The 137,158-nt window shown below is 51.4% G+C and overlaps 1 protein-coding gene across 3 annotated transcripts; it reads right to left on the reverse strand.

Moving 5' to 3' along the window:
* Positions 1-49,034: 49,034 nt before the first annotated feature.
* On the reverse strand, positions 49,035-103,904 carry TFCP2L1 (transcription factor CP2 like 1). Of its 3 annotated transcripts, XM_039234906.1 has the most exons (16): positions 103,776-103,904; positions 103,124-103,153; positions 100,191-100,342; positions 72,965-73,041; positions 72,366-72,471; positions 71,571-71,677; positions 70,162-70,314; positions 66,961-67,071; positions 64,652-64,743; positions 62,598-62,646; positions 62,419-62,512; positions 60,194-60,284; positions 59,081-59,184; positions 56,622-56,764; positions 51,961-52,012; positions 49,035-51,133 (listed from the first exon to the last, which is right to left on the reverse strand). In XM_039234906.1, exons 1-16 carry the CDS (start codon positions 103,835-103,837, stop codon positions 51,087-51,089), a joined length of 1,470 nt encoding a protein of 489 aa, XP_039090837.1. In that variant the 5' UTR covers positions 103,838-103,904; the 3' UTR covers positions 49,035-51,086. The 3 variants fall into 3 exon arrangements, with proteins under 3 accessions (XP_039090837.1, XP_039090839.1, XP_039090840.1); XM_039234908.1 differs by lacking the exon at positions 103,124-103,153; XM_039234909.1 differs by lacking the exons at positions 59,081-59,184; positions 60,194-60,284.
* Between the last annotated feature and the right edge of the window lie 33,254 nt (positions 103,905-137,158).

Raw genomic sequence — 137,158 nt, forward strand, 5'->3', positions numbered from 1 at the left:
GAGCCTGGTGTTTTGTTTGTGGTAAAAGATTCCACAAATGTAGCAGGTGGAACTCAGGGACCAGACAGAAGTTTCTGGTGCAATCTGCTTTTGAAAAATCAGAGAGGCCCGGCCTGAGCTGAAAAATCAGAGCAGCCCACCCAAGTCCCCACCCTGAGCGGCTCCCCAGGTTTTCCCTGAAAGCTGCTGTTTCTCCTCCCCTGCCCCTTCTAGTCCCCAAGCGTCGTCTGGAGCTCCCCCCTCGCTTCTCTGAAGGACCTCTTGCCTCTTGGCCCCCAGATGGACTCTCTCTCTCTCTCTCTCCCTCCCTCATTCAGCCATGGACATTTACTGAACGCCCTCCAGGGCATGCTCCTAGGGAAGACCAAGCCCAGGCTCAAGGTGCTCACTTATGCAAGGAGGCGTCCCCAGAAGCTGATACTAGAGAAAGCCCATGACAGACGTGCACTGCCCAGCTGCAAAGGAAGTGACGAAGGAACACCCGCACCAGTGGAGAGGAGGAGGTTTACCTGAAGGAGGTGGTGCTGAGCCACACCTTAGGACAAGAGGCGCTCTCAGGGGTGAACTAAGTGGGAAGAGCATTCAGGTGGCAGGGACAGCCCCAGCAAGCACAGAGGGGGGACAGAGCACGGTGCTGGGAGGTGGATGGGAGAGTCCTGGAAAGTAAAGGCAGGCAGGCAGGCAGGCAGGCAGGCAGGTGGGGAGCGCCAGGTGGGAGAGAAGAGCTTAGCCTCCAGCACGAGGTCTGGGGGCCATGTGAAAACATGGGGATTCTCTCCAGAATGCAGGAGGAGAGACTTACTTTACAAGTAATGACAGGGGGTGACACTCCCTTAAGCTTTTATTTTAGGAAGAACACGTTGGCCAGCAAGCATGAAGGAAAATTTGAGGACAGCTTCATCCAACAAATACCTAGGTACTGCTCATTGGAAACACAAAAATGAATACTTCCCTGGACATCTTCTAGTCTTTAAATGCAGCATAAACAATTCCATCTACCCTTGACCCCCAATGTCCAAGACAGTCTCTCTTCTCAGCTTGATGCACCTGCCCAGTGCTCACAGCCTCCTGGGGAAGGCAAATAAGCCCATGGCTTACAGTACACTGGAATGGATGGCATACACCAGGGGAGCATCACCAACTCTACCAGAACGGGGTCCTTTGAAAGGAAACAGGTGATGAAACAACATTTTGTGAGTCTCTATCATCCTGTGAGTCCAAAGTGGAATTCCTGCCTTGAAAGAGTTTCTGGTCTAGTTGTAAATCTATGTGTCATTGTTTATTTATAATTATATACAATATATAATGGTTTACTTATAATTGTGTAATATAAAAATTTCATTTACATTAAATATATACAATTTTGAAGCGGTATGATTCCATTTTTATAAAATTCTAGAAATGCAAACTAAAATGTAGAAACAGAAAACAGAGTATTGGCCACCTGGGGACAGGGATGGGCAGGGAGAGGGCAAGCGAGAGATTATAAAGGACACGGGGACACTACGGGGGGGCAGAGGATGGGTATGCTTACAGTCCTGATTGTGTGTGGGGGGATGGGTATGTGTACTGTCCTGATTGTGTCGGGGGGGATGGGTATGCTTACTGTTCTGATTGTGGTGACCCTTTCGTGGATGTCTACATATGTCAAAATTTATCAAATCACAGACTAAATATTTTCGGTTTATTGTATGTCAATTATTTCCTCAATACAGCTGTTAATCAGGGAGACCATTGCCACAGGAAAGGGATACACGGGGAACTTCCAGGATACAGAGAATTTCTATTCCTTGACACAAGTGGGGTTACAAAGAAATTCTTTTCATTATGACTCATTAAGCTGAATATGATGCTTTGTATGTTTTATCCACCTTTCCCATGATGGCTGTAGTTCACATGTTTAGTAGCTTTATTAGCTATAGTCCACATGCTATGCAATTCATCCATTTAGAGTGTACACTTCAGCGGCTTTTAGGACACCTGCAGTAAGTGCACCTATCACCACAGTCCATTTTAGAGGATTTGGTTGTTCTTTATCTCTTCTATTTTTTTGTTGAGATTTTTTCTTTGCTGATACCTTATTTTTGTATTTATGTTGTATTGTGTTTATTTGTGTTCATTATGTATTGTATTTATTTTGTATTTTATTTGTGTTGATCATTGCTTGTTGAAACATCTTTATGATGGCCATCTTTAAACCCTCTTCAGATCATTCCAACATCTCTGTCCTCTCAATGTTGGTATCTGTTGATCTTCTATTCATTCAAGGTGAGATTTCCCAGAGTTTTGGAATAATAAGTGATGTTTTATTGTACTCTCAACATTTGGGTCATTATGCTGTGTATTATTTAAATTTTCTGTTTTAGCTGGCTAAAAGGGTCAGGGGAGATGTACCAGCCTATTACTGCCAATGGAGACAAAAACTCTGTCTAGAAACCTAGAAAACCTAGAAAAAAGGGGAGCCATGTTACTTTTCCATAGGGGCAAAAGGTCTGGCTCCCCATGAAACCTCTTCTGACACCACCCTGCCTGGGAAGAGAGGGGCGAACATTACTGCTCCCAACATGGTCAGCATGGCCTTGGCTGAAGGAGATGGTGTGTGACTGGAGTTGGATGGCCGTTGTTTAAAAGTTTTCTGTTGCTGGGGCCCCTGGGTGGCTCAGTTGCTTAAGCATATTACTCTCAATTTCAGCTCAGGTCATGATCTCACGATTTATGGGATTGAGCTCCCCGTTAGGCTCTGCATTGAGCATGGAGGCTAATTGAGATTCTCTCTCTGTCTCTCTCTCTCTCTCTCTTTCTCTAACTCTCTTTCCCTCCCTCTGCCCCTCTGCCCAGCTCGCACACTCTCTCTCTCAAATAAATAAGTAAACATTTAAAAAACAAAAATAAATAAAATAAAAGTTTCCTGCTGCCAGACTGCCCCTTTCCTGGTCCTCAAGCTACTTAGAACAGGCGTTTCTTGGGGCTTTTTTTGTCTGTGCCTCTTAGCATTTTGGGATACTGGCAGGGCCAGAGGATATTAGGCAAACAAACAACACATCTGGGGCTCATGGCTCTCATTCCTTGGGTCTCAAGGTTCCTGGCTAGTGTACCTTGTACCTCCTTTTCTCCACCTTTCAGAATCTTCTTAGGTTTGTTTGATGCATAATGCCCAAGGTTTTAGCTGTACTGGGTGGGAGGGATATGAAGAAGGGCTTGACGGGAAATATACTCCATGTGCAAGACAATATCTCTCTTGCCTTGTGCTAGACCTTCTGCATAAGTGTTTTCCATTTCCTTTCTCACCTTGAACTTTGATACATTCCTTGTTTCACCAGCCTTCCGACATGTTGATGGTAGGAGGCAAAGACAGGGAGGATTTTATTTTGCAGTTTGTTTTTTTAAAAAAAAAAAAAAGGTAGGGGCGCCTGGGCGGCTCAGTCAGTTGAGGTCCGATTTCGGCTCAGGTCATGATCTCACAGTTCATAGATTTGAGCCCCTCATCGGGCTCTGTGCTATCATCCCAGAGCCTGGAGCCTGCTGTGGAATCTGTGTCTCTTTCTCTGCCCCTCCCCTGCTCATGTTCTGTTTCTGTCTCTCAAAGATAAATAAACATTAAAAAAATTTTAATTTTAACCTGCACCTAAATCCCAACCTCTCAGTACCACCGAGCTGCCTGGGGGAAAAACAAACCCCAAATCCACATGAGTGGTGGGTCCCTGACTCTCACTTGTTTTCACCTGAAAATCCACTCTCCCTTTTTGTCCAAGACACTGTGCAGATCCCAAACCCATCATGCTGCTTGGAGTGGGGAGGGTACGCAGAAATAACTGATGGTGTAATTCAGTCTTGAAGAAAATAGGCCAATGGAAAATCTACTCTAGCATCCAAGCCTTTGGCCAGGTCAGCCATCAGCAGGTAGAGACCTTCTGACCGTGTGACATGGAGAAGCAGGGATGCCTTCCAAAAGAGCATCATTCTGGCTTAGCTTCTGAACTCCAGCTGGCGTGGCTGGTCAGTCTGCAGGGTAGGGCCTCGGTGTCTGCTCAGACGCCCCCTCACTACCCTGCTCTCTGTTTCAGCCCACCCCAGCGTGAAGGAGAGAGAGCTTGCTCTGGCCTCATGCCGGCTGGGGTGCGAAACCCCACGAGGATGCCTACTAGCTGATGTGACTTTTTTTTTTTTTTTCTGAGAGAGAGAGAGAGAAAGAGAGAGAGAGACAGCATGAGCAGGGGAGGGTCAGAGAGAGAGGGAGACACAGAATCCAAAACAGCCTCCAGGCTCTGAGCTGGCTGTTAGCACAGAGCCCGACGCGGGGCTTGAACCCACGAACAGTGAGATCATGACCTGAGCCGAAGTAGGACGCTTAACCAACTGAGCCACCCAGGCGCCCCTAGCTGATGTGACTTTGACCACATTCTCTAAAATTGACCTCTGTTACTCCCTCTATAAAGTGGAATAATAGAAGCTAACGTACGGAATGGTTGTAAGGAGAAGTGGTATGTGCAGTTCTGGCATGTAATTTCTATTTGACCTCTGTCCGTTATTATTATCATAGGGAATTCTGGCATAAGAGTCATCCAGTGCAAATATTTTAGACACCATGGGAAGTGCATGTGTATGTGGATAGATGGCTGGCTGGCTAAGTTTTCCAGTTGGGAGGGTACCTGAAATACACACCTTGCACACAGCTACGAACTTCGTGTGGGCCCTATTCCTGGGCCACTACCCCCCTCCACCACCCTCCATAGATCCTTGAGCCAGCCAATTTAAAGACAAGGTTACATTGCCCTTGTTTTGTCCACATTCCATATTTAAGATGCTTAAAATGTCTTATGCCAAAGGAACCTTCTAATCTCATGGCTCAAAGCCAAGCACAGAGACACGAGGGGCATGTCAAAAGGACTTCTTCAAGCTAAGGGTCAGCACTAAGGGAGTATAGTTCTGAGCCCATCGTGGATGAAAAGGTGAGTGGGAGAATTAACTCATAAATAAGACTTCTTTGTCTTTATGACCACCCTAGTATCACTGTTTCCATTTACTTTTCTAAGGTGAGTGGTAAGGTTCCTAGCACTCTGACTAAACAGTTCATCTGAGTTTCACTGTGGATAATCCTTGGAATCTATGTCATTTGGCCTTAAGAAGATTGAACAAGTCATGGGGCGCCTCAGGGGATCAGTCGGTTAAGTGCCCGGCTTTAGCTCAGGTCATGACCCTGTGGTTCGTGGGTTCAAGCCCCACGTCGGGCTCCGTGCTGACAACTCAGAGCCGGGAGCCCCCTTCTGTGTCTCCCTCTCTCTCTTGCCCCTGCCTTTCTCTCTCTCTCAAAAATTAATAAAGACAAAAAATTTTTAAAAAAACGAGGATTGAACAACTCAGGCGTATCCAAAAGGCTAGAGATCCCACACACCAGTTCCCATTGATTTGGAATGGCTGCACGGAGACAGATCCTAATCCAGACTTAGCTGGGGAAAAGAGGGGTAATTGATCAGCCATGTCTGCAATGGGCTGAAAACAGAGGAGTACTGAGTGTGCTAGGTGCTTGCAATCCCTGAATACACTAGAGCGGCGGTTGGCAAACCTAAAATAGTAAACATTATAGGTTTGTAGGCTAAATACAATCTCCGTCACACAGTCTTCTACCTCCTCCTCCTGTTTTGCTTCCTCTTCTTTTTTTAAATACAGTATTCATCTCAAAGCATAAAAGCCATTCTAGCTTGTGGGACATACAAAAACAGACCGTGTCTTAGAGCAAGCCCCCAGGCTACAGTCGGCCAGTCCCTGCCCGAGAGGCTCGAACATTGCACTACGATTCATACTCCTACCTATGCAAATATAACGACGTTTCCAGCACATGCTTGGTCAGAATTGCTTTCCCTGTGAACATATAACCCACTGAAAACAGTATAAATATCTGGTACCTAGCTTATTTTTTATTCAAAGCGATTCTTTTAAAAAGTGGTATCAATATTAAGAAATTGATATCAACAAAAAAGAAAGTATAGAGCAAGTCTTAAAGAAATGTAGCATTGATCCATCAATATCATTCAGTTGATCTAAACTTTTATCAATGTCTCTATTTATGAATTTTATATGTGTCTTTCTTGGATGCCAGAAAAAAACTGTGTACTTCACTCCTTCTCGCTTTCAGTTCGCCCACTGTTTTGGGGGGGGATTTTATGTTTATTCATTTTTGAGAGAAAGAGACAAACAGAGTGCAAATAGGGGAGGGGCAGAGAGAGGGAGACAGAATCTGAAGCAGGCTCCAGGCTCTGAGCTGTCAGCACAGAACACAGTGCAGGGCTCGAACTCACGAACCCCAAGATCATGACCTGAGCTAAAGTCGACTGCTCAACCGACTGAGCCCTCCAGGCGCCCCGAGTTCATCCACTGTTGACCATACATAGTTGGCTTCTATCTGTTTTGGCTGTAACTTTACAGATCTTTGGGGGTCTCACTGACAGCAATTTGTTGACATGAAATGTCACTTGAAAAACCCCATTTAGCTCAAAGATTTTTTTTATCTCTTCTAAATTCTACCAAAAGGAAGCTTTCTGCATTGTTATTCCCCTCCCCCCACACACACACTCATAGTTAGAATAGAAAAAAGAAATTCTGTGGTATAGGGAATAGTCCACAATTTACAGTTGTCCATGGCTCATTTTCCAATCAATGGAAATAGTATAAGTACACAACTTATATTTATATAAACAATTACTCAGCTGCACAAATTACTGGATATAGAGTGTTCTCATTCTTTCAGACTCCTTTGTGATCTGCTTCCTGTTCACCCTTAAACTTGATGTGTGCTCAAACTCTGAGCTACATAGAAAGAGATCTCTAAGAAAGAAAGAAGAAAGAAAGAGGGAGAGATAAAGGAAGGAAGGAAAGAAGGAGGGAGGGAGGGAGGGAAGGAAGGAAGGAAGGAAGGAAGGAAGGAAGGAAGGAAGGAAGGAAGGAAGGAAGGATCTCTCATGAGTTATCTCCAAACAGTGTTATTTACCCAAAAAAAAATTTCTGCCCCAAACTGTAGCTCACCCTTTTTTGCTTTTCAGTCCTGAAGTATAAATAGCCCTTTCCAATTTTCTTGAACAAGTGAGTTCTGGAAAGTCGAGCCAAATCATGGAGGCCCTCAGATGTACAGTGAGGAGAGTGCATTTTATCTAAGGGCAGGGGATTATTTGTTGTTTTGTTTGTTTGTTTTTAGGGTTGGGTTGTATAAGTTCTTTATATATCTTGGATATTAATCCCTTACCAGATATACCATTTGCAAATATCTTCTCCTATTCAGTCAGTTGGTTGCCTTTTCATTATTTTTTTTGATAGTTTCCTTCACTGCGCAAAAGCTTTTTATTTTGAAATAGTCCCTATAGTTTATTTTTGCTTTTGTTTCCCTTGTTGAGGAGACATACCTAGAAAAATGTGGCTATGGCTGATGTGAGACAGGTTACTACCGATGTTTTCTTTGAGGATTTGTATGGTTTCAAGTCTAACGTTTGGGTCTTTGATCCATTTTTGAGTTTATTTTTGTGTACGATACTAGAAAGCGTTCCAGTTTCCTCAGCACCAGTGTAGACAACAGACTGCCTTTTCCCTATCGAATATTCTTTCCTCCTTTGTCTTGATTAATTGTATGGTCAGTCTTTTTAAAATTTTGCCATTCTGGGCGCACCTGGGTGGCTCAGTCGGTTGGGTATCCGACTTCAGCTCAGGTCATGATCTCACGGTTTCTGAGTTCGAGCCCCACATTGGGCTCTGTACTGACAACTCAGACCCTGGGGCTTGCTTCAGATTCTATGTCTCCCTCTCTCTCTGCCCCTCCTGTGTTCATGCTCTGTCTCTCAATAATAAATAAATGTTAAAAAAAGTTAAAATTTAGCTATTCCAGGGTACCTGGGTGGTTCAGTTGATTAAGAGCCCAACTCTTGATTTCAGCTCAAGTCATGAGTTCAAGCACGGGGCTTGAACTCACGAGCCACAAGATCATGGTTCTTGGCCCTGCACTGGGCTCTGCACGGACAGTGTGGTGGCTTCTTGGGATTCTCTCTCTCCTCTCTCTGCCTTTCTCTCTCTCTGTCTCTCTCAAAATAAGAAATAAAAAATAAACTTAAAAAAATAAAACAAAATAAAATTGAGCCATTCTAATAGTTGAGCAGTAATAACTCATTGTGGTTTTCATTTGTATTCCCCTAAAGGCCAGTGATGTTGAGAATCTTTTCATATGATTGTTTGCCATTCATATATCTTTTTGGGTTAAGTGTCTATTTAAATCTTCTGCCTATCTTTTATAATTGGGTGTTTGTTTTTCTCATTATAGGGTTTCTCAGTATGGTCATTTATATACTTCTCAATATATAAATAGTTCTTTATATATTCTAGGTACAAGTTCTTTATTAAATATATGCTTTTGCAAAGATTTTTTCTATGGCTTGTCTTTTGTTCTCTGAAAGTGCCCTACAAAAGAAAAAGCTTTTTCATTCTTGTGAAGTCCAATATATTACGTTGGGTTTCTTTCCCCTCACGGAACATACTTCCGGCATCACATCAGAGAAATCTTTGTTGAATCCAACGTCACAAAGGCTTTCCTTTATGATTTCTTCTACAGGTTTAATAGTTTATAGCAATTTTACAAACAGTGTAGGTCTGTGATCCACCTTAAGTTCGTTGCAAATACGGTTTAGGACTATGACTCACCCTGAGGGAATTTTTATGTACAGTGTGAGGTGTGAAGCAAAGTCCATTTTCTCACATAGGGGTATCTCATTGCCGTAGTGTTACTGGAGGCAGGAACTACCCTTTCTGCACTAAACTGCCCCGGCATATTTGTCACAAATCAATTGTCCACATATACTTGTGGGTATGATCATGCCTCTCCCTTCTGTTGCGTGTGTCTGTCTGTCTCTCCTGGAAGCTGTACCGCACCGTCTGAATCAGGAGTCTGCAAATGGCGGCACCTGGGCCAGGATCACAAATTTTGATGTTTTAAAGTCATTCTGCCCCAACTGGTGTCTCTCCACCTGTGTTTCCAAGGAAGTGAGTTCCAAGGGGCCAACAGTCACTGGTCATAAGCCCGGGGACTGTGGTTTCTGCCTGCTGGGGCTCTGACTTGGGCCGTCCTCACCAAAGGAGACAAAGCCACCCCCCCAGAGAGGCCCCCATTCGTGAGCAAAACTCTCCTGCCCGCTGCCTCCCCAGCATGCCATTCCTGCACCATGTCTGAGACCATACTCCTCTTTCATGGCGAGCTCCACTGCATCTTCCACTGGGAAGCCCTCTTTGACCTGAAGCAGGATGAGACGCCCCTCCCCCGTGCTCCATTCGATCCTAGTGCTTATTGCCCTCTATGATAATAGGCTGTGGGTATATCTTAATCTCCAACTAGATAGAGAACCCTGTGACAACAGCAATGGGTCTCCATACACTTGTGGCCTCCACGCACCCAGCAGGGACCCAGCCCAGAACACTCAGCAGGAAAGTTTCCGGGGCAGCTTGGTAATGAAGTGAATGGAGAAATAAATGGCAAAAGTTGGCCTCTAGGTCTCCTGCTTCATCCTAAGCCTCCATCAGTTTCCTGTGGCTCTGGGCACCTTACCCATCTAACCCAACTATGTCCCTGGGACCCGATCCAGCCCTTTGCAAGGTCAAAGGGAAAACGAAACAGTCCCTGGTTTCAGGGAAGTGACTAGAGCCCATGGGTGACTTTCTCTCTGAACGCTAAGGCCGAAACACCTTGGCCATCAACTCTCCTCCAGGAAGTAGCCTTGGCTTTCATCCCTCCCCTTCCAAGGATGCAGGTTCATAATGATGGAGGGGGGGGGGGGGGGGGGGGGGGGGGGGGGGGGGGGGGGGGGGAGGTGAGTGTCTGTGATTTGCTCCCATCTGGGACAGTAAGAGAGGAGTAGCCGCTGAGGCCACAGGCCTGTGTCTTTCTAGACATCATCTCCTTTTAGCCTTGCACCCTCATACGTAGGTAAGAAGGGGGAAACTGAGGCACACAGGAGTCAAGTCACTTGCCTAAGGTCACACGGAAGCTCAGGGAAGGATGCCACCAGAACCCTCAAATCTGAGACTACTGGACTATGGACTGTGGACTTGGCAATGAGGCGGTGTAGACAGACATACCTGTAGCACTGGAGGGGGGAGAGGGCTCTCCTTGTGGGAGAGTAGCTCAGAGTAATTGCACTTGGCCTGGGAATCCATATTCACCTCCCCAGATTGTCTCCATTCTGCATAAATAACATCATACACATTTACTTGGTGTCAATGTTTCCAAAGTAGCTGATTGCTCTTTTGGTGAATAGGTATAAATTCATGTTTTTAAAGAACTATATAGGGGCGCCTGGGTGGCCCAGTTGGCTAAGCATCCGACTTCGGCTCAGGTCATGATCTCATGGTTTGTGGGGCTCTGTGCTAACAACTAGCTCAGAGCCTGGAGCCTGTTCAGATTCTGACCCTCCCTTGCTCACGTTGCCTCTCTCTCTCAGAAATAAGTAAAACATTTTAAAAAGAACTATATATTATGCTTTTTAAATTTCATTATATTTTCCATCAAACTGTGTATTCCAGAAGCCCAGCGGCCATCCTGAACTTGACATTTTGTTGATGTTCGTAATGGAGGTTTCCCCTACTTGGCAAAATTGTAATCTTCCAGGCCTGAGACCTGAGAGACACCTGCCCTGGGGTTTGTAGTCCAGTGTTCTTTCACCATGTCTGTGACAATGATGAGTGCCGAGTCTTGTACGTAAGTGATGGGTCACTAAATTCTACCCCCCGAAACTAACATTGCTCTCCATGGTAACTCACTGGAACTTAAATAAAAATTTGAAATGGAAAAGAAAACATCATGTCTGCCAAAAGCAGGCTCAAGGGAGACTGGGTTTAACTGTTCCTAGCTTTGCACTCCGTAGTGGAGACAGAAGTGAGTTCCGAGGGCACGGGGCACGGCACCCCCCAAGGGAGGGTCACACAGACTCTCCTCAGGCACCCCCTTGTTCCCTGGTCCCCCTGGGGTTGTTCAGCTGCTCCCCAGCCCCTGCCCACTCATGCATCAGGAAAACCACAGCCGCGCACCCTTTCCACTCTGGTGGTTTGAACACGGTGGTGAAGGGCCTGTCGTCCCCTTCTCGGTTCCACCAGGCTGTCACCAAACACCTGGGGAGCCGTGAGGATGCCTCACACTTGGTACTCCATTGCTGGCCCCTGCTCTGTGCGGTGAAGGGCCGAGGATGGATTGAGCCCAGGCCCTGAGAGAGATTTCTAGACTGTCCTGAGGACAGCACGGAGTCCCGCTGCCACACTCTCCCCAGATCTGAACCTCCTGGGGCCACCGAGTCACGCAGCAGGGCAGCAGCACACGGCAGCGGGGGGAAACGGGTTTGCGGGCTGACACAGATGAAGCCCTTAACCTCTCTGATTCCCGATTATCTTGTCTGAAAGCGGAGAACGAGCCTCAGTAAAGATTAAAGGAGAGCATTAGAAGTGCCAGGCCCCGAGTCTGCCATACGCTGCCTCTTAGCTGATACCTGTTCCCTCGGCTTCCTTTGCGGAACACTCGCCAGATGCGTGCTGCTCTACCGGGCCCACTCGGCCGCATTCCTGCTGGTGCGGAGAGGGCCTCCAGAGGCAACAGGGATGTAGACGGGACTGCAGAGCCGGAGATGAGGACGGCAGGCGTGGGTGTGTGCACGTGTGTGTGCTCGTGGCTGTAAAGAGAAGGCCAGCCGGCAGGATGCAGGTTAAAGGGCTCAAGAGAGTTTCTGCCCCAGATTCTGTCATTCTGTTGAGCCAGGCAATCTTTTTAAAATTGAGGGCTAACAAATTGAGTCCCTCATGCTCCAGTGGGAAAGTTTTTGCCATTTTTAGTGGCTTCATCATCCTACAAGCGATGAAGTAGAGGGAGACAGGGGAGGTATGAGGGCTGGAGCGGGGAGGGAAAGGTCCCGGTGAGAGAGGGTGGGGTGCTGGAAGAAGAGAACCAGGGCTCATCTCGCAGGTGGCACTTGGGGAGTAGGGGTGGGGATCTGGGTATTTTTCCCCCAAGGGTTGTGATCAGCGAGGCTTTCACAGAGCAGACCCTACAGACTCTGGAAATATGAGTGCCGGCAGGTGGCTTGAAGCTGTATGTAAACTGCGAGTTGCTCTCTGAATACCTGGCACTCCCCCAGCACGAGCAGCCTCAGGATGGCCACAGAGCACGTGCCAGCTCCCCAGGAGTCAGGCAGATGCCGGACAGACACTGGGTGACACCAGGGGACAGTCCCCCTAGAAGGGGATTGGCTGGGCTCCCTTCACAATGGCTCCCGTGGGCCTTTGGAGGCGGCACTCATTCCCACCTCTGGGCCCCCGCCAGGCACTTGCCTCCTCTGCCCACCCGATCCTTCCAGCTCATTCCTAGACTCTCGTAGGTCTCAGCTCTAAGGTCACCTCATCAAAGAGACCCTCCTGGTTCCTCTCCACCTAAAAGCCAACCCCTTCTCCCACCAAAGTGCCTTCTGCCTCTCCTTCACGCCTCTGCTGTAATCTGTAGGTAGGGATTTGTTTGCTTGTGGGGGGATCGTATTTCTGGGATAGTCACCAAGACCCAGTGAAGAGCAGGTCCAGGGAAGGTCTTGGAGAGTTGAGGAGGCACAGAGCCCGCGGACAAAGCCGTAGGAGAACAGCCGGGCCTGCCGGAGAAGTAGGCTGACCCAGGCCACTGCAACAGAAGTTGTCCACGGAGCCACATCAGCCTCCCAGAACCTAAACATAACCTAGGGGGGGCGGGGGGGACCCCACGCTAGCCATGATCACTAAACATTTGCTCTCCCACTGAAATCGAGTCTCAAAATAGAAATTAAAGTAAATTACAGAAAACTAAAGTTACGTTTTTTGCACACCTGGGACTGAGAGTTCAGAATTCATGCCTGTCTCCTTTCCTTCCTCGGCTGTGGTCTGTCTCCTGCATTTGACTCTAAATTCTATAAAAGCAGAGAGGCTGCTCCCTCTATAACTACTATATTTCCAGAAGTGCCTGGTGGCTCAGTTGGTTAAGTATCGGGTCATGATCTTATGGTTCGTGACCTCGAGCCCCACATGGGGCTCTGTGCTGACAGCGCGAAGCCTGCTTGAGATTCTCTCTCTCCCTCTCTCTCCTGCCCCTCCCCTGCTCTCTCACTCTCTCTCTGTCTCTCTCTCAAAATAAATAAATAAGCTTTAAATAAACGACTGTATTTCCTTTTTTTTTTTTTTTTTTTTATTTCTAGGAGAGAGAGAGACAGCGTGAGCAGGGGAGGGTCAGAGAGAGAGAGGGAGTCACAGACTCTGAAACAGGCTCCAGGCTCTGAGCTGGCAGTCAGCACAGAGCCCGACGCGGGGCTCGAACCCACGAACCGCGAGATCATGACCTAAGCGAAAGTCGGACGCTTAACCGACTAAGCCACCCAGGCGCCCCTAAACGACTGTATTTCCAGAGCAAGCATTGTGTCTGGCACCTAATATGCACTCAATAAATGCGGGGAGGGCGTGAGTGGGGAGGGCAGCTACACAGAAAGCAACAATGGCTTCCTCTTCTGCCAAACCCACTGCCCAAGGCAGGTCCCTTGTCCCTTGGGACAAGTATCCCTTCCCTCAGAACTTGGAGCAGGCATGTCTGAACCCCCCTCCGGCCCTGTTTCCTGAGAAGCTGCCACAGATGCTTGCCCCGCGTGGTGCCTGAGGCCTCTGAGAGGCAGGTGACAGCTTGGGCTAAGCTGATCTCTTTGTCCCTGGCACCAAGGTGGGCCGAGAAGACGCCGGGCAGCCAGCACTGCCAGGCTGGGCCTGCCGGAACAGGGGCCAACGCCGAGCCAGGGAATGTGTCAGGAGATTCCGGAGGCGGGGGGAGCACGGAGAGAGCACTCCCAGGTCTGCTGGGAGCAATGCCCCAGGCAGCTCTGCCTACTGAGGCAAGAGCCCTTGCCAAGGGCGGGGAGCGACAGAGGCAGGCTGGGTCTACCCCGGTGCCTCCTGGGAAATAAGCAAGGTGGCCATAAAAACAGCCAGTACATGTAGAAGTTTGGGCGCTAGAGTGGAGAGTTCCTGGTTTACCAGCCCTGAGACTTGAGGCATGTGTCTTCAGTTCTCGGAGCCACCGTCTGCCCGCGGCCAGAACACTCCCCTTCTGTCCTCAGCCTGTGCAGCTCGTCCCCGTGTGGCATGCTTGACCCCCTGTCCCCTGGTGAGTCAGGCTGGAAGGGTCAGACTCACCATGTAGCAGGCAGGAGTGAAGGCTTGTTTGGGGGGTTGTATAAACACACTATTAGCGTGGGCGGTCTGTACCTACCACACCACATCCCTCACGGCCACGAGTCAGTCTCAAATCTCCAGGCCACCAGTGCGCCGAGGTGGCTCAGTCAGGTAAAGGTCCGACTTCAGCTCAGGTCATGAACTCGCGGTTCCTGAGTTCGAGCCCCGTGTCCAGCTCTGTGCTGACAGCTCAGAGCCTGGAGCCTGCTTCGGATTCTGTGTCTCCCTCTCTCTCTCTCTCCCCCCTCCCCTCCTTGTGCTCTGTCTCTCTGCCTCTCAAAAATAAGATTAAAAAAAATTTTTTTTTAATCTACAGGCCACACTTAATGTCACCATTAGCCCTTATGTTGATTTGTCTCCAGTCATGCTGGTTGTCTGAAACTCATTCCTTGATAGGCTTCTCAGGCAGGGCTCGTGGGAATTACAGTCCTGGGGCTCTTACCAGTGTCTGACAGTTAGTTCATGGTCTTTATACTTGAAGGTCACTTGGGAAAGAAAGAAAATCCTTAGCTCACATATTATTCCCTTCAACATAAATGTGTTTATCTAATGGCTTAAGATCATGAAATGCTTCCGACGAAATATCTGGTGCCAACCTGACTTCTTTTCCTTAGAGAAATGCTGTCCGACAGAACTTTCTGTGATGATGTAAGCTTTCTAGAATCTGCACTGTCTCGTGTGGTAACCACCAACTACAGGTACTTGCTGAGCGCTGAAAGCGTGAGAAGAGTTGAATATTTTTGTTTTGTTTCCTTTCCTTTCCTTTCCTTTCCTTTCCTTTCCTTTCCTTTCCTTTCCTTTCCTTTCCTTTTCATTTAAGTAGCTACATGAGGGGTGCCTGGGTGGCTCCGTCGGTTAAGCATCCAACTTCGACTCAGGTCATGATCTCACAGTCCGTGGGTTTGAGCCCCACGTCAGGCTCTGTGCTGCCAGCTAGCTCAGAGCCTGGAGCCTGCTTCAGCTTCTGTGTCTCCCTCTCTCTCTGACCCTCCCTTACTCACTCTGTCTCTGTCTCTCAAAATAAAGACATAATAAAATAAATTTAAAAGTAAATAAATAGCTACGTGAGGCTAGCCAACTACCCACTGGACGTTGCCACCTTAGATTGACTGGGCCTTATTTCCTATATACCCAAATGACTTTTTCTTTAAAATCTACTAATCTTACTTCTCAAAAGGTAATTCAGAGGTCAGTCTGAACTAGATCCCACATGGGACAATTTGAACATGACATTGCCTTCCACGAATCGTCATTAGGTGGCAAATTTTTCCCGAATTTGGGGGAGGGGGTCCCTGTGCTGTGCGGCCCAGAAGAAAGACAAACATCACCAGAATTCCTAAGTGTGTTTCCTGTGAGCTGCTACTGGGCCATCAATCTCCAGTCCAGTTTGGGGTAGAGGCTGAGCCAGAAACAGTCCCAGCCACCAGTCCCCAAGTGAGCCAGGAGGATCTACAGGAGGAAGAATATGTCAAAGGCATATTTTTTACTTGGGCAATCACCTTTTTATTTTTATTTTTTTATGTTTATTTATTTTTGAGAGAGAGAGAGAGCAAGGGAAGGGCAGAGAGAGGGAGACAGAATCTGAAGCAGGCTCCAGGCTCTGAGCTGTCAGCACAGAGCCCAACATGGAGCTCAAACTCACACACTGCGAGATCATGACCTGAGCTAAAGTCAGACGCTTAACCAATGGAGCCACCCAGGAGCCCTGACAATCACTTTTTCAGAGGGAAGAAAGGTCTTCAGGAGTAGGGACTGCTTCTTATCTAACTTTGCACCCCAAATATTTTATACATAAAATGGCACATATAAGGTGTTATATAAATGCTTATTAAATTGAACTCAACTGAAAGGTCAGGACCATATATTTATCCCTACTAAATTTAATCTCATTAGATTTTGCTCTGAATTACTGTCCATTGAGGAGCTCATTGAATTTACAGTCTATCATCCATTTTATATTCCTAGGGCCACAACCAGCTTTGTGACACACAAAACTCACAAGTGTGTGCATACTAATCTCATCCCACTCATGAAATATAAAGAGCAAGAAGAGTGGGCGTGGCGCCTGGGCAACTTGATTTTGGCTCAGGTCGTGATCTCGAGGTTTGTGAGTTCGAGCCCTGCATGGGGCTCTGTGCTGACGGTGCAGAGCCTGCTAGGGATTCTGTCTCCTCCTCTCTCTTTCTCTCTGCCCCTCCTCCTCTCTCTCTCTCTCAAAATAAATAAAAATAAACTTTAAAAAAATTAGGTTAGACAGGTAACATGCCTACCACAGGCTCCAGCAGGTGGTACGTACCTAATACACAGCAGATATTGATTTCATCCTTACTCTGAGGAAAACGGAGGGCCATAGACGTTAAGTAACTTGCCAGGGACATGCAGCTAGAAAGTGGCATCTTCCCAACATTTCTCTCTCTGTCTTGTCCACAAGGAGACCACGAGTGATTTTTGCACAATGTGGTTCAGATATGCCTTGTCTTGTACATTTCCTTGCTCATCACTACATGAAGCCTGACCTGAGGAAGGCATGCTGACACAGAAAGTCAAGAAGGAGGGCCAGAGACCTTTCCTTCTTGGTTATTCATCTTTTTTCTTCACTTAGCTTATGAGACCCAGCCATCAGAACAGAAGAATGACCAGAACCAACATGGGGTCGTAAATACACAGCAAGTGAGTAGAGCAAGTAAATGGATGATGGAATAAATGGACAATTAGTCTGAACACTGCAAAGGTGTCCAGAGTCTGGGCCCTTGATGACGTGGGCTGTGGCCTGGCCTGGTGACAACCTGCCACGGACATTGTAGGGAATTGTGTCCTCTGCTCCTTAGGAAGGTTGACTGTTCCCGTGACACATGGGGACATTTCCAGTACTAGAATCTATAACCATAAAACATTTTTAAAGTCCAATCAACAGCCATCTCTGCTGTATATAAACATGCCAGGAAGGAAAGTGACCGCCCAGGGACTTTGGCTGTAAAAGTCACAGCCACACCTAGCTGCTGCCTCCTCCCCGGGGGGCCTGTTCCAGCTCTGTGAAGTCCCATGGCTCTGTCATGCATGAGACTTTATGGGAATGACTCAGATTCTCATCCCTTGCCTAGAACCATCATTGCTGAAAGATTTAAGTCCTCGTCCTTGAACCTGACTGTGCCAAACTGCAGTAGTTACTTAACCTACCTGCTGCTGGGGAAATCCAAGACCAGTGTGTTCCCTCATCTTTTTGCCCCCAGTCCAGGGGTGGAAATCCAAGGGGTGGAAATCCAGAAGACTCGTCTTCTGTAGTAAGTAACTCAGCTCCCGAGAGCTGCCCACAGCTCCAGCCCCGCCTCTCGCCACACTGCCCTGATCACGCTTTATACTGTACAAGACCCCCCAGCTGTGGGTGTCCCAAGGTGATCCCTACACGCTGCCTCAGTTCTTCAGGATTCAGTTCGTAGTTTCTTTACTTCTCTGGGTATCTGAAAAAATCCATTAAAAAGTTGGGCTGTCAAAAAATTTCAGTTCAAGAAGCCCCACCTCCTCCAGGAAGCTTTCCTTGTCTTCTCGGGCTGTTTTAGGTGTCATGACCCTCCTTTGGGTTTCCACAACATCCAAAGCAATGATTAAAGCTGTGAATGTGGGGATCAGATGCACTTGAGTTCAAATCCCGATTCCACTATTTATTTGCTACCTGACCATGGACAGGTCCCTAAGCCCCAAATTCTGGTTTTATAAAATCAGGTTGATAAAACACCTACCTCCCAACAGTTTTTGCCACAACCAGATGAGATAATGCATTTTTTATATTATTTTTTAATTGTTTTTGCATTATTTATTTTTGAGAGACAGAGAGAGACAAAGCTCGAGCAGAGGAGGGGCAGAGAGAGATGGACACACAGAATCCGAAGCAGGCTCCAGGCTCTGAGCTGTCAGCACACAGCCTGATGCAAGGGCTCAAACCCATGAACTGTGAGATCATGACCTGAGCCTAAGTCACACACTCCATTTACTGAGCCACCCAGATGCCCCAAGATAACGCATTTTTTAAAACATTTATTTGTTTATTTTGAGAGAGAGAGAGAGGAGCAGAGAAGGAGCAGGAGAGAGGGAGAGAGAGAGAGAATCCCCAGCAGGCTCCACCCTGTCAGCACAGATCCCCATGTGGAGCTTGACTCCACGAACCATGAGATCATGATCTGAGGCTAAATCAAGAGTCGGACACTTAACCGAATAAGCCACCCAGGCGCTCTGGGTTAACGCATTTAGAACACTTACCTGGCATAAAGAATGTACTGAATAAGTAGTAATATGCATTTGAAAATTATTATTTTGGGGGCGCTTCAGTGGTTCAGTCAATTAAGCCTCTGACTCTTGATTTTGGCTCAGGTCATGATCTCCCGGTGCATGGGTTCAAGCCCCATGTTGGGCTCTGTGCTGACAGCTTACAGCCTGCTTGGGATTCTCTCTCTCCTCTCTCTGCCCCTCCCCCACTCACGTATACACACTCTCTCTCTATCTCTCTCTCAAAATAAGTAAAGACGAAATATTTAAAGAAAATAAAATTATTATTTTCACACAAATAACTCTGTAATGAGACTAAATACCCATCTCTCTCCCACTGGATTGTGGGCTCAATTTTATTTCCAACTGTTAGCAGAGGCTGAGAACACATAGGGAACTGGATTTTCCCAGAGTCTACATCTTCCAAAGCCCATACGATGTGCACAGGCCCTTTCTGAAAAGTCCAAGCAGCACGAAGCCCATGAAAGCTGCAGAATTCGAGTCTAATTAGCAAATACTTATTGAGTCACTACTACGTGCTGGGTGACATGAGGGATAAAAAAAAATTTTTTTAATTGAAGAACACAAAGTCTCATTCCTCAAGGAACTCATGTTTTGTTTCGGGAGAGGACTTATAGACCTGTGGAAACACCAACCAAGAAACAAGATTTTAAATAACATAGACGGTAGAGAAAAACAGATTTAGTTAGCAGGGGCCCTGCCTTGTTCACCATTGCTCCTCAGGGCTGGGCTCCAAACCCCCACCTAGGAGTCTCACCTCACCCCCTGTCCCCATTCCCATACCAGTCCCGGCACGAGGAGCTGGTCTATGAGCCACCTGAAGCCCCTTTCTCCCTCCATCTGGGTCAAGCCTACTCCCAGACCCGGGTAAGTACATACCTTTATGCCCATTTTACAGATGAGCAATGCAAGGCTTATGGGGATTAAGCAACTACTCAGAGCCCCACGTTTCATAAGGGGCAGGACCTGGATCCCATTCTGTCCCCGACACCTCAGGCCGCCCCCAGGAGGTAGGAGCTACAGCGGAGTGGAAAGCCACATTCCGGCCCCCCGGGATGTGCACTGCTTCTGCTTGCCTGGAACAGTCTGTTTCATGCAAAGGAAACGCATGTGCGTTGAGCACAAACAACAGAGACACAACTCTGCCCGCCAGGGAGCTCAGAATCAACAGGTGGCTGGGAGAACAAGGCCCAAGAAAGGGACAGGAGCTAAGGTAGCCCGGGAGCAAGAGGTATAGCCGAGTCACGCCCGGGTCCCCTGGGCGAGGGCAGCCCCCACCACGGCTGCCGCCGCCTCTGGGCACTACTGTGGGGGTCGGAATCTGGCTCTCCCTCTGTGTGATGTTACCACTTCAGACTGCGAGCCCTGGATGGGAGAGTCCTCTGCGTCAAGCCTGGGTCCATCTGCCCAGGAATGGAGCGAGGGGATGTCTGCCCCCTTTGGCCTCCCCAGTGAGTGGGTTATCTCCTGCCAGTGCTCATGTAACCGGGGCCTTACTCTCAGAGAGGGAGGGGGTACATACGCAGGACTGTCCCCTCCCGGCCCAGTAACAAACACCCGCTGCACCGCTTAAGAGGTTTAAGAGAGGAATAGATGTCACGAGGTCTAGGAGCCTCCAGGAGGGTCGACGATGAGGGCTGGAAGAACTCCCGAGGGCTTCATGGAAGACGTGTTTTGCCGTTGGCCTCTAAGCACAGAGCAGCTAAGGCCCCTGCTCTGTCCATGGTGCTCCGGCTGACGCGGGGACCCGCCTGGCGGTGGTCCGCGGAGAGCGGCCAGGCCTGTGTCTTGGCATCACTGCCGCCTTCCCTGGCCCCCAGCGCGGTGCCCAGAGCGAGGCGCGCACAACCTGGAGCTCTCCCAGCTGCCTGCCGCCTGGCTTCCCTAGCTCCACTCTGCAGATGGGGAAGCTGAAATGTAGAGACAGAACGTGCCTTGTGCCGAGGAGGCCGGGGGTGGGGGCCCAGGCCTGTCCCCCCCACCCCCGCACTCCTGGCCACAGGCAGGAAGCCTCCCAGCAGGGCTGGAGAAGTAGCAGGAACCCTTTGCATTTCAGGGCTGCTGGATGCCGTTCCCGGGAATTTTTGTTTCTTTCACGCCAACCCTGGGAGACAACGCGGGCCACCTATTATTACTCTCTTGAGTAGTCGAGGAAACCAAGGCCAAGGTCAGCCAGCTTTCAAGGACTGGAGGGTGGGTCAGGTCTGGGGCCGGCCCTCCGCCCTGATCCAGCCCTGGCAGCTTCCTTCATCTCCGTGATTGGGGGGGTGGGGGTGGGGTCAGGCGGGGGCGAGGCCATCAGGGAACAGATCGCATTAAGCTGTGTCCATCCGCAAGATGTAAGCCCACACCTAGCCGTTCCCCAGAACGCAGTGGTCGAAAGTGCAGAGAGAACATTCGTCTGGGAGAACAATGGGTATTGATTCCTTTGGCAACCGCACCTGGCACGCTCGGAGGCAGTTTGGTCTGGGGTTTGGGGTGGTTTCTCTTGGATGCCGAAGCCCGGTTACTCATCATTCTTGCTCCCTCTGGGCCCCCCGGCTGTCCGAGGACCCAGTGGAAACAGCCCCACTGCGCAGGACATGTGCTGTGGCACGTTCTTTATCTTCCTGGGAGCTACCGGGGTCACTGCACCGGCTGCTCTGAGGTTGACCTGATACCCCTCCTGGAGACTAGGAGAAGGGCCTGGACACTGTGAGCTGAGATGCCCCCGCTCTGGAGATGGGGGGCATCCTTCTTTATACTGGAGCACACAGCCCTGAGAACATTCTAGAGAGGGCTGTGTCCATGCTCCGTCTCCTGTGACATGTCACTCCAAATACTTTCCCTCCCCCCCCACCTCACACACACGGACCCTCCCCCCACACACACACACCCACAGGGCTAGGCTGCCCCTCCGCCGCCAGGATCACCTCAGAGGTCTGGGACTCAGGTGATCTTCAGCCAGCACTGCGTGACCTCTCGCGTCCACTCTCTAGGACTCCGTGTCCCCAGCCGCATGGTGAAGACACTGGATGCGTCGACCACACTGCACCCCATCAGACCCTCTGGACCTCACCTGCGTCCTGCCCCAGCCGCCTCTGTACCTCTCAGCTCCGTGTTCATTCTTGCCCATCTTCACACCTGGCCCGGGGGGCCCCACCGCCACACCCTGGAAGTGTGGGGTGCAAGCGTGCGTGGGTCAGTTCTGCTGTCTCCCCTGGGACGGGTTTGTGAGCTCCTCAGAGCCGGCCCAGGATCCCGCTGTCAACCCCGTGTTCTCAGCCCCTCCCGCTTCACGCCCTGTCCCTCACTCCCTAACACCCTGCTTGCGTGGACCCAGCTCAGCAACGGTGCCTCTGAGAACTTGGGAGGCCCCTGCTCTGTGATCCTGGGAAGGATGTTCTTTTAGGGAAAACTGCCAAGGCCTGGGTCTTACTCATCTCACAGCTGTTCGCCTCCCTGCCTGCTTCACTCACTGGGTAAACTGAAGCTCACTGAGCCTTCATTCCTTCCTCTGTAAAATGGGCTGAGCCCTTGCAGAATTTCTCCAAGGATGAGATGAAACAATGCATACAGTGCACGCTGTGCAACGCCTGGTGTCTGGTAGGTGCTCCGTGATTGAAACACAAACGACACTGAGCTTGAACAGGACACGGAGAGGCCGTGGCTGGGAGCAGGGCCCCCAGGAGTTTCCCAGCTGTCCTTCAGGAGGGGCCGCCTCAATGGCTGGCCACGAAGGTGCAGGGACCCGCGTCCACCCCAAGAGCACACACACTCCAGCCCTGCCTCCTTCCTTTGCACATCTCATGGTCCCGTGTCCGCAGGCCGGGTACTGCACGCCCTGGGTCGCGAGCCCAGAACCGGGGCCAAGATTCCGACGGGCGCTCCATCAAGATCAACAAACTTCAGGTTTCCTGGTTGAGGTCATGCACGTACAAAATGTTCCGTCTTTCCAGAAGCAGGGAGCAGCGCCAGAACCCAGCCTTCATGCTTCTCTGTCACCCTGACCCCGCTCCCACCCCTGGCCCTCGGTTTCCCCTTGGCTAGCTGGCGGATACCCCTAAAACAGCACTAGGAGCAGAGGCAGTTAGTGACGCAGGCCCCACCCCTGCGCGACAGGCTCCGGAGAGAACCGTCTGCTCCCCCAGGGCCTCCACTCCGTTTCAGAGCCAGCTTCTGCTCCCGGGGGTCACATGGCTCCAGGGACTTGGCTCTCAGGGGACCTCTGACAGCACCCTCCTCACGTCCAGCCGCTCCGGAGGTCAAGGCAGGGCTGGGAGAGGGAGAGGCAGGCAGGGGGAGTGCCAGCCTATCTCCAGGAGACAAGTGTGCATAGCCAGGTTACCCCGCACTGGCCCTGGAGGTCACCCAACCCTTGCGTCTAGAGCCACTGGCCCAGCGGGCTCCCCACGGCAGCTACAGATTCAGCCCTGCCTACGCACGTGCTCCCAGCAATCTTCCCACCCTCCCGCCTTGCCCTGTCCACCTGCCTAGCGCATGTGAGGGCCCAGGAGCCCGGGCCACGGTTCGTCACGTCCTCTGGGGCACCTTCCTCTTGCAGGCATTTCACAGGTATGCTGAGGCCCGAGCTCGCTCACCCTCCACCCGTCCCCAGGATGACACTCCAGAACATAACTCACATCAGGGTGATCCTTCACTCAAAATCCTCCCGTGGCTCCCCAGGCTTTTGGGATAAAGTCCTCCTGGACCCCTCGTCCTAGCCGCCTCTCCTACCTGGCCGTCTCTGCGCCCACTCTGTAGGGCTCTGCCAAGGCTGTACTATGCGCTGTCGCCTGCGCCTTTGCTCATTCTGTTTCTTCTCACTGGGATGCTCTTCTTTGACAGAGGATTCCCTACTCATCTTTAAAGACTGGGGCTTCCTCCTTAGGGACCCTTCCTAGATGCCCAGGCTGGGCAGGGTATCTTCCTCTGGGCTCCACAGAACTTGGGCTCTTTACTGTCCTCTGACACCCATACCTGCCCACAGTTCTGACTCCATCTCTTGTCCGACTTCCCTGAAGGCCGTCTCAACGTCTCTTTCATCCTTTGGAGGCTCAGCAAAGTGCCAGAATATAGTAGACCTCAAAAAAAATGTTTGAGGGGCACTCAGTTTAGCATCTGACTTCGGCTCAGGTCATGATCTCGCAGTCCGTGGGTTCAAGCCCCACGTTGAGCTCTGTGCTGACAGCTCAGAGCCTGGAGCCTGCTTCACATTATATGTCTCCCTTTCTCTCTGTGCCCCTCCCCTGTTCATGCTTTGTCTCCCTTTCTGTCTCAAAAAATTTAAAAAATGTTTGAAATGAATGGATGGATGGATGGATGGATGGATGCACACACAGATGGATGGATGGATGGATACATGATGGATGGATGGATGGATAGATGGATGGATGGATGGATAGATGGATGGATGCAGGGATGGATGGATGGTTGGATGGATGGATGGATGGATGGATGGATGGATGGATGGATGGATGAGGGAGTGAACATATGGATAATGGATGGATGAAGGATGAACACGTATAAACAGCAAAAGGTCCAAACTTTCCTTAAATTCTCCACAATCAATAAAAACATGAAAAAATAATTACATTAAATTGAATTGAAAAGTTACCACCTGAGGGAGAGTTTTGCCCCTGGGATGCTGACTTTATTTCCTATATGCATGAAGTCAGCATTTATTGCCAGCCTCCTGGGTACCCAAAGGAGGGGTAAAGCCCAGCACAGGGAAGGCCCACAGGAAGCCGGCACCATCACCAGACAGACTAGACACATCTGGGAGTAACTCGCAAGAGCCCCTCAGCCCCCACTGAACAGGGGCAGGAGATACGGCCAGGGGGATGTGGTTGGAGGGGGTCCGAGGAGGTAACCCCAGGCCTACTCTGCGGTGAGCACTCAAGTTCTGTAAAACTCTTCCACCAACTTCCACGTCTCCTGAAATGGACAGAAACATGACCCAAACTTTGCGGCCGACCCTCTCGCCCTGGCTCTCATGTTACCCTCAGGCTACACTGTACCCTTATCTGGGAGACTAATCTGGCCCTGATCCGAGCTTGGACCCACCCCTAACTGGGTCGGGTGGGAACCCAGACCTCGATCTTCACCCACACGGAGGGCTCAAGAAGCCCTTGTGCGAAACATAGCCACCCTGAACTCAGGCACTCTGAGACAAAGTCTCCACCAAAGGCAAAGCAGATTCTAAGAGCGGCTCCACTGGAGAAAGCCCGCCTGCAGCCCTGACCACGGCCCTGTCAAGGCCCTGTGACAGAGGTAACGGGGAGGGACACAGCCTTGTGCAGGGCCCCCCAGAGCCTGGGGGACAGTTAAGGAGTCTGGCAGCAGCGAAGAACAACTGGGCTCTGTCCTCTGGACCAAGCCCTGACCTGCACACCTGGGAAAGAAGCAGATTTCAGACCTTGTCCTCAGGGACACATCTCCCATCGGGAAGGCAGGGCTTAGTCCTCCCTTCACTCCACATCTGTTGCACATCTTCTGTAGTCTGCAAGCTCCCGGGGTACGTGTTCCATAGTCCATTTGCATCTCCGAGCAGGGACTCCCCTGTGTAAATGTTCAGGCTGATGGCCCTGCTACCTTTCTGAGTGGTGGTGATAGAAACCTTTCTTCTTTAGCTGTTGTAGCAGGTAGGGATACATCTGGCTGCACATACTTTGAAAGCCTTTCCCTTTATGCTTATTGACTCATGGTGACAAAATGGCTGCTGCCACTCAGGTCTTGCAGCAGCATTCCAGTCGAAAAGGATAAGGAAGGACGAAGAGGCCAAAAATGTCTTCCCGGCAAAACATTGCCCTTCCCTAGGGACTTGCATTCATCCGCTGGGCTCCAGAACTCAGGAGAGGGAAGATTGAACGATGGAGTGGTTTCGGTTTTGTGAAGGAAAGCAAGGAGAAGTGGCAGAGGCTGGAGGCTGGGCGGGGCAGAGCCGGCTGGTCTGGGAGCTGTATCTCCTCTTCAAAGGGCTGGATCTATGCTGCCAGCCTCACATTTAAGTGCTCACAGGCTGGTCTGCTCCCCACGTTTTATGGCTTCGTTGGGGGTAGCACATTAGGGTTTGCAGACACTTAAGACATCTCCTCCCTGCTCTGTTCTCTGGGGAAGCATGCTCGCTCAGGGCTCACCCAGGGCCTCCCAGAAATGCTGCTTCCAGTTCCAATGCCTGCATTTGGTGCCCTTGCGGCTGCTCTGCCTGGGCACAGCCGCCCACCCTTCTCCACTCACTCAGGTCTGCCTCCTCCATGAAGCCTTCTGGGATAGCTCCACTCCTTCCCCAGACTCCTCCTTGGGCCCCTCACAGCTCTGCCCTTCCTCAAGACACAGACAGCAGGTGTGCCCCTGTGCCCTGAGCGTCACATTCATGGGCCTCCCTGGGTAGAATGTGAGTTATGGGCAGGGCCCCTGAGACACAGTGGATCAGCACCGGCCATCCCCGAGGCTGGGTGCCCGCACTGATCTCCGCTGCCAACCCCAGGAGACCGAAAGAGGTGCCGAAGTCATGGCGTGGGCTTGCCCCCTCTCTCTCCCTCCTCCCACCCCCCTTCCAGTGATGAGAAACAGCATTTACGCGAGCGCGAGCCCGGGCACGAGGGTGCAGGGAGGCTGGGGAGCTGGATCTCAGAAAATTCAGAGGGTATCTGGCCAAGGTCAGGGGCATCTGGGAACACTGGCTCCAGGTCCCTCTCACATCAGTTTGCCACTCTGCCCTCAACATGCCCCCCAGAGCCTCCCACTGGGCACCCTCTCCCCAGCTGATGTCTTCGACCTAAGGGATAGTCCAGCTCCTTGCACAGTGGCCTCTCCCCTGCCTCTGTGCTGGTGCTGACTCCCCTCCCCTCTCCCCAAGCAGATGGCTGACTTCCCTGGAGGACGTTTTATGGCTTCGTTGGGGGTAGCACATTAGGGTGCTTCCCTCCTTCCCTGGAGGACGGCCTTTAATTCAGATTCTCATCTCAAAGCAGCACTTGCCCAAATGTTCTCCATGGCAGCCTGGTGTCTGTGAGCTGTCAGTAGGGGGAGAATAAATGTGGCCAGCGCTGGATAACACAAAGTGAAAAAGTTTCTTTACTGCAGACCTTCTCAGGGCCTTAATGTGCTGGGGTATGGGAGGGCTCTTGCAGAGGAAGATCGCACATGCAGTGTTTCCCAAACCCACTGAAACACAGAGGATGTCTGTGGACTGTCGTCTGCAGAACTCATTCACTCATCCAACAAGCGTGTTTGTCCCTTGCTGGGCACCGGGAGGAGGCAGCAAACAAGGAAGGTGTGGCCTTGCCCTCGCCGGGTTTCCATTCCGGGGGAACAGACCTAACTGCACTTCACTCATTTACTTACTCGACGCCCACGGAGTTCACCTCAGTCCTCAGTCCAGCGCTGGACCCCAGAGGCAGAGCCCGGACGGCTGTACTCCAGGATTCTGGAATTGGCTGAGCTAAGAGGCTCTCCCTGGTGGGAGGGGGGGGGGCGCGGGGGCCATAGGAGGCATGGCTTTTTGCAAAGGAGGCTCCAAGTCTTCTTCCCAGAATCCAAGCCACTTCCACAAACTACCCGCTTGTTCATTCCTGACTAAATCCACCCTTCACACAGCCCTTGAGTCCCTCAGGCATCCCTGCTAGTCTAGTCCCTCCAGTCCCGCCTGGAGCGCAGCCACAGTTGCGAAGGAGCATTTGCCCACAGCATCCTGGATAGCCTAGTAGTGTTTCCTGCTGTGTAGCCCCCAAGCCCGGCCCTTGGGGCTCTGGGGAGCCCCCTAACCACTCTAACCAGGATTTGAGCATTTGTGGCAGAGACTCGGCAGCAGGTTGGGCTCCTGGAGGCAGGCTCTGAGGCAGAGATCAGCACGCGGGACTTACCAGGGAGCACCCTGGGGATCCTATGAGGTCAGGGAGGGGAAGATGGCTCGGTGGGGGGGTGGGGGGGGTGAAGAGGGAGAAGCAAGGGATGTGGTCCTGTGGAGCCTGGAACGTGGTCTCCGTGGAGGCTGGGACGTAGAGGCTGCCGGAAGCACAGTCCCTGTTCCACTTCTGCAGCTTAGCCCCTGGCAAGCGGCCCCTCTAGAACCCTCAGGTTCTTCAAACCAGCATGTGACAGTGTTAAGTGGAAGGCTTCCTGGAGGAGGGGACACTGGAGCTGAGTGGTGAGGGAAGAAGTGGAGGGTAGGGGTGGCCCTCCTGTGGGAAAAGTTGCTCCGAGGGGAGAAGGCCCCGTGGCTCCCTGTGGCCACAGTGCAGGGGGGGAGAGGTTGTAGGCGAGGCTGGACAGTGGGCCGGGCCCGGGTCACAGACAGCAGGAGGGCCAGATGAGGGAAGGCTGGCCTCACCCCCCCACCCGGAGAAGGACTGCAGGGTGTTTCTACGCCTTCGTCATGCTGCCACCTTGGCCCAGCGTGCTCGGTCTGCCCCCAACAGCTCACCTGCATTAGCCCATCAAAACTTCCCAGCCTGCTCAGAGGCACGGACTAGCACCACCCCCATTGTACAGATGACAAAACTGAAACGCAGAGGAACCAAGTCAGTCGTCCAAGGTCAACACAGCCAGCAAGTGGTGCCAGGCTGTCTGGCTGGTCACAGAAGCGTCTCTGAGTGGCGGGGGCCATCGCTGTGTCCTCTGACCACCTTGATTCTGCTCTCTCCTCAGGCACGGCCTCCCCGCTGCCGCTGACCCAGCCTCCAAACCAGAGCCCTCACCACGGCGAACCCTCAGAGGCCACTTGTCTTCCAGGGACAGCGTAGCCGATGCCAAGCCCCGGGGGACGGGCCGCAGGCCAGGGACATGGTTTGGCTCCGGCACCTCACAGAGCAATTTGCAACACCTTCAACCCCCCCAGAGCAGCCAAGAGGGGCAGGTGATGTGTGTGTCTGCAGCAGGCTGGCCAGGCTCAGGTTACCCCGGGGGGCAGAGGAAAGGCCCCTGTGGAGGGAGGGCCACGGCCCACCCCCGCCCTGCCGTACACCGCTTTCTCCCGCATGCCAGCACCGCCATGGGCCCCACATCCAGGTGCTCAGGGCGCCGGCCCTCCCTCCCACCAGACCCTTCAGATCCCCCGCCTCCCCCCTCCTCAGCCTCCATCACTCCGTGTGCAGGGGCCTTCTGCGCCCGATGGGAGCACCTGCTCAGGGGGTGGGGCTTCCAAGGCCTGGCCGCCGGGGCTGCCCCTCTGCTTCAGCCTCCAGGCTCACTGGCTGGGCCTCCTGCCTCTCTGAGCAGGTGCTGCGGTCATGACCATGGGTGGGCTGAAGCCCTGGTGTAAAACAGCCCATACTTCCCAGGCACGCCAGGCACGGTCTCGTGGGCTCACCCCCTCCAGGCATCCACGAGCATCTACGCAGCCCCTACTCAGCGCCGTGTACCCTGGCAAGCATGCCCAGGGAAGTCAGACCCAGGCCTGCCCTCCAGGCTGTCCTGGCCAGCGGGAGCCCACCTTGCAGCCGGGGAAGAGAAGAGAAACGCTCTCCCCTCCCCCCACAGCCTACACGGGGTGGACCACCGTTCCCACCCTGGAGACTTCACACTAGGGCCCAGAGAGGGCAGGCCACTCGCCCAGGCTCACACAGCAGCCTTGGTAGGAAGGGGAACCTGGGTCTGAATAGCTCCAAGTGGTGGGCCCGGCCTGGGAGCTCGGCAGGCTGAGAGGGGACAGTGCCGGCGGCCAAACGGGTGGAGGGGAGGTGACACGGAAGGAAGGCCATGCAAGCAGGGTGGTGACTCACTGGGATACATTGTCGCGGTTACAAAACAGGCCCGGCTTGGGCCAGACACACAGTGTCACTCACTTCTTCCCTCTCCTTTCCTGCCCTTCCACTCCCCCAGCCCGAGCCCCTGAGTACATTCTGTTCTTACCGCACTTGGTACTCGTAGGCAATCTGATTCTTCTCCTGTGGACGGAGGGCCTCAGGTGACTGGGAACCTCAGCTCCAGGCCCCCCGCCTCCCGCAGGACCCGAGAGAGACAGGCTAGAGCGCACGTGGGGCCCAGGTCCGCAGGGGTCCCCAGTGCTTTTCCGGTCAAGTCCAACCCACCCTCAGCTGAGCCCGGGCCTGTACGAGGGATCTGTCAGGCTCCCCGTTCTAAAGCTTGGTCTCCACCAGCCTCCAAGGGACTCAGCACAGAAGTGTCACACAGACTTCTACACACGCTGCCCAGCTCCACGGCCACTTGCTAATGTTGATCTCTGTACTGTGGTTATGTACAAAGAATGCCCTTGCTTTTAGGAAACACTCGCTGGAGTATTAGAGGTAAAAGGGCATCATCATATCTGCAACTTACTCAGAAGCATTTGAGAAAAAATATATTGAGAGGGTGCCTGGGTGGCTCAGTTGGTTAGGCATCCAATTTCAGCTTAGGTCATGAACTCGCGGTTTGTGAGTTCAAACCCCGTGTCAGGCTCTGTGCTGACAACTTGGAGCCTGGAGCCTGTTTCAGATTCTGTGTCTCCCTCTCACTGTTCCTCCCCTACTTGCACTCTATCTCTCTCCTCTTCTCAAAAATAAATAAATATTTTTTTAAAAAATTCTTAAAGAAAAATTTATTGAGAGATAGATATAGGTAGATGATAGGTAGAGATAGATAGATAGATAGATCGATCGATAGATAGATAAATGACTAGGTGGATGGATGGATAGATACATAGATAGATAGATAATAGGTGACAGAGACGGGGAAGGGAGAGGGAAAGGAAGCAAATGTAAAATATTAATGTTTTAAGGAATACGAGTATAGGATATTAAATGTTGCACTAATTTTGCAGCTTTTCTGTAGGTTTAAAATTGTTTCTTGAAAAAGGCAGAAATAAGGGCCTCTGGGTCAGTCAGTTAAGCAAGTTAAGCAAGCAACTTCGGCTCAGGTCATGATCTCACAGTGCATGGGTTTGAGCCCCGTGCTGGGCCCTATGCTGACAGCTCAGAGTCTGGAGCCTGCTTCGGATTCTGTGTCTCCCTCTCCCTGTTCCTCCCCTGCTTGGGCTCTGTCTCTCTCGGTCTCTCAAAAATAAATAAACGTTAAAACTTTTTAAAAATAATAAGTAAATAAATAAAAATGCAGAAAATAAGTTAAAAACCCAGTAGCTTTAAACCTCGTCTCCCAAAAACAGCCCCGACCGTGGTGACGGGGCCCAAGCCCAGTCCTTCCCGTCTCCCCGTGTTCCCTGTAACCCTTCACAGTGATGGACGGTGATAGTCTGTTTCCCATATCAGGCAGTCGAGCGTGCCTGGGGCCCCTGGGGCCAGGGGCAGAGACTAACTCACATCTGTGATCCAAACGATGCACAAGTGTCGCAGGCGCCAGGCTCTCTGCTCCGAAAATTCCTGGAGCAGGTGGGCCGTAGCCGTCTTCAGGAGCTCACCACTGACCCACTGCCACGGACCCCAAGGCTTTAATGTCCCCCAGGACGTGACAGGGAGTAAGCAGAAGAGGGCAGGCGGGCAGCTGCGGGCCACGGGCTAAAGGCGGGAGAGGCCAGGCTGGGCCGTCAGGGTCTCTGTAAGATGGAGCCGTGGCGGGTGTGTGTGACACGGGAGGCTGACCAGTGGAGAGATGGAGTGCTTGTCACCCTGTCACTCAGTCCTTGCTCCTCATGGAGCGCCTGCCCCTCTGGGCTCTGCTCCGTGTGCAGACGATACAGCAGCGAGCGAAACAAGGGTTTTCTCTTCCGCCTCCCCACATGCCGCTGCAGGGCCCAACCAATCCTGTGCACCTGCGGGCGTCTGCAGTGTACCCGGCCGTCTTGGGTATGATACAGCCAGGGACAGAAGGAGTGAGGGATTGGAGGGGGGCGGCATGCTCCTGCATGAAGTGATGGGGGAAGCCCTCTCTGCTCGGTGGCCCGCAGGGGGCACCATTCCTGCCTGTGGGCCCTGGAGGGAATAGGGCAGAGCTGTGCACCTACTGGGAGGAAGATCTTCCCAGGTGGGAGCAGCACGTGCAAAGGCCCTGAGGTCAAACAGCATTCCAGAAGCAGCCCAAGAAGGCCGGTGAGGCTGGAGCAGGTGAAAGGGGAGGAAGGGGAAGCTGCTGCCATTAGAGATACCACAGGTCTCGGGAGTGAGGCCTGCAGTCCTAAGAGGGTTTCAGTAACACGATCAGACTCACAATCTTTTAGAAAGATCGCTCTGGCTGCTTCACGGAGGATGGACTGTAGTGGGGGGTGGGAGCAGGGACACCCAACAGGAGGTGATGGCAGCGGCCCAGGGCAAGACGATGCTGTTGGCCAGGCCACATCACAGCTCACAAGGGCCTCTTCCCCCATTAAGTACATTTTTAATTATACTTTATGACTACTTAGTATAAAGATGAATATATATTAGATATTTGATATTATTATATTCATGTTTTCTGCTGATTTCAGAAGAAATTAAAATTAGAGGCATCTGGGTGGCTTAGTCACTTAAGCATCCGACTCTTGATTTAGCCTCAGGTCATGATCTCATGGTTTTTGAGATCGAGCCCCATGTCGGGCTCCGTGCTGACAGCTTAAGTAGGAGCTTACTTAAGATTCTCTCTCTCCCTTTCCCTCTGCCCCTCTCCTGCTTGTGCTCTCTCTTTCTCTCTCCCTCTCTGTCTCAAAAAAAAAAAAAAAAAGTCTAAACAAATAAGTAAATTAAAATAAAAAGAAGAAATTCAAATTACAACATTTTTGTGGGTCCTCGGTGCCGTGCCACGGTGCCTGCGGAAACAGTAGCCTGGGGGCAAGGGATCACATTTGGGATGTAGAAGAAGTCCGGGCAGACCCCTTTCTGACCCTTTCCTTGCCCCCAGCTCCAAGTTCTCCTGGAATGTCACCATGAAGACAGGAGCAGGGCCAGGAGAGCGCCTGGCTCCGAGGTACCATCCCCCTCTGCAAGCCCACCAAAAGCCCACCTTTGCCCAAGCATCTGGAGCTGCTCTGAGCACTTCCTTGTTCCTCGCCTTCGAAGGACTTAGCAAATCCTAAGACAGGGTGTGAAGTTTAGAGATGGGGAGGCTAGACCAGAGTTGCAAAGGGCACTTCGTGGGGGCGCCTGGGTGGCTCAGATGGTTAAGCATCTGACTTCAGCTCAGGTCATGATCTCACGATTCATGGGTTCGAGCTCCATCTCAGGCTCTGTGCTGACAGCTCGGAGCCTGGAGCCTGCTTCGGATTCTGTGTCTCCCTCTCTCTCTGCCCCTTCGCTGCTTGCTCTCTGTCTCTGTCTCAAAAATAAATAAACATTAAAAAAAAAAAAAAGATGGGCGCCTGGGTAGCTCAGTCGGTTGAGCATCCGACTTCTGCTCAGATCATGGTCTCGAGGTCCATGAGTTCAAGCCCCATGTCAGGCTCTATGCTGACAGCTCAGAGCCTGTAGCCTGCTTCGGATTCTGTGTCTCCCTCTCTCTCTGCTCCTCCCCCACTTGCGCTCTGTCTCGCAATGATGAATAAACATTAAAAAAAAAAACAAAAAATAAATAAAAAATAAATAAAAAATAAATAAAAAAAAAAAGAGCACTTCATGAAAAAGTGGGTCTTGAAGGAGGAAGGCATGGACAGACAGTGCGTAAAAGGAGACTTGCCCAACAGCAGGCGCCACTGAGGAGGGACTCCGCATGTCCCAGTGGCAGAGAGAATGACAGCAGTGGGCTCCAGCCCCACAGCTGAGCAGGGACTCTGGCCTGGAACCTCTCCTCAAGTGGCTGCCAGGGGGGCCTCCCCACCTTCAAAGGCACCACATCCTTGTCTGGAGGGAAGGCACACGGGCCTCTGGCCCCCGGTGTGATATGACACTCCAGCCACCATGCAGGGGAAGCAGCCTGGGTTAGAAGCCAAAGGGGGCCTCAGTGACGCAGCCCCGAGACCACTCAGCGCCCTGCAGACCTGTCTTCCCCCCCCAAGTCACCCCACCATTGCCACCAGGAAACACAGGAGCTCTGGTCTACCCCCAGGCCACAGCCAAGGTCAGCTGCAAGCACGGCCTTTCCTCAGCGGGCCACCAGGCGCTAGCGTGAGTCCTTTCAGAGGATCGTCACTCAGGGATTAGGGCTCAAAGCAGGGACGAAGGACAGTGAGTCAGACACCCCTGTTCCAGTTCCGATGCTCCGCATTGGGTGGCCCCGAATGACCCTTAGAGCATGGTCGCCCCTCTGTAAAAGCAGGCGAGGACATCCACTCTGCAGGGTCTCCCAACGGGCCTGAGCACTGTTGGCCCCCACGCCTGGCCTGGTGCCTGGTGCACGGCGCCTGTCTACAGACAAGAGCCATTTCCATCTCTGGAGGGTTTGGTGCAGGGCCTTCCGGGTCGGCTATGTGTCACCATTACCTTCCGCTAGCCCAGGAGCCCCTGAGCCGGGGATGCTGCCTCACTTTTCCCGGCCCCCGGTGCCAAGCACGCTTCTGTCGCCATTTCAGTGCCCAGCGGCTGCTGCGCAGATGTCCTTAGGGGTGTGTCCACCATCCCCAGACTGCACCCTGGCACTTGCATGGAGCAGCTCCCTGGGGAGACTAATTCCGTCCATTCGCCCCTGGGTGGTATCAGCCTTGCCTTGGCGGGGCCCTGGCCCCCACCCCATGACCTCACCCCAGTCCCTCACTCACCAGGACCACACCTGAGCACTGGTGGGTGAGGCAGGGAGTCATGAGCCTGGCCCCATGAGGACGTGGCATCTGGACAAGCCACAGGCTTCTAGCCTGTCACCAAGCAAGGTGGGAGAATTCGGGGGAGGAAGGGGGGGGCAGGCAGCCGGGCAGGGGGAGGCTGGGGAGTGCAGTTCTGCCCCTCTCCTGACAACTGACCTTTTTTCTCTTCTGTTTTCTCATCGGCAAGATGGGTGTAATAATAACCACCTTGTAAAGTCTTTGTGAGAGTTTCCTGGGAGACTGGAGCACAGGGCCCAGCACATAGTAGGCCCTCAAGAAACAGCAGTTCCTGAATTCTTGTAAAAGCTGCATGTAACCGGGTGTGGTGGGTACTGGTGGGTGCCCAGATTCCCCTCAGGGATGAAGACTTTCTCCTTGGGCTGCTGGTGGGGGTGCTGTCCGCTGTCCCTGTGGGGACTGCCCCCTTCCAAGTCACAGCCCTCCTGCCCCTCCTTCAATGACAGGTTGGCAGGGAGTGTAAAGGCCTGGCTGCCTCACCCCATGTGGAGGCAACGCTGGAATGTAGGCCAATTCCTAGTTGCCCATGGAGGTCCCCCGGGAGACCACATGCAGTCCAGCCTGGCCCTCCCCCTCTCCAGGGCTGACCTCAAGAACATTCCTATTGAGACACCTGGGAGGCTCAGTCGGTTAAGCATCTGACTTTGGCCCAGGTCATGATCTCACGGTTCCTGAGTTCAAGCCCCTCGTAGGGCTCTGTGCTGACAGCTCAGAGCCTGGAGCCTGCTTCAGATTCTGTGTCTCCCACTCTCTCTCTCTCTGCCCCTCCCCCACTCGTATTCTGTCTCTGTCTCTCAAAAAAAATGTGGGGTGCCTGCGCAGCTCAGTTGGTTAAGTGTCTGACTTCAGCTCAGGTCATGATCTCATGGTTTGTGGGTTCGAGCCCCACGTTGGACTCTGTGCTGACTGCCAGCTCAGAGCCTGGAGCCTGTCTTTGTATTCTGTATCTCTCTGTCTCTGACCCTCTCCTGCTCACGCTGTCTCTCTCTCTCTCTCTCAAAACCAAATAAAACATTAAAAAAAATGAATACACGTTAAAAAATTTTTTTTAATAATAAATAAAACAAAATACAGAGAAGAGGAGCAAAAATGAATAAACAAAAAACAAATAAATAAGTTAATAAATTTAACATGCCCCCTCACACATGAATGGCCCATAATTGTATTGTTGAGCCTGTTTGCAACTTCACTCATGGACCAAGATGTCCCTCTGACTTAGAGAAGTAAATAAAATTTACACTCAGACCCCCAAACGTCCCTCCTGGTCCTGTGTCACTGCTGGATCCCAAAGAGGACGGGCTGGAGAGGGCAGGCCTGGGTCATTTTCCTTTACCTGGAGACATGAGACCCAGGCCCCTGACGGTGAAACTCACCCTGCCCAAGCACTCACTGCTCAAGGCACTCGACGGTCACGGCGCAGCTGATCAGGCCGCTGGCGTGGAGCACAGGCAGTGTCCCCGATGGAGAGATGGTCTGAGAAAGCGGAAGCCCCAGCGAGGCAGCCGGACACCCCATTCGGGGAGTCGACCTGCGCTTCCTGCCACGGCACGGGGACTCATGAGCCTGAGGTCTGTTCTCCGAGCACGAGGTGTTGCAAGCGTTAAGTGGCCGGTATCCGCCACGTGCTTGGTGAGGTCCCTGAACCCTGGTGCGTCGTGCATCCGGTAAGTAGTGGTGACAAATGTCTGTAACAGAGACTCCCACCCCAAATGCCTGGGGAAGGGCCTGAATTTAAGGACAGAGCCCTGGACGGGGGACCAGGGCACCTCGGCATGCTGCTTCCTTTCTGCGGGCCTCGGGTCCCCCGGCAGAGGCAGCAGCAGAGGCTACACAGGCTCTGAGAGTGTCACAAGTGGCGCCTTGCTGCCTGGGCCTCCTCAGAGCCCCCACCATAGCCTGTGCCCCCCCCCCACCGCACCCGCAGAGTAGCTCTTAGCCTGGGATGCGTTGTCACACACTGTCTGCTTTAATGAAGGCTTTGGGGGGCCGTTCAAAGACCTCGGGCATGACCAAGTCTAGGGTTGCCCCCAGAACTGCCTCCAGGGCGGTGCTCCCCGCTGCCTGGCTGGGATTGGGCCCCAGGCGCCGTAGCCACCAGGCTGCGCAGGGTCCTCCCCACCACGTCTTCTGTGCCACAGACAGTCGGGCCTGAAGCAAGTACCCGCCTCACAGTGGGCCCTGTGTGCCACCGCCCAACCCTGCCCGCCCCCCCCCACACCCGGCCACTGTTTTGTACACAAACACCCTTGATGGAACATTGGAAACCTGCAGGCTGATTTCATCTTTCCAACAACAATGGCCCTTTTTTCTTAAAGGCACCGAACACTCTTGGGTTGGAGGGGCGAGTAGAGGATGTAAGAGGGTCTGGGGGAGATGGGGTTCCTCTCAGCGACTGCATCTCCCCTTGCCTGCCCGTGGTAAGGGGGTTCCCCTGCTCCACTCCATCCAACAGGGTGCCTGGTACACAGTACCATGGGCTCAGATCGACTGCCGGCTAAGAAAATTAAATGAATGAATGAATGTCGCTGTATCCCACATCAACCTTTTTTTAATGTTTATTTACTTATTTTTATCTTTTTATTTAAAAATGTTCTTTAATGTTTATTTATTCTTCTTTTTTTAATGTTTTATTTCTGAGAGAGAGAGAGAGAGACAGCGTGAGCAGGGGAGGGTCAGAGAGAGAGACAAACACAGAATCTGAAGCAGGCTCCAAGGTCTGAGCTGTCAGCACAGAGCCCGAGGCAGGGCTTGAACCCATGAACGGTGAGATCATGACCTGTGCCAAAGTCAGACGCTTAACCGACTAAGCCACCCAGGTGCCCCAAATGTTTATTTATTCTTGAGACAGAGAGAGACCGAGAATGAGTGGGGGAGGGGTAGAAAGAGAGGGAGACACAAAATCTGAAGCAGGCTCCAGGCTCTGAACTGTCAGCACAGAGCCCAACGCGGGGCTCAAACCCATGGACCACAAGATCATGACCTGAGCCGAAGTCGGATGCCCAACCGACTGAGCCACCCAGGTGCCCCTACTTACTTATTTTTAGAGAGAGTGTGTGTTCATGAGCAGGGGATGGGGAGAGAGACAGAGAATGAATCTCAAGCAGGCTTCACACTGTCAGCACAAAGTCCAACTCAGGGCTTGACCCCACAAATCCTGAGATCATGACCTGACCTGAAATCAAGAGTCAGACACTTAACCCCAACTGAGCCCCCCAGGCACCCCCAAACTGTTTTTCTGAGCCTCTCTTTCTACTAAGGCAGAACTGAGTAGTAGTTGAACACTGAGGTGAGTCAAAACATCTGGGTTCAGGGGCTCCTGGGTGGCTCTGTCAGCTGAGAGTCCGACTCTTGCGTTTGACCCGGGTCGTGATCTCGCAGTTGGTGAGATTCAGCCCGTGTCGAATCCCAAGTTGTGCTCTGCATTGACAGCACGGATCCTCTTGAGATTCTCTCTCCCTTCCTCCCTCTCTGCCCGTCTCCTGCTTGCTCTAAATAAAGAAACAAACTTAAAAAAGAAATCTGGATTCAAATTCTTTCTTGGGCAAGTAAATGAACCTCTCCTGGCCTCAATATCCTCCTTCCTACAGTAGGGCCAATGAGGGCCCCAGAACAGGGCTACTGGGTGCATTGGTATCTACAGACTCCAAATGATGAGGGAGTGTGGGGTGGGCTGAGGACAAAGTGCAAGCTGGTGCGTATTCCCCACCACCACCCTCCCACCACCCCCCACCCCACTCCCCACCACCCCACCCCTGCCCAGGTGGGATGTGTGTGATATTCCCCAGGCTCTCTCAGCTGCCCAAGGACAAAGGACAGGGAAGAAAACAAATGGTCAACTGATAGAGATAGCAGTCACACAGGAAAGGAGTCTCTATCAGTTTGCAAATGTCTTAGTAAATGACAAGAAAAAGACAATCGTATCAATAGCCTGATCTCCAGAAACCTATAGACTCCGTTTCCTGGAGCCCCAAAATCATCCCTCCATGTGACCATGGGGAACAAAGTCAAGAAGGAAATGGCGGGGAAAATTAAATTTCCTCATAACCTGCAGCCCATTGACAGATACTTGAGGCAAATACAGAGCATAACATTTCTCCTGGGACCCCCTACCGTCCTGAAGTTAATATTTTCCTGGAGGGAAAACAACCTGAGCTTGACGATAGCAAGGCCTCAGGTAGCTTGGAGTCCTCTTTAGCATATTCAAGTCCCTCTGGAGGCCTCCCGCTTGACTACCTCCCCAAGTCCATAGTACAAAACCAGTCAGTCTTCGCAATCCCCATGCAGCTCTTCCTGCCCACCGTCCTGTGGGCTTTAATAAAATCACCTTTTTGCACCAAAGACGTCTTCGAGAATTCTTTCTTGGCCGCAGACTCTGGACCTCCCCCATCACCCCCAAACCTCATCACAAACGGAGCCCCACAAAGGAGCAACACCGTACATGCCAGCAATTTCTCTTTTCACTCATTTCGGCGGGTTAACTTACTCATTTATTAATGCCACAGGGGCAGAGGACGCTGGACTTACACCTGGACCATATTTCCTGACCAGCCGGTGACCACGCGGGCTGGGGCCACGGGACCAGGCTCGCCTGCGGTCGTGGGAGAGGAAGCAGCCAGGTGCCCCACGCAGGTCTGGTCCCCCAAACCTCTCCGTCCGTTCTCCAGGCTCCCATCCCTTTGCCTGGAGCAAAGGGTCACGTGCAGGCCTCACAGGGAGATCCCCGGAGGGAGGGCGGTGGGCCCCCAATGACCGTGTAGAATAGGCATCCCATCGAGGCAGATTCACCTGGCACCCGGGGCAGAAATAAACCTTTACAGTGTGAAGCCACTCACGTGTAGGGACTGTTTTGACAGCATCTACCCTTCCCTGGCATGGCCACACATGAGGCCCTTTCATGAATTCTTCTCAGGAAGTGTCCAATTGAGCTTTCTGTCTAACGATTACTACCATAGTGGTGCTGCTTTCTAACGTCGTCGTTTGGACGCTTCACAGACAGGTCAATTAGTCTACAGGACCAACCCATTTTTCCAACTCTTAAGTCACTAGCAACCAAAAAACAAAATGGCGCCCACAACATTGACACATGGTTCTGCCCGGAGCCCTGGTGACTCCTTTCCTAGAGTCGAATTAATTTCAGAACATAGAGGCTGCTCTTCTAATAAGGGGGCATCGGAACCTCAGGGGCATCAGAACCTCAGGGGCATGGGGAAAGCTTCCCAAATGGACAGTCTGGTCAAAGGCCAAAAGGTCAGGATGAAACCATCAGAACCCCTAGCAGGGCTCCAGGCCAGCAAGTGGGAGTCTGGGCCCTCCACCCCCTTGGTGACCACACGGCCCGGATGCTCTTACGGCCCAAAGGGAAGAGCAAAATTCTCCCTGAAGCTTCTCTCCACAGGCCAGCAGTAGAGGGGACGGAGGAGGGTGGCAGTTGTGGGGAAGATGCCCACGCAAGGACCATGAATGGGTCTGGGAACTGGTGGTCCATGGGTGGGGGCTGGGCTCCGAGCTGAAGACACCCCTTCCTCCCCGCCTTCGCCGTCCTGGGTGCTGGGGACTCCGAGGCAGCGCCCACAGGGAGGAGGTGGTCCTACCTCACCCCTTTGCATGGCCCCCAGGACACAACAGGGAACATGGCAGAGACAAGGAAGGGATGACCATGGTACTGGCCCGTTCTAAAGACACACTCCCCCCACTCAACTTCCCACAACCCACCTAGACCGTCCTGGACACTCCCACCCCCCAAGAGGCCTTTGCTCACCCCTCCCCGCCATGCTCCCACCCATCCCCAGAGCCGCTGGCACAGTCCTCTGAGTCCATGGCAGTCCCTGAAGGCCGCTTCATCCCATGAGCCGCTGTGTGCCCTCGAGCTGACTACGCAGCCTCCCCGAGCCTCAGTATCCCCGTGGGCAGTGGGGAGACTCTAGGCCTGTGGAAAGTGTGAGGACTGGGTGAGATCACAAAACATCAGGGAGAGAGACTCCTCCTCTCCCGCCACCCTCTTAAGGTCAGTGCTTGGGGCCGGGGAATTAGACAGACAGGAGGCAGCAAGCGAAAGGCAGGTTTTTATTTTCCTATGTACACAGACGCTTATGGGAAAGTGAGTCAAAGAGGCGACTGGGTGGCTCAGCCGGTTAAGCATCAGACTTCGGCTCAGGTCATGATCTCATGGTTCATGGGTTCAAGCCCCATATCGGGCTCTGTGCTGACAGCTAGCTCAGAGCCTGGAGCCTGTTTCAGATTTTGTGTCTCCCTCTCTCTCTCTGACCCTCCCCTGATCACGCTATCTCTCTGTCTCAGAAATAAATAAAACATTAAAAAAAAATAATTAAAAATTTTTAAAAAAGAAAGTAAGTCAAAGAGGCAGAGTGTGGGATGGGACTTGCGTCCTCATAGGGGAGGGGATAAAGGGACACAGATGGGAGCCACCGGGAGGGCAAATGGGTCTCAGGAGAGCCGGGCAGCACATGTGGGAGCTCACCTCTCATCCCAGGACCGCTCAGCTTCTCCCTGTGTATAGGACTCGGTCCATGTGCCCTGGGGACACGGCTCCCAGGGAGTGGATCGACCACAGGTGGATTCTTTGGAGCCTTGGCTATTAGGTAAGTAGTGTCACAGAGAAAACACACACACACACACACACACACACACACACACACACACCCCTCCACAGCATATATTCTGGATCCTGTGTATTCACAGCCTGTGAGCCCCCTGGCACACAGCAGGTACCCAACAGGAGGCCCCCCAGGCCCTGGCCATCCTCGCACACCCAGGGTCCCTTTGCCACACACTCGGTACTTTGCCCAGTGCCCCACTCCCCCTGCCCCCCGAATTCGCCTGTCCCCTGCCACCCCAGCCTTGTTCTCAGTGCGCTGAGCTAATGAACTCATCTGAAGTCTGGATAAGAAGGCAAGGCAAGGGGCGCCTGGGTGGCTTAATCGGTTAAGCGTCCGACTTTCACTTAGGTGGTGATCTCGCGGTTCGTGGGTTCGAGCCCCGCGTCGGGCTCTGTGCTGACTGCCAGCTCAGAGCCTGGAACCTGTTTCAGTCTGTGACTCTCTCTCTCTGACCCTCCCCTGCTCACGCTGTCTCTCTCTCTATCTCCTAGAAATAAATAAAACATTAAAAAAAAGAAGGCGGCTCAGCAGCGGGCCCCTGCCCGCGCAGGCGCTCTCACCAGGGCCTCCACTCCCACCCCCTCACTTGCCAATCAGCAGACTATCGTTTACTCACTCAACAAACACAGCTGGAGCGGCCTCTCCCAGCCAGGGCCCAGGCTGGACTTCTGAGTGGCATTGGTCAGGCAAACCAATCTTTGTCCTCTAGGAGTTCTGCCCAGTGAGAGGGACAGAGTGACAAACAGACAGTGCAGCTTCTTGGTTACTTGGTTATGGGAGCTCAGAGGAAGAGCCGGGCTGGCAATGGCAAGCTCATGACCTGTTGGAGCCAGGAGAGAGTTGTGTCCACGTGAGGTGTGAAGGGGGTGAGGAGGGAGAGCAGGAGGGAGCAAAGGAGAGGTAGGGGGAGGGAAGGAGGGATGGGAAGAGGGGAGGAAGGAGGGAAGGAAGGGAGGGAGGGAGGGAGGGAGGAAGGAAGGGAGGAAGGGAAGAAGGGAGGGAGGGAGGGAGGGAGGGAAGGGAGGGAGGGAGGGAGGGAGGGAAGGGAGGAAGGGAGGGAGGGAGGGACGGGAGGAGAGGAGGAAAGATGGAGGAAAGGAGGGAGGGAAGGAAGAAGGGAGGAAAAGAAGGAAGGAGGGAAGGAAGAACCAAAGGAGGGAAGGAAGGGCAGGAAGTTGGCTGGCTTCCCTCCATCCACCTTTTCCCATTCTGGCCGTGTTCGAAGAGCAGCCCTGTCCCGACTCCAGGCCAGCCTCTCCGATTATCAGCTACTCCACCAGCTGCCTCTGCCCTGTAAGCCCCTCCAGATAACCCCTTTACCTTGTAATTGAGTTTAAATATTGATCCACCCAATCAAGGCAGGTTAATATTCAACCCAGCAGAGCTCTGGAAGCCTCCTAGCCACCAGGCTCCCTTCCCTGAGGAAAGGGACAAGGGGCCGAGGGAGGGGCAGCCACGGGCGCACAGCCTTCCCTGGAAAGCAGGTGCGGCCGGGGGCTTGCACTGGGACCTACCGAGTCCTGGGCTTCCCGGATGGACTGGGTGTCCAAGGACCCCACCTGGCCTCTGGGCCAGTGCCTGCAGCATGGATGTCCCGGTACTTGCCCTTCCCTGGGGAGGACCAAGGACAGGGTGCTTTGGGGAGTGTCCACTGCTCTGACCACAGAAGGAAGCACAGGGAAAGCCAGTTCCCCACTGCCAAGCTCTGCTGGAGAACATGCCTGCACGTGGCTCCAGGGATCGTGTCACTGGCCCTTGGCTTATTCCCTCAGGCTCCTGGGAGTTTGGTCCTCGGGAGTCAGTCTCCTGGGGCCTACCCTGTGTGACACATCTGGATACCTGGTGGAATCCCCCGGCTCCAAGACAGAGGTCCAGACACCAGGCACCCACACCTCCACTGCTGTATTCATCTGGTCTCCCATGTGAGCTGCCACTGTCAAGGACGTGCGGGCAGCCACAGCTCTAGGCTTCCGGGCTCAGGGCTGCTAGGTGTGGCCACTGTGCCTGGACCAGAGCAGACAGTGGGGTGAGGGGAGCCAGCAGCCTCAACCCGGGAGGCCCCGCTGCCTCCCCCGAGGGCCCAGTCGACAGGTTGCAAGACCAGAATCAGTAGGATGGCAGGGTCCCACGGCTGACCACAGTCAGGCTCTAGGTGACCTTCACATCCCCCTCCCCCACTTAGCTCACACCTAGGTCTGCATCTTGAGTGGCTCATTCCCGCTCTTGGAGGTTTCCTCAAGGAAGCACATTCCTCCAGGCCGGGGGTCTGCAAGCACAGTCTCCGCCAGCCAACAGCCCCCTCTGGGAGCCACGTAGATCCGCACACGCAGACCCCAGCCCAAACCTACTGAGGCGGGCAGGGGGCCCAGCAGTCCATTGAACAAGCCCTCTGGGCAGTTCTGATGCTGTTTGAGGACCGCGGCAGCCCACCTGATGCCTGAAAATGGGGCTTCGAGTGGGACTCATTCTGAAAGCTTCCTGCCCACAGCACGGCCAGCGGGACATTTGCTGGGAATGGACTGGCTTCTGGCGTGACTGCTCCAGCCCGTGGGGAGGCAGCTGGGCCACGGGCTGTGTCTCAGGACACTTGCTGGCTGGTCCCCATCTAGCTCTACACCAGCCCTCCACCAGGTCATTCTCCCCTGGATCCTGGAGCACATCAAGCTGTTTCCCATGGCAGAGCCTACCCTGCCGCACCCCCCAGGAGGCCACTCCTGGGTTCTGTTGGGAACCTCCTTCTGTGTGACCACAGGGTCCCAGCGCAGGTGACATTCCCAGTTCACAGATGGGGCGACCGGTTCAGGGAGGTTAAGGAGCTTGCTCTCCATCACCTAATTCCAGGGTCCCAACCCCCCACCCCTCCCATGCACACCCTGTGCACAGGCAAGTGGGGAGAAGGGGACTTTCCCGGAGTGTGGCAGGGAGAGGAACTGGGACCCTGGGCTGGGGAGGTGGGAAGAATGTGGGTGGGAGGCACAGAGGAGCGGCAGCCCGGCCGGGGCACTCAGCACATGTACTTGATTGCAACGGAGCACGGGGGCGAGGTGGGCTTGGAAGAGGTGTGCCGACGTGGAGACCTTAGAACCCCTGCTCACTGCAGGTGGGAACGTGAGGTGGGGCAGCCACTTCGGGCACCGTAGGACCACATGGTCCAGCAAACCCACCTCTGGTGTGCAGCCAGAGGCCAAGGCAGACTCACAGGACACTTGCACCCCATGGTCACAGGGGCATGATCCACAGCAGCCGGCAGGTGGCGGCAGCCCAGGCCCCAACAACCCCCCCAACCCCCAGACAGAGGAGTGGGTCAACAAGATGCGGTTACACACACAGCCTTAGACAAGGGATGCCTGTCGCATGCAGCAGTGTGGATGGACCCTGAGGATGCTGCGTGGGAGTGAAATGAGCCACAGCGTCACGAAGGACAAATACTGTAGAACTCCGCTCCTATGCGGTGCCCAGAACGGTCACTTTCTCAGGGACAGAGCGAACAGCCTGGGGGGAAAGGGTACAGATTCAGTTGAGGAAGAGGAGGAAGTCCTTGGAGACAGAAGGCAGGGACACTTGCATGATATGAATGTACTTGATGCCACTGACCTGTGCGCTTCAGCATGGTTAAGACGGCAAATTTCGTGTTATTCTGTATTTTACCGCAATTTTAAGAGAGCGAGAGAGACTGGAGGCTTGAGCCACAGGGGTTTCTTACAAATGAGTTTATTTGCATCCTGACCCGAGCACAGATCCCACAGACAGATCTCTCATCCACACAATGGTACAGTAACAAGTGCAAAACACGCTTTATTTCAGGTACAAAAACAGAGTGGCAGCAGAACTTCCGCCTCGGTGCCCGCCTCCCCACGACCCGGCTCGCCCACCTGGCCCATCTGAAGCCGACACCACCCCATGGACTCCCACCACCTTCAGGAAAGCGTCACCCGATCTGGAGAAAGCTGGGAACGTTACATCTTGAGGAAGAATCACATTACATACAGGAACATTTGAGGACACAAGTCACCACATTCTACCCAGCACGGGGAGGGGACCCCCCTTCTCGTTACACCCAAGCTGCACGAAGGTTTCCCACCGGAACACACCAAGCCTGGTGGGGGACTCTTGGCATGAAAGCTGGGCCCCCGGAAGGAACCTGCCCCTCCAATCTGGCATGTGAGAGTGTGGGGTGGGGACTCGGGACCTAGACTCAGAGTTTCATCCTGGCTCAGTTCACCGGGAGTTAGTAGGGCCCTGGGCATCTCATCAGTTCTGATCTCCTCACCTGCAAAACTGGGCCACAGTGGCCTCACGGCAGAACCTCATGGCAGGGCAGGGAGGATGGAAAGGGACAATGGTTGACGCCTGACCCAGGAGAGGCTGGCACGGGCCACCGCTGTGTTGGAGCCGCTACTACCAGGAGGGAGGCTGCGGCGCCTGGCAAGAAGCTTGGGGCCCACAGAGACCAGACCCCCCACCCCAGCAGGTGGGGCTCCCAGGGCCAGAACCGAAAGTCCAGGCCCACAGATCCCGTCCTCAGGCCCAGACAGCGGCCCCTGTCTGTCACCAAGCTGAGGCCACCACAAGCAATCCCTGCGGTATGAGGAAGGGCAGAACACGAAGGGAGACACTTGTGGGACCCCGGGGAAGCCAAGAGGTGCTCAAGATGCCAGCTGGAGGTGAAGGTGAGGCTGTGACCCCACGGCAGGAAAGTTCCAAGGACCTGGGTCAGGGGGCCACCGCCCTCCACAGCCTGCCGGCCTGTTAACACCAGCACAGGACCCTTGGCGCATGGCTGTCTGACACCAGAGCACCTGCCCAGGGGTCCGAAGGCCCCCAGGTCGATAGGAGGGGGCCAGCGGCAGGGGTGAGCCCTTCACAGAAGAGAGGGACGGGCACGCAGGGGGACTCCAGTGCTACTCAGACTGACACTTCTTTTGCCCCAAAGCTCAAAACAAACACATACTCTATTACTACTGTTTGCAAGTTCTTACTGAACGGGATTCCCAGTGGGGACAGAAAGTAACAGAAAGCTTGACCTCCTCAAGGTTGGAAAAGTTTTTCTGGAAAGGGTGAGGTATGTCAGCTGCCTAGTACTGAGCAGCAAACCTGCTTCCCTGAGAGCCCCTGCTTGGGGATGCTGCCCCTACGAGGCCACTAAAGGGGTCAAGGTGTGGCTGGGGAGCCACCACTCAGGACCACTGGCTGTCCCCAGGGAGGAGGCAGAAGGACAGCCCAAGAGGAGCCTGCGCAGAGAGGTCTGGAGAGTTCGGAGGCGGCTTCAGGGAGCTCCGGGGTGTCCTGGGGGGGGGGGGTGCCAGGAAGGCCTGTGGTGGCCTGACCAGCACCTTGCTGGCCCCAGACCCCACTGCCCTGTCCCACGGGGCGAAGGAAGGACAACCAATTCCTCCCGGCTGGCCCGACCTACAGCATTGCACACACAGCAAGGAACCCCGAGGCAGCTGGTGGGAGACCTGCTCCATGAGCCCTATTCTGGGGTCCTTGTTCGAGGCCGGCTGCCAGCACTGCGTCCCTCCCCAGAAGAGGTGTACTGAAGGCGAGACTGTCCCCCGAGTAGGACGACTTGAACCTGACCAGTGTCATCAGCAGAGCCCGAACCGGGAGGTTGGACAGGACCTCAAAACAGGAGTATTCATCCCTACATCTGGCTGAGCCGAGAACTTCCTGGGCACCCTCACACCAGATACGGGAGCAAGGAAAGGGGTCCGTGAGCGCGCACACAAACATGCACCTGCAGTGTAGACGCCGAGCGGGCCAGCATGGGGTTGGAGCTCAGGCTGCTGGGGATCACCTGGGGGCAGCCACTCTAGGGGTGCTGAGGGACTGGTCACTTCTTACAGACACGCCCCAGGCACTGCACCTCTTGCTGCCCCGCAGGGCTGCCTAAGTACGAGCGCTGGTGGCGCACTGTGCAACCAGGACACATGCCCCGCTGCCTCTCCCTTTCACCTCGTGATGGAGCCGGCCAGGACTCCAGGCAGGCAGGCAGACGTTCCGGCCAAGTGGGGGTCTAGGGGCCCTGGCTCTCCCCCCCCCCCCACCCGCTCTTACCACTGCCTTCTGCACCTTGGGCACAGTCGCATCAGACACTGACACCCCCGTCCCTCATCCTCTACTCTTCACCTTCTGGAAGCCTCCGGACTTGCTCTCTCAGCTCCGCCAGCAACAGCAAAGGTTTTCCATTTTCCTCATCAGCTCATTAATGATTTTCAGAGCCTGGATTACTCAAGCCAGGCCTGAAGCCACACTGGACTTGGAAACTTGGGACACCCGCTCAGCCAGCCCCAGTGTGCTCCCCGTGAACCCCCTGGAGCCTCACAGCTCTTCCCAAGGGGCCCGAAGCTCCCTGGGTGGGAGGTCCGCAGGGCAGCCCCCGACCATTGCTTAGGACTTACCTAAGCCCCAGGCTTCAGGCTCCCTCCTGTATCCTGCTCTTCCCATCCAGCCCTCCCCCTGCAACTCCTACGTTCTCTCTGTGTCCTCACCTAAAGGTAAAACCTGGTAAACAGGAAAGGGTCTATCACAACCTTGCAAACAGAAAGAAATGCAATGGCCTGAGCATAAGGACTTCAGTTTGAGGCTTCTGGTTCAAGATGGTGGCCTGAGCACTCTTCAAGACCCTCTCCCTCTCCCTTCCCCCTCCTTTGAGCATCTTTAAAAAGTGCAGCTGCCATAAAGAAGCCACAGCCTAGAATCATGGGGAAGAGAGGGAGGGAGGGCCCAGTTCTGGGAGGGGCTGTCCCCCCCCAGACCCAGGTCCCTGCCTCAGAGCTCTTAGGAAAAAGAGTGGACAGGAATCTTTGTGCTTTGACATGAAAAAAATAAACTGGACAGCCAGCTCATCTGAGCTCCAGGGAAGGACAAGCCGCCCAAACCAAGCAGCCGGGACATTTTAGTGCCAAGTTAAGAAGTGTATTTGTTCCCTATCTCTTTGTAAGCTACAAGAGCCTACCAGAACCACTGGAAGAAGGTGAAAGGGGCTCCTGGCTGGCTCAGGTGGCGGAGCGTGGGACTCTTGGTCTCAGGGTCATGAGTTCGAGCCCCGTGTTAGGTGTAGAGATTACTTAAAAATAAAATCCTTAAAAAAAAAAAAAGGTAAAAACAAACAAAAAACAGACAGCAGTGGGGGTTCCTGAAAATGGAAGACTCCACTAACAGCGAACTTAGGGTAATAGATCTTTATTAGACCCTCATTAAAAGAAATAAAAATATGAGCCTATCACACAATTAAATAATTAAATTTGAGGCTGTCATCAAATGGCCCAGGGGAGTGGCATCACTTAGGTCTAGTGACTGGCAGATACCTTGAAATTCTGGAAGTCAGAAGACCAAAGGTCTAGTACTGATTCTGTGTGACCTTGGGCAAATTATTCCCCTTCCTGTGGCTCCCTGTCCTCAAAAAAGGAAGTGACTGGTCCTGACTTTCCTCTAGGACTAATGTGTGCAGTTAGAACATGCACCAAGTAAGGCTGCCGGCTATCAGGGCACGATATGACCCAGTACCGTTGAGAAGGTTAAGGGGGAGACAGTAAGAGAAGAACAGGAAGCCAGTTAAAAAATGCTGGGGTCAAACATGGGCTGGGGAGGGGAGAGGGGGATGGGCGTGAAGGGGAGGGGAGGGGGGCGAGGTCAACAACTCGTGCTGATCAACTGGGTATCCACAGGCAAAAGAGCGATGCTGGACCTCTACCTCGTGTCACGTACAAAAATTAAATTCGAATGAATCAAGGGCCACTACAGAGCCCAAACTATGATAATTCTTAGAAAGAAACATAGGCACAAATCTTCTCGACCTTGGATCACACCATGGTTTTTCAGATATGACACGAGAAGCACAAGCAAGGGTAAGCAGGGATCTTGCACATCATGGAAATGAAAAACCTTGGTGCTGCGAAGGACATCAGAAGAAGGCGAAGACAACCCCCAGCATGGGAGAAAAATTTTACACATCACAGAGTTGATAAAGGACCTGTATCTAGAATAGACCAAGAACTGATGCAACTCAGGAATAAAAAGACCAAAGGATCTAAACAGATACTGCTCCAAAGAAGACACAGAAATGGCCAATAAGCACATAAAAAGATGCTTGACACCATTAGCCATTGGGGAAATGCAAATCAAAACCATAGTGAGATACCACTTCACATCCCTGGAATATTCTCAGCAAAAAGACAGATGATAGCAAGTGTGGGGGAGGATGTGGAGAAACCAGAGCCCTCCTACACTGTTGCTGGCGGGAGGGTAAAATGGTGCCACTGCTTTGGAAAACAATTTGGAAGTTTCTCAAAAAGTTAAACATAGACTTTATGTTTATTCTGTAAGGACCCAGAGATGCCACACGTAGGGATGCACCCAAACGAAATGAAAACATATTCTGTACGCAAAAACCTGTACAAATGTGTTCATAGCAGCATGATTCACAATGGCCAAAAAGTAGTAACCCATGTATTAATCAGCTAACGATCGGATCAACAGAATGTGGTACATGTAGCCAGAGAATGCAATTCTACAGTTATGGAAAGGACGGATGTGTGAATACATGTTTAACATGGATGACCCTAGGAAACATTATGCTAGTTTAAAAAAAAAAAAAAAGCCAGAAACAAAAGGCCACTGTAATCCCACATCCGTGAGATGTCCGGAACGGGTAAATCTCTATGGAAAGTAGATTCGTGGTCGCACAGGATAGGGGAGTTGGGGGGTAAGTGGGAGGGTGACTGCTAAAAGGAACGGGGTTCCTTTTGGGGGTAAGGAAAATGTCCTAAAATTGAATGGGCTGATTCTGAATTTACTAAACCATAGAGCTGTAGGCTCTAACTGGGTGCACCGTATTGCATGTGGATTACATCTCGATAAAGCTGCCACCTGCTCCCGCACCCTCCCCGCAGATGGGAAAGGAATCCGGAGCCCGTTTTCCTCCAGAGGAACACCACCCCTGCCATCCCAACCTAAGTATTAGAGAGTCCCCTTCACCCTTAGAAGGGTCTTGATTTATATTATAAATTCACATCACTGCCCTGTCACTATGTGATATCAGGCAGATGGCTCTACCCCTCTACATGTCATTTTCCCCAACTGTGAAGGCCAGGTCTCCCGGGTTCCGCTCATCTTTGATGCTAGCAGTGTATCTTCCTAAAGCTCCACTCTAGAAGTTGTAAAATCCTGCTGTTGATCACAGGCTTCTCAAATCTTTGGAAGATAAACCTAAGTGAGGAAGGAGTGCAGATCGCTGGGAAACAGACAAAGACTAGTTCCTGAGTTTCCTGGTTACTGATAATCAAATGTCTCCATAATTAAGCCACTAACAAAGCCGATCCAACCACTCCAATGCAGGCAAAATGGCCTAAGCAACCCCTCCACACATGAAAAAAGATAAACATTTCAGTCGAGGCCGCACAGGACAGATGAAGTCCCTAGGAAACTTGGCAAGTATGGCAGTGGTTAACAGAGGTCTAAATGGGACATGGTGAAGTCCATCCAGGAGGGCCCGCTATCATGACTTGTCATGATCATGGTCGACTGATCATACCGGCGAACGTTCATTTCCTAATCCTCCTTATCCATGACTGCTTAGGGTATAAAATCACATAAAAGGAGCTCAAGAAAAATATTGTGTCCTCATCCCTTTCATACTCATGAGAATGGACCCGAAAAGAGTGGTTCTATCCTCTCCTTCTTCCTCCCAAGGGCAGAGACCTAGGTCTCCGGGGCTGGTGCTCCACCAGCATTACCAACGCAGAGACCCTCGCCGGGCACTGCAAAAGCAGGTCCTTAGAAAGGCAGTCAAGGTGAAGGACGCAGAAGGCACAGAATAAATCCCCTTCTTGCCAATCCGTCCAAGAAGCAGAAGGACGGATGCCCACCAGGGTCGCGCAGAAGGGAAACCAACATGAAGGCAGAACGGTGGCAAAGCACCCGCACCCAGTCAGCACTCCCGGTCACGGGGCCGGTCACCAGAAAAGGTGAAGGTCAGGGGGGGGCATGGCCTTCCCTGGAGGCAGGGGGAACGGTCAGAAGGCCCCGAGATATGCAGCGAACTGGCGCCCAACAAGGGAGCGAGGGGTTTCAGAGAAGGTGCCCCTTGCCATATGCCTCTTTAGGACCGCAGCGCTGGGAGAAAAGGACAAGGAACATTCCAAAGCTGGAGGCTGGGAGGAAGGGAGAGAGGAGCCGTTGGCTCTCCGTACACCAGAGACTGCGTCCGCGGGGTTCTGCTGGTTACTAGGCCACATCCCTCCGAGCCGCAGCTTGCCAGGCAGACGGTGGTGCAGTTTCTACATCCAAGGGAGTCCGTGGGGCTGGGAGGGGGAGGGGAGGCCCTACTTCACACACTCTACATCTGCTCAGAGGCCGCATTTCAGGATGATGTGGTAGCCATCGTTGCTCTCAGCTGCAAAGAGAAACACTGGACATTTTACAAGAAGAAAGGGCAAGACACCATGACCTCGGGGGAGGAGGGAGGGCATGACACTGGTGTACCAGCAGGAGCCCCGCGGTGGATACTGGTCCCACACAGAAGACTGCGTAGAGCAAAGCGTGCTAACAAAAACAAGCGTCTGAACACATGCCTTCTGCCTTCGTGATTTCTTGCTGGCAATGAGCCTTACGACCGCAGCCCTAGGCCTGAGGACTGAAGGCTCTAGGCCCGAGAAGGCTTTGAACACAGTGTGGTTCTTGGGGTGTATGGCCCCCAGCTCCCTGCAGGCAGCTGCCAGCTAGAGCCAGAGAACAGGGGGCCAGGGATGGCCCTGTCACAGTCCAGAGTCTATGACCCGGTCACAGGGCTTTCATGCTGATATACTCCGTAGGTTTACCTGCCCCCGGGCCTAAGGAGGGTCTTTCTCCTGCCACACAAGTCCCTTCTCAGACACCTTCCTCAGGTGGAAGCTTCACGTCCCACCCCAGCCCCAGACTCCTGAGCCACCAGACCTATCGGCTCAGCTGCTGTACTCCACACCCGCTCCACTGCAGGCCCTCATTTTACAAAAGCTCAAATGCATCTTCTACGCGACACTGGGGTCGTTCATGGAACGGACTGTGGGGCCGATCTCAATGGTTCTCACACTTCCAGCGCAAGGCTTCACAGGAAGGCTGTGTTCCCGCTTCTCAGACGATGTCCCCAGATAACGTTCCCTCCGGGGACCCGCTCACCCTATTTACCCAGGGAGGCGGGCAGGGGGCACAGCCGGCATACTCCAAGGGGTGAGGGGGCTTTACCTTTCAAGGTACTGAGGATAAAACAAGACTCATCTTGGAAATTCTGCACCATCTGAAAGGCAAAAGAGAGACTGTGTCCCTTCAACAGTGTCTTCCGACAATGAAAAGCCTCAGTGACACCGAGCCAAGCCACCACAGCTGGCGGAAATGACGGTCACTGTGTTTGCACGAAGGCAGAACGGTCCCACTTAACACTTGCTAAGGGAACACGAGGCAAGATAAATGTACAAAATGATTACCATTTTAAGTAACAAAGACTGAACAGAAACAAGCCCGGCAGGGAGGCAAAACGTTCACGTTTAATACAGAACTAAATGTCTGTTTGCTTTCGTTCTGCGTTCTCCTGCTTCCTGGGTTCTCTGATCTCTATAATGGCCACATTACAGGAGCGTGTATGTGTGTAACAGCAACAAACAAAAGATTAAAGTGCTTAAAAAAACACACACTTGGTGGTTAGGAGCCTCCGTGTACCAGCGCCCTGGGAGGACCATATGAACACGGCGCCACCCCCTATGTCTACAAAGGGGCAGGAATGGAGCAGCCAACTCTCTGCAGTTCCCATTGATTAACTACCCAGTGACCTTGGGCAAGTCAACCTTTTTCCTTCTGGCCTCCATGCCCTATCTGCAAAATGGGGCCATTTCCATAATAATAGAACAGAGCCAGGGTGCAGAACATTGGAAAGTGGCACACAGTGCCGGAGGAGTGGAGTACTCATCTATGTGACCGCTTCCTAACACCGTCCCCAGGATCTAACACCTTCCTCCTACGGGCCGGGGTTCTGGATAAACTCCTGCACGTGTGCACTTGAAGCACACCCGAGACTGTCTAGAGCAGCGCTGTTGACAGAGGGGTGCCTGTCCGGCTCCATCGGAGGAGCACAGGACTCTAGATCTCAGGGCCGTGAGATCGTGCCCCATGCTGGGTGTAGAGGTTGCCTATATAAAAACCTAGAAGAAAATGAACTGGAGACAGTGCCTGCATCAGTGAGCGGAAGCATGGACAAACCGTGGCCTGATTAGGCCACGCCATCTGGTGCGCCAGTGGCTTCCAGCAGCATCTCAACCTGCACGAATCTCAAAAATATAAGGGAGGGGCGCCTGGGTGGCTCGGTCTGTTGAGCAGCGGACTATGGCTCAGGTCGTAATTTCACGATTCATGAGTTCGAACCCTGCGTTGGGCTCTGTGCTGACAGCTCAGAGCCTGAGTCTGCTTCGGATTCTGTGTCTCCCTCTCTCTCTGCTCCTCCTCACTTAAACTCTGTCTCTCAACAATAAATAAATAAATGTTAAAAAAAAATTTTTAATTAAAAAAATATATAAAGGGAAATGAAAGAAAGTCACAGAAAAAGATACCATTGTTCAACCTACGTGAAGCTTTAAAATAGACAAAATTAAATAACATATTGAGGACGAACAAAGGAGCAATGAGTACAAAATGCAGACCAGCAGGATGGAGGGATGGATTGGAACAGGAAATGAGCCCACAAAGGGGCTTCGCAGGTCCTGGACACTTTCTCCCTACTCTGTATAAATTCGTTTTACGTACTCCTTGCACACATCTGCCATATTTCACAGTATCAACGGAAAGAATATTAAAAATATACTTAACATACCCACCACACACACACACACACACACACACACACACACACAAGATGGCAAAACCCCTTTCCAAATTAAAAAAATGCAAGCTACATTTTATTGCCTCCTCTGCATTACTGGCCCCCAAATCCTGCAACTCCATCCACCCGTTGACCCCTGCCCCTCCCTGCAGGGCCTAATGATGCGTGAAGTACATTTATTCTATACCACTGGCCCCGGCCCTCTAGGCCTCTCTGCCGCCCAGCCACTTGAGCATGCAAAGCCCTAGGCAGGGCCCACAAGAGCTTAATCAGTAACTCCCTTGTTTAATTAAGTGCCCTTGCACCTCAGGGGCTGCTCTGCGGCTGGGCAGGCTGCCTCTGGCACTCTGGGCAATTAAGAACCTAAGGTTTCCAATTGATTCAGGGTTAAGAGGCAAGGAGACTTCAGGGGAATAAGAATCGCCTACTTAGCTGAGGTTGCTTTTTGGGTTCTGTTCTCTGCTTCACTTGCTTAACTGCCCACCCTGGAGGGCACAGGGCAAGCTGGGGAAGGAACTGCCGGCAGGGACCCGTGAAACCGCAAGGGTTCCGCACATTCTTGGCTTTTGTCTTCCCCAAAGAAATTCATTCTGAAATGCAAAGAAACAAGTTCTCCACGCCACTACAGCAGCCCCCTTGCTCAGGGTGTCTTAACCTCCCTGGCTGTTCTGAAGTTAGTGCTCGGGTCAGGAACTCTGGGCTTCACTTTCTCTATCTGTGAAATGGGGGTACAAAACTAGTTGCATTTAGATTTAAATGTAATGAAATGGAGGGAATTCTGGCTGCAAGCTGCAGATAAATGTACAGCTGGATCGGGGGGAGAGGGGTGATGTGGGGGGGTGCAGCTGGATCTTTGGGTGTGTGTGTGTGTGTGTGTGTGTGTGTGTGTGTGTGTGTGTGATAAAGATTTTTAAGTAATCTCTACACCTAACATGGGGTTTGAACTCACAACCCCCGAGATCAAGAGCTGCATGCTCCACTGACTGAGCCCGCCAGGCGTCCATCTTTGTCGTGTGTTTTAAAAACCCGCACCCACACAATGCTCAGGCACACCACAGATGCTCACACAAAACACTGTCTGGCAGAATCACTTCAAAGCTAATACAGGGGCGCCTGGGTGGCTCAGCTGGTTGAGCGTCCAACTTCGGCTCAGGTCATGATCCCAGGGCTCGTGGGTTCGAGCCCCTGCATCAGGCTCTGTGCAGATGGCTCAGAGCCTGGAGCCCGCTTCAGATTCTGTGTCTCCTCTCTGCTCCTCTCCTGCTTGTGCTCTGTCTCTCAAAAATAAATAAAGACTAAAAAAAAAATTTATTTTTAAAGCTAATATAAGCTCTTCTAGGAAAGGAGTGGGGAAGGTAAGGACCCTTCACGTTTGCCTTCAGTTGGTTTCTAGCTCTGGACTTACACTAACTGTGAATTGCTTTTTAATTCAAAAGGAAGGAAATCGCCACCACCTTGCCAACCTCCAGGACCCAACTCCTATGAGATAGAGGACTCTCATTTAAGAGGCTCGGGCAGGGACGCCTGGGTGGCTCAGTCGGTTAAGCACCTGACTTCAGCTCAGGTCATGATCTCACCTTTTGTGGGTTTGAGCCCCGCGTCAGGCTCTGTGCTAACAGCTCAGAGCCTGGAGCCTATTTCAGATTCTGTCTCCCTCTCTCTCTGACCCTCCCCTGTTCACACTGTCTCTCTCTCTCAGAAATAAATAAAACATTTAAAAAAATTTTTAAAAAAGAGGCTTGGGCAATTGTAGTGACAAATGGCAATAGGATTATTACTCATAATGACAATATATGAAGTGCACAAACCATTAACACATACACTGTATATGCTGTCAGATGTAAAGATCTCTCCATCACTTGCTCCCAGAAGTTACAAGAGCCTAGCACTATCCATTACAACCACCTCCCTTGTCCAGTGTCTGCCGTTGCCTGATACTATTTTCTCATTTTATTCTTACTACAACCTCTTTTTGATAGGCATAATTATCCCCTTTCACAGATGTGTAGACTGAGGCTCAGAGGTTAAGTAAATTTGCCCCGGGTCACTCCATTCCTGGGAGCAAGATCCAGGTGGGGACGCGCATCCAAATCCAAAGCCCACATCTGCTCTCTGCTTTCCCAGCCACCATTCGGGTCCCATATCCCCTCCAGTCCTCTCCAGATGCTCTCGGAGTTCTCACAGAGGGCTCAGGGTCTGCTGGGGGCTCAAGGTGCCCGCTGCTCCCATCAGCCCAGCTGTGTTGCTAAAGGCCTCATTTCAGGGGAAGCAGAGTAGCCTGCTGGCCACAAGTGTGGGCTCTGCAGCCAGACACCAGGGCTCCCCACCCCCCTGGCTCCACCCCTTACCAGCTGTGAGACCTGGGGCAGCTACTCAGCCCCTCTGTGCCTCTAGTTTCCTATCTGTGAAATGGGCTCATTTTACCCACTTCACGGGCATTTAGAGCAGTAAGTGGTAGATAAATACTGGCACTCCTCACCATCATTATCAAGAGGAGGGGCCAGGAAAGAAGAGGCCTGAAAGCCTCTGTCCTATGGTGTGCAGGAATGCCTGACCATCCCTGAGAAGCAGTTTAATCACTAACCCCGTCTTCAGGCGTGAGGAGGCTCAGGTCAGCAGGTGCCCTCTGCCAGCAGCTGCTTGGGCCGCGTACAGGTCTGCGCAGCCTTGGGCAAAGCCGGGAAGGCTGCAGCACCTTCCCCGTTCGGCAGAGGGGCGCTCTGTTCGAGGGCAGCCTGCATCCTCTCCATCATCCACCCCAAGACCACCGACCACCCCCTCCTGACTTCCTCCAGTCCTGACTGTAGGCGTCCTGGAGGCAGGGGTACGGTCTGGGCCTGGCCGGGAATGGGGTATGGAGCTGGTACAGGGTAGCTACTCAGAGCCTCCAACACCTCCCCCCCCCCCAGACACAGTTAAGGGCATGCGGCCCGCAGATGAAAGTCAGCTGCCATCCCTGGATGGAAGTCACCCCCAAGCCCCAGGGGGCCCTCCCTGCAGCCCAAAGCCCCAGGGCACGGGCGGGGGCGGCGCTCACCTCATTGCTCACCACCACGTGGATGCCCGTGGGGCCCTGCCTGTACACGCGGTGGATGTGCTGGGGGGAGATGCTGTACAGGTTGGCAATCTTCTCCACCAGCTCCAAGGTGGTCAGCTCCTCCAGGAAGATCGCATGGTACACTGCAGGGTGAGAGACAGCGCGTTCTAGAGACCACACACCTGCTTCCCAAGGAGCCGGCCTACCCTGTGCCTGGCCCCGCCAGCCACTCACGCCTGGACCAACTGCCCCCCTTCCCGGGTGGGAACGGCGCAAAGCCCCGGCACGGCCCAGTGACAGGGAAACGCAGCCATGCATCCTCATTCCCGGGCCAGCCTCTCCTTAGGAGGCCTTGTTTAAGGTGTAGGTCTCCTGTACCCACCCCCCACCCAGGGACTGATGGGGTGGAGGCTGGTGGGGAACGGCTGGCCGAACCCAGTACTTTAACAAGCCTCCAGTGCTTCTGACAAACCGCCACACGTGCACCCTTGTAGGAGAGAGGAGAACCCCTGCGTCCCCTTTCCTTTCCTTTCTGTTGTACAAAGGGGTCACGGGATGGCTTTGGGCGAGAGGACAGTGGCATTTCAGGGCAACTGCCACTTGCCAGCACGAATCTAGTCCTTGCCCTTCCCTGCAGCATAAGAATGACTCTACCCCAGCACTGACTGTGCCCACAAAGGGAAGCAGGGCACTGGGAACATCACCAGCCCACTGGAAGATGGCAGTGACCCCGAGGCCGGAAGGAAATGCTTCCTTATTCGAAACCCAAACCTGCCAGGTAGGAGCTAACTGTGGGTGCCCTGCAGTGCACTACCCTCCTCGGGGGCAGGAGAGGGGGCTCCAGTGCCTCGAAGGCACAGCACAACCAGATTAGACTAGAGGTTCTCAAGCTCCCACATCCACTGAGGAACCCTTGGTTCCAAAAAGGCTAATCAGAGGCCCCGTTACTTCAAAAGCGTGCGTGCACATGCGCACACACACATTGCTCCCCCTGAAGGGTGCCAGGGCCCACGGGTCCCAGCCGTGCGACACATTCGCTCTCCCAGGGTGTCGGAGGGCTGAACCTGCTGTCCGGCGCTGTGCGGAGGGCGCGGCCACCGCATGCTGCCCCTTCCGGTGCCAACACGGGGTCAGGGTGCCAGGCCTCCTTTCCGGGCATCCGCTTTGTAACACGGTCCTAATGCACCTGTGTTTCTTTTCTATGTTTCCAGGCTCCATTTTGTCTGAGTTCGCTCAGCTGACAAATCTGCTGTGACCTTCCACCGCTGGCCCTGCCTGCCCCCCGCTGAGTGTAGCGCCCCCAGAGTGCATGGAGCAGCCAACAGGACACTCCTCCGAACGCCTCCCAAGCCGCCTCTCATCCGGGGTCTGGAGGGGCAGCTCAGGGAAACACGAGGCTCTAGCGTAGGCAATCCCAGGTTCCGATCCCAACCCAGCCACGCGAGGAGCAACCCCTCGAACAAGCTCCATGTGTCTCCAAGCCTCAGAGCACGTGCGGCTCAAACCCGTCCTTCGCAGGCTGACAGCTGCCTTTGCAGCTGCAGACATTCTCCAGAAACGAACAGGCACCAGCTCCCAGGGTCGGGCTGCTTGCGTCCTGGCTCACCTCTACAATACTGTCGTCTAGGGGTGACGCTCTGTGCGCCTCAGTGTCCCCCACAGCGAAACACGGTTCCCAACAGTTCCGACTAGGAGAAGCAAAGTGGTGAGCGCATGGAAAGCCCTTGGGACAGTGACGCAGAGATCCGAAGGGACCTGCAGAGGCACGGAGCACAGACTCCATGGCCCGTCAGACCCTGAGCGCTCGCAGCTGATCAGAAGCAAGGGCTTCCCTTCACACACATCGTCCTGCTGAGTCTGCACACCTTTGGGGGTAGTGTCGCCGTCTCCATCTCATACAAGCGGAAGCTGAGGCCCAGGCCCTGGGAGGCTGCCCAAGCCCACAGGGCCAGCACCAGTAATATAGGCTCAGCTGACCTCAGCAGTGTCCTCTCACCAGACGGCCAACCAGAAAGAGTCGCGTGCCCCCGAGGTGCTCCTCAGCCCTGCTGCAGCCACCAAACCACACGGGAAGGGCTCAGCCAGCTGGGGGAAACCACAGGAGGATGCGCTGCAGGAATACAGCCACTGAGTGTCACCTGTTACCAGCCTGGGAGCCAGGAGGCCTGACGCCCGATACCACGAGAGGCTAAGCAGCTCTGGGGGTCACACTCCTCTCTCTGAACCTGTTCCCCAGGTAGGAAATGAGCCGGAACCCATGTCCTGGGGGGATGACTTCCACCCTACACATTTCGACTGCGGGAGGAAGTGTAACAAAAACTCATCCCGCACAAAGCCGGAGGGAGATGGGTCAGTGGAAACGTTCTCAGCAAGAGGGCTCACACCACTGCTGCAACTTCCTGTTACTTTGCCGACCCCTTTAAGCGGCCCTGGGCTGGGGAGGGGTCCCCACAACTCACCGCACAGACTGCTGTCCCCACCCCCATCCCGCTTCTGCTGCAAAGGTGCTCGGTTCTGCTCCAGCTCCTGGCAGACGTATATCGTCATCTTTGGCCTCACATTCCTGGCAGAAGCAGAGGAAATAAATAGCAGGGATAGGGGACAGGGAGGAGGACCGAGCTCGGTTGTTCCAGAATGTTCCGGCATACAGGGCGGAACTAGCAGAGGGAAGGATCTGGGGAGAAGAAAGGAGGCTGCAGGGACGCAGATGGACTTCTGGGCCTCAACGGCTGCACGCAGACTTGCAGGAGGCAGGAAGTCCTATGGCATCCCATGAGGCACTTGCCCGGGACACAAGCCGCAAGACACAGGGCATTTTTCAGGGTGATGACGAGAGCAAACACTTTCTATGGCTTACTCTGCACTGGGAATCATTTTCAGAACTTCACGCGCCTCCCTCCTTCCTTCCTCAGAGCTGGAACCTCACTTCACAGAGGAGGAAACTGAGGCTCACAGGAATCAAGGCTTAAACCTCATTGTAAAAAACTCATCAGAGGCAGCTCGAGTCTGAGGTTCACACCCAGGCTCTCTCCCTCACTCGGAAACTGTGCTGCTCATGCGTGAAAGTTAAATGAAATTTAAAAGTCACTCGCTCGGTTGCATTAGGCAGAGACCAGGGCTGGGGCTGCTGTGAACAGCACACCCCCGACCATGTCCACCCCGGCACGTAGCTCCCTCCACCCCGGCCCCGCTCTCCAGTCCGCCCAGAGCTGAGAACGGTGGCATGAGGCCAAGTAGCCAGTCCACATCTCCCTCTGGGAGGCCAGGCTGGAAGCCCAGGACATGCAAGGGGCTGTGCACCCAGGGAGAGGCTGAGGGGCTGAGATCCAGAGCCAAGGCTCCTGGGGGAAAAAACAAAAGAATAAAAGCAAAAAAACAGAAACAAAACAAAACAAAAAAAGGAGAGAAGGGGGAGGGGCCTCTGGGCAAGGTGAGCTCAGCCCCCACCCACTATGGCCCTGATCCCCTCTCCTCTGGCACCTGTCCCCAGAGGAGCCCTGTCCCCACCAGCCAGAGCACATGGTGGCATGCAAGTGGCCACACCGCACCTGCAGCTTGAAAGGGACACGCACCGGCCTTTGATGGCATTGAAGAGCCGGATCCCATCTGCGGGGCCGCAGATCTGGACCAAATCATCACGAGACATCTTCAGCAAGTCAGCACCTGGGCAGGCAAACGGGGCCGCTCGTCAGTGGGACACACAGAACCCCGCCCAGGCACCTGTGGGTGCACCGGGGCACCGTGGGCAGGGGCGCAGGGAAGAGTCAGCCTCCTCCGGGAGAGAGAAACAGCAAAAAGCTAAGCATCAGAAAATCACAGCACAGGAGAGGAGTGGTACTCTCAAAACTCAGTAGACAGCCAGGCGTTAACGAGAGCAGACAGGTCCTCACAGCCAGTGCCCGCCTGCCGCTCCTTCTGCACCGTACTCGGGCACATAACGGAAGTATGCGTACCCTGGCACGGGACACCAATGAAAGTGCGCTTGCCTGAATACAAAAGGGCACAGCTCACCGGATGCGGCCCTTCTGAAGGCATCCACGCTCCGGGCACACGGAGCGAGAGACAGAACATCCCCACCCCCCACAGGCCCCACGTGCCAGCCTGCTGCTGCCCCCACCTCTGGGCGACCGCTGTCCTGATTTCTCACATGCGTGAGTTTTGCGTGCTTCCCTGAAGCTTACGGAAGTGGAACTGAATGGGATGTGCTCTCCCAGGCCTGCCCTTTCCCTCCAAGTTCTATTTAAGGGCTCATTTGTGCTGTCTGTGGTTATCCATCACTCACGCCGCTTACTAGACATTCTTGGTTGTGTGAATACACCACATCCACGTGTCCGCTCCGCTGACAGGCGCTGCGCGTGCTCCCGCTTGGAAGCCATTATGAATAAGGTCTATGGACATCATTGTCTGAAGATAGAGTCTCCTCCTCAAAGCCCACGGAGCCCCTACAGCCTTGTGCCTAGGTAGACTGTCCGAGGCACAAGTATGCTGCGAGCCTTCTGCTGAAAACCGGCCACAGCCACCTGGCAGGGAGTGACAATATCCGCTCCCTTTTTCCTGCCAGTGAAGGTACAGTTTCCGTAGGCGCAGCAGCTCACCCGACACAGAGAACAGCCCAAACCCCTCCACTGTGCTATTGGGCCCCTCAGTACCCCGCCGACCCCACCTCCTTCCGCCCCTCGGCCCCAATCACACAGGTGCTCTGCTCTGTGGCCACACCAGTCAGGTACCCCCTCCCTACGTTGTGGCCTCTGTACTTTTGCCCCACTTAGAAATTTCACTGTCCCCATTCCCACTCGGCTCCCTCCCTCCTGCCCCTGCCCCACCCGGGGCCACAACCCCCTCAGAGCTGCCCATCACAGAAGGGCCACACTGCACGGAGACACGCGGCTCACACGGCTGCGCTGGCTCGATGCTGCAAGGGCCCGAGGGCAGGCTCCCTGTCCGACCATCCTCGTACCCACCACCCAGCACAAAGGGGGCTCTTACGGAAGCTGGGCCGAAAGACGACCACATGCAGTGTTCCTTCCAGGGCCACAGATGCCGCTTGGGGGCCACGCCTCTAGCTGTGGCCCAAACGCCCCACCCCTACCCCCAGCTCTCTGGACTGACTCCACCTGGCAGCAGGGTCCGCAGTTCAGTCTACTCTTAGCCCCCACAGCCCTGTTGCTGGACCTCCAACAGCCCCGTCCGCGAGGGCTTCAACAACCTACTCCCCTGCGGTTTAGCCACCGTCTCACAGGTCACGGCTCTGGAGACGGTGTGACAGAGGAGCAGCACTACCGGGAAGGCTTGCTGAGCATGCAGCGGGCTGGCCACGGGGGCCCTTCCCAGGTAGACCGGAGCCCCGCCCAGGGGACACAGATGGTGCACCCTGAAAGCCACACTGACTGGAAATTCCCAAGGGCATAACGTCCTGTCTTATCAGGTGGCTCAGGGTCGGCAAATGTGAGTGACCAACACAATGCTGGGTCCCCGGGACAAAACCACAGTCCTTCAGGCACAGCGGCAGAGTCCTGAAAGGTAACTGGCTTTGGTAAATGGGTCTAGGATCCATGTGGGTCTTAAAAACACAGGGGCGCCTGGGTGGCTCCATCAGTAAGGTGTCCCACTTCGGCTCAGGTCATGATCTCGCCGTCTGTGGGTTGGAGCCCCGCGTTGGGCTCTGTGGCGACAGCTCAGGGCCTGGATACTGCTTCCGATCCTGTGTCTCCCTCTCTCTCTGACCATCCCCTGCTCCCGCCCTGTCTCTCAAAGACACACAAACGTGAAGAAAATAACAAAACACGGAGATGCTCACCAGAGAAGCTGGCGAAGAGCCGGCAGAACTGGGAGAACCTGTTGCGGCGCAGCCACTGCTGGGCGTCCTGGATGGAGGCCGACGGGGCCAGGTGCTGCGGGCAGAGAGGAGGGCCGACAATGACCGCGCAGGGCCTACCCAGGGACACGCCGCCAGACAGCCCGGCTGCACACACTTACGTCACTGCCTAAGGGCAGGGGCTCCACTGGGTGGGTCGGAGAGCTGTTCCTGCAAAGGAAGAGAGCAGGTGACGGGGCGTACAGATGACTTCGGGGACACGGGAAGGTCCCCCCGGCTCCTGACAGGGGCTCCCACCTCCCCTCGGTGCAGCGCTTGCTGGAAGTACCGCAGGGCCTCCAGAACCTCCCAGGTCGGAGAAATGTAGGCAGGAGCCGCCTGTGCATCCCTCAACATCCCTGACTAACCACTCAGGGCTGGCGCAACGTTCTGGATGGCAACCCGGCCCGGCCAGCGAGAACCCCACCACCCCCAGCTCGGAGCCCATCTGCATCTGATTCCCTCCCACGCCGTCTCCACCCCAGCCTCGGCCCCAGGAGGGGCAGCCGCCCAAGGAGCGCCAGACACCACTCTGCACGGCCTCTTGGTGCCTGTACGGCCTCTTGGTGCCTGTACGGCAGCAGCCCAAGGAGGCAGAAGAGGGCTGGGGGCTCCCTGGGGAGGCGTCCTGCCGTGAATGACAGCCAACCTGTGGCGTCCATCCACAGGGAAAACAGCCTCACGGTCGGAGGCACACCAATCCCCCTCGAGGGCTCACCATGGAGAAGGCATCGACCCATATATCTGGATTTTTAAGTTGAGAGAAAAATACACTTTTTTTTAAAGTTTATTTATTTTGAGAGAGAGCATGAGCAGGGGAGGGGTTAGAGAGAGAAAGGGACAGAGAGAGAGAGGGAGAGAGAGAATCCCAAGCAGGCTCCACAGTCAGCGCAGGGCCAAACGTAGGACTCAATCTCACAACCCATGAGATCATGACCTGAGCTGAAACCAAGAGTCGGATCCTTAAGAGACTGAGACCCTCATGCACCCCGAGAGATATACATTTTAAAATGAGCCTCCTAGGGGTGCCTGGGTGGCTCAATGGGTTAAGCATCCAACATCAGCTCAGGACATGATCTTGCGGTTCTCAAGGTCGAGCCCCGCATCGGGCTCTGTGCTGATAGCTCAGAGCCTGGAGCCTGCTTAGGTTCTATCTCCCTCTCTCTCTTCCCCTCCCCCATTCGCACGGTCTCTCTCTCTCTCTCTCTCAAAAATAAACATTAAAAAAAAATTTTTAAGTGATAAAATGGTAAGTTTCATGTTGTGTGTACCTTGCTACAATAACAAGAAAGAAAAGGCCCTTTCAGGGATGACCCTCAGACCAGTCGAAGTCACAGCTGCACTCCATCACTGTCTTTGAGGCCCTGGCACCTCACACATGCCCCCGACCCTGCATGGAATCCTGACTCCCTTGCTAGCAGGGAAAGCAAGGCTGAGGGAGGTGAGGAGCTGACCCCCAAAAGGTGGGATTTAACACTTGGTCCACCTGAATCTGAACATGACGTCTTTTCTGTGGCCACAGACCGTGTGAAATCAAGTTCAAGGGCACTCCTATGTGCCAAGCACCAGCTCTGAGGAGCCTCCAGGCCCCGCGCCCACCCGCTGACCCTGCCTGGTGTCCTCCTGCTCCCCGCTGCCCCCAGGAACAGGACCGGGCTGTGTGCAGCCATCACAGGGGTGCTGTGGGCCCTTCCTGTGCCACACAGAGCCTGGCAAAGGTCGCACTGACGCCCGCCAGCCCCTGCACGACCGTCACCTTGCAGTCAGTGTGGCCCGTGCACTTGCCGAGCTGGGGGACCAGTAACGCGGCCGCTTCTGGGTCACAAGCCCTGAAACCTGGGCAGGCAACATCCTGAGCTGACCGGTGCCACCCAAAGAATGTGCATGAGGGTCACAGAAAGAATCAAGAAGGCCCCGCAGCCACCGCAGCCACCGGGACCACCGTCTGTCTAGGGGCCATTCTGCCCTGCAGAGCTGCCTGCTCATACTGGGGGAGGGCTGTGCGCTGCTCCAGCACACGGTGTGGACAGGCCCGTGTCCATGCACAGAAAGCTGTGGGAACGTTTCAACCACCACCCGAAACACAAGTCAAGGCCAAGGTACTAAGATGACGCAGAAGGCAGCCCGCCCCCACGACCACCCCGCGGACTCTAAAGGGAAAACACGGCAGACGTACCCTTCGCCGAGGCCAAAACTGTTTGGAGAACCATTGTAGCTGGGGGACGGGGCGCTGTTCACCTGGTAGGCCATCTCGGGCCACGGGGAGCACTGTGGAAAGAGCACAGGGCAGTGGTGACTCGGGGCCGCGGAGCTCAGGGGCATCTCGGGCCGCAGCCGCCGTCGAGGCCATGTGTAGCATCACAGAGTCCTAACGGCAGGCCGCCTCCTCCCGGGGCCCTCGCGAGCCGCACGGAAGGAATCAAGCATGGCAGACAAGAGCCGGAATGCTCAGTCACTCCTGGAGCCAGCTAAGCGCGGCGTGTGCCTCTCTGAGCCTCCCTGCACTCCCGCCGGTGAGGCAGAGAAACCTCAGCAGCCCCCCAGGTCCACAAGAAGGGAGCCAGCTGCCCAGACACAGGGGTCCAGGCAGCCTGGATACACGTGACTTCCGAACACAAAAGGCATCAGTAAAGCTCGGTACTAAAACCTGCACCGTTTGACGCCAGAGTCAGCCGACAGGCCTCGGAGAGCAGAAGGCACCCGCTCCAGCCCCAGGGGCGGCCCCTCTGAGCCATCATTCTGTGCGTGCTTAGGGGGGCCCAGGAGTCCTGCTGGGAGCAAGGGAGACGCGGTCCTTCACCTCCGAGAACCCCCTGGGCAGAAGCAAGGAACGAGCCTACATGAGGCCCGCCCGGAGACAGCAAAGCCGTGCGGGTGGACCCAGGGTCCGTTTCTTCCCTTCCCGGTGAGGATGCTGACTTGGCATGCTCCTGAAGATCTGCTATCGGCCACTGGACCACGGGTGGGTCAATATTTAACTGTGGTGAGTGTGGGCTGGAATCTCTTGGTGCTAAATCAGGGAGCCAAGGAGGAAAGCCACACTGTCACCTCACAAGGTCATGGGCCAGGAGGGTGTTCTGATCAACCACACCACACTCCGACAAGGGCTGGGGATAGGGTAGGGGGGTCCTAAAGCACCCCCGGACCTCTCCTCCACGGGGGATGTCAGAAGACAGCCAAGGGACAGAAGGCTGAGGCTCAGCCAGGAAGGGAAGGTAGTTCTGAGAGGAAGGGCAGTGGGGGCATGGAGGTCACCGCCCGATGGCATCACCCACAGAGGGGACTAAGGCCTGGGGCCTAATTCATAAATGCGGGCCTGGCACTGCTTGGCTCCCCCTGCACCAGGGTTCGCTGCCCACTGCTATCCTGACTTACGTGAACACCAGAACTAGCTGTCTGGGCCGCAAGATTAGCTTCTGGAATATTCTGTTGCAAACACCCTTCTGCCTATGGCTTATTACACACGCTCACACACACAAAGAGCTCGTCAGCCAGGACCAGGACCAGCCACTGTTCTCTTAGATGCTCAGTGCCCGGGCCTCCCCCTTAACATGGCCTTAACCCGGCAAGGGCCGGCACCCGGCCTCACGCGTCTGTGGAGGGAGGGCCTTTCCAACTATTCAGCGAACACAGGGGCACTAGCTGCTCTGATCCCAGAACACGATGGGGAACGGTTGTTTAAACAAACAACAGAGCCCAGGAAGGGGGGCCCCAGCGGCGACCCGGGACAGCAGGAAGGAGAGCCCGTGACGGCAAGGACCTCAGGCGCACCCTGGACGGAACGAGGGCTGGAGCAGGTTGCTGTCCGTGTCAAGGTTAAGGGGAAAGCCATTCCAGCATCCGTCCAAACCACTGAGCGGCGAGCCCTCTCTGACAAAGGAAGCCCGCGGGCCCTTCTAGCACAAGCACAGGCCCTTGGCGCTCCCGGGCTGCAGCAGCCAGAGCCCAGGAAGAGCCCGCATCCTCCTGTCGGCCATCCAGCCGCACAACAGAGGCCACGCTGCTGGATGAAGAACTAGAAGGCTCTCTGGGAACACAAGGGGAACAGACCCCCGCAGGCTATAAAGTCACAGCACAATGTCTTGTGTGCGCTGTTATGTAAAACAAGCAGGCGGGGAGCACACGTGTGTGAGTTGGTTCCTTCACAGACAGACTCGGGCCAGAAGCAGGTGGGCCCAGAGACACCAGCTGCCCCGGGCGGAAGCTCGAGGTCAGGGCCCCTCAGGGAGAGGTCTTTTCCAAGGTACGTATGCTCCCTTGTACCTTCTGGAGTTAGGGCCTTTACCTATTAAAAAACTAATAATAACCTGATTCTGAAAAGTACAGATGCAGCACAGAGCTGGAAGCTCTTTTTCATCGCATGAACACAGCTCCGGACCCGGGGACCTGCCACAGTTTAACGGGCACTTTCGAAGGAAGCATTCCCTCCAGGTGGGTGGTTTCGTCCCGCTGCTGGCAGGAGGCCTGGGCCCTGGGCCGGCTTACCTCGGTGAGAATGGTGCTCTCGTAGGACGGCTGGTACTTCTCCTTCTCCTGGGCAGTCCTCTTCTCCATCTTTTCCCGGTCGGTCTTCTGTTTCCGGTCGGCTCCCTTGGGCTGCAAGTGCAGAGCACAGAGGTCCAATTAGTCCTAGGTGGGCAGAGGCAGCTGTCAGAGAAAGACCCAGGGCTGAGTGACAGTCCCCATGGCCCGCACATGCCCTGCCTCGCCCGGGGCCCAGGAGCCCAGGCAGGGTCTGTCACCCCCCCAGGTGGCAAGCCCAAGGCCTTCTTCCTAAGCTTTGAGCCTCCCCACCTGAGGGCACTCACAGCCTACCCCAGGGCCTGCCTCTTGGCAGCTCATGGGGAATGTCAATGCCACTGGCCCCTGGGCAAACCATTGGGAGCAAATTCCAAGGCATCCCTCGGTTCCGAGTATGGGGAGTCTGGTCTGCACCTGCAGGCTGGAAGAGCCTGGACACACGTGAAGTCCTCTGGACCCCCAACTCCTGCCACCTCTTCTCGGGAAGCTCGCCGCTCACTCGGCCGCCCACGCAGGGTGACACCTCCATACTGACAAAGCCTGACCTGGCGCCAAGCAACCGTGAGCAACTTTCAGTGGGGCCCGGGCTTCACAAGCTCCAGCACGTCATTCACTTACAGATAAGGAAACTGAGGCTCAAGTCACTTGTCAAAAACAAAGAGGAACCTGCTTTAGCTGTTTGGGGTCTTACAAAAAGAAAGAAAAACTGAAGCAGAACGAAGTGTGGAGTGGGTGAGAGAGTGCCCGGGTGCGTGCCACCACGTGGCTGGCCATGGCAGCCCTGTTCACAGTCGCACTCTGGACAGTCGCAGCCTGGTTGGTGGCTTCAGACGTCAGGACTCCAAGCATCCACAGCACCCAGGGGGAGCAGCGTCACCGCATACGCGGCGGGCAGCGGTGTGTAGTGACTACAGTCCATTCTCATGTCCAGCGGCACCTTCAGGGACTCCTGCCCCAGAATATACCACCCTCAGGCTAGAGCTTTTGGCTCCCGGGTCAAGGACACTTTAGGAAGCAGCCCTCAGGGTGACACGAGACCCACATTAGATAGAGGTGGGTCTGCAGGGAGTCGGGTCATCTGGGGACAGGAATGACACATCTGGGGCTCCAAGAAAGAGCCATGCACGCGGGCCCCATACCGCCTAGCGCCTGCCTCCCTGCTCCTGTCCCTCACAGGAGGGATTCGCCACTCAGCAGATGTGGGGCAAACCTGCGTGTAGGCTGGATACTCAGCCCAGAGACGCCTGGGCAGGGGCGGGGGGAGTGTGCGGTGGCTGGTCAGAGAGGGGTCCGCTTGTCCGTTCAGAAGCCCTGATGGACCCACCGAGCCCCAGGGCATGGCCCCAACAAGCAGGAGGCATCCCAGTGATGGGAGGGGTGGTGGAAGAATGGTGGATGGGTTGGCGAGACTCCGCCCGGTGCTTGTGCGCACCTGCTAGAACTGCTTCTGGGTTGGGGCTGGGTGCATGGTGTGGCCACACCTCCTCAGGCATTCTGAGAAGCCAGATTCAGGGGACAGGGGACCCTACATCCCTGCAGGGGACGCCAAGGCCTTTCTTGAGCCACTCAGACAAGGAAGCCTCCAGACCATTAACTCCAGGTGTGTAGTACAGGAATGTGGTGGGCAGAGCACTGGCCCCTGAGCTTCTGCCTCAAGGTGTAGAAAGGGGAGCTGGCATGGGGCCCAGGCACTCCAGGAGCACAAGACACTGTCCCTCTCTCCTGCTTCCCAGTGCAGCACCTGACCCCTAGGAACTCCACTGGATGCACGCCTGAGGACAAGTGCGGCCAGAGGCACCACGGATGTGCTCTGTATATGACGAGGACAGAGGGGTGACTGGAGACAGGCAGAGACCTCCAGCAGCGTGGCCGGGGGGCTGTCCATGGGAAACCATGGAGGGGAGGGCTGTCCACAGGAAACCACAGTGGAGGTGTCCACAGGAAACCACTGGGGAGCCGTCCACTGGGGAGCCATCCATGGAAACCACTGCGGGGGGAGGGCATCCACGGGAAACCACAACTGTGCGGCCCCGGGGCAGGCATTAAGTCCAGAGGCTGTGGCAGCAGACCAGCTAGGAAGAAGCGTGTTGGCCCGAGACGGCCGCGTCCTCATCCCTAGGACCCATCAGGCCGTCACCCTACGTGGCAGAAGGGGTGAGGCTGCATGTGGACTGAAGCGAGCGAGCAGTGTGGGGTGAAAACAGGAAGGCTATCTTGCGCTATGCCTGGGCCCCATGCAATCACAGGCCCGCAGAAGGGGACCAGGGATGGAGGGAGGAGGTAGGTGCGGCATGGCAAGGAAAGGGCCCGGCCAAGGAGGCCTCTAGAAGCTGGAAAAGGTCCGGAAAGGGATTCGGCCCTCCCCACACCTTGCCATCAGCCCAGGAGGCCCTTTCAGACTCGGGGCCACGGGCACTGGGAGACAAGAAATGTGCGTGGTGTTAGGCCCCTAAACGTACGGTAATTTGTTACAGCAACAACAAGGAGCCGGTACAGTGGGTCTGAGTTCAAGGAGTCGTAATCCTGAAGCAGGGCTCCAAAGGGCGCTACCGCAGCACTGCTAGCTGACCAAGGCGTCTGATCCACATGGCCATGACCCTGCACCTCCCCGGGGCCACATGGAACCCTGGGCTGTGTCACCAGCCACCAACCACAGTGAGGGAGTATCGGTCCAGACAGACAGATGACAAGTAGAGACAGGAAAGGCAGGGGTGAGCATGGAAGGGAGGAGGGGCCTCCAGAAACGTTTCTTTCCCTGACGGGAGGTGGCACGGCCTGGGGCCTCCCGCAGGGGGCCTCCTGGCTTCATTTTAAGGAGAACCAAGCTACTGCAGAACCTGTGGCCAACTACCAAGTACATGGGAGGAAAACAGAAACCTAAACTCATTCAAGTCCACACATCTTATGAAGCAGAGCTGGGTACAGCCATCTGTGGTGACGGAGACGGAAGGCACCCAGCACAGAAGGACGCCCATGCCGGCAGGCCCTTCACCCCGGGACGTGCCACTCCTGCGGCGGAGCCCTGTGCTACAGGGCCGCCGAGCCCCCTGCTGGGCCTTGGGTGGGGAGGGGACTGTGCAGGTCAATGCTGGCGTCACTGCCCAGCACAGGTGGCAACCTGTGGGTGCGTGTGACCCCGGGCAGGACGTGGCACGGATGTCCCACCTTGAACACCTTGATCTGGCAGCTGGCAGAGTGCAAGTGTGCCGCGTACTCCCCGTTCTCGTTCTGCTTGAATGTATCGATCTGTACCCGGAAAGGCACTCCCTTCTCGCCCCCGTGCTTCCTCGGGGTGAATTCTGTGCTGATGCAGTGCACCTGCAAGGGGAAATGTGGGCCAGAAGCAAGAAGAGGGGTGGGGATGGGCCCTGGGATCCGCAGGGGCCCCTCCCCACTGAAGGGTTCCCTCCCGCCCAGGCAGGTGCAGGTCTGTCTCAGCCTCCCCGCTTGGCCCCGTCTCCACGCTACAAAGGACACACGTTCCCACTTCGGTCCCTTGACCTCGGAGGCCCTGCCTGACCAGCTAAGTCTTGCCATTGCTCAGGCCCACGGACCCCAGCAGCCCCAGCCCTCGCTTCTCTCCCCAGGCAAACCCCACAGACCACAGAGCAGGTGGGACCACAGCTAAGCCCCCGTGGCCCCAGGGTCCAGGTTACTGGGGCCGGGCAGAAGCATGACCAGGAAGCTGGCGTCATTTCTGTATTTCTGCTAAGTACCTACTACGCGAAAAGGCTCTCACTGTGTATTCATTTTTTTAACACTATAATAATGCATTACTGCGGTAATACGACAATATTGCAATAATGGTTTTAAAATCCAGTAAGAGGGGTGCCTTGGGGGCTCAGTCAGTTAAGCAACCAACTCTTGGTTTTGGGTCAGGTCATGATCTCATGGTTTACAGGATTGAGCCCCACTTCAGGCTCCATGCTGAGCACAGAACCTGCTTGGGATTCTTTCTGTCCCTCTCTCTGCCCCTCTTCTGCATGCACACATGTGCGTGCTCTCTCTCTCTCAAAATAAATAAACTTTAAAAAAGTAAACAAGTAAAGTAAAGGAAGAATACTGTAGTTATGTTTTTTAAAAAAAGTCACTAACTTTTATTGAGCAATTACTACATACGGGCCAGGCACTGCAGTAATACCTTTATGCTCTCTCTCTGATTCATAAGACAGGTAGAAAAACGAAGAAGCTCAGAAAAAGACATATAGCCAGAGAGACCGCCCATGTCAGCCCAGAAGCACAGGGGCCCCACCAGGTCCCTGAGTCCCCCCCAGGTGCCTGACCATCAAATAATGTAATCATAGAAACTACCACAGAAAAACATTTTATTTCATATGATGTATGCATACTAAGACACGCCTATTTTGTAACAACCTTATATGTTGATAGGCAGACTCCACCCAGGACTCTACAACAGGCCAAATCCTTTTCCAGCCCGCGCCTGGGCCACACTCCTGCACCCCTCCCCTTCAGGGTGTGTCCCTGCAACAGAGAACTGTAGCCCACAGGGCCCTGCAGATGGACTGGGCCCCGAAACTCTCAGCTTCCCCAGAGGACAACCTCCCCCCGCTTACCTGGATGAACGCAGAGGCTCTCTTCGAAGGGTCCCACAAAAACTCAACAGCGTTCAGCTGGGTTGGGCTGGCCCTGGGGTCCAAGATACCAACAGACAGTGGAATATCTGCACACACATACACAAAAGTGCAACTGTCAGCCACTCCCAAATACTTAGGGAAGGACTCTCATTGCAGGTCTGAATTCCGTAAGCACCATCTGAAATGCTGAAAGTTCTGAAAAGTACATTTTGCATGATCCATTTGGCAGAGAGCCGGACTTGAAGTACTGCGAAGCTATCGGGAGCCTCATCCCGATTTGTGTGACCAGTCTTTCTAGTCAGCTGCAGACGTATCGGTGTGCCTGACTGCCCGCTGGGGGCACTGCCTGCAGCTAGGGGGTCTACGCACCCTCTTGTCAATCTATGTTCTAAATTCCGAAACCCAGATGGCTCCTGGGGTTACAGATAAAAGACCATGGACCGTGCCTAAGACTCCCACATCTGTCTCTGTCGCCTATCTCCGTGACGCTGAGCTTCCCTCATCACAGATCAGATCCTTTCCAGCAGGGCCCCCTGCAAAGCCTGCTGGGCAGGGGGGAGGGGACTGCGCAGGTTAATGCTGCATTCGCTGGAAGGGGAAGTCTCCCAGGACAGGCCTGAGGGCACAGTCACCTGTCCGATTCCCACAGCATTTTGCCCAAGGCAGGAGTGCACTGAAGCGTCCCCCCGACAGGCGTGAGTCCCACTCACGGTATCCAGGAAGAACCCCGATGTGCCTGCAGTGCCTGGGCCCCCAGGAGTCCAGGGGACTCACCGATGTCCAGGATGCGGTCCCCGGGCCGGCTCCACCGCCATCCTTCCAGCTGCTGGTGCTCCGTGTACTGCAGCCGGCGGTCATGGAAAACCACTCGGATGATGCTCTGCAGAAGGGGAGGCCAGCAGGGCACAGCTGAGTGTGCGGCCAACCAGGACCCAAGAGGAACCACCTACCAGGGCAAATGTCCTACCCTTCAAGACCAAGTCCCCACTGGCTGGAGCCTTCCTTCCCAGCTCTCAAGCTCTGCCCGCTTCTCCCCCGCTCATGCAGTGAAAATGATGGCTATCCCTTTGTCCAGGATTACCAAGTGCTTTACACGCATGGCTGAGCTATATACCTTTTGTGCAGATGAGCAAACTAGAGCTCAGGGAAGCTCAGTAAGTGGCAAAACCTGGCTCAAACCTCAGTCATGTCCAACCCAGAGCCCGCTCCAACAGCCCAGGTCCCTCCGGTTCACAGTGCCACCAGCTTGCTCCTGGCCCCTGAGACAATGAGCTTCGGAGCTTTCCCCAAACCTCCTGAGCCCCACCCCCACAAGCCCAGGTTCTCCTGGGGACAGGGGACGGGGATGGATGGGGATGGCCCCGCAGCCTTGCCTTGACATATTTTGTGTTCAGATCTTGAAAGTCTCCCAGCTTCCGGTTCTCCAGCAGCCGGATTTCATAGGACTGACCTAGAGGGAGGTTAACAATACATTTTCCATTTCTGAGTGTTTTCAAATCTGGGGTTCACCCAGATAGAGGCCTCCTTAACCTCCTGAGTGGCCACCCAGGCCTTATGGCCCCCAGGGGACAAAGCAGAGATGTCAGTCCATGGCCAACTCCAATGGACTCTCTGGAATGCACACCCCAGCTTGTCCATGCAGCCTGGTTACCCTAGGGCACCCCAAGACACAGCACTTCTACAGTTTTCAAAGAACCGGAATTCAACAAAATGGAGTTAACATTTAATTTATGGAACATAACTTCTCATTTCTTCATAAAGGACACCCTCCATTCACCAGGAGGGAGAACACAGCCACTCACCCAAATCCACATTACAGCAAATAACTGACCATGCCCTTCCCGAGCGCAGGTTAAAGGAACGAGTAAGAGCCTGTTAAACATTGTCTCTAACTGCAGAATGAAAAGCATTTTCCCAAGTTAAAAGAATTTCATGTATTTAAAGGGTGTGGGGATTCTAACCAGCACAAGCTGGTTAAAGAACATATGTGGAGCAGAAGACCGATCCAGAGTAACAGAGAGAACCTGAATCTATGAATCGCATTTGTGAATAACCTGAAGGTGACTACACACGTTTTATTAGGAAATAATATACAGTCTGAATAAGCAGGATACACCATATTTCTTGAGAGTAAGACCATATATCAAATGATGCCAATTTTTCCAAGAGTAAATAAGCGTAGCCACAACTCTAAAACGTCCTAATACATTTCACACCTAACAAAGGATGGTTTACAATTAAGAGAGAATACCTGATTTCATGACTGGTATTGGTAAATCTGGTTGGCTGTTTGAATTTTTTTAAGATAGGGACAGACTCACAAGAAGTTACAAATACAGTACAGAAAGGTCCCGAGTGCCTGTCCCCCAGTTTCTCCAGTGGCATCTGAAGTCAAGTACAGTATGTTATCAAAACCAGGAAACTGGCTATGGCACATGCAATTCACCAAACTACAGAACTGACTCACAATTCCCTGGGTTTTACAGGTATTCACCTCACAGCAAATATCAAAACAAGTTCCCACTGGACTAAAAAGTAAATTACCTAAGGTTGGTTTTTATTTTTTTATGTTAGAGAGAGACAGTATGAAGGGGGAAACGCCAAAGGAAGAGAGGGAGAGAATCTTAAGCAGGCTCCAGGCTCTGTACAGAGCAGCTCAATCCCACACCTGCAAGATCATGACCTGAGCTGAAATCAAGAGCCAGACGCTCAACTGACTGAGCCACCCAGGAGCCCCCAATTTCTTAAGGTTTTATGCAAACATAAATCATACTTAGCTGACACTCAATAGGTATTTATATGTATACATACACACACACACACGCACACACAAAACTTAAATGCAAACCGCACAAACCCAGCGGCTAGCAGCTTTCAAATAGCTACAACAGCCATGATTAGAAAAATCCTAAGAACCCCCGGGGTGGGTTGCATGCTGCTGCCTCCCAGAAGAGGTCTGTCCATACCCTCATCTCCAGAATTGTGAATGTCATCATCCTGTATTTGGAAAAAAAAAAAAAAAAGTCTTTGCAGATGCAATCAAATTAAGGATACTGAGATGAGGAGATACTCCTAGATTATCCAGAGGTCCCTACATCTAATGACAAGTGTCTTTGTAAGAGACACATGGGGGAGACAGAGAGGAGAGGAGATAATGCGGCAGCAGAGACTGGAGGCCAAAAACACCTGGACACCCCCCCCCCCAGCAGGAAGGTGCAAACACTGGCTTCCCTGAAGCCCCAGGAAGGAGCATGGTCCCACCGGATGTCCCACTTCCAGCCACCAGAGCTCCGGGACAATAAACTTCTGTTGTTTTGTTTTAAGCCAACAGGTTTGTAGCAATTTGTAAAGCAGCCACTGGACGCTAACACGCTCCTCCCTGCAAAGAACAGAAAGGGCAAGGCACAGGCGATGAAACCATTCCTTCCAAATATCTGCTGACAACAAGCACTGCCAGACGCCACCCGAGTTGTGGGGACTCGGAAGTGAGCAGGACGGACACAGGGCTGTGGGCCGCGGAGCGCCTTCCCACGGCTCCCAGCAGGCCTGGAAACGGGACCAGTGGACACAGCAATGCACCAAGGCCCAGTTATCACTCAGGACGATGTGCGGGGCACCCTTCCCATCAGAGGGAGGAGGCGCAAGCCCCGAACTCTCATCCTGCCTGCCTGCCAGTCCAGGAGACGCAACCTGCTGACCTACCCAACGCTCCTAGCTTTCTGCAAGAGCCTGACTTTAACATGCGTTTCCGGGCTCCGGAGCCAACACTCTGTTAACGGTGACATAAAATGGAGCCTCACACACCCTAACTGGGTTTCCAGTGTCCTCCACCTTCTCTGAGGGGAAATGTAGCAGCTCTGGCACAAGGCCTGAGGCACCAGGGGTCATCACTCGGGGCTTACAGGTGCCCCAGGCCTCAGTTAACACTGACTCCAGGCCCTGTGGGACAGCCCCAGCTCAGGCACACCGAGACCCCTCATGCCCCATGCAGGGCAGTTTTGAGCCTGAACATAACAAGGGACCTCGAATCTGGGAGGGGAGCTAGGGGGCGGGGTCCTGGGTCTGGGGTTACAGCCTCTCCACCAGCCGCAGAGACAGGACTGCGTGCCTCCCCCACCCCCGCCCCGCCCCGCCCCTCCGGTCTCCCCCCCTCACCCTCCCCTCCTCCACACCCACACTCCAGGGCCCCTCCCTCCCATGCCTGCCTGGACGCCAACCCTGGGGCCGGACCGACCTTCTGAGCCCAGCTCTCACACAGCACCATCAGAAGACTATCGCCCACGGTCACACACGCGGATCAGCGAGGTCATGAAAGCCGAGCTGGCCTGGGCACGGGGGCACCTCTCTGCTCAGCCAGGATCATTCTGGGGCAGGGGTGGAAGCCATGGGAAGCGGGCTCCATGAAGGCACACAGTGCATCTGTTCTGCTCACTACTATACGGCTCGGCCCACAGCAGACACTCGGCAAGTGTGTGCCTCAACACGACTTCTGATTCTCTGCGGTGCTGTTCTGTGCTGGAACTGTACCCAGGGTTTGCAAACCTGAGACACGCTCTGGCCCTCAAAGGCTAGCGGTCTGCTGTGTTTTATCAAAGTCCTCCTATAAGGCAGAATTAGGAAAATCTCCCTAAGAGACAAAGAGACCCAAAGTCAGGCAATACTCACAGAGAACTCGGGGGGCGGGGGGGGGGCCAAAGGGGTTGAACTAGGAGGTAACATTTAAGATGGACTTTGAGGAGTACGCAGGATGTGTAGAGCGGATGGGATGAATGAGTAGGTAACCCCAAGCAGAGCTGAGGCAAGGTGGCAGGAGGGGACAGGCGTGCCGCAGGGGACAATGACTGGCGGCTCCATTCATTGGGCGCTCACAAGTCACACAGCCTGTGACACGGGCCCCCCTGAGCAGAGGGGCAGAGGTCCCCTGACTTGGGCACACTTGGAAGTGGCAGGGCCAGGAGCAGAAACTACATCTGTTTCCAGATCCTACCACACCCTAAGGTGGGGGTGTCGTGTGCCAGGCAAGGGACATCTGTATTCGTCAGGATTCCCTCTCAACTTCTCTTTTCTGGGAGGCATCGGTTTGCCTACAGCACCTCATGGCTTAGAGGCCATCCCCACCCCAAGTTAGGATGGGTTTTTTTCCCCTTCCGCCTTCTCTCTAGGATTAGCAATAAAGAGGAGTCTTAGGATGGGCAAATCAACTTGGGGGCGAGTCCTGCAGAGGGCATGTTGGCCCAACTGCCTGGTCTATAAAACACTGTGTCCCACATATTAAACAACCTGGGAACGATAGTAAAAGCCTGTTCTAATTCCAGAATTGTAAACTGTGACAAAAGAAAAAGAGGTTGGCCCTAGAATCAAGGAAATGATAGGGCCATAAGTAGCTACCATTTACTTTTTGTGCAGCCATGTGCCCGGACACTCCCAATAGTGCCCTAAGGAAAACCCATCATTGCTCCCATTTTATAAACGAGGAAATTAAAATTAAGATCCAGAGAGGTTAAGAATCTTGGTGAAGATCAAACCTGGGTTTACCAGACTCCAAAGACTGATCTCTTAGCCAAATACTCCACACAATCTCTAGTGGCTTCAAAGGTCCCTTCTGGTTCTAACATTCAAGAAGTCCACTTTCTATTTCCTCCCAAATTGATATTCATCTTATTATATAACCCTCTCCCACACACCTAAACCTTCCCGTTCCTTTAAGGCTTGAATCCCTAATATCCTATGATGTACCTGTTGAACCAAGATGCACCTTCAAAGTCTAACGGCCATGGAACCACACTGTGGCATGAGGTCGGATATTTGTTTCCTGAGGATAAACCAGTGTCCCTGAAACACTCCATTTAAAATACTCCAGGGGCACCTGAGTGGCTCAGTCGATTGGGCATCCGACTCGACTTCAGCTCAGGTCATGATCCCAGGGTCATGGGATCGAGCCCCGTGTCAGACTCTGCTCAGAGTGTGGAGCCTGCTTAAGATTCTCTTTCTCTCTCTCTGCCCCTCTCCCCAACTCATGCTTGTCTCTGCCTCTCTAAAATAAAAAAATAGGGGCACCTGGGTGGCTCAGTTGGTTAAGCATCCGACTTTGGCTCAGGTCATGATCTCACAGTTCGTGGATTTGAGCCCTTCATCAGGCTGTGCTGACAGCTCAGAGCCTGGAGCCTGCTTCAGATTCTGTGTCTCCCTCTCTCTCTGGCCCTCCTCAGCTTGTGCGCTCTCTCTGTCTCTCAAAAATGAATGAACGTTAAAAAAATTTTTTTAATAAAGTTTAAAAATAATATTAATAAAATAGTCTGAAGATAGAAGGTTACAGTTACTAAAATCATGTAATTTGGCATGAAAACAAACAAAGAGAAAAGAATAAAAAAGCCAGAAATAGGCTTTTAGATACTTGGAAACTTGATCTATGACAGTCAGAAAAGACAGACGTTTTTAAGAGTGTGAGATAACAGGTTATCCATATAGAAAAAATATATCCCCACCTCATGCCATATATAATAAATCAATTCTAGGTTAATGAAAAACATGAAATAAAAGCAAAATCTCAACATTTCTAGAGAAAATGAGATTCTTTTAGGACTATGGTGTAGGAAAGGATTGTTTTTAAATAGACATAAATACACAGAAGAAAAACTATGTCCTTTATAGCATATAGGAAAACCACGATGACATTTATACCGAGACACTTTTGAAAGCGCCAACGGTGCTATTAATAATTAAACAGTCTCTATACGTGGAGCTTGACCTGGAAGACTGGGCCATAATGATCACTCTACGGCAAGAGAAAACGATCGACACACACGCACGCAGACGCAGGTCTGTACAAGTCTGCGGGGTGACGCAGGTGAGGTAAGCTCCCACCTTACATCCGTGGGAGGGGCGGGGCGAACATCACAGCCAGACGGTACCAAGTGCTGGTTCCAGTGTAGAGAATGGGGACCGGGAGCTGCTGAGGGAAGTGTTACACTGACAGAACCACTGTGGAGAAGAGTCTGGCAACAGGGTTTCGTCAAGGAGGTCCAGTTCTACAAGCATATCTGAAAGAAGCACGTGACGTACATCAGGAGACAGACAAACACCGCTCACAAACACTGCTCACTGTGGTGCTGCTCGCTATGGGGAGAAACTCAACCACTATCCCTCCAGCACCAGGAAGAGAGATCCGTTAATTCTGTTATTTGACTTGGAACGCAAGGGCACGCAGCACTGAAAATGAGCACTCAAGGGACACATAGCAATGTGGAGAAATCTCAGTCACAATATTGAGCAAAAATGGTACATGTAAAGGTGCCTGGCTGGCTCAGTCGGTAGAGCGTGCAACTCTTAATCTTGGGGTTGTAAGTTCAAGCCCCACATTGGGTGTAGAGGCTACTTAAAAACAAACAAGGTTTTTTTTTTTAAAAAAAAAGGTACATGGTGACACATAAGAAACTACTTAATATAAAGTTTAAAGACACACAAAATGGTGCCATTAGTTTTGATGGCTAACTACGCAAGGGAGTAAAAACATTAAGAATCTGGACATTCAAACCAACCCCAACATTTCAAACCAACTCCAGTGTCACCAGCGGTTTTGCCTCTGAGGAGGGAAGAAAGGCAACAGCAGCAATGGAAAGAGGGAAAATCAGAAGCAAATTCAGCAAGGTTGCAGAAGTGTGTTGCGCACGTTGAGCATTATTTGTTCTCCTATGGTCTGCAGTACTCCATCGATCTGAAATTAACACACACACACACACACACACACACACACACACACACACAAAATAACAGAGCAGAGGAAGTACACTTGGAGCGGGCTGTCATCCGCACTGCGTTTCGGTGCTGTGTGAGTGTGTGTGAGTGTGTGTGAGTGTGTGTGAGTGTGTGTGTGTGTGTGTGTTCCGACTCCCCGCCCCCACCTCAGAGGGAGGGTCCCTTGAGCTCCATTACTCAGCAGCTGCCCTATACCTCCTACTGCCACCTGCTTTGTACCCAGTGACATTCTGGGTGCAGGGCGTTGCGAGATGCTAGCCGGGCAGCCTTCATCACCCTCATTCACACACCACCCCACAGTTCTGCCACTGAAATGAACTGCCTGTGAGTGAGGATCCTATTTATTCCATCAACTCACCTTTTATACTTAGTTTTGGAAAGTGTGTGCCATACCTGCATACAGAAAATCATCATCACGTGCCAGAGATAAACAGTAACTGAAAAATTAGAGAGATGCACCTACCGCTGTTTCTCTGCATACTCACCAAACTGCTTTTGGGAACCTGTGTGGAGCCTGGGCTTAGAACTGGACCCACCACCGACTACTGGGTAAATCACTCCGTTTGTGAGCCTCAGTTTCCGGGTCTCCGAAATGTGCACGCCGTTGGTATTTAAGGCAGAGGGTGGTCGGAGGTCTGAAGGCGCACCCAGCGGAGAGCAGGGGAGCAGCACGTAGGTCTCTGGAGGATCTCAAAACCTCCCTGCACTGAGATCACTGGCGGACAGTGGACAGCCCGGCACAGCAGTGCCCCCCCCCCCCCCCCCCCCCCCCCCCCCCCCCCCCCCCCGCAGCTGATGTGGTGCCTCCTCCCCCAAAGCCTTCAGGGCAATTCGCTCCACCATCCCCCGCCCCACCCTCTACTGTGGAGCAGTTAAAGGCCTTTTAAAGGCTAAAAGGGAAGGAGCCCCAGGGCTGGCACTTGGTGATGTAAACTAGCCCTCAGCAGGCAGCCACCAGGCCAGGAAGGGGCTGAGCTAGAAGAGGGGCAAGCTCAGGCCTCACATCCATCTCCCCACCTTGACCAGCAGTGCCCTGGCCACCCCTACCACCTTGGCACTCCGGCTTCAGCCCTCAGGGAGCAGGAAGGCTCCCCAGCTGACGCTCAGGAGAGGAGGCTGGGCCACCATCCCCAAGGATGGTTTGGACCCTGCCCAGTGGGCCCGGACTCTATTCCAAGGGGTGTAGAACCCTCCCTCACCCCACCCTTAATACTGTGTTCAGCCTCCGACCCCGCCCCTTTGCCCTTCCTGCCTCCACCCTACACCAGTACTAGCAGAAATGAAAGAGGGTAAGGCAAGGGCTCTATGGCATAGGAGGGCAACTTCTTTTCCAAAGAAAATATACACCTGGCACTTTACACTGCATCCCGTCCAGACAAGTGTTCAACAGACCTCCCCCTCCTCCCTCTTCCCTCACGCCCCATGATATCTAATGCCTTCTGGCCCAGGCCTCAGCCAACTTTCCCCCCAAAGGGCCAGGCAGTAACTACGTTCAGCCTTGTGGGCCACAAGGTATCTGTCACAACTACTTGACTCAACCATAGACCATAAACAACTCGTGAATGAATGGGTGTGGCTGTGTTCCAATAAAACTTTATTTATGGACACTGAAATTTGACTTTTTATATAATGTTCACTCTTTCTGCTGATCTCTTCCTCCCTCCCAACTTCTGAGGATGCTTCGCCGCTTTGCCCCTTGGCTTTCTTGCACGACGCTACATCGGAGCTCCTCAGCTAGGCCAGAAGCTCGAGGACAGACCGGCTACTGGTTTACCTGAACCAGATTTGCACGTGCACGCACACACACACACTCACATTCCACCCCCTTGTACAGGAGTGGCATATGACAGGCGCATAATTAATGGTGGCAGATTTATCTTAACGTCCTTAAAGCAAGTACCAGAGCTGGAACTGGCTGGACACAGGAAGAGGAGGAGCAGGTACCCAGCCTCCCTCATGGTCAGAGAAATGCCAAATGGCAATAATACAATGCCAATTTCATCTACCAGACTGGCAAAGATTTAACCGACAGCTAGCATCCCCAAAGGACAAACTACAGGGCTGGGCTCTCAAACACGCTGGAATGGAGGTAGGAGGGATTACGTCAGAGCCTACTGGCCATTTTGACAATACCCATCAATAGGGAAGATACACACAGTCTATGATGCAAATCCCCCAACCACAAAGTTGCTGAATGATATGTACATGGCATAATTGCGCTTTTATTTTTAAATGTTGTACGTGCCCCCTTATATTTCTGTGTCTAATATATGCTGTCTAACAGCAGACAGAAAAGGATCCTTCCCTCTTAAATTACATACGTCTTCAGCACTAATGTTGCTGAAGACGAGAAATATATTACATGTGAACCTGAGAAACATAAAACAAACAGTAGGGAATGCCTCACACTGTTACAGGCATGTAACAGGTGCCCTTAGTGACCATGATTGGCATTGTCTCCCCCCAGTGTGAGGCCAGTACCCAAAACCCAACCAGACAGGTAGGCATATGGGTAAAAGTCTTCATCCAATAAACAGAACCCCAAACACGTGCAGACACAGGACCCAGTGTTTCTGAGAGGTCACCCTGACAACCCACATTATGACTGTGCCCATTTTAGAGGTGAGGATACCAAGGCCCCAAGAGGTACTGATGTACCCTAACAGCAGAGCCTGAGCAGACTGTGGCCTGGTCCAAGACAGGAAAGGGGAGGGGAGTCAGGGTCAGGTCTGATGCACTGGAGCTGAGCCTAGATGCTCCCATGTCCCGGCAAGTTCGTGAACTTCTCTGCATCTTCCCCTCTTCATCTGCCCTTTGCAGAACAGCCAGCTGTGAGACTGAAGGATTTAACGTTCTCCCAGCCCGGCCTGCAGCACCAGTCCTGGGGAGCACCTGCAAAGGGCCTGAAATGCGCTCTCAGGTACTAAGCCCGAAGGTTCATGCACTTAGCACAGCACTCCACGCTGTAGAGCTCTGCACATCGCGTGACCTGGCCACCCAAGGCCACCCAAGGTCACACAGCCAGGAGGCAGCCACACCGGGACACGCTACCCGAGGCTCTTCCCCACTGTCTGGGGGGCCGGCAGGGGACACCTCCGCTGCCCGGAGCAGACCCAGCCCTGCCGGCTCCCCCAGGCCGCAAGCGCGCTCTGCCCAGTGAGCGGAACCTAGCACAGGGCCTCCTGCCCAGATCACACTGTTCCCAAGAACAGGAGGCAATTGCTGGGGCCGGCCAAGATTTAAAGGTTGTTTACTTTCCAACAGTTAATGCTTTGGGTAATTAATGCCACATGAAACATAATGGAGGCCATCGCTACCCATGAGAAGGGAGGGTGGCCACCCACAGCCGGGCCGTAAGGGCAGTAGAGGAAGCACCGACACCACACACACTGCGTCCCGCACGGGAGTGTGTCTTCTCACCTGCACGTGGGCGCCAGCGTACCAGCGTGCCGGCATAAGGCAGGCTTCTGCGAAAAGGCATTGCCACCAACACGCCCAAGTCTGGATCGTGATGGCCTCTCTCCTGTGTGACCTTGGACAGGGCACTCAGCCTCCTCTCAGCCACTTATGCCAGGGATGAGGCACCATGCCTGGCACACAACGGATCCCTTACACACATACGGTAAGTACGTGTGCATATGTACGAGAGTAAAGGTGTCCGTGTCCTAGAAACTCTAGAGAAGGGGCCGTTTCCAGGGCTCAGAAAGAGGACAGAAAGGGGCGCCTGGGTGGCTCAGTCAGTTAAGCGTCTGACTTCGACTCGGGTCATGATCTCACGGTTCGTGGGTTCAAGCCCTGCGTCGGGCTCTGTGCTGACAGCTCAGAGCCTGGAGCCTGTTTCAGATGCTGTGTTTCCCTCTCTCTCTGACCCTCTCCTGCTCACGCTGCCCCTCTCTCTCTCTCTCTCTCAGAAATAAACAAAACATTTAAAACAATTTTTAAAAAAAGAAAGAAAGAGGACAGAGAGCCATGTCAGTGTGACATGGAGGCCAATCTAGGGGAGCCCCCACTAGCCACAACTGGCACAGACTGTGCAAGAACTCAGAAACAATAGTGTTGAATTTTAACACAGAGAATACAATAAATATCCACAGGTCCATACTCGTGAAATAAATAAGTGAATGCATAAATGAATGGTAGAAAAGAAAAAGCTCCTTCCGATAGCAGCATTCCAATTACTAATTGTAGAAAGAGAGAAATAAATAGAAAATCACCATTAAGCAATGCTACAGTAAAAATTGGTACAAAAATGATCAACCAAAGTTGATCTACTAATAGTGAGTATAAGTCTGGGGCGCCTGGGTGGCTCGGTCGTTTAAACGTCCGACTTCAGCTCAGGTCATGATCTCACGGTTCGTGAGTTCCAGCCCCCCCCCCCATCAGTCTCTGTGCTGGCCGCGAGCTCTGAGCCTGGAGCCTGCTTTGGATTCTGTGTCTCCCTCTCTCTCTGCCCCTCCACCACTCATGCTCTGTCTCTGTCTCTCTCTCAAAAATAAACATAAAAAAATAAATATAAAAACATCAAACAAACCAAAATTGAGGGCACTCTACCAAATGACTAACCAGTAAGCACTCTAAGTCCGAAGGTCACAGAAGACTAGAGAAGACTGAGGGACTATCCCCAGTTGCAAGGGACTAAGGAAATCAGACAACAAAATGCCACGTGGGATCCTGGATTGGATCCTGGAACAGAAAAGGTCAGCAGTGGAGACACTGGTAAAATGCAAGACTAGGAGAGGAAAGAGCCTCACACCAATGTATGTACCTGATTTCAATCATTGTACCATGTTTACTTATTTTTTGAATTTTTCAATTTCTACACCCAACGTGGGGCTCAAACTCACGACCCCGAGACCAAAAGTCACACGCTTCACTGACTGAGCCAGCCGGGAGTGCCCCCCACCCACCCCCCGTACCATGTTTATAGGTGATGTTGACATTATAGGAAGCTGTATAGAATCCTGGTACCATTTTGGACACTTTGCTTGTACCTCTTAATCCCCCTGACACTTTTAGTCTAAAATTATTGCCTTCTCCCTCCCCAGAACGTTCTGGATTCCTCAGTCCCACCTAGAACTGTGGATATCAGACCTAGATAGGACCCAGAAATGGTCATGCTCATAAGCTGGGAATGGCATGTCTTTTCCCCTATTTTATTATCTATTTGTTTATTCCTGGTTCATAGGAAATGCACTGATTTTTGTGTGTTGAACTTGTATCCAGCCATAATGCTACACTGAATCTTTAATCTATTAAAATGAATAATGTGTAACTACAGCTTGCCAACCTATTTCCATTTACCTGGTAAATTTAATGGGAAGTTAAAGTAAGCAGTAACTGCATCTGGTTCGACTTAATAGAATGGTTCTCATAGATCAATAAGCAAAAGGGCAACAGAAAAATGAGCAATGGATAGAAACTGCCAGTCTTTTGTAAAAGAAATGTAAACATATAAAAAGATACTCAATTGCACTCCTAACAGTTATGAGAAACTAAGTAAATGCAAATTAAAATAAGGAGCTTATTTTCTCTATGCGTATTAGAAAGGTTTCAAAGGCTGACCGCGTAGAGCCCAGGCGTGGATGTGTTGAAACAGGTACCCTCCCGCTTGGCGCTCGGCTCACAGCGGAATGAATGGTAAATTACTAGGACAAAGAACAGTAAAGAGAAAAAAACCCAAATCTCAAAGATAAGGTCAGAACCGTGTGAGTCACTCCATCACCTCCCCTCCGCTGACCTGCCCCTCACCACATCCTGGGCTGACGTGCCCTTTGCTGACCCAGACTTTGGCGGCAGGAGCCAGGTTCCTGGTCGCTCATATCCCAGCCCCCAGCATTCTGGCCCTGGGGCGCCCCATTTTCTCTCTCAGCCTCTGGTGTCAGGTGAAGGGCCCTGTCTGTGCAGCCTCCACACAACCAACACCTCTTCTGTCCCCTCCCCTTCCTTCCAGAAGAGGAAGCACCAGGGAACAAGACAAGGAGCTGCCTGTGGGTGGAGACAGGGGGAGGGGGGGCAGCCCTGGGTACAGAACGCCTGGGTCCTGGGCCACATCCTGGCCTGGCCGCCGGCTCCCTCCCTGGGAATGCCAAAGCAGAGGCAAGGAATGAGAGCACCCCTCCGGGTGGCCGTGCTGAGGACCTGTGTTCTCAGCAGCTCTAGGTGGCCTTACTGTCTGCCCTCTGGCCACAGCAAGAGCAGAAGGCAGATCCCCAGAGAGAGTCGGGGAAGCGGGTCAGAGAAATCTCATGATGTTCGAGCCTCTGGCGTCCGTTTGCTTCTGCGGCCAGGCTGCAGCCATGCCCTGCTCTGTGTGATGCCAGCAGACAGCCACCACGGCCACCACCCCATCCTGACACCGTCAGAGAGACGGACGACAACAAGGGCCGGCTGTGAAGAAACTAGAACCTTCCTGTGTGCTGCTGGCAATGTAGCATGGGGCAGCTGCTTTGGGAAACGGTCTAGCAGTTCCTCAAAGACTGAAATGGAGTCCCCGCGTGGCCCCGAAATTCCGCCCCTACGTGTATTCACGAAATGAAAACACAGGTCCACACAAAAACTTGTACGTGAATATTCATAGCAACATATTCAGAAGATGCCAAGAAGTGGAAACAACCCCATATCTGTTAACTAAAGAACGGATCGATAAAATCAGGGCCACCCACACAACAGAGTATGATACAGCAACGAAGAAGCATGAAGTTCTGACTCATGCCACAACACCCATGGCCCTTCAAAACACACAAGGGGGGCCCGGCAGGCTCAGTCAGAAGAACATGCAATTCTTATTCTTAGGGATGTGAATTCGAGCCCCACGTTGGGTGCAGAGAGGACTCAAAAATGAAATCTTTACGAAACAAAACAAAACGTTATGCTAAGTGAAGGAAGGCGGTCACAAAGACCACCATGTGTATCAGGCCATGGATATAAAGTATCCGGAACAGGCAAATTGTTAGATAGAGATCAGACAGTGGCTGCCGACCCCTGGGGATGGGGAGGAGGGAGGGAAAGGAGACTGCTTGCTAACAGATGCAGAGTTTAAGAGGGACAAAAGTGTTCTAAGATTAATAGGGCTGGCGGTGTGAATTATTTAGTTGATTATATTAAAAAACATGAATTGTTTACTTTAAGTGGGTGGATTATATGGTATGTGAATTGTATCCCAATAAAACTGTTTAAAAACAGAGAGGCCAGGGTGCCTGGGTGGCTTAGCTGCTTGAGCATCTAATTTTGGTTCAGGTCATGATCTCACGGCTCGTGATTTTGAGCCCTACATCAGGCTCTGTGTTGACAGCTCAGAACTCACTTCGGATCCTCTGTCCCCCCTCTCTCTCTGCCCTTCCCCTGCTCCCACACACAGTCTCTCTCTCCCTCTCAAAAATAAACATCTAAAAAAAATAAAAATAAAAATATCAATCAATCAATCAATACAGAGTCCAGGTTGAGCTGGTCTTACCCCGCCCTCCTTTCCTGCTCTCCTCCCCTTCAAACAGCTGTGGAAAATGGCCAAACTTAGCAGCAGAAGAGAAGTCACATTTACTGAGACCCAGCAATACACCTGACATTTAAGTAAGATGCTCTTCCTCCAACATACCAAACTGTAAACTTTTCCCACCTGTACAGTGACCGGAGTTTATGAACCCTGGGTACCCTGTCCCCCTAAGCCTTGCTGATGGGCTGTCCCAGGCACTAGGTGCCCAGGGTCCTAGCAAGCAGCCATAGCCCACAAGTTACTGGCCAGGGGCAGAGTGCAGAGCCCGCTGGTGACCACGCTGCTGCTGCTCATGTGACAGCTGCACTGTGCTCTGAGAAGCGCTCTGAGTTATGGGCACAAGGATCAGGTCCGTTTGAGGTTCCCCCGGGGATCTGGGTACGTGTTAGTTTGACTGCTTTTGCAGTAAAAAGCCAGGGTACTTTGTAGGAAAACAAAAGACTTACTGGCCAAGTTAAAGAATATGTCAGGTCGGCGGGGGGGTGGGGAGAAAAAAAAAAAGAATATGTCAGGTCAGTGAGTGGACTGAATGCATTACAGAGGCCCCGGAAGCGTCCCCGCCATGCGGCGCCAGTCCTCCGGCACTGCGAACTCTGCTTGGCAGCACGCAGCAAAGTGACCGGTCCACCTTGTCACCAGGGGGTACGGCAGACCTCCCTGAGTAAGAACAGAAAAGTGAGTCCCCTAAAGTTTCATTCTACGGAGTAACGATGGCTTGTCCGGAAGAACAAACATGGTAGCTCACAGAGGCATCAAAACCCTTCCGGTTCCAAGTGACTGAGGCCAAAAACACCTAAAAGATATCCCAGAAGGATGCTGAGCACTGACATAAGCAGTGATTGGTTTCGATGAAAATGGTCACTTGCCCACGAAGATGCTCAAGCAAAGAGGGCAGCTAAAAGAATAAAGTGACTGCGAAACAACACACAAAGGGAACTGGCTAAAATCTCCGAGACGATACACTCTCTGGCTCTGCTCAGAGATCACACAAGTGACAGCAATGTAACATCAGACAGAAAGAGTCACAAGTCAGATACCAAAATGACAAGAGATCATCTTGAAGAAACTCAGTGATGCCATTAACATTTCCCTAAAAAGCCTAGAGAGAGAGAGAGACAGGATTTCACAAGCGATGTGACAAAAAGTAAGTGCATAAAGCACCTGAGGTTCAAATCAAGTCCACGACCAGAGGGGGCCGCTCTCAGGTGTGGGAATGCACCGGCCGCAAGGCTGGGTCATAGAACTATGGCCCAAGGTCGGCCCTTGGCGACTGCGTCTAGATCAAGGACACGCAACTCCGCAGGAACCCACAGAGGAGGGCATTTCCGGCTGAGAAAGAGGAGGCTTCCCCATGTGCATGAACACGTCAGGCTTGCACATCTGAACTTCGGTCCTGTGGGAAGGCGGCCAAAGCCCCGGAGTGCTCAGAGCTGGGGCGGCTCCCACGAGGAAACGGCTCCAGCCAGCTTGCTGGGGGGCCGGGCGTGCAGACTGACGGGAGGATCGGTCAACGAAGAAAACAATGGCTGAAACCAAGTCTGAAATGGAGCTTTTCTCCAAGCAGCTCCTTTGTGCCCACTGTTCCGCTTGCAGCCCCGGGCAGTGCCCAAGGTCATGTGTTAAATTTACCATGTTTCTGGGGTGCCTGAGTGGCTCAATCAGTTAAGCGGCTGACTCTTGATTTTGGTTCAGGTCCTAATCTCGAGTTTGGGAAGACTGAGCCCTGGATCTGCCCAGAGTGCGGAGCCTGCTTGAGATTCTCTCTCTGCCCCTCCCCCACTCTCTTGCTCTCAGAATAAACAAATATTATAAAAATTAATTAACCATGTTTCGATGCTCTGGCATCTGGGGTCTTGCTGATGCAAACCCTCCTAGGGCGAGACAGTTCTCAGAAGATAAGTAACTACCCTTGGGGTGCCTGGGTGGCTCAGTCGGTTGAGCGTCGACTTTGGCTCAGGTCATGATCTCTTGGTCTGTGGGTTCAAGCCCCATGTCAGGCTCTGTGCTGACAGCTCAGAGCCTGGAGCCTGCTTTGGATTCTGTGTCTCCCTCTCTCTCTGTCCCTACCCTACTCATGCTCTGTCTCTGTCTCTAAGACAAACATTTAAAAAAACTTAAAAATAAATTAAAAGGGGCGCCTGGGTGGCTTAGTCGGTTAAGCGTCCGACTTTCCGACTTTCGCTTAGATCATGATCTCGCAGTTTGTGGCTTCGAGCCCCGCGTCAGGCTCTGTGCTGACTGCCAGCCTGGAGCCTGGAGCCTGTTTCAGTCTGTGACTCCCTCTCTCTCTGACCCTCCCCTGCTCACGCTGTCTCTCTCTCCTAGAAATAAATAAAACATTTANCTCTGTGCTGACTGCCAGCCTGGAGCCTGGAGCCTGTTTCAGTCTGTGACTCCCTCTCTCTCTGACCCTCCCCTGCTCACGCTGTCTCTCTCTCCCTCTCTCTGCCTGTTTCAGTCTGTGACTCCCTCTCTCTCTGACCCTCCCCTGCTCACGCTGTCTCTCTCTCCTAGAAATAAATAAAACATTTAAAAAAATAAATAAAATAAAATAAATTAAAAAATAAATTGCTAGCCTTTGTGTGTGCCTTTTATATGTAAACCAAGCAATCCATTGACCACACCCCAACCACCTCCTTCCAGAGCTTCCCTTGCCTAGCCACTCCAGGGCCAGGTACCAGACTTGGGAGAGCTCCTATGTCCCAGAGCCACCCCTAAAGCTATCTCTTCTGCCTTGCCCATTCCTTCCCCTAGAAACCACAATAAAGGCTCTGGCCCAGGTCTTCCCCTCAATCTCTCTGCCTCCTGAGGGACTGCGGGACCCCCTGCATTGGGGGTGTGCCCCTCCTCTTCAGGAGTGTGAGATAGCTTTCAATGGTAATTGTCTAACCTTGTCTGTTGGCCTCACAGCGTTTGGAAAACAGGTAAACCTACATTTTAAGTAGATCAGGACACCCCCTGCACCATCAGGCCCCCATGGGAGCTGTGCCGGAGGGACACAGAGGAATGGCAAACGGGATTCAGATTCACCGAAGCCAATCTCTAAACATCTGCAAGCACACCAGGTCACCCAAGGTGTCTTCTCTCCTTAAATTAGCTCTGGGGGCCCTGGGTGGCTCGGCTAAGCCGCTGACTCTTGGTTTCTGCTCGTCATGATCCCACAGTTTGGTTTGTGAGTTCGAGCCCTATATTGGGCTTCATGCAGGCATACAGACAGCTGGTGATTTTCTCTCTCCCTTTCTCTCTGGCCCTCCCCCACTCATATTTTCTCTCTCTCTCTCTCTCTCTCTCTCTCAAAATAAACTTTAAGGGGCGCCTGGGTGGCTTAGTCGGTTAAGAGCCCGACTTTCGCTTAGGTCATGATCTTGCGGTTCGTGGGTTTGAGCCCCGCGTCGGGCTCTGTGCTGACTGCCAGCTCAGAGCCTGGAGCCTGTTTCAGAGTCTGTGACTCCCTCTCTCTCTGATCCTCCCCTGCTCACTCTGTCTCTCTCTCTCCTAGAAATAAAACATTAAAAAAAAATTTACAAAATAAACTTTAAAAATTAACTAATTAACTCTGAAGGAGGCCTGTTTCATTTACCGTGTTACTGAACTGATGTAGTACTGTTCTCATTTCTAACATAGTGTTTCCAGAATATAGATGGTATTAACAAAATTCTTAGGACTACATCATTCCCAGTTCATTGGACGCTTGCTCTGGAAGTGGACTGTAGAAGTGTTATACTTTAAGTTAATTGGTCCACAAAAGTTTGTGGTGACCAGGAGACCTCGGAAACATTAAAAATCATTTCTGTATGCTATGAGCTGAGATAAGCAATCTGTACAACTAACCTCGTATTCATTTCAATCAATATTCCTCGTAAAAACAACAAAGAAACAAACAAAAAAACCCAACAACCACACCCATTCATTGATTAATCATGGAGGACTGCCATTTGGGAAAGCATTTGTTCCTTATCTTGTTTTTTTTCTTTTTAACCTATGTTACAAGGTTTATAAAACTCTTTGCTGATCGAACATCCAAGTATCCATGCATGGCAAAAACAAATTAAAAAAGCAACAAATATCTCATTTAATTCTGCAAACAACACCCAAAGGGGCTGTTCTGTCTTTCACAGAAAGCACAGGCTGGAAACAGGTTCAGTGAGCGGAGAGAGAAGAGAGAGCCAGAACCAGAATGTGGGTGGCTCCCAGCTTTCCATGGGCCCACCAGGTACTGATAGGATGTGAATGGTGTCATCCAAACTGGTGTTACCAAGAAGGGGCCAGACTACCTTTCACGGATGAGCTGCCTAATGCTTTCTAAGGCTACAGAGGGTCTTAGTGTGCGAAGGCTCCATGTTTATAAGTTACGGTAGAACAACGTGATTTCCCCCTGGGAAGTAACAGACCCGAATTCCTACTTCATTCCTTACACACCGAAACAAATGTCATAGTGTCAAAGACTTGGAAAAAACATTTTTTTAAAAAACAGTTGAATAAATTAAAATCCTGAGGTAGAGAAGGTATATCCTAAATGGGATATGAAGAATGGGACAAAAAGAATCAAGACAAAATCCAATAACCTGGTCCCACAAAAAAATATATATTTTTAATGTTGATTTGGTTTTGAAAGAGAGAGAATGAGCTGGGGAGGGGCAGAGGGGGAGGGAGACAGACAGACTCCACATTGTCAGTGTAGGGCCCAGTGTGACGCAGGGCTTGAACCCAGGAACTGCGAGATCATGACCTGAACTAACATTAAGAGTTGGACATTCAGGGGCGCCTGGGTGGCTTAGTCGGTTGAGCATCCGACTTTCGCTTAGGTCATGATCTCGCGGTTCGTGGGTTCGAGCCCCGCGTCGGGCTCTGTGCTGACTGCCAGCTCAGAGCCTGGAGCCTGTTTCAGTCTGTGACTCCCTCTCTCTCTGACCCTCCCCTGCTCATGCTGTGTGTGTCTCTCTCTCCTAGAAATAAATTAAAAACATTAAAAAAAAAAAAAAGAGTTGGACACTCATCCGACTGAGCCACCCAGGCGGCCCGTGATCCCATAAAAATTTATAAAAACCTGTACTGTGTAAAAGAAAGAGCATGTAAACAAAATGAATGAAAAATGAATCAATGAAACGTGGAAAAATATTCCTAACACATTATCCCAAATATGCAAAGAGCCTATACAAATAAATAAGGATAAAAAGCCCACTTGAAACATATATATATATATATATTCAGGGGCAACTGGACGATTGGTCAATGGAGCGAATGACTCCTGATCTTGGGATTGAGAGTTCGAGCTCATGCTGGGTATAGAAATTACTTAAAAATAACATTAAAAAACAAAATACATATCCAATATCACCAAGGGCATGAAAATTACAACAGGAATACCTTATGCTTTCCCCATTACTTTAAGTGGGTTTTAAGGTGGGTTTTGGGGGGTGGAGTAGAGAGAGTGAGTGTGTACATGCACACACAAGCAGGGAAGATGGACAGAGAGAGAGACACAGAGAATCATAAGCAGGCTCCATGCAAAGGGCAGAACCCAAAGCAGGGCTCCATCCCACAACCCTGGGATCATGACCTGAACCCAAATCAAGAGCTGGATGCTCAACTGACTGAACACCCACGCGTCCCTATGCTAAGGTTTTTAAGGTTAAAAGGTTTTGGCAAAGATATAGAAGAATGGACGTTCTTCATTCATGCAAAGAAGTCACGTACTCCAGGCACTGACCTAGGAGCAGCACTGCAAGGCAGGATGGCAGGATCTATTAAATTCTGTATGGGCGACCGTATTTCCGGGTGTTTATTCCGCAGGTGTTCTTCCCACTGCTTAAGCACAAAGATACACGTACGTGAAAACTCACTGACGTGCTGGGTAGAATTACTTTAAAAAATGGAAATAGGGGCACCTGGGTGGCTCAGTCGGTGAAGCGTCCAAACTCTTGGTCCACTCTGGTCATGATCTCATGGTTTCATGAGATCGAGCCCCGCATCAGGGTCCGCACTGACCATGGGATTCTGTCTCCCTCTCTCTCTGCCCCTCCCCCACTCGCTCTGCCTGTCTCTCTCAAAATAAATAAAATAAACTTAAAAAAAAGAAATGGAATCAGCCAGATGTTCCTCAACAGAACAAATTATGTGACATCCATAGAATGGAGTGAAATAGAAAAGATCAACTTTTGTTTTTTATTTTTCTAATATGAAAATATTAAAAAATGTCATGTATTTTCCTACATGAAAACACTGAGAATATTTTTTCGGGGGGTGGGGGAGGAGTGCAAGTTACCAAGAAGAATATATAATATGATCCCATTTCTCTTAACATGAAAGGGGCACACATGTTTCTGTAAGTATATATGCATGTGTGTCTATGTAATTGGACATATGTGGGTTAATACATGACTAAGGAAAATCTGGAAAGTGGGATTATGAAAACTGTCTAGAGTACAAATTTCTGTTTGCCCTTCTATTTTACAGTATGTGCTCCTTTTATATTCCAAAAAAAAGGAGAAAGCATTAAAAAAAAAAAGTAATATAAGGAGTATTTGGCTTGCTCAGTTTATATACCCAAACTTCAAGCTAAAAATTAATCTGGAAAGAAAACTCCAGCTATGGAGAAAGTATAACAAGTAATCCTTTGCCTCATTCCTTAAATTCAAAGTCACCGGGGGTACCTGGATGGGTCAGCCAGTTAAGTGTGTGATCTCACGGTTTGTGAGTTCGAGCCCTGGGTCGGGCTCTGTGCTGACAGCTCAGAGCCTGGAGCCTGCTTGGATTCTGTGTCTCCCTCTCTCTCTCTTTCAAAAATAAACATTTAAAAAATTATTTTAATAAAAATAAGTCATTGAACTAACTGGGGACAGGGGGACACATAACTGTGCTTACCACATGCCAAACCCTCCTTGTTCACTTAATTCTCAAGGCAACACAAAAATAAAACCATCTCCATTCCACAGGTGAGGAAACTGAGGCTTCTAGAGATTAAGTGACTTCCCTAGAGCAGAAGCTGGTCAGAAGGCAGCTGCCATTCTCTCTTGCCCTGGGAGATGCAGGACAAGACTTCCCCACCCTGGGCTCTTATCTCACTGGCCATTCCCTCAGGTCACTGTGGGTGGGTGGAGAGCATGGGGGGGAGGGGAACTGATTAGGCTTTCAGCCCAAGGACGCATTTTCTACCCCCTTCCATTCCTTCCCAGTTGTCTCCCCTCCCCGTGTCACACACTCATCCTCAGAGCTGCTGCGTAAGGAGTACCTGGTGGCAGGCACCGCTCCCGGAAGTGCCCAGAAGAGAATCCTGCCTTGTAGGAAGTCCCAGACCGGGGGGGGGGGGGGGGGGAGAAAAACCACATCTCTCCTTCCAGAAGGCCATTCCTTATCATACCACTGCTCAGCCACTCCCCCAGGCTTGCCTAACTTCAGGACACAAGAGAGGGAAGCAGATTGAGCCTCTCTCAGCCTATCTGTAAAATGGAATCACACATTTTAGGAGAATTATTCAAAATTTTTTTAATGTTTTCTTTATTTCTGAGAGGAAGACAGGGGCAGTATGAGCAGGGGAGGGTCAGAGAGAGAGGGAGACATAGAATCCAAAGCAGGCTCCAGGCTCTGAGCTAGCTATCAGCATAGAGCCCAATGCGGGGCTCGAACCCACGAACAGCAAGATCATGACCTGAGCAAAGTCGGACGCTTAACCAACTGAGCCACCCAGGTGCCCCGTTGGGAGAATTATTCAAAAGAGACTATCAGAAAGAGTCTGTAAATCCTACAGTGCTAAACAAAGTATTGCACTACAGGCTGAGGTCCTCCACAAAGCTTGACATGGTTGAGGAGCCAAGCAAAGGGAGCCTCACTCAACACAACAGCTAAAATCACTTAGGGAGGGGTCCAAGGCCTTTCAGAATCACAAAGTTAAAGACAGTGTTTTAACTGCCTGTGTAGGAAACGTCTCCTCCAGGTTATGTCTGTTATCTGGTTGTACACTGAATGTAGAATAGAAAAGTTTAACAGGTCTTCTTGCCTTTAATCTGTCCCAAAGCTTCACCTTGCAATTCTCCGCTCTAGAACCAACCTGTGCTCATCTTTGAATTACAAAAAGGATAAAGGGCACCGGGGTGGCTCAGTCATTAAGCATCTGACCTCAGCTCAGGTCTTGATCTCAATGTTTGTGAGTTTGAGTCCCACTTCAGGTGAACACGAGCCCCCCTTCTCTCTCCCTCTCAATCTACCCTTGTAGGAGTCTCTCTCTGCCCCTTGCTCACTTGTGCCCTCTGTCTCTAAAAAAAGAAAAAAAAAAGAAATAGGGTAAACAGGTTTCCATTTTATTATTAATGACGGACAATATGAGAGTGCTTACGATGTGCCAGACACCATTTTCAAGGCTCTACAGGCATTAACCCATTTTATCCACATAGTAGCAGTTTCTTTGTAGGGATTTTATTTCCTCCATGTTACAGATGAGGAATTGAAGGCACTGAGATGTTAAATAACTTGCCCAGGTAGCTGCCCAATGGCTCAGCCTTTGCAAGGCAGCAGGAGAACTTAGCTATCTGGTCTACCCCTCCAGCCATATCATTCAAACTCTTCTTTGTATTCCCCAAACTTTAGTTACCCTAAACCACTTGGGGTTCTTCAGAGAGGCAACGTGCTTAACTGTACTCCCACCCCACCGCGCGCACACATGCGTACACAACACACACACACTTTTATTCTTGCCTTTGTTTGTGGCTTTTCTTTCTTCTCACCAAACCACCCTCTCATTCCAAAAGACAGGAAGTTCATTCGTGAACTAATGAAAGATTCCCATAAAAATCTATGACCATTTTTAAGATTCAAGAGTTCTTTGTGAGTAAACACCAAAAGCTTTCTCCATAACAAGCCATTCTTGCAAAGCTGTTCCTTATCTCCAAGCCAGAATTCTCTACACAAATTGCCTGGAGTTCTCTTTCTCTCCGTTCTCCCTGACTCCTCCCCCACCACACACCTCTACCCCTGCCTTCTGACTCCAGCCTTCAGGAAAGATCTGGCCACTGACAAAAAGGTTGATCTGGGACTTTGCAGACCTCCAAGCAACACCTGTCCACCCATTTCTTGGGACTCCATGTCAGAGGAAGAGGACATACATTGTTTTACAAATCATTTTTTAACCTGTATAAAATCAGCCATGAGCCCTGGCGATAAGAAACCTGGATGTAACACACCGCCTGACACTACACAGAGAAATGTACATCTGATGATTTCAGAGAACTTTAGGAAGAGAATATGGCTTGGCCTCAGAAACCGTACAACAGACATTACAGACCCAACACAGTAGACTTTAAAAACTACTAATAGCAGGGTGGCTGGCTGGCTCAGTCAGAAGAGCAGGTGACTCTTGATCTCAGGGTTGTGAGTCTGAACCCCATGTCGGGTATAGAGGTTACTTAAGAAAAATAAAAAATTTTTTTTAATTAAAAACAAAATACATGAATATCTAACTTTTCCATTAACCAGAAAGGTTTTAAATGATGCAACAAAACTATTGTTTTTAACTGAATCAGTGACTATTTGTCATATGACATAGAGGTACAGGTTATTTTAAGAGATGCTGGAAAAGACATTCGGTTCAGCATTATTAATAACAGCAACAAAGAGAGGAGAGAAAAATAGAATGGAAATTAAGTCATGCCTACTCTGTTGTAATTTTCTAAATATCGATAGAGCACCTACTTCAGTATCACAGGCACCAAGCTTAATGCCAGGGATACTAGCAGGGCTTACTCTCTGCTCTCACAGAGTTTCCACTCCAGTATGGGAGACAGATGCTTAAAAAAAAAAAAAAAAAAAGTTTATTTTCTCCAAGCAGTTATGCCAGTATGCTATGCTTAATAACAAGACAGTCAAATAATTTGCAGACATTTTAAATGAAGTTAAACAGGTTCTAATGACAGAAAATATTATTACAAGAATAGTATTTAATAAAATAAAAAAAACAATTTTGTAAAGTATATCATCTCATTGATGTGAAAAAAACCAAGATTCAGTTTCTGTAAAATCCATCTGTAAGAATATGATCGAGAGTAGCTAAGAAGGGGCGCCTGGGTAGCTCAGTCGGTTGAGCGTCCGACTGCGGGCTCAGGTCATGATCTCACGGTTTGTGGGTTCGAGTCCCACATCAGGCTCTGTGCTTACAGCTCTGAGCCTGGAGCCTGCTTCAGATTCTGTCTCCCTCTCTCTGACTCCCTCACCCCCACCCCCCTCACACGGTCTCTCTCTCTCTCTCTCAAGAAATAAATTTTTAAAGACAGAGAGTAGCTAAGAAAAATGATTAAAGGGACTTCTACATACAAATAGGGAAACAATTTCCAAGCCATAATAATTAGTTCAGTGTGAAGAATCAATGAGCATCGGGGCTACAGGACAAATACCTACACAAGAACAAGGCATTGTTTCTGGACTAATATTCTAGAATGAGGCTTTTTTAAATGTTTCCAAAGTGGCATTTTAAGCCAGTGAGAAAAGGATAAACTAGGCAATAATTAGTAGGTTAACTATCTAGAAAAATAAACAAAGTTAGACCTTTATATCACATTGCAAATTCCAAATGCAATGTGACAGTATAAATCTCACCGGTAAAGCTGAAAAAATATATATATGCTAAGTAATAATAATCCAAAATATTACTAAAAGCCTAATTACTAAGTTTCAAAAAAATATTCCAAATATGTTTCAGTGTTACAATTTAGAAGCCATAAAATGAAACTACGAAGCCATTTTGGGGTGGGGGGGGCATTCTTAGCATAGAAGAAAAACTGTTTTAAGAGACCGAAAGATTTTACAATGGACATTTCAAATAAATTCTTACACAGAAAAAAAAAATCATGTCATAGATACCACAGCATAAATATAATTATCACACAATAAATAAATGGCCAGCGACCACGGAGGAAAAATGTTTGCAACGTATAGCAACTAAACATTGATACTTTTCATATACAATGTGCTCCTACAATCAGTAAGACATAAACATCCCAACAGAAAAATGGACAAAGAACGTGAACCTAATTGATGGAGAAACATAAAGGATCAAGAAAGCTATTTTGCAATATTTGACCACACCGACCGACGGACGGCTACTAGCTTACGATGACCACAATGACAGAAATTCTGCTTTAAGGTCCAGATTTCACGACTCAGATGAAAAGCCACAATGTCCAATATTGGGAAAGAGACAGAAATAAATGTGCCCTGCTGGCGGGAGTGTAGACTGGGGCGTTCTGCTGAGGCAGCTTCCATCCAGTAATCCTACTTCGAAGGGAATTTATTAGTGTTTTAATAACATTATTATTAAATTATAAGCTATCATAAATGTTTTAATCAACATCTCACACAAAGATAGCAACTGAAAGCTAAGGGTCCATCCTGTGAAACTGGTCCAAGCAACAGACCTAAACGTGTGATATTACGCAACTGGTACAAAAATCCAGGTTCTCAAAGCATTTCGAATGAAATGAGAAACGCTCATAAACCTAGTAAACAAAAAGAAGGCATGTTTCTGGAACAGGGTCATAGCTGTAAAAGGCGTTTTCACACATACAGGTGGAAATCAGGCTAGCGGGCGTTCTCAGGAGAAATTAGGGGAGGCCACATTTTTTTTCCTTCTCGTTGTCTTCCTCTACTTGTCTAAATCATCCACATGGTTTATCAGGAGCATGTGTTATGCAACTTAAAAATCATGAAATACAACTTAAAAGCCAGGAAAATGCAACTTAAAAAAATATCTCAAGTGACTACACCCAACTGACACAGGACAGTAAGACCATGAGGTAACTCTTTTCCCCTCTTTTAACTTCTCTGTGCTGAGCAAAGGAGAAACTCTTTAAAAAGGCCTGGTGTGTGGACTGCCAGACATGGTCCAAAGTTGGCTGATTCAAGGGGGGAGGGGGGGAAGGGGGGAGGGCAGGGAGGGCAGGGAAGGCAGGCGAAGGCCTTGTGGACAGGGCAGGAGGCAGGTGCATGCCCCGTGTCTCGCTCCGCAGGACAAGGCCAAGGCCGGGAACAGGCCCAGCCTCGGAGCTCGATGCTCTGTGAACAGGAGCCCACTTCTCCAGGCCACCTCTAGACAGAAAAGCAGAGGCCCAGACAAGAAAGCAAAGGTACGCAAGTTAGTAGCACTTGACCTTCTCTGAAAGAGAAAGGAACATGGCAGAAGCCACTCCACAGACAAGCACACAGGTATCCTTCCCCATGGCCACATCACACCGTCAGGGCCCTACTGCTAACTGAGTTTGGGCACGGCAACCAGCTGAGGCCACAGAGCTAGCCATGGGGACAGGCGTGCCCTTCCACTGGGCCACGTCAACCACGGCAGTGAGCTGCTTCCATCCCGAGGCAGACCCAGAGCCACCTGCTAGCGCGCAGCCGGTCCCCCGGCCCAGAAGCTGGCAAGCCCTGCATTTCCGCCCCAGCCTGGCTCTCCAAGCTTTCCAGAAAGGAGGCAGCAAACTGCAATGGCACGACAGCACCCCTGCAGGACAGCGTGAGCCCGCGGAAGCCGCCGTGTGCCCCTGCCCCTCTGCTGTCCCCACTTAGAAACACAGGGTTGATGAATCCACCTGATGCCAGGGTGTCTAGGAGGTGGCCCAGGAAGAAAGTTCAATAAACACACACACACAGGCTCACACAGAAACCACAAAAACGCCATCTGTTAGGACGCTGATCCGTGCGTCCTGATAAAGGCAATCAGCAGCTCAACAGCCATTATCATACCGGACAGATGCCTGAAACCACTTCATTCCTGTCAAATGTCACAAAATTACACGTCTTGGTTTACACGTGAAAACGTGGAGGCGCAGAAATAGCGAAGGCAGCTCAAAGTCACAGAGCGGAGACTGACACTGCCAAGCCCGTGCACTTCTCCAGGGCGTCGCGCACGGTCCTGCTGCCAGCGGCACACGGGGCTTCTGCCTGGCACACGTGGAGTCCGGCCCCCTTCCCGCCACGGCCTGCTGCAGCTCCAGAAAGGACAGCAGACCTAGGACACCTCGCATGCTCCAGCCACGTCCAGGAAAGGACATCGGCCACGGTCACAGTGAACAGTGATCGCACCGGTGGCCGCTGATCCCTGAGCACCTGCCGCACAGAGGGTGTGCACAGGAAGCTACGTACCCCGCGGCTGGCCTGCGCCACATCACAGCTGCTGCGCCCACTCTGCAGATGAATACACGGAGGCTCAGGGTGGTCCCGCAGCTGGGAAATGCCATCTGTCTGACACAAAGGCCTTAACCCCAACTTGACAAGGTAAGGAAGCCCGATGGGGTCACTGGGGCCGATGCCCCATCCCTTCAAGGAGGTCGCCCCAGTCCTCAGGCTCTGCCCTGGCCCCATGCTCCAGCCACTACCTTGGTTGAGATAGGTCAGGGTCTCCTCATGCAGCTTCACGGCAGGGGACGTGGCAGCACACAAGACATACTGCAGAGGCGGCAGGCGGGCCTCGTTCTCAGGGGACAGCTGCGGCTCCTCTTGCTTGAAGATGGGCAGGGCGAGCACGTCGCTGCAACACACAGGAGGGGGCAGTCAGGCAAGGGGCTCCCCCTGGGGAGCCCATGACAGGCGGGTCCTGCCCAGGGCAGCACAGGGGGGCGGGCAGGGTAGCAGTGCTGTGCTGACTCAGCTTCCCCCACCTGCTCCAGAGGCAGGTTTCAGAGCAAACCAGTCCCCGCGGATGCTCCTTTGCACCCAATGGCCCTCCAGGGATTTACGGAATCAAATCAAGGAGGCAAAAATGCAAACTTATCTACTATCTACAAATTACAGAAATCTCCTCTGCGACAAAGGGACCCGCAGCAGTGGGGTAAACTGTAAATGCCACAAGGTTTCCATCCACCAGAGGCTGCTCCTTAGGGAGCCTTGCTTTTTAGTTAGCATGAGAATCCGAACAAAACTTGTAACTTTTTAAGTCAACGATTCTATTCACTGGCGGCTTCTCAGACCAATTCAACCCCGTCCTTAGGGCTCCTTAGGGCTCCGTAAACTATGCAAACATGCAGGAATTGCATTCCCCTCACTCAGGGGACACCCTGCCGCTGGCTGGCGCATGATTTTAAGAGTCCTACTAGTAGCTCCTAAAATTGCAATACAAGGAGGAAAGACCTTGGTTTTAATTCCGTTTTCTTTATCCAAATGGAAAATGTCAAGATGCTCAGAAATTCTTTTACTCTGCCTCTGAACAAAACTCCCTACCATATCCAAAAAAAAAAAATCGGCCTCCCATCTGCCTAGGGCTTGTATCTGGATGTACTGTTTAAATGCCCTCGCGAGGGAAAAGGAAATTCTTGAGCTCACGAATGACCTGTGAGCAGGAGAGGCTTTGTTTAAGGCCTCTAAATTACAGGCAGCTTAGGAACCAGTGCCAAAAAAGTGCTGGTGCCCTTATCTTGATAACCCTCCTCCCTCTGAGTGTCCTGGGTTATGAATCAGATCCACTGACCCCACTTCACCATATAAACCTCAGAGTCCCCGTACAATCTGTTCCTGGGACGATACAATAAACCAGCAGTCTAAGACACAAACCCAGCACACGCCCCAGCAAGGCCAAACCATTCTCAGGAACTGAAGTCTGGCTGGCTTGGGGCACACCTGGGAACCCTCCCGTGCAGGGAGGCGGGGAGGGGGTGGTCCCCTGGGCCACAGTCTGCGTCCCAAAGGCAGGCGTTGCAGTGCTGTCCCGATCCTCCGAACATGGCACCTTCCTTTTGCCGGACTGGCGCCCACTCCCAGCCCAAATGGATGTAGGAACCAGGAGGGGCAGGCAGGCCTGCTCACCTGGGGATTGCATAATGTCATGTTTGCCCAGACCGTGTTAAGTTAATAATCCATGGGCTGCTGCCTTTAAATTAAAAAAAAAAAAAAAAAAAAGGAAGAAGAAAAATCAGGAGTGGTAAGAACCATCACTCAACAGTAACTTGTTTCAAGCCTGGCATCCTTATTTGCCAAGGAATAAAAGTCACGAGAACATCAAACAGAAAAAGGAAGAAAGGAGTAAAGGCCACTACCTTGCTAAGGTCGGACAACTTGCAGCAGTTCTGCAGCGCAAGGAGACGATAAAAATAAAATATAAAACCCAAGGAAAAGAACAAGTCGCTCACTCTGGAGTTGCGGGAACCGCACTGACCATCACCTTGGCCTTCATTGAGGTCAGCCTCTTATAGGGTGAAAATCCTAGCTCCCAAAAAGTGAAATAAAAATATTTTAAACAAAAATAAATGAATGCCATGGACCAAATGCTTCTTTATCTATTGCCCCAAAATGATCCCAAAAGCCAATATGGCTTTGTGGCACCTTTCACCCCGATTCCCACCCCACCTCCTGACTTCCCAACACAATACCAAAATCCTAAAAAGGTACCTAAGGAATTCCACAGACCCAATTTCCATCTCAGTAGTCAAAGAGCCTCCTATACAAGGGGAGAATTAGTCCCTAATGGGATGACATTTTAAGTATCCAGGAAGTTTCAAATACACTCGCATTCCACTCAAGGTCACCTTCAAACTCATTTTTAAGATATGGCAACATACTTAATGACCACAAACTAAAATTCAGGCAAAACACCACAACTGTAACATCACACAGGACAATAAAATATACTCCACCGTAGCAGTTCCTGCAGGTGAGTGGATACAATTTTTCAGGGTCCAACATCAGCCCAGTGGACTCCTGACCCCCTCCCCCACCCCCCTCTCCTGCAGTTTTCTTCTGATGACATCACCGTGGTCTGCAGGGAAGCTATCATTCGTTAATTAAGACAGTACACTCTGCCACCTCTTACGACCCAGACCCAGGAATAAAGGACAGAAGACAGAGCAGTTAAACCCAATAATTTCCTTGCTTCCGGAACAGTGATGCCTTCAGAGAGCACTACTGGACACATACTTAGCAGAAGCCAGGATTTCCAGATAACGTGGACTGCTAAATCTGAATGAGAACTTCTTGGGGGGGCGGGGGGGGGGGGACGGGCACTGAGAGTGGCTCTCACTTCTGGGCTATCAGTGCCAGCGACTCCCAGAGAGAGGAATTCTCACGATTCACTTTCTCTGAGCCCATACCAAATGCCCTTTGGGTTAAATCAGACACATTTCATAAACTGTGACCAGGATGGAAATAAGGACAGGCTAAAGCTGGTTCAGGCGAGTTCAGAAAATGAAATGACTGCCCATTAGTGCCCAGCCAGCTGCAGAACAGGGAAAAACAGTCCTCCAGGAACCGAAGCTAACGGGGGCTCTTACTTCCTTAAAGGGGATGGGAGAGAACTTTGAAAAAAACAAGCACGACTTACTTGTCCCTCTGAAGAGCACTAGTCAAGTCCCTGCAGAAGAAGAAAGATTTCCATCAAGGGTCATACACGTGCGGGCCCCAGGCCAATAACGCAAGACCACCTGGACGGAGGGGGCCACCTGTTCGCCAGAGCCCCCGCCCGCCGGCCCGCGGGGCTGAAGCGCGGGGACGGCCCTCGCCGCTCACCCGTCCCGCGGCCCAAGGTGACTGGAGAGGGCGCGCGGCTCGGAGGACCCGCGCAGAGAGGGGCAAAGAGCAGGGGTCCAGACGTCCCCGCGACGGGCACCGGGCCGACGGCAGGAAGTTTCCTCTCTCTTCCCACGCGAGCGTGGACAGGCGAGCCTGGGGAGGCGGGCGGGCTGGGCGGCTGCGGGCAGCAGGTGTGCGCTCCGCGCCCGCCAGGGTCCTCAAAGTGGGGGGACCGGTCCCGCCGGGGTCCGTCCGTCCGTCCGTCCCTAGGCGGGACCCTGGCGACGTCTCTCCCAGCCCCAGAAGGGCAGACATAGGGGAGGCCGGGGCGCGGCGAGGCCGCTCGGGGACCCGGGGCCCTGCGGCTCCCGCCCCGCCCCGGGACGTCCGACGGCGCCTGGCCCGCCGACCCCGTCCGCGCCCCGCGGGTCGCGCCCGTCACGCGGGGGCGCCGCGGCCCTTACCGCAGGTAGCTGCCGGAGTTGTGCTGGTTGTAGTGCTCGGGCTGCGTGTGCCAGAACAGCATGGTTGCGGCTCCGCGCGCGCCGCGCCCCGGGCGTGGCAGCGAACCGGCCGCGGGCCGCACCGACCTGCCGCCGTCCCCTGGAACCCACGCTCGGATCCCGGGGTACCGGCCGGCCCGGCGCATTTATGGACGGCCCGGGGGCGGGGCCACGGCCGGACCCGCCTCCCCTCTCCCCGCCCCGGCCGCGCGGCGGGGCGGTGGCTCCCGGAGGCCGCGCACCTGGGTGACCCGCTCCGGCGCGCCCTTCCCGGGAGCGAGCGCGCCTCGGCGCGGCGGCAGCGGGAGCTGAGGGTGGGGCCCAGTTGACCCTGCCCGCCGCCGGGACGACCGCACCGGCCTCCTCCGCGCGCCGCCCCGGACTCTGCGCCCAGGGCGGGTCCGCACCGCTGCGCCGTGGTCGGTGGCGGAGGACACTCTTCGCCCCCTTACCTTGCTCTTGTTTTTTCATAGCACTTTACACGCTCTGAAATTGTGGCACTTTTTATTTTCGTTGATTGATTGTCTTTCCCACTAGAATATAAGCCGCAAGAGGTCAAGGCCCGGAGTCCAGCTTCTCGAATATCCCCGCTGCCTGGAAAGTGCTTGGAACATAGTAAGTGCTTAGTAAATATTTATTGAATAAATATGGGTGGAGGGGAGGAAGAATGCGTCGAGGATGTCATCAGTGAAGGCTTCCTGGATGAGATGACATTGAACCTAGATCTTATAGAGTTGGAAGAAGCATCTTTGTGAACATCTGGAGGGAAAGTGGCTCAAGGCAAGGGCGACAGGAATTGCCAAGGCAGATCTACTTTAGCAGGGCTGGGGCCGGGTGACCAAGGGGATAAGGAAATAAGGTGAGAGAGTTGGACAGGGCAGATCACAGAGGGCCTGGCTCTCCCGGAGCCGGGATTTCTAAGTATTTTTTTAAGGAAGGGAGTTGGATATGTGATTTCCTTTTTGTAAAGATCAGTCTGTTAGACAGTGGGTAATGGGGGAGTGGTCAGAAAGGAGGGAGTGGAGGTTAAAGAGCCATGATTCACACCGAGTGATATCCAGAACACCACCCCACCCCACCCCCCACCCCCCGACACTGCAAGGCACAGCGCCGAAGAGGAAGAGCGAAGAGTGGGATTTTCTGTCTCTGGGTGTTGATGCGATGGAATGAAGTCCCGGGAAGACCCGGAAGTGAAACTCAAGCCCCCCAGGCATGGATGTGGGTAAAACACTCCCTTACTCTGCTCTCACAGCAGCTCTTCCTCTGGCCGCAGGTCACAGCTGGCTTCCTCTTAGCGGCTCTCAGGGACCACCATCTCCCTGATGTTCTTCTATCCCAAGAGGAGAACGAAAGTGTGTCATTCCAGTCCCCCTCTAAGGAAGGACTTATTGTGAGAGCCACAGAGAGTGCTGTAAGCAGATAGCCCCCAACCCTCAGCTCTGCTGCACGCATGAGCCTCCTCGTCCAAGGTCACACCCAGGTAGGGGTGGTCCGCATCCCAATGAGGCCTAAGACAGGAGAATGAAAGTTGGCCATCTTCTGCTGATGGGCTAGTTTAGCCCCAGGACTCGCCCAGGGGCAGTCAAACCTGTCATGGGTTCCTCCCCTACTACCCCCTTCAGTCCACTCCTGCCTCCTTCCCATCCCTTGCACAGGTATGAATCTCAAGGCAACTTCCTAATAAACATCCTGAACCCTAAGCTCTGTCTCGGGGTCCATGATAAGTGCAGCATCTAAATGGGAGGCTCTGGGGTCGTGTGCAAAGAGCACACCCTTTACTGGATCCCTTCACTAGACAGATATCCCCACAGCACCTGCCATGTGCCAGGCACGGCAGGGGTGCCAGCGTGCGTCCTACCTGGAGAGGCCTTCGGAAAGCAACAATTACAGTGTGGGTGATCAAGGCAGCGGAGGCTGCTCGATGAATATGCGGGAGGGCTTTGAGCCCCCCGGGAAGGTGATGGGTAAATGGAAGCTGAGCCAATCTGTGAGGTGGGTGGGGGCTGGAGGACTCTCTCCCACTGAGCAGACAGTATGTGCGAAAGATTGGCGGGAGGGACCTGGACGTGGGAAACAGACCCGACTGTCAGGATCGGTGACCCTGGGTGCAGTGAACCGACCGCATGCCGCTTCCCCCATCACTATGGCCCTGTGACTTGCTTTGACCATAGAGTGCAGTGGAAATAATGCTGGCCCTGTTTCCAGGCCGGCCCCCAGGAGGCTAGGCAGCTTCTGCCTCTGCTTTCCTGGAATCCTGCCCCCCCTCCTCCCGTGTAGAGCGTCTAACTGCCCTGTTGGAGATCAGAGCCCAGCCAGCCCCGGCCACCACCAGCAGCAGACACCTCACGGAAGGCACATGAGCCCTGCCATCGATCCTCACCCAAAACTTAGACTCGAGAGCCGTACACCTGGGCTACCATCAATTCCTGTCCTAAAGCACTGCATTCCGAATTTCCTGGGACAAGACTGGCCGGTGTGCTGGGGGCCAGATGTGTGTCTGTTCCTGACAGTAGCAGCCCGGGGCCCCACAGAGTCCTCGGTGGCCAACACCCTGGGGGCAGCTCCCCGAGGGATCCCAGCTGCTCTGGGAGGCCACCATGAGGAATCCGGGTCCTGATGCCTGAGAGGGTGGTTTTGACAAATGCATAGGAGTGTCTGGGTGACCAAGGCTGGGCGAGGGAGGGATGCTAGCCAGAGGGGAAAGTGTAGAGTTATGTGTGTCCCAGTATTGTTTGTAATCGCAAAGATTGGAGACAAATTAAATGTCCATCCATAGGAGGCTGGCGATCCCATGTGTGGCCCGGTCACGTGATGGAGTTCTCTACAAGCCTGCAAATGAACTAGAACTCCGTGGGTGGAGCTCACGAACATAAGGCCGCAGCAGACAGAAGCAAAGTATAGGTTACACCCTGTATAATATGCTTTCTCGGGTTTAGAAACATGCAGAATAACACTAGATGTTGCACCAAGTCTTTATCTATGTGGGTAGGAAGTAACAAAACACAGTTCTCAGAGGAGGGGGCACCTCTGGGGAGGAGGGCTCACATAGGGGCCTTCAACTACCCGGTGGCCATTACCACTATTTATGGTAATAATGTCTCCCTTAGGCCGGGTAGTGGGAACTGAGTGGCCATTAGAACACTCTATGGGGCACCTGGGGGGCTCAGTCAGTTAAGCATCAGACTCTTGATTTTGGCTCAGGTCATGATCTCACAGTTTGTGACATCGAGCCGGCATTACGCTCTACGTTGGCAGCGCGGATCCTGCTTGGGATTTTCTCTTTCTCCCTCTCTCTCTTCCCCTCCCACACATGCGCGCACTCTCTCTCTCTCTCTCTCTCTCAAAATAAACATTAAATGTTTAATAGACATTAAAGAAGAAGAAGAAGAAGAACACTTGAGGCATTTTGGCAATCTGAAATATTTCATTAATAGATTTATTTCTAAGTATGTGCAAAGCCAGAAGCATCAGCGGCCCCAGGTGTGGCACAGGAGAGGAAGGAAAAGCATCCTGTTAACCCTGCTCCAGAATTCCAGTTTCACCTGCTTTGCCTGGAGAGGACAGGGCGCCTTCTAAAACAGTTGGAAAAGGCAGGTGCCGATACCCTCACGTATTTGCAGGTAGCGAGCAGCTCGCGTCTGTCCAGACCCGTGACCTCTCCCTGGGTGGCCCGTGCCCCTAGCCCCGATGTCAGCCACTCAGGGCCCACACACAGAGGAGGGACTGCTCATTTTGGGCTAGGTGGAAAGGAGGTGCCCACCCCAGCTGCTCACATGCAGGGAGGGGGGGCTAGTGGACCTCAGTGATGTCTGATCCCCAAAAGCCATGGATTTTCCTGACTTGGGCTCCCTGAAGGGGAGAAGGACTGAGATCCCAGCTGTTATTTTGGGAAGATCTTGTCTGGGCTGGACAGTAGCCCTGGGAAGGAGGGGCCACGTGCCCTCCAGCAGATGGGGAAGGAGAGATTTCAACAGAGCAAGGGAGCAGCCCAAGTTTGCAAGACCCAGAGACAGAAGGAAAAGGCCAAAGGGCCAAGAGGAGGTGCAGACTACAGTGCCTGTCTATCCACCCTCCCTAGAAAGCCACGTGGTCTGCCCCTGCCAATTCCTCCGGCAGGTTCCCTTAGGTGAGATGCCTCTGCAGAGCTCATAGGCAGGGATTTCCTCCCAGGAGAGCCTGGGGAGGGTGCTGTTACCCCCACAGCCTTGGTGGACAATGGGTTGCCAAAACACGCAGTGCACAGCACTGGAGGCCGGGCCAGCCCTCACTGCTGTGCCCACAGCCCAGACAGAAAATAGGATCGGGCTGAAAGGAGAGAGCCCTCGCCCCAGGGTCTCTGGCCTGCCAACCTCCTTACAGGGCCTCAGACCCAGATGCCCTCTGAGGGGCAGTGCCCTACCCAGGGGACACAGAGCAGGCTCCCACCTGCTGAGTGATGGCCCTGCATAGGCATTAGTTTAATTCATCCAATCCCCGCCGCACCCCTGCAAGTTACAGTGAGGCTGCCCCAGGAGGGGACGAGGGCATCATGCAGGCAGGGACTCACCCAAGGCAACATGCCTGAGATCCAAGATTCAATCCCAGGCTGTCGGACTCTCTGGACCTCTGTATTCCTTCCTGTTTGGCACAGCGCCTTGACCCCCAGCCTAGGCCAGGGTCCGGGAAGGGCAGCTGTGCACCGGGTTCTAGCCCAACTCAGGATACACCCAGCCTGCACCCAACAGCTGGGGAAGGCTGGGGTGTCTGGGGCCCTCGGGAGCTGACAGCCCAACGGGAAGGCAAGGATGGACCCGGCGTCTGAGCCTCTACCAGGCTCTGGAATCTCCCAAGCAGGAGACTCCCCCCATGGCCTCCTCCCAAATGCATGTCCTGCACCTGATGTGGAGTCTTCATAGAGCGGTTACTTGTGGACTGCTGGATTAACCAGATGCACATAAGCCGCGATGAAACACCGTGGTGGATGCTTCAAACAGAAACTCACTAGTACAGTCTATTCCATAATTAACTCATCTAGGAGTAACAGAAATGCACGCAAAATTTACAAGGTGGTGCCCAGAAAGAGAATTCTCCTGGCCCCTTCCACTTCTCCCCTCACCCAACTCTTCAGGCTTAGCAATTCCCACAGGCTCTGCCTGCACATGTGTGTCCACAGATTACGGGAGGCACACTGGGGATTTAGAACTATCTAGAGATTTTAGAGCTGGGTAACCCAGGCAGGCTTCCTGGGGGAAGAGAGGATGGGTCATTTGAGCTTCCGCCTTCCTCTGCCCACCCAAGGGAGGTAGGATTTCTATGGTGAAGGAACAGACGTGATTCGCCAGGCATGAGCAAGAATGTGTGCAGAAGTGCAGAGGGAGGACACAGCATGGTTCTCTATGGATACAAACATGGGGGGGCACAGGGCAGACCCCTGGAGTAAGAAGGGGGCAAGTGACAGCCCCAGTGACCTCTGCCTTCTGGGGAGTGGATGGGTTGTGTCACCCTGGGCAAGTTACTTGACCTCTCTGTGGCTGACTGTGTGATGGACGTTCACTGAGGAGTGCTCTTGGGCTCAGCAGCTGTGGGGGAGCGAGTGAGGGTAGGAGTGGCTGGAGGAGTGGCCACAGGAGTGGGTGAAGCTGTGGGGGGGGGGGGTCTCAGTGGATCCTGTGGGAGCTCTGGGGCTGGGCTGGTTCTCAGAAGTGTCCAGAATTTGAGCAAGGGATGCACCCACACTCACCAGTGAGAGACACAGGTTGCCCCTGGGGAAAGGACATGACCTTGAGCAAAGGGACTCAGCTGGAGGCCAGTCCTGGAGAGGGACCCAGTCAGTGGCATGAACTGCCTGCAGGGGCTTGTGTGCCTCTGCAGGGAGGGGAACCCCGCGGGGCACAGCACCCACCATGCTCTTGACCTGAGTCTCATTTGTGCAGTGGAGAGGACGACACATGCCTCGTGGCTGCTGGGAGATCAGTGGGTGGGGGGGAGGAGGAGAGATGGGAGGGGGACAGTGCATGGCCTCTGCAGAGCACCCTCTCCCTGCCTTCTCTAAAGCACTTTCCCTTTTTCAGCTGCATGTCACCAATCTCGCCTTTAATTACTTCTTGAATGCTCCAAAGTGTAGTGGATGTGGATTAAAAAACCCAGGTGCTAGTTTCATTCTGCTGCAAGTAGCAAAGGTCCCCAAATAAAGAGAGCTTAGAGGCGCCTGGGTGGCTCAGTCAGTTGAGTGTCTGACTTTGGCTCTGGTCATGATCTTGCCATTTGTGGGTTCAAGCCCCACGTCGGGCTCTGTGCTGACAACTCGGAGCCTAGAACCTGCTTCGGATTCTGTGTCTCCCTCTCTCTCTGCTCCTTCCCTGCTCACGCTCTGTCTCTGTATCTCTCAAAAATAAATAAAAACATATACAAAATTTTTTTTAAATAAAGAGAGCTTAAATGAGATAGACACTTACTTCTACCTTAAATCCTAAAGGTCTAGAGTTTACACGATCTGATAAGTTACCCATGAGCCATGTGTGGTCACGGAGCACTTGAAATATGGCCAGTCTTTTTTTTTTTTTTTTTTTTTTTCAAAGAGAGAGAGTAGGGGGATAGGGCCAGAGGGAGAGAGAGAGAGGGAGAATTTTATGGTCAGTGTGGAGCCTGACACGGGGTGCAATCCCACGACCGTGAGATCATGGCCTGAACTGAAATCAAGAGTTGGATGCTTAACCAACTGTACCACCCAGGCGCCCCGAAACATGGCTAGTCTTTTTTTTTTTCCTTTAATATTCATTTCTTTTCAAAAGAAAGAGAGACAGAGCATGAAGTTGGAGGCTTAACTGACTGAGCCACCCAGGCTCCCCCCGGCAGTATTTTTAATATATTGAGTCAACTACATTATTAAAATCAATTTCACCTGTTTATTTTTACTTTTTTTGATGAGACTACTAGAAAATTTAAATTTAAATATGTGGTTTGCATTTGACTGTTCCTATTGTATAGAACTGCTCTAGATCAGAGGTTCCTTTTTTTTTTTTAAGTTTACTTATGTCTTTTGAGAGACAGAGAGAGAGAGAGAGAGAGAGAGAGAGAGAGAATTCCAAGCAGGCTCTGCACCATCAGCATAGAGCCAAACACAGGCTTTTTCTCATGACCCTGAGACCATGACCTGAGCCAAAGTCACAAGTCAGACGCTTAGCTGACTGAGCCACCCAGGCGCCCCGTGAGGAGTGCTTCTTAACCAAAAGTGACCTTGGCCCCCAGAGGCAATCTCTAGAGGCATCTTTGGTTGTCACACCTCGGGAAGTGGGGTGCTACTGGCATCTGGTGGGTGGAGGCCAGGGACGCTGCTAAACATCCTACAATGCACAGAGCAGCCCCCTTCCCCCCCCCCCCCCACCAACAAAGAATTATCCAGCACAGAATATCAGTAGGGCTCAGGTAGAGAACACCCTGGTCTGGAGATTGTCAGTCCATGGAGTTGTACAGCATCAGGAATGTGGCCTTCTTATACCTTCTTTGCCATGCGTGCCTTCCCCCTGCAAGGTTGTGGCACAGCCTAAAAGGGCTGCTGGAGCTCCAGCCATTATGACAGCATTCTATCTAGCCACAAAGAGGAAGGGCAGAATAAGGGCATACTCCCTGTCTTCAAGGAAGATACGCATACCCCTTCTGCTTACTCCTCACTGATCAGAGCCATCACCTGGCTTCATCCTGCCATATGGGAAGCTGAGAAATGTAGTCCTTGATGGAGCGACATGAAATTCCAGCCTAAAATCGCGAGTTTCTTACTGAGGAAGATGGGAGAATGGATGGGAGGCGGAGACTGGCATCCACCATGCCTTATCAGGGGCACCAGACAAGGAATATGATTCCCATTTTACAGATGAGGAAACAGAGGTACCTGAGTAAGGAGACCTGTGCAGACACAGATTAAATGGCAGGCTCAAGCAGGAACTGAGGCCTCCTGACTTCCCGTTGTCTTTTCCTCACACCTTGCAAGCTTGGCTAAATCACATTTTTGTCTCTTTTTTTTTTTTAATGTTTATTTTTTTTTTTTGAGAGAGAGCGAGTGTGAGCAAGGGAGGGGCAGAGAGAGAGGGAGACACAGAATCCGAAGCAGGCTCCAGACCCTGAGCTGTCAGCACAGAGCGTGATGTGGGGCTCAAACCCAGGAACCGTGAGATCCTGACCTGAGCTGAAGTCGGACGCCTGAGCCACCCAGGCACCCCAGAAGCATCCTAATTTTAGAGACATGAAAATATGAAAAGGGTATGTGTCTTGAATCAATGAAATGTCCTGGCTCTACACAACTGTGAATCCTACCTTGTTAAGGACTTATTAAAAATGAAAAAAATTACATTTCCCAGCCTCCCTTGCAGGCTATGTCCTAGTTCCCACCCATAAGCCACACCCTTCGAAGGCTCTGATTGGAAATGACAAGAACGTTGGACAAGGAGTGGCCGTCTGGACAGAGGTCATCCTTTCCAGTGGAATGGGTGGCAACAGAAAAAGTTAATTTTCTGAGATTAATCAGGCCAATCAAGCAACACAGTTTCTGAGAGCATTGCCTTGATTTGTCTCTTCTTCCCTTCTAACAATTCTGCAGGAAATAGATTCTTTTTTGTCCCAGCTTGTTAGAATTGCCCACCTGAAATATCTTTTCTTCCCCTATGTGTTAACAAAACCCTGATTTTGTTGGGTCCTAGCAATGTGTGCTCAGCTAACGACTCTATTTCCCAGAGTCCCTAAAGACAGGGCTAACCACATGACTAAGTTCTGGCCAATGAGATGCAAGTTGACGTTGGTGGGTGGGGTGTTTGAAGAACTTCCTCAGCAGGTGAGCGACCTCAGTCCACCTGCCAAGGTCATGACTCTCCCATGGGGTGGTGTGGGCCAGCTCTTCAAAGCTAAAGTTTCATTTATTGCTGTTCATTGTGTCTTCAAAACAAAATCACCTTAAAATGCACGTTTGGAATTGTGCGAAGACAATAAAGAGATGGGCCCTTAGATCTCCGGCTGTCCATCAATAACCCCCACAGCTGGTGGAGAATGTTCTTTCTCACTCTGTACACATGTGGAGACCTAATGCCTTTGTGCCTGCACCCATCAATTGCTGAAGGAATCACTGGGCACGAATTGGCAGCGTGCTTCTGTAGATACTGTTATGCAGGAAATCCGTGGCAGGCCAGGCTGTGAGTTTAGTGCCTTGCCTTTTTTCCAGGTAGATTATTAATTACCTGACCACGGATTTGAGTCTTACTTTGTATTTGCAGGGTTTGCCGTTGAATAATTAATGTCCTTAACTAAGTGAGGTGATGGAGATGTTAATTATCTTTTTTTTTTATGTTTTATTTATTTCTAGGAGAGAGAGAGACAGAGTGAGCAGGGGAGGGTCAGACAGAGAGGGAGTCACAGACCGAAACAGGCTCCAGTCTCTGAGCTGGCAGCCAGCACAGAGCCCGATGCGGGGCTCGAACCCACGAACTGCGAGATCATGACCTAAGCGAAAGTCGGACTCTTAACCGACTAAGCCACCCAGGCACCCCAGAGATGTTAATTATCTTGATTTGGGTAATCGGTCCACAGTGTATGTGTATATTAAATTATTACTTTGTACTCTTTAAATATATACAATTTGTTAATTACTCCTCAGTAACGGCGTGGGGAAAATTAATGTCTGTCTTAGGTAAAACCCATATTTATAACAATAAATTCTAATTTCCCATTTAGTTCACTCTGCATCCCTTTGGTACCTTCAGGAGTTGATTTAGTTTTCCTGATGGTCCTATTTTTAGTGTTTTAAATTGGAAGAGTCCCACTTGATTATGTTTTAAATTATTATTATAAGTTTCTTTTCTTCTTTTTTTAAAATTTATTTTTGAGAGAGAGAGTGAGAGGGGCAGAGAGAGTGGGCGAGAGAGAATCCCAAGCAGGGTCTGCATCATCAATGCAGATCTCAGGGCTGGATCTCACAAACTCTGAGATCATGGCCTGATCTGAAATCAAGAGTCAGATGCTGAACCGACTGAGCTGCTCAGGCACCCCCCACTAATATAAGTTTCTTTGCGGATTAAGTGTTCTTTCACTTTGTTTCGATATGCCACTGCCCATTCCACACTGAATATAGCATTTTCCCACATTATATTCTGTTGATTCTAGTACTTAAATCTGGATATCATCTTTCCCACCTAAAAGTGGCTCAATGCTCATAGAAATATATGTATATTTTTAAAGTTTATTTATTAATTTTGAGAGAGAGCACACGTATGCACGTGCACGCTGGCACATGAGCGGAGGAGGGAGCAGGGAGAGAGACAATCCCAAGCAAAGAATAAGGGGGAGGGTGAGCTGAATCAGTTAACCAGTCTCCTTTATGCCCTTGCCTTTTCCTCCTCCTACTGCCCTGAAGGCAGATGTGAAGGCTGGAGCTCAAGCAGCCATATTGTGAAGGCTAAATGCCCATTTTAACACCATCTTATCAGAAATACAAAAGGAGCCTACATCCCTAAAAACCTCACTGAAGACCCCATTTCTGCCCTGGTTTGCTTCCCCCATCTTCATTGATATTAATTGATCCTAATTTGATACCTCAGAGTGAGGTCTCCAAGTTACAGAATCTAAAGTTTTGGAATCATGGGGCGCCTGGGTGGCTTTTGGTTAAGCCTCCGACTTTCGCATAGGTCGTGATCTCGCGGTTGGTGGGTTCGAGCCCCGCGTCGAGCTCTGTGCTGACTGCCAGCTCAGAGCCTGGAGCCTATTTCAGAGTCTGTATCTCCCTCTTTCTCTGACCCTCCCCTGCTCACGCTGTCTCTCTCTCTCTCTCTCTCTCTCCTAGAAATAAATAAAAATATTAAAAAAATAAAAATAAAAATAAAGTTTTGGAATCAGCCTAATCACAGATTGGGTCAAGTTTGGGGCTGCAAAGGTACTGATGTGAGAGTCTGGAAGGCTGGGAGCTGTTACCTTTAGCGATGTGGTCGTGAAATATCTGCTCAAGCTGTCGCCTGTGGTGCTTTGGACACTGGAGCCTGTGCCGACCGAGGAAGTAGGGCCAGGCACGCCGTTGGAAAGGGGACAGAATGTTGGCGTATGTAGGCCCCGCTTCTTCTGACGGCTTTGAACTACCTCCTGCAAGAAAGAGAAAACCCAGGGGCGCCTGGGGGGCTCAGTCGGTTAAGCAGACGACTTTGGCTTAGGTCATGATATCACGGTTCGTGGGTTCGAGCCCCGCGTCCGGCTCTGTGCTGACAGCTAGCTCAGAGCCTAAGAGACTACTTCGGATTTCTGTGTCTCCCTCTCTGTCTCTCTCTCTGCCCCTCCCCTGCTCATGCTGTCTCTCAAAAATAAATGTTAAAAAAATAAAAAAGAAAAGAAAAGAAAGAAAACCCAGGCGAGAGCCAGCTGGTCAGAGAGGCGGGGATAGCACTCTGTGACAGCCTGAACTCTGAATGTTTATTTATTTTTAAGAGAGAGAGAGAGCAAGCGCACACGTGTGAGTGGGGGACGGGCAGAGAGGGAGGAGGACAGAGGATCCTAGGAGGGTGGTGAGCTGGACCGGGGCCCGGAGCTCACGGACCTGTGAGATCATGACCTGAGCCAAAGTCCGATCCTCAACCGACTGAGTCGCCCAGGCGCCCCCATTTTTAAAAAAATTTACAGCCTGAATTCTAAATTGATTGAGGGTCCTGTAGTTTGGAGACTCTGACAGTTGGTTTCAGTTACTCCTGGTTCGCATGCAGTGCAGTGCTGAGCACAATTCACCTTGCAGCCTTTTCAATTTCCTTCCAGTGAAGACAAGGTAGTTTTCCGCCAGAGGACAAGGGGAAGCCCACCAGGAAGATCAGATTAAGGGTGACCCTTCCCACCCAAGTTGATTGTTTTAAATGACCTCAGGGCAGGGGCACAGGGGGCGGGGCCAAAGAGGAGGGGCCAAAGGGGAGGGGCTGAGGCAGCCCAGAGGTCAACAGTCCCAGGGCCCGGATGGTGCAGACTTTGAAAAAAAGCCCTGGGCAGTAAGTATAATTATGGGGAGAAGTGTCCAGAATATACTAAGGATTCCCATAAATCAATGAGAATAAGAAAAACCCTTCGATTGAATGGTAGGCAAAGGAATTGAGGAGGCATTGCCCAGGAGAAGAAACACTGATGGCCCTTAAACACATAAAACATTGTTCAACCTCATTAGTAGCCAGCAAAGTAACAATTTGGACAGTCAGAAAATTTAACAGCCTGGAAAAAAAATTTATTTTTTTCAAGTTCACTTATTTATTTTGAGAGAGAGAGAATGAAGGTGGGGAGAAAGAGAGAGAGAGAGAATCCCAAGCAGGCTCTGAGCTGTTGTTGAAGAGCCCAACAAGGGGCTCGATCTCACAAACCATGAGATCATGATCTGAGCCAAGATCAAGAGTCAGACACTTAACTAACCAAGCCACCCAGGCGCCCCAGCCTGGAAAAAAATTTAGGGTCAGGAAACACTGAGTGCTGGGCAGGATGTGATCCAGGCCGGAGGGTGGTAAGAACCAGCAAACCACTGCAGAGGAGTCTAGCAGGAAACAGTTAATGTGCACACATCCCGGTCCCCAGCCACGGCACCCGGAAGTATTTTTTCCCCGGAGAAATGCACCAGAACTCAGTTGCAAAATGTCTGGGGAGTAGCAGCATTCATAAAAAATAGGATTGGGGCGCCGGGGGGGCTCAGTCGGTTAAACGCCCAACTCTTGGTTTTGGCTCAGGTCATGATCTAACATTTCGTGGGTTCAAGCTCCAAGTTCAAGGGCTCAGTGCTGACTGCAAAGCCTGCTTGGGATTCTCTCTCTCCCTCTCTTTCTGCCCCTCCCTCCCGGTCTCTCTCTCTCTCACACACACACAGGCACACGCAAAAGTAAGCAAATAAAACATTTTTTAAAAGTCTGTGATATTATATGCACTCTTTTAGGGATGACACATTTCATAATAAAAACAAACAAAAGGCGGTAGGGAGGCAAGTTTCTGGATTCGAGTTACTCACACGTGGATGTGACCAGAGGAGTGACAGCCTCGGCGGAGAGTAAGTTACTGTATCATCAAAACTTAGAATATAAAAGCCTTGCCAGTGGGAATTAGAGCCCTGATTACGGTTTCTGGGAGGGACATCTGCCCCCTGCTCGCACCGGCTGCCGGGATGGAGGGTAATGGATTCCGAAGGTGCTCATAGAGGTCAGGACCAGGATTACCCAGCAGGCTCACCAAGGCACTCCCTCCCTGTCTTCAGGATCTGACTATGTTCTGTCTGCAACAGCACTGTGTCACTTGTGGGTCTCTCTTCTGAAGGGGTTTTGTCGTGGACACCCAATCCATCGCCTGCCCTTCATGGTCTATTAAGCATGCTTGGGCCGGATGACTTGTCTTTCTAGGTCCCTGACATGCTACACCTGCTCCTGATTGATGGGACGTCCGCCACTGAGGGGCCCTGGACTTGGTGCTGGGCATCCTCACCACCTGAGACTCAGGGCAGCGTAAACGTGTTCCTTGGAGACAAAGGGCATAGAAGTGCAAAACCAAAAGTTATCCTTAGCACTCAGTTCCTGAAAACGCTTTTTAGAAAAAGGCAGAAAATAAAACACGAAGGCAATCAAAATCAGCCCTGAGACCTCACATTTTGTGGCTCATTTTAAGTATTGTCCAATAATGTGGCAAGAATAGATGGTCTTATTTTTGAGTTTGCAACTTTTGTTTTTTTTTAAGATTTATTCTTAGGTAATGTGCACACTCAACGTGGGCCTCAAACTCCCGAACTCGAGATCAAAGGCGCACATCTTACTGACTGAGCCGGCCAGGAGCCCCGAATCTGCAACTTTTAAAAGCATTCTGCAATATTTGGGTGGAAGATGTCAATGCTTTCTACAGCAGGCTCTATGTTCCAGTTTTCTGAAGCAAATCGCAACTGAGACACAGGGCCCAGGGGCACATCTGATTTGAGATCCAGGAACCCAGGAAGCTCTTTTTCCTTTTGACTGACGGTAGCCCAGAAAAAGAACGTGGCCATGCGTGGACTAACCAACTACTCCCTGACCCCTCACATCTCCAGTCTTTAGCTGCACACATAGATCTCCAGAATACGTTTTTCTTGTGGTTAGGTGAATCCCTGTGACCGAGTTCTGGCCAATAGGATGTGCGGGGAGGTGACATGTGTCGTCACTGAGGCATGCCCTTAAATACTGAGGCATCTCTCCTTCCCTGTTTTCTCCATGCTCTGTTTGCTCGGACATGTTTGCCAGGCACCCCGTCTTGGGTGAAGAGAGGTGGTCCAGATCATATGGGCCATGCAGCGGGACGCTGGAAACAGCCTGATCTCAGATGACTGTGCAACCACAGCCCCTCCCCCCCAGCACGTAGCCAGTGGGGCCGGCCTTACTAGCATCAACTCCACCTTCTGTAAGTTGTTACTTTATGCTTCTGTCACGTGCAACATGTGCAAATGTAAAGCCATTTCATTTTTTAATGAAGACTTTCATTTTTTAGAGCAGTTTTAGGTTCACAGTAAAATTAGTATTTTGTAAAATGGAAAGTAGTTAATAAAATACTAAATCAATTAATAATAACTGTCACCCCTTAATCCTACCGCTCAGGGGAAGTGGGGTGAGCAGAATTGAACATGGCCCCAAGAGTTCCACTCTTGAGGGTAAGTGGACATGACCTAAAACATGAGCCCTTACAATCTGTGTGTATCCGTGGGAGACTGAGGAAATGAGAGAGATTTGCAGCTGCAAGAGGTGCTCTCCTGTTGGCCTTGGGGAAGCAAGCTGCCATGTTTGTGGACAGGGCGATGGGGCAGGACGTGTGGAGGGAAAGAGCGGCCCCGAGGGCTGAGAGCCGGGGTGTTAGTCCTACGACTACAAGGAATTGAACTCTGCCAATGTGAGCTTGGAAGAGGACCTGGGCTCCACAAAGATGGGAGCCCAGCCGCCATCTTGATTTCAGCTTTACTAGACCCTGAGCAGAGGACTCAGATGACCCAAGACTTACTCTTGACCATGGAGACCGAAATAATACATCTGTGTTGTTCTGAGCTGCATGGATCATTTGTTATGCAGCCATAGAAAACTATTACAATAAGCATGATGACATCTTGATGTATTTATTTCCCATATGAATACATACAAAATAAACTTGGGTTCATATAATGTGTACTCTTTTTACAAACGGCTTTTGTCATTTAATATGTCATAAGCATTTTCTCATATCACTAAATATTTATCTTGAACCTGAACTCCAGTAGCCACATAGAATATGGGCATATCATAATTTAGACCCCAGTCACATTTTAAATCACATTCTCGTATATGTATCTGTGTCCATGTGTCCTATGATTTTATTAGGGGATTGTCCTGGAAATAAAATTCTTTTTTTGTTGTTGTTTTGTTTTGTTTTCAAATTTATATTTGTATTCTAGTTAGTTAACATATAGTGTGATGCTATATTTGGAGTAGAATTCAGTGATTCATCACTTACATATAACACCCAGTGCTCATCCCAACAAGTGCCCTTCTAATACCTGTCACCCATTAACCCAGCCCCCACCCTCATCCCTCCATCAACCCTCAGTCTTTTCCTTATCGAAAAGAGTCTCTTATGGTTTGTTTCTCTCCCTCTCTTTCCCCCCCTCCCATATGTTCATCTGTTTTGTTTCTTGAATTCCACATAAGAGTGAAGTCATATGGTGTTTGTCTCTCTCTGCCTGCTGTATTTCATTTAGCCGAAGACGCTCTAGCTCCACCAATCTTTGCAAATGGCAAGATTTCACTGAAGCCACATGGTTTGCACTTCCAGATTTCTACTTCATCAAGCTGCCGTGTCCCTCAGAAAGGCTGTACCCACTTACACTCCCACAAGCAGGGTGTGCAAGCGCCCCCCTTGCACACTTATTCACACCCCTTCCCAATGGCTCCCATTCTGATAGCTTAATCTTTAAAATGGAACTATAGTGTGTGTTTATGTGTCATGCATGTTGACCTAACGTGTCATGTCTAGATTTTGTTGACACACCATATGCCTGGATTCTACAGTGAGGTCAACTCCTTCCAGAAGGGGGGTTTTCCTTTAGGAACCAGACCTTCATTTTCTTTTGGTGGGAACATGGTAGTTATTTCACTAAATGCCCTTTTCTTTCCTCAATAGAACTGTAGACTCTTTGGGGCGCCTGGGTGGCTTAGTCGGTTAAGCATCCGACTTTCGCTTAGGTCATGATCTCGCGGTTCGTGGGTTCGAGCCCCGCGTCGGGCTCTGTGCTGATTGCCAGCTCAGAGCCTGGAGCCTGTTTCAGAGTCTGTGACTCCCTCTCTCTCTGACCCTCCCCTGCTCACGCTGTCTCTCTCTGTCTCTCTCTCTCTCCTAGAAATAAATAAAACATTAAAAAAAAAAAAAAGAACTGTAGACTCTTTGAAGGAAGGCTTTCTACTTTTGTCCCTTCCAATCTTTCCTGGAAATTAACTCAAGGCTGAATTCCCTTGATAAACTGTGGTGTGCTGATGATGAGGAAGATGCCCTGTGAGTGTGTGCTGAAATATCTCCCTGGGTTTTGATTTGCATTTCCCTCGTTACTAATGAAGCTGAGTACCTTTTCTTAACTCTCATCTGGATATTTAGTGTTGTAAGCTGGTAGCCTAGGACCTACTTGTCTTCTAATGTTTTCTTTTTGATTTATGGGAGTTTTCTTTTATGTATTTTAATATTGGTCCTTTGGTGGTTAAATATGTTGTGAATATACTTTCCCACTGTCTAACTTACTTTTACACTGTGTGTGTGTACGTGTGTTTAGGTGTGTGTGTGTGTGTGTGTGTGTGTGTGTGTTTTCAGATTTTATCTTTAAGTAATCTCCACACCCAGTGCAGGGCTCAAACTAACAACCCCGAGATGAAGAATTTCATGCTCTACCAACTGAGCCAGCCAGTTGCCCCTTTTAATTTTCACTGTTTTAATGATTCACTTGTTTTTAATGATTTTTCACTGTTTTAATGATTCTTTTGATGAGTAGGAATTATTAGTTTTTAATCCCTTTTTCAATCCATTTCCTTATGACAATTTCCCTTTGTTTCTTATTTAAGAAATTTCCCAATTTCTTATTTAAGAAATCTCTACCCTGAGGTCATGAAGATATTCTCAATTATCTTCTCAAAGATATATTGTTTTGCCTTTCATGTGGAGGTATAAATCCCCTTGGAATTTGCTTTTGTGCATGGTGTGAGGTAGAGGTCAAGTTTCTCTTCTGTTTCTCCACGTGTGTATCTGACGGGTCCAGTCCACTTGTTGAAAATACTTGCCTTTTCCCTTCCTTTGCAGTGCCATGTTGGCCATACATTCAATGTCCACCTGTGCCTGGGTCTCTTTCTGGGCTCTGTATTCATTCTCTTCCTGTTTGTCTGTTATGCGGAATACCACGCAAGCTTAATTAGTGTGAGCTTTCTTAAAATTTCTTGATTTCTGAAAGAACAAAGTCTCCTACCTTTTTCTCTTTTTTAAAAAGTATTTTTTAATGTTTACTTATTTTTGAGAGAAAGACAGAGCATAAGCAAGGGAAGGGCAGAGAGAAAGAGAGACACAGAATCGGAAGCAGGCTCTGGGCTCCGGGCTGTCAGCATAGAGCCCGCGGGGCTGGAACCCACGAACCAACCGTGAGACCATGACCTGAACCGCAGTTGGACATTTAGCTGATTTAGCTGACGGAGCCCCCCAGGCACCCCTGCCTTATTTTTTTTTCTCTTCTTAAGCCTCTTGGCTACTTTTGTCCTCTTTTATTTCCGTATGCAGTTTGAAACCAGATTTTTCAAGATACATAAAAATACTTGGAAACTTTATTAGAATTTTGTTAAATACATAGATCATTTGGGGGAGAGCCCACAACTTTATAATGCCGTATCTTCCAATAAACCTATCTCTCCATTTAGTTAAATATTCATTTTCTCCCAAGAATATTCTTATCATTTTTAGAGAAGTCTTGTCCGTTTTTTTTTTTTCCCTAGGTTTGTTTCTTGGTACTAACAATTTTTATTCTGTTGTAAGCAGTATCTATTTGAATGTTTCATTTTCTATTTGTTGCTGACATAGAGCTGTGGTGTTTCTCTCTTTAGTTTTGTCCAGCAACTTCACTGAACTTACTATTAATTCAAACAGTTTATCTGTAAATTGTTTGGATTTCCTGTTTACATAGTTGTTTCTTCCACAAACTGTGACGTTTTAACTTCATCCTTTCCAATCTTTGTGATTTTAACCTCTTTCTGTCTTGACTTTCTACATGTAGATCTTTTCAGGGCTGTAGTGCACGTTCAACAGAGGTAGCAGTCCCATGCACCCCGGCTTTGTGCCAGATCTCAAGGGAAAGCTGTCAACGTCTCATCATTAAGTCTGATATTTGCCCCAAGTTTTTACAGGCAACCTGGATCAGATTAAGAAAGTTTCCTTCTATCCCGAGTTTTCTAAAAGTATGTTTAACATCATGAATGGACGCTGAGTTTTATCAAATGCTGTTTATCTATTAAAATGACCATGATTTTTCCTCACAGTCTATTCATGTAATGACTTCCATGAATTGATTTTCTCATGTTAAGCCCACCTTGGAATCAACAATACTAGTCGTTAAATGTTTTAAGATTCAGGGCGCTAATATTTTGCTTAGGACTTTTGCGTCTATGTTCATGAGTGAGGTTGGTCTGTGATTTTCCTTTCTCATAATGTCTTATCAGGTTTGGTATCAAGGTTAGGCTGACCTGATCCGGCTTCATTCTATTTTCTAGCCGAGTTCATGTGGGATTGGCATTGTTTTCTTCCTTACGTGTTTGGGAAAAAGTACAAATGCAGCCTTCTGGTCTTGGAGTTTTCTTTTTCTTTCTTTCCTTTTTTAAATGTTTATTTTTGTGAGAGAGAGAGGGACAGAGTGCAAGTGGGGGAGGGGCAGAAAGTGAGGGAGACACAGAATCCGAAGCAGGCTCCAAGCTCTGAGCTGTCAGCACAGAGCCCGTTGCGGGGCCTGAACTCACAAGTTGTGAGATCATGACCTGAGCCGAAGTCGGACGCTCAACGGACTGAGCCACCCAGGCACCCTTGCATTCAATTTTTTATAATCTATAAGACTATTAAATTTTTTTTTGGCGTGTCAGTTTTGGATTGTTGTATTTTTCTACACTTTCTACATTTCTTCTCATTTTGTTTAACTTCTGTTTACGATTTAAATTTTTTTAAATGTTTATATATTTATTTTGAGAGAGAGATAGAGCATATGGCAGGGAGGGGCAGAGAGAGGAGAGAGAGACCCCCAGGCAGGCTCTGTCAGCACTGACCCAATGCGGGGCTCAAACTCACAAACTGCCAAGTCATGACCGGAGCCAAAATCAAAAGTTGGACGCTTAACCGACTGAGCCCCCCCCCGACTATTTATTTTATTAAACAAAATTTTTTAAAAGTTTATTTAAGTAATCTCTACATCCATGCAGGGCTTGAACTCACAACCCTGAGATCAAGAACCACATGCTCTTCTAACTGTGCCAGCCAGACACCCGTGTTTCTTTTTATTTTTTAGGAGTACAATACAAGAGTTTATAGTGTACCCACAGAGTTGCACAACCATCACCACTATTTAATTCCAGAACATTTTAATTATCCCAAAAATAAACTCTATATCCATTATTAGTCACTTCCATTCTTTCCTTCCTCTGACCTTTGGCAATTCCTAGTCCATTTTCTGCCTCCATAGATTTGTCTGTTAGGACACTTATATAAATGGAATCCTATAATCTGTAGCCTTTGACTGGCTTTTTTCACTTAGCATAATATTTCCCATTTCCATCCATGTTGGAGTATATAGCCATATTCCATTCATACTCCATTCATACTCCATTCATGACTCTGGCCTTTCCGGTGAGTATAAAGTGATATCTCATTGTGGTTTAGATTTGCATTTCTTTAATGACTAATAACGGTGATCATATTTCATATTTTTTTGAGAAAAGTCTCTTTAGATCCTTTGCATATTTTAAAATTGAGTTATCTTTTATCATTGACTTTTAAGATCTCTTTATATATTCTGGATAGAAGCTCCTTATCAGATACATGATTTGCAAATATTCTTTTTTTATTCTGTGGCTGCTTTTTGTCACTTTCTTTTTTATTCCCACTTTCTTGATGATGTTTATGAAACAAAAAAATTTTCAGGGCACTTGTGTGCATTAGTTAGGCTTGGACTCTTGATTTTGGCTCCGGTCATGATCTCACAGTTGTGAGATCAAGCCTCACATCCGCTCTGTGCTGGGCATGGAGCCTGCCTAAGATAATTTCTCCTCCTCTCCCTCTGCCCTTGTGCTGCTCAGGCTTGCTCTCTCCCTCTCTCTCTCTCTCAAAAAATTTTTTTCATTTCATTTTGGCAAAGTCCAATTTGTCTATCTTTTCCTTTGTTGCTTGTGCTTTGGGTGTCGTACTGCCTCCTACAACAGAGTGAAGATTTGACATGTGTTTTCTTCTAAGGGTTTTATAGTTTGAGCTTACATTACACGTTTATTTTTTTATTTTTTAAAATGTTTATTTCAAGAGAGAGTGCGAGTGGGAGGAGGGACAGAGAGAGAGGAGAGAGAGAATCCCAAGCAGGCTGTGCACTGTCCACAGAGCCCAATGCAGGGCTCCACTCACGAACCATGAGATCATTACTCGAGCTGAAGTCAAGAGTCAGATGGGGAGCCTGGGTGGCTTAGTCAGTTAAGCATCTGACTTTTGCTTAGGTCATGATCTCGCAGTTTGTGGGTTCGAGCCCTGCGTCGGGCTCTGTGCTGACTGCCAGCTCAGAGCCTGGAGCCTGTTTCAGAATATGACACCCTCTCTCTCTGACCCTCCCCTGCTCACACTGTCTCTCTCTCTCGCCTAGAAATAAATTAAAAAAAAAAACATTTAAATAAATAAATAAATAAATAAATAAGTCAGATACTTAACTGACTGAGTCACCCAGATGCCCCATCTTTATTTTTAATTAATATTTGTATATGGCATGAGGTAAGGATCTGTATTTAGTTTTTCTTTTGCATGTGTCTTCCAACTGTTCTTAATTATCTTTTATTTTTCATTTATTTATTTTTTTAAACATTTTATTTATTTGTGAGAGACAGAGAGAGACAGTGTGAGCAGGGGAGGGTCAGAGAGTGAGGAAGACACAGAATCTGAAGTAGGCTCCAGGCTCTGAGCTGTCAGCACAGAGCCTGACGTGGGGCTCGAACCCACGAACCGTGAGATCATGACGTGAGCCGAAGTCAGCCACTTAACTGACTGAGCCACCCGGGCACCCCTATTGTTCATTTAAATTCAAGTTAGTTAACACACAGCACAGTCTTGGCTTGAGTAGAACCCAGTGATAATCTTTTTAACTTCTCTAGGATCTCTGAAGCTATTTTTCTTTTCATTCCTGATACTGATAATTCGTGCCCTTTTTAAATCTCAGTTAATTTTGCCAAGTAGATATTGACTTTGGGATGATGTTAATAGTATTAGTCTTTCCAAATAATTAACTTTCAGCTTTAATGATCTTCTCTCTTGCATGTTTTTTTAAAATTACTTTCTGCATTATATTATTTCCCTTCTACTTTGTCTTTATCTTGCTATTGCTTTTCAAAACTCTTGAGATAAATGGTTAAATTATAAGTGTTCAGCTCTTATTCTATCTAACATATGCATCCGAGGCTAGAATTTTCCTCTAAGCTTGGCTTTAGCTGCATTTCACAAAATTTGACATGTGACATTTTCATGATCGTCCAGTTAAAAGTATTTTCTAATTCCCATTGTAATTACTTCCTTGTCCATTGGGTTTCTTCGAAGTGTATTTTTAAATATAGTACTTGCATAGTGTATCTTTTCCAACCTATTCTCAACTTACCCCATCCTTATGTTTCGATGTGCCTCTTGGAAGCAGTATATAGCTGTGTTTTTTAAAAATCCAGTCTAATTTTTTGCCCTCCCCATTTTCTTGATGTCTTCTTTCCATTTGTATCTAACATAATTGGTAAGATTTTGGCTTAAATCGAACATGTCACTATGTCTATTCTAATTTGTTTCATGAGCAGTATTTCTATCCTTTTTGCCTTCTTTTGGGTTCATTATTTTTTTACTATACAGTTTCCCCCTTTCTATGAGTTTTGAAGTCACACCCTCACAATGCTTTACTTTTATTTTTGTTTTTTTCTAGAGTTTCAAAAGGCATCGTTGGCTTTTCAAATCCTAACGTCAGTCAGTATTTCTATTCTCTTCCTTAGAGGGACGTGAACCTCAGCCGGCTCCCTCTGTACTTATATATCATTGTTGTAAATTTAAATTCCGTATACATTTTACACTCCACAGGACGATACTAGTGCTGTTTTTAGGCAGAACCAGTTAGATCTGCCCCCATAATTACCATTCCAATCCATCTTCACTCCTTTCTGTAACAGCCACGTGGTATCTGGGATCATTTCTTTCTGCCTGGAAGAGCCCATTCAATACTTTTTATTTTTGTTTATTTATTGCTTTTAAATTTTTCATTACATTATATTTTTAAGTAGGCTCCACGCCCAACGTGGAGCTTGAACTCACAACCCCGAGATTGAAAGTTGCAGGCTGGGCTGACGCCCCCATTTAATATTTTTTAGGGGGCGCCTGGGTAGCTAAGTCGGTTAAGCGTCCAATCTCAGCTCAGGTCGTGATCTCACAGTTTGTGGGTTGGAGCCCCACATCAGGCTCTGTGCTGACAGCCAGCTCAGAGCCTGGAGCCTGTTTCAGATTCTGTATCTCCCTCTCTCTGACCTTCCCCTCCTCACGCTGTCTCTCTCTCTCAGAAATAAATAAAACATTTCAAAAAATTTTAAAAAATACTTTTTAAATTCAGGTTTGTGTAGGAAGAATTGAATTGTTTTTGTTTGTCTGAAATTTTATTTATTTCACCTTTTGTCTGATAAGATGTTTTTGCTGGGTATAGAATCCCATTATCTTCTATTTTCTTTTGTTTCTGCCAAGAGGTCAGCTGACACTCTTTGAAAGTGTTCCTTTTATTTTCTAGCTGCTTTTGAAAAAATTGTTTAAATGTTTATTTATTTTGGGGGTGGGGAGAGAGAGAGAAAGAGAAGAAGCCAGGGGAGGGGCAGAGAGAGAGGGAGAGAGAGAATCTCGAGCAGGCTCCGTGCTGCCAGTGCAGAGCCCCACATGGGGCTCAAGGTCACGATCATGACCTGAGCTGAAATCAAGAGTCAGACGCTTAACTGACTGAACCACCCAGGCACCCCAGTCTCCTGAGTTCTTAATGGCCATGAGTTGGGTTTTTCAGTTCTAGAAGCTCTTTTTTTATTTTATGATACCCTTTTAAACAAATGAGGTGGATTTTTAAAAGGTTCCAGTCCTCTGTGGAAATTCTCAATTTATCGTTTAGCTCTTGGAACATGTTAAAGTTATTTTCAAGTCTGGGTTTGATAACTCCAGTCCCTGGGGTTCTTGCAGCCCGTTACTCATTGTGTTTCATTCCATAGGTCTTAGTTCATGTTGTGTTGCCCTCTCGTGTGGCAGGTTATAATTTATTGTGTGCTGAACAGTACTTGAAAAACTGGATGAATATTTTCATGGCTTACATGATGTTGTCTTCCTCCAGAGAAGATTTATGTTTGCCTCAGCCAGAGGCTATGGGCATAGGCGATTTGGGTCATGTCACTTCTGCTGAAGGGAATCAGGCCGTCAAAAGCCTTCCTCCAACATCTCCATTGTCTTCCTTTCCTCTTCCAGAGCAGCAAACACACCCAGGACACAAACTGCCCTTAGTGCTAGGTTCATCCCTCCAGACTTCCCTCTTCTCATTGCTGATTCCTAGGCATTCCCAGTAATTCTTCGTTACTTTAACTATCTGATGTGTCAATTAAATTTGCAAAATATATTGTCCAACTTTTTTACTTACGTTCTGTAGAAAGTTTTACCCAACATTATCCACTGTACCATTATCAGAAGAGAAATCCTCAGGGGCACCTTGGGGGGCTCAGTCAGTTAAGCATCTGACTCCCGATGTGGGCTCAGGTCATGATCTCATGGTTCGTGAGTTGGAGCCCTACATTGGGCTCTGCATGGGCAGCACAGAGCCTGCTTGGCATTCCTTCTCTCTCTCCCTCTCTCCCTGCCCCACCTCTGCTCGTGCGCTATCTCTTTCTCTCAAAATAAATAAAGGTAATAAAAAGAGGAAATCCCCCCCTATCTTTTTATTTTCCACTTTACATTATTATTGAGCATTCCTCCATGTGTTTAAGAATTTGAATATACACTTTTTTTTTTGAGAGACAGAGCGAGTGGAGGAGAGGGGCAGAGGGAGAGAGGAGAGAGAGAGAGAGAGAGAGAGAGAGAGAGAATCTCAAACACGCTCCATGCTCAATGTGGAGCCAATGCAAGGCTCCATCCCATGACCCTGGGATCACAGCCTGAGCTGAAACCCAAAGTTGGGCCCTCAACCAACTGAGCCCCCCAGGCGCCCCTGAACCTGCACTCTTACCTGCTGGATAGTATTCCCTCAAAGGCCAATCCATAATTTATTTAGCTCTTTTATCTCCAGGTGAATGTTTTGTGTCGTCTATTTTTCTGGCGCTCCGGGTTACCCATTACAAATGCTGGCACCCCCTGCAGTGTCTTAAGCAGGAAGGGGTTTCCCGGAGAGTTTGGTAGTGAGAGCCACAGGGTCAGCTCGGCGGCGCAGCCAGGAACAACAGCAGACAGAGAAACTTCCGGGTCCTGAAGGGACAGACCTTCACGGTCTACCTGCTGTTTGGTAGCTAGGACAGTGCAGACGAGCTGGAACCTGCATCTGAGCTGTCTGCCAAGGACCAAATGTCACCACCACGGTGTCCATCCTCAACGCAATTTGCTTCCCACCATGTGAGGCGCATCCCTGTGGCAGAACGGAGTCACACTCAGGAGCCAGTGCAGATGGCGTTAGGCTGGGCAGTAGAGGAAGGCAAGCTAGAGAGCTTGGGAAAGGCGGAGAGCCAGCCAGGCCTCCCCGGATGCCACATCACTGCTTTGCAACCTGATGTTTCCAAGAGCAGCCATCTTCCTGAGCGCTTCCCTCCATGGATGTGTCTTTCTCAGGCTCTCTTTCCCACCCTTTGGAGAACGTCTCACACAGAGTACAAGCGACCCGCCTTGGCCGAAAAAGCAGCATCCTCTGTGATTGATAAGTGTGGACGCCATCAGAACCTTTACTCCTGTTGGCCTTTATGAGGAAGCAAAACCAGGTGAGAGAGCAGTGAGCTGAGCAGGAAAAAGACCACAAGAGACAAAGTCTCTCTCACATTTAGGGGGCCCAAAGGGCTATGGGAAACTGGTGCGGGGGGAGAAGATGTTCTATATCCCTCCCCCCCCCCCTTTGCCATGTGCAGAAAGGGTGTCCTATAAAGGCTGATGTTGTTCTGTACTCGGATGTCCCCTCAGACATAGGCCCGTTAGGACACTGGATGGCCTCGTGGAGAGTGGCATTCCCTGAGTGGTGGTCCACAGATGCCTTCTCAGGGGCCGGCAAGTTCTGTGCAAGAAGTAAAACTCTGGGGGTGTCTAGGTCTATCATAATCAAAAGAAATAGGACACATTGAACCACCTTCTAGCTTAGGATTCTCACACATTTTTTGTTTTTAAATTATGAAATGTGGGGCACCTGGGTGGCTCAGTCGGTTAAGCGTCCGACTTCGGCTCAGGTCATGATCTCACAGTTTGTGGGTTCGAGCCCCGCATCGGGCTCTGTGCTGACAGCTCAGAGACTGGAGCCTGCTTCGGATTCTGTGTCTCCCTCACTCTCTGCCCCTCCACCACTCATGCTCTGTCTCTCTCTGTCTCAAAAATAAATAAACATTTAAAAAATTTTAAAAATTATGAAATGTTTGATAACACAAATGTATATATAACATGAATGTTAGTAATAAGCTATAAAAATAAAATGAACTCCTGTGAACTCACCACCCAAATTCTGAGCCAGAACATCATCGATGTCATTGAACTTGGCCCCCTGCTTCTCCTTGTGTTATTGTCTCATGTGAAAGGAAAATATACAATGGAGATCAAATCTGAAAATGCCCTGAGCAGATGAAACCACATAAGCCACCTAAACAAAACTAGATCAAGCTCATTTCATGAATGTAAGTGCAAGAACTTCTTATTCTTGTAAATATCTGATAAAGCATTAAAGAAATTTAAGTCCATTTCCTACAATGATATGAAATAATCCCTTATAACCAATGCTCTGCCATCTAGAAACCCCCATTTTGATCCCCAATCATTATCAAGGTCAAACAAGTTTCTCGATTTCACTGAACTCTTACTAAATACTGTTTTACTGAGCTGGGTTTAGTTGTCGCTCTTCTGGATCGTTGATACCTGCTTCCCCCAAACAACCAGCCACGCTCCTCCATGTGTTTCATATCTACTCACTTTGTAAAGTTTTACCACAACCTACTTGTCTCTAAAAGACACATGGCTGTTTAGTTTTGGTTATTTCCACCTTGAAAGACTTTAAAAAATGGTAAGATGCACTACACATTCTTCTGGGGCTTTCTTTTCCCTCAAAATGGTGTTCCTAAGGCTATCTGTGTCGCACTGCTGTGGGACCCCGAGTTCCGTGATTAGTCCACAGAGCTTCTGCCCTCCTTCCGGTTAGGGCCACTGTGGGCTGGGTCTTGTCTTGCTCCAGGAATCATGCTGTCTGCAGTGCTTGAGCCTGTCTTCCAAGGTACGCATCCGTGTTTGTCTAGGGCAGGCCCCAGGAGTGGAATGAATGGGTCGTGAGGTCCATGAATCTGCAACTTTACGAAAGAATGTCAACCTTTTCCACAGTGGTCATGCTGCTCCATGATTTTAGGGCTGGTAGAAGCGAGAGACTCACCTGAGTTTACATAGATGACAAACGGAAGCCGGCATCGGAAGTCAGGGCCAAGGTCACTTCTGCACTTGATTGGCCAGACCCCTGAATAAAAAGTGGTGGCACACACAGCATGCCAAGCAGGGGCCGGGGCACTTTTTAAGTGACTCACCGATATCCTCTGAGATAGGCACCATCAGAGGAAGAAACAGACAGGAAGGTCTTATAGACTTGCCCAGGGTCACCCAGAGCTGGGGCTTGAGCCTAGGCAGGGTAGACGCAGTGGTTGTGTTCCTGCGTATCATGGCGGGGTTCCCAAAGAAATAGAAAAAGGTCTGGGTCACAGGGCATGCCCTTGAGATCACATGCTACTCAGGGAACTGCACTTGCAGTCATTCATTCATTCATCCATTCATTCAGCACCTACAGGGAACCAGCACACAGGCTGTGTCTGGAACACAGACATACATGAGGCAGGCCCAGCTCCGTCCCACAGGTAGGGGCGAAACGGACAAATAACCACACCAAAAGGTATAACATGTTAGGAAAGAAAAGTAAAGGGATGAATTTATTATAACACTAAGCTTATTTATTTTGAGACAGAGATAGCAAACAGGGGAGGGGCAGAGAGAGAGGGAGAGAGAGAGAGAGAGAGTGAAAAAGAGAGAGAGAGAGAGAGAGAGAGAATCCCAAGCAGACTCTATGCTGTTAGCACCAGCCCAACGCAGGGTTCAAACCGTGAGATCACAACCTGAGCCGAATATAAGAGTCAGATGCTTAACCGACTGAGCCACCAAGTGCCCCTAAGGGACTAATTTTTTTTTTTTTTTTTTTTACAAATAGTTTATTGTCAAGTTGGTTTCCATATAACACCCAGTGCTCATCCCCACAAGTGCCCTCCTCCATGCCCATCTCCCCCCCCCCCCCCACCCCCATCAGTCCTCAGTTTGTTCTCAGCATTCAAGAGTCTCCCATGGTTTGCCTCTCTCCCTTTCCCCCACTATTTCCCCCTTTCTTCTCCCCCATGGTCCTCCGTTAAGTTCCTCCTAATCCACCTATACCTGCAAACACATGGTATTTGTCCTTCTCTGCCTGACTTATTTCGCTCAGCATAACACCCTCAAGGTTTATCCACGTTGCTACACATGGCCAGATTTCATTCTTTCTCATTGCCATGTAGTATTCCATGGTATAGATAAACCACATCTTCTTGATCCATTCATCTGTTGATGGACACTTAGGCTCTTTCCATGTTTTAGCTATTGTGGAGAGTGCTGCTATGAACATTGGGGTACATGTGCTCCTATGCCTCAGCATTTCTGTATCCCTTGGGTAAATTCCTAGCAGTGCTATTGCTGGGTCATAGGGGAGTTCTATTGTTAGTTTCCTGAGGAACCTCCACACTGTTTTCCAGAGGGGCTGTACCAGTTTACATTCCTACCAGCAGTGTAGGAGGGTGCCCGTTTCTCCACATCCTCGCCAGCATCTAGAGTCCTCTGATTTGCTCATTTTAGCCACTCTGACTGGTGTGAGGTGGTATCTCAGTGTGGTTTTGATTTGTATTTCCCTGATGAGGAGGGATGCTGAGCATCGTTTCATGTGTCTGTTGGCCATCTGGATGTCCTGAATGAAACTAGATCATTTTCTCACATCATACACAAAAATAAACTCAAAATGGATAAAGGACCTGAAGTGAGATAGGAAACCATCAAAACCCTAGAGGAGAAAGCAGGAAACAACATCCTTGACCTCCACCGCAGCAATTTCTAACTTGACACATCCCCAAAAGCAAAAGAATCAAGAGCAAATATAAACTATTGGGACCTCATCAAGATTAAAAGCTTCTTCACGGCAAAGGAAACAATCCATAAAACTAATAGGCAACAGACAGAATGGGAAAATATAGTTGCAAGTGACATATCAGATAAAGGGTTAATATCCAAAATCTATAAGGAACTCACCAAAAAAAACTCCACACCCGAAAAACAAACAACCCAGTGAAGAAATGTGCAGAAGATATGAACAGACACTTCTCCTAAGGGACTAATTTAGATTCGTCTCCAGAGAAGTCATGACCTGGCATTTAAGCTGAGACATAAAGTACCGGTAAAAGCCAAGGGACGTGTGTGTATAGGGGTGTGTGTGTGTGTGTGCGCGCCCGCACGCGCGCCTGTGTGTGCATGTATACGTGTGTGTGCGCGTGCATGCTTGCATGTGCGTGTGCACACAGGTGTGTGCACGGAGCCACTGCAAGGTCTGAAGTGCAGCGATGACAGATCAGATGAGCGTTCTCAAACGAGCAGGCCGTGTCCCTTCAGGAATGAGAACAGAAGGCAGGAGGGGATGGGAGCAGTGGATGGAGCAGCTCCTCTGTGGCCACGCAGGGGACAGAAGAGGTGGTGATCAGTGGTCAGTGGCCAGTGGCCGGTGGGGAAAAGTGGGGAGCCTTCAAGGCCTACAGTGGAGGTGGGGCTCTGGATACCTGGGAGCCAAAGGTGGGGGGCGGGCGGGATGAGAGAAGGGCCTGCCCTTAGCATGAACCTAAATGGAGGGAAGTAGGTTTGGGAGAGCAGTGGAAAGACCCGACTGGGGACACAGCCCCTTTGAGTGGCCCCAGAGACATCCACGTGCACAAATCCTGAAGACACTTGGGTGGTCAGTCTGGAGCCCCAAGGAGATGAGGTGAGGAGTGGTACGTGGGAGGGATGAGCACCCTGTGGAGGAGGGAGCCTGAGGAATCTGGCAACAGAACGAGCAGCTGCCTGCCCCCACTCCCCCACCCCTCCAACTCCTCACTCACTCCACTCCCAGGCTTTTACAGAGAAGGAAACCGAGGTCATCCTGAGCTGGAGTCATTTGCATGAAGCCACAGACCCTGAAACTCTCAAGTTGGGCTCAAGACCCAGACTTCCAGACGTCCTGCAAGCAGGTGGGCCCTTCCTCCTCGCCAGGCCCGGGGAGCAGCGCCCTGGGTGCCGTGTAGGCATGGCGCCCCGAGCCTGGAACCCACTGGTTCTTGCCAGGGAGACCGCAGGCCCACAGACGCGGAAGCAGGAGGCCAGAGGGGTGGGCGCTGGGGACGCCCTTGTCACCCCAGAGCCCTCCAAGGCAGAGGTGGCCAGGGGGGGTACAGAAGCAGAACCAGGTGCGGGAGGTGGCAGAGCCTGGGCCAGGGTCGGGGGCTGCGGGCAGGGCCCCGGGGAGGTGCGGGGGCGGGGGAGGCAGAGCCACCGGGAATGTGCCTGGGGCCTCTGTGCCTGGGAGCGCACAGCCCCCGGGGCCTCGGCGCTGGCAGCGGGCCTGCTGTGAAGGGGGCACCCGTGTGGAAGCAGTTCCGTGTTTTTTAAATCCATCATCTGGGATTAGACGCCCATTCACATGACCTTTGTCCCTTCTTGCCTGGAACCCCTGAAGCAGGAGTTAATAAATCCTGGAGGAAACTGAGGGGCCGGGAGGTCTGGGCGCGGCCTCCACCGGAAGAGCGTTGCCCTGAGCAGAGAGCTTTGTGCCCGGGCGGCCCCACGTCCCCCGTCTGCCCCCCGCGCTCCTGGCTTCCCTCTGCCAACGGCACCCCCTCCCTTCCGGAGTCTTAGTGGCGAGGCTGAGTTAGACGGTCACCGTCCGTTACCTGCAGTGGCAGCATCGGTCCGGCGGGTGCTGCTCAGCCCGTGCTGTTCCCAGGGCCGTCGGACAGCGTGGGACCAACGCCCCCCCCCGTTGTAAGGCGAGTGGTCCTCCAGCTGCGATCCCAGAGCCAGCGGCCTGGGCGTCACCGGGCCCCCTCGCTCCTCCAGATCTGCCCGCCCTTCTGCTTCACAGGGTTTGGTCTCTAAGGCAGAGGTTTTCACCTGGGGAAGCTTGGACAGGTTCAGGGGGTCCTGGAACCTTCTACGACTGAGTGCAAAACTGGGTAGAAGGAGTATTTTCTGGAGAGACCATTCAGATGCCCTGGGAGCCGAGTGCTGCAGGCTGCAGAGGGCCTCTGTGTCCCCCGCCCCTCTTCAACGACAAGGACTGGCTGGCAGCCCTGGGAAGGGCAGGGCAATGGCACCAGGGGCTAGAGGCCCAAACGCGGGCAGCTGTGTGCCCTCCCTCGCCTGAAGGCCGTCTGTCCCCCTGGGGGTTTCCTGCCCAGAGCTAATGGGCATTCACGCAGGCTTGCGGGGGCGGCCTCACCGGGTGTCACTTCCCACCCACTGCAGGAGGCGGGGTGGGGGGGTGTCTGCAGCATCTCGACCAGACCAGCGGCTTTGCTTACACCATCCCGATTAACCCTCACAGCCCCCCCACGACATCGTCTTGTTCCACATTAAAAAACGGAACCGCAGGGAGGGAGGGAAGAGCGGTGACTTGCCGGGGGAGGGGGCGGCTGGGAAGGGAGCCTAGGTGATTCTGATGGCTGTCACTGTGCTGTCACATGTCGGGCAGGGGTGGGAGGTAGTGGGGCACAGGGAAAGTGGCTCCGAGACATGGGGTGGTGGTAACAGAGATGCATCATGGAGCAGGATGGAAAACTTAAAAGCTTGTTTTGGTAAAAGTGCAGTAAGGCTTCAAAAAAGTGGGTCGGTTTGGCTCTGTGCTGACAGCTCAGGGCCTGCAGCCTGCTTCAGATTCTGTGTCCCGCCCAAGCCCCAAAATAAATAGACATTAAAAAAATTTTTTTTAAACCCCAAACAGTGGATTGGTGGCCTTGGTGTCCTGCACCGGTTCCTCTGAATCCCACGCTCCTGTCAGCTGTCAGGGGCCCCCTCCACGCCCTTCCCAGGGGTCCAGCCTGCTTGCAACAGCCCCCAAGCTGGTCCAGGCCCAACTCTTCCGCTCCACACTGCCGGGGGCAGCTCCTGAAAGCACCCAGGGCAGGGGGGACAGTCCCCCTGGAGTGTGACTTGTATAGGAAAGATAAAGTGCCCCTGATGGAATCCTCTCGAAGTCTTCATAAACGTGGCCACATTTGGGCTTTGGGAAATGGTGTAGCGACCTATAGGGCCCGGAGAGGAAAAAGATCGCTCCCATCAAGAAACTGAATTAAGATTCATTTATTCTAGGGCAAACTCAAAAGGGTTTTTTTTTTGTTGTTGTTTTCTTTTTTAGCAAATCCTAGCACATTATTAACAAAAAAATCTGTACATTTGCCATGATACACTTGAAAGTGAAACAAATAAGATATAAATACAGATATGGATGTAACATGAAAAGCCCCCCAAAAAACGAAAACAAAACCCAAAAACCCAACCTGGGGGTGTGGGGACATGCGTGTGAACACAGTGCCGACAAAACTATTTTGGTGGCTGCTAGTTTTCAGAGCATTTTTTTTTTCGTTTTCCAAACATCATGGTTAGCAAAGTCCTGGTGGGATTCTACCAAGTTCTTATCTGTTCTTTTATGTGTAGTAGTATGCTCGATAAATAAAGGGCGGCAGGGGAAAAAAATCAGACTGATGAGAACAAAGCCGGCTGCATTACCTGCGCAGGGTGGGGCGAGCCGGCGAGGAGCCATGGAGAGGCCGTCCTCGGCTGTCTGCGGCCCCGCGGGGAAGCACACACGAGTGGACTGAGACTTGAACGAAGCCGCGCCCCCCCCTCCCCCCGGCCGCAGCCCCCGCGGGGCGCACGAGCCCAGAGAGAAGGCCCGAGGGAAGGGGGAGGGCACGGTGGGCGCTTCGGGAGGCCCCCGGACCGTCGGGTAACCGGGAGGCAAACAGTTCTGCAGTGTCGGGTGTGCAGTCCGAACAGGAGCCCTGCAAGGAGGCGGCGGGCGGCTCGCTCCCGGTGAGGTGCTGGCAGCATGCGTGTCTCCCGGCGGCGGCGCCGGGGGGGCAGCAGTTCCGAGCGCGGCCCAGAGACCTGTTGGTGACTGTATCTCTCTCTAGGTTGGGAGGCTGAAGGTCGGGGAGGTGACATTCGAGGCTAGCCCTTTGTGAGTGCTATGAGGACATTCGGCGATGTTCGAGGTTCTTCCCAGCTGCGGGGGGGGGGGGGCGGGGGGTGAGAGCAGGAAGTTGCAGAGTTCAAGGGGAACGGTCTTTCCGAACGCAGGAGGCACACAAGAACTCATAAATAACCTAGCAGAACGCACATTTCTACAACAGAGAAGTAATCAAAAGGTGCCCTGACACACTTGCTGAGTGTGAAAAGGAAACCCCCGTAGTGAACTAGTCACAGACGGTGTTTATCGATGAGAGTAAGGCCTGGTCCTGCTATGTTCTGAGCCAAAAATAAGTCAATAATATTCAACCACTTAAAATGCACCCCTGAAGTTCCTTCAACAGCAGCAGTGGGGTACTTCCCTCCAAGCGCAAGATAGCCCCACACCTACACATACACACCTACACACACACACACGCCCGCCCGCCCGCACACTCACTCACACACGCTCTCTCTCAGTGAAGGCACCCTGGCTTCACTGTCCTGGACCTCTGCTGTCAGTGCCTAGTTCCAATAAAGTATCTAAAATAACTTCTGAGTGAAAAGGACTTCCAGGTGCTACAGCGTTGCAACTTCCAAACAAGGCGGGGGGGGGGGGG

Source organism: Hyaena hyaena, unplaced genomic scaffold (assembly GCF_003009895.1).
Source record: "Hyaena hyaena isolate Hyena2069 unplaced genomic scaffold, ASM300989v1 scaffold_91, whole genome shotgun sequence".
Taxonomy (NCBI): domain Eukaryota; kingdom Metazoa; phylum Chordata; class Mammalia; order Carnivora; family Hyaenidae; genus Hyaena; species Hyaena hyaena.

Excerpts from the sequence above, each read along its gene's own strand:
- TFCP2L1 (XM_039234906.1), bottom strand. The coding sequence starts at position 103,837 with ATGCTGTTCTGGCACACGCAGCCCGAGCACTACAACCAGCACAACTCC. Across the intron at positions 67,072-70,161 it reads GCCAGATCAAGGTGTTCAAG|CCCAAGGGAGCCGACCGGAA; the intron begins GTGGGACATCCG and ends CTGCACTTGCAG. Across the intron at positions 56,765-59,080 it reads TGGGGACAGCAGTCTGTGCG|TGTACCATGCGATCTTCCTG; the intron begins GTGAGTTGTGGG and ends CTCACCCTGCAG.